Genomic DNA, 144,179 nt, shown 5'->3' on the forward strand with positions numbered 1-144,179 from the left:
TCATTGCTGAATTCACAGAAGATTAGCAAAATGATCAAAGGACTTGGAATATCAGTACACTATAAGGAAAAGCTAAAGATTCCATTGTCCTAGGGGTAAATTCTGATATCACCACTCCAGAATTCAGGATACTGTAAAGAGAATAGAGAGTTAAAGATGAGAGATGTGAAGAATCTAGTACAAAGATCTAAAATGCATATAACAAGAGTCACAATCTGACTAGACATATAGCTTAATAAGCTGTTTATACCTGTGGCTTAAAAGAATCAAAAACATGTATTTACTTATGAATCTGCACTTTAGGCAGGGACCAGCAGGGATGGCTTGTTTGTACTCTTCAGCATCAGCTAGAACAGCTAACCTGGGAGCTGACAATCCCATTTTCAGGATGGCTCACTCACACAGATGGTAAGCTGGGTTTGACTGCTACTAGGGAGTTCAGCTGTGCCTATGATCAGTAATCCTAGGTTTTTCTCTGTGTGAAAAAAAAATCCTAGGTGTTTTTCAGTCAGCTTAACATTCCCAATTAATTGGGATTCCTTACAACACAGTGGCTGTGTTCAAAGAGAATAAGAGTGTATGGCATTGTAGTGATCTAACTTCAGAAATCACATAGCAACAATTCCACCATATTCTGTTGGCCTAAGCCGGCATTTTCCAGTGCAATAGCCACTAAACACATGTCAATTTAACTTTAATTAAGATTAAAATTCAGTTCTACAGTCATCCTAGCTACATTTCAAGTATCCAATGTGGCTAGAGTTATTGTATTAGACAACACAGATAGAACATTCTGCAATTATGGAAATGTTCTATTGAACAGCCCTTGTCTAGGAAGCCACTGAGGTCCATTCAGGTTCAAGGGGAAGGAGCTAGAATCCACTGCTTGCTGGAGAAATCATTCAAGGTTATAGTAGAAAAAAGAAGCATGTGGGATGGGAGATATTGTTATGCCTGTCCTTGTGAAATATGAATTAATTGATGCAGCAAATTCTATTACAAAAAATGATGTAGAGAAAAACTATCAACTGGTAATGTGTAATATAGCTTAATATATGCATATCCTATGACCCAGCAATTCTACTCCTAGGTATATATGAAATAGATGTTGGATGTGCACACAAAAGACAAGAACAAGAGTAATAACATTACTTTTTATAATAGCCCCAAAATGGAAACCATCCAAATGTTCATCAGTAGACAAATGTTCAAGTAATGACTTAAATCTTAGATCTGACTATGTTTTCTGTGAAAGTTGGAAAACCTCTCCAAACTTTACTTTTATTAACTATAAAATAGAGGTGATTCTATCCATGGGATTGTTGTGAAAATTAACCAAGATCACATATGCAAAAGCATACAGAGTATGGTCAGCACTCAACAAGTTCTCCTCTTTGTAACACCAGTGACTACCATAGTTCCTTGGTATGCACAAGGTCTTTATAAACATTGTGGAACTAATGAATTCATGTAATAATCCAATTTATCCATCTGAATGTTTGACTCCCTACAGCTCATAGAGGTGGATTCTCAGAAGTAGTGTTAGAAGAGACTCCCCTTTGAGGACAATGACTAGCATATCATGAGTATTCAATATTTGTGAATGGGTGGATGGATGAGTCCTGCCCTTTCCATTGCCTGTACGTAGAAATCTAACACAACTCAAGTTATTGAGATTCTATCCTATGTTTAAAAATCCCACCACTCCCCACAGGAACTCTTCTTAATTATTGAGCCCATACTTGGCAAGATAATAATGGAATCTCAGAAAAGTAAAAGAGAGGAAGAATGGTTATGCATCTACTAGCATACAGTGGCCTACCTCTGGTCTGGGAATTGGAGCTGGAAGTCTCTTGAGAAAAATGACACCCACATGGAATTCCAGTGCTTCAGGTTTCAGCAAGGGAGGGAGACCACAAGTATGACCTTCCTGTTGGTATTTGGGAACCTCCACTTCAGGTCCAAACCAGAAACAGGAAGCTTAGTGCTTGCTAAGCAAGAAAAGGGAATTGACTAGAAAACATTCCAGCTTGAGCCTGGCATTGGAATAGTTCTTCCTTTGTCTAGGATATTTCTTTCATTCCTGCTAATGGTCCCAACCTGCTGAAAGGGAAACATTCCTTTCAATAGCATGTAGCAAAAATGTCTCAAACACTTACTCTGTGTTGCAATCTGAACCCAGGCATGTCTGTCTAATTGTAAGGTCTATTCTCTTTCTATATAAGCATTGTTTTTTATTTGGTCTTAGAGAAATAGATGAGACACTGAAGATGGAGGGTAAGACAAATACAGATTAAAAAGATAACAGTTCAAAGCTGAAAGGATTTGGCACCTTCAGATTCAGAAAAAGTGGTCTTGGATATTTTTTTAAATGTCTTTCCCATTTCAGTTAAATTCACACCTGAACTGCACATGAAGGACAGAAATGGACATCCCAAGCAAAGAAAATAGTTTGAGCAAAGACATGAAGGGGTGAACAAATGAGATATTTTGTAGGGAAGGTAAATCGTACCTTTGTTCAGGACCCAAGGGCATATTGAAGGAATAGGAGCAAGGTTAAAAAAATACAAAAATTTATTAAACACCTACTTATGGCCTAAAACCTATGCTAAGCTCCTCACTTGTGTTATTCATGTTCCTTAATTAGGGAGATTAAGTTAATTGCACAGGATCAAACAAAAGCCATGAATCTAGAGTTCAAAATTTGTTCTGACCTTTTCCGAGGACAGTACATTTTGTATGAAGAAAGGTAACGCTTAGGGCACTTTGGGGTAGACAAAGAAGATGTCTTAAGTGCAAAGCTAAGCATCTAACTTTAACTGTTGAGGGAAGTGGGAAGCATGATTCCAATATGGTGGAGTCTGACTATGCTGACAGTTGTCAGCGGGGTGAGCAGGCTGGGGAGTGAGTTACACATAGGGCCTCAGATCCTGGGAAAGCTGGTTCTTTCATTTGCAAAATGCTCAGCAACACTGTATGTGTGCTGGCTCTGGTTTTCATTATTTGCATCAGAAAATTGGAGTGGAGGCCTGGACAGGGTCACCACTGGAACCAGAACTGGAATGAACTCACAGGGCACTTGGCTTCTAATTATGTTCATGTCACCACTTGCTACTCTACCTAGGCTTCTAACCTAACCCCACTATTTCTTTTCTGTGTGATCTTGGAAAATTTGAAAGCAGATTAATTTATTGTTTTCATCTGGAAGAATTTTCCTATTTGGATACAGATATTTTAAAAAATCCTCCTAGCATTTCTATATTCCATATAATATGCACACTCTATACACTTATCTAGAAGCCGAAACAAGGCAAATATTCACTGTCTTCTCACCCCTGGATCTCCATAGCATTTCATCCTATTTTCATGAACCGTAGTGCGAGCTGCCTTTAATGAATAAGATATCCTTGAAGGCAGAAATTGTCCTTTATATTTTAAAGCCCTGAAAATATCACATCTATTTTAGGTTGCTTCTAACTTTCAGTATTATAAATATTGAGATATACATGTTTGTACCTACATCTGTATGCATATTTGTGACTTTCTATTTCCCTAGAAGTGGAATTCCATTACCTAATGTTTTAAACCTTTAAAGTATTTATCCAAAGTATCCTCGAAGTTTCCATTTTTACCCCCCTAACAACATTAAAATACGCTCATATACTCTTAAAAAGTGGGTTAGAAAGGCATTGCTTTAAAATTTGACAGAGGAAGGTACCACAGTTCACAAGGTGAATGACTTACTGTGCCAGCAATATGCACATTGTTCTCAAATCCATCCCCTGGCTCCACCCACTGCTCTGTAGCACTGGGGATTACATTTTTGAGGTGCCCTTGTCAACTGGCTTCCAGGTAGATGTGGCCATTGGGTGACACTGGTGGAAAAATGAAAAGTTGGCAGGGGGAAGAAGGCAGGGATTTTCGCCCCTCTTGCTATGTTTCAGGCAGTGATTCTGATAGTGTATTATAGCTACATCTCCTCTGAAGTTAGTTCCAAATCCTTTCCAGACAGACCCTCCCTCTTTGGTTCAATCTCCTACATGGTAGCCCCACCACAGTTTAGCTCCTGCCTGACTGCGTCATCTTCTGTGCTCAGATACATCAGCATCTCCTTGTGTCCCTCCAAGCCCTTTGTTGCTAGTAGCCTTGTGCTGCTGCTACACTTTGGCTGTCTCACCATCTCCTGTTTGTCTTAACAACTTCTCCAGACCTGTGTATTAAATTGCCTCTATTTATCTTCCTAGTGTGGACAGTTTTCCCAATGTTCCCTGGGCTGATATACTTACCAAAATATGCTTGTCTACAAATGGTGATAAGAGAAGCAGAATCCAGACCTGCTCATTGAAATCTGGTTCTCCTTCTGCTAGATCATACAAGCAGTATTGGTATTTAAAAGAGGGCTTTAAGTAAATGGTGTAGACAACTGCTATAGAAGGCCAGAGCAGGAGGTTATGGTAATGGTCTGAACTGGTCATAGATGGCTTAGTGGAGAAGGTGTCAGCTAAACAATGTCTCAAGTCTCAAGAGTGTGTCTAAAAGCAGAGCATTCTTGGGCAGTTAAAAATACTATCATAACTAGTGCTGCTGGGATAGGAATAAAGATGCAGACATAGAGAATGGACTTGAGGACACGGGGAGGGGGAAGGGTAAGCTGGGATGAAGTGAGAGAGTGGCATGGACATATATACATGACCAAACGTAAAATAGATAGCTAGTGGGAAGCAGCCGCATAGCACAGGGAGATCAGTTCGGTGCTTTGTGACCACCTAGAGGGGTGGGATAGGGAGGATGGGAGGGAGATGCAAGAGGGAGGAGATATGGGGATATATGTATACATATAGCTGATTCACTTTGTTATAAAGCAGAAACTAACACACCAGTGTAAGGCAATTATACTCCAGTAAAGATGTTAAAAAAACAACAGCAAAAAAAAAAAAACTAGTGCTGCTGGATGGCCCCAATCCAATTCTGACCTACATCCTATTTTTACCATCCCTAGGAAGTTTGTTTTTAATGTGAGAAAATATTTTGAAAGACTTTTTAAAATTTGAAATTGCAAAGTATATAAGATTAGAGTATTTCTGATGTTCTTTATCTTTAACCTTACTTTACTATTAATCTTACTTTACTATTAGTGATGTTTTGATTTTTCAGTTACCTAAAGAGAGAGCACAGTCTCTTACTAGACATTTTTACAATCTCTAAACATTGTAATCCAGTCTTGGGTATGGATAAAAGAAATGAACAATCACAGAATATCTACTATATAAGACTTAGAGCTTTCTGAATCAACAATCAATAATGTCTTTATAAGAATACCGCACCTGATTGTGTCTGCTTAGGTATTCATTTCACAAGCCCCTCCCTTTCCTAGCTGGAGCATTTCTATTCTCCCATAACAACCTTTTAATTCTTTGTCCCCAGTGTCTATTCAAAGGATCTTGTTAGGCATTTTTTTAAACAGTGACTTCTACTTCGTGTAAAATGAACATTCCATAACAGAACTCCAGTGACCTTTACAAGGTTCATCTCTACCAAAAAAAGTATAAATATGTTTTTTTGTGTATCTTCCTCCTTGATCGACATTTAGACAGTAATTGATTCTAGCTTTCAAGTGTTTTCGTTCCCTCTTTCAGAACAGTAAAAAGTGACTAGCCTAAAAATCTAATTGACTGAAATGATCAGTTTCACCACAGTTCACTACACTCACTCAGAAAGCTGCTCTGAGTGGCAACTTGAAAGAGCTGTCCTTTGAAATTGTCGTTTTATAAGTATTCTAAGTTACAGTTGGGCCATAAATACAACAGGTTAAACTACGGCATCTGAGAAATTATATAGGTGAAAAATTACAAGGATATGATCTTTCCACTCAAGCATGTAAAGATTTAATCTCCCAGATTAAAAACCCAGAATACAGTGATTGTGTCAAGATAACAGCTGGGAGGATGCTTCAGGAGTGGGTTCCCAGGGTATTTTCGGGGGACCAGATCTGTAGTCCACAGAGGCAGGTGCTACACAGGGGGAGCACAGAAGCCCTTTCACCATATCGGGCCAGCTTTGAGCTTATCTGTGGCATCTTGCATTCAAGGAGCGGTTCCCCATTGTCTGCTAAAGAGAAGGGAGATGAACCACCCACATGGGAACCATACAGCTTATTGACAGGAGAAAAAGAAGTCATGAAAGCGAAAGGCTAGGAGGCTTAGCTATATAAAAGAGGAATCTATTCTATTAACATGACAGTAGTGGAAGATACTAAAATACCAATTGTTTTGATTTCTGTCCATTAGCTAGACAGGCAGTGTTCTTCTTCCCAGTTGGTCTCTGGAATCTCTCTTGATCCTATTCCCTTATGCATGTCCATTACCACTGCCCTGCTTTAAGTCCTCATCATTCAGACTATACCAGGGGCTTCTTCTCAGCAGGTCTCTCAAAACCATTGTTTCTTCCTTCTAATCCAGCCTTACTATTGCAAACAGAGTGGTCCCTCTGAAACAGAAATATAAGGCCATTAAAGAATGGCCACATATTGCCCTTAAGGTCCAGTCTAACATCCTAAACCTATTATTAAAGTCTCCTATGAAATGGCTTCTGCTGACATCACTGGCCTAAGCTTCTGCTGACATCACTGGCCAACTCTCTGCCCCAGATGCCTTATACTCCAGTCACACAATACACATAGACAGCTCTTTCTTTGCCTATGTCCACATCTGCTTTGGAGACTTCTCTAATGAAAGCCTTTAAGATGAAATAATAGTCATTACAGACTTCTTACATGCCAGTTCCTGGGTCCATAGGCACAGGTCCTAAACAAGGCAGGCAGAAGCTATATTACCTTTTATGATCCAGCTTGTAAGTCTCATAGCATCACTTATGTAGCATTCTATTAGTTGAAGTATTCACAAAGGTCTGTCCAGTTTCAAGGGGAGGGAACACAAATACTACTTCTTGATGGGGGTTAAGGGAGGGGGCATGATTCTGGAAGAGCATCAGAGACAAGAAGCATTATTGAAGCCTTTTTTGTAAAACACAGTTTGCTGCAGAGAGGGAGTACAGATTACTCTTTTAAGAAGTTTGCCTAAGAAAAGGATAGAAAGATAAGAGAACAAAGCAGGATCAAAGTAAATTTTTCTTTGACCTGGACATGAAAATGTACCACTGGCAAATGGAGTAGTTTGGAAACAAACCCGATAGTCCGATTAAGAGTCTGCACTTTTTTTTGTTTTAAAGAGTTTGTACTTTTAACCACCTTGCTGAAGAGTAAGGGTCACCAAACTATAGCCTGCAGATCAAATACAGCCCACTGCCTGTTTTTGTAAGTCTGCAAGCTAAGAATAGATTTTTCTATCATTTTTATTGGGGTATAGTTGATTTACAATGTTGTGTTAGTTTCAGGTGTACAGCAAAGTGGATCAGTTATACATATATCCACTCTTTTTTTAGATTCTTTCCCCATATAGCTCATTACAGAGTATTGAGTAGAGTTCCCTGTGCTATAAAGTAGGTCCTTATTAGTCATCTATTTTATATATAGTAGTGTGTATATGTCAATCCCAATCTCCCAGTTTATCCCTCTCCCATCCCCTTATCCTCCAGTAACCATAAGATTGTTTTCTACATCTGTAACTCTATTCCTATTTTGTAAATAAGTTCATTTGTACCATTTTTTTAGATTCCATATATAAGCGATATCATATGATATTTGTCTTTCTCTGTTTGCCTTACTTCACTCAGTATGACACTTTCTAGGTCCATTCATGTTGCTGCACATGGCATTATTTTGTTCTTTTTTATGGCTGAGTAATATTCCAGTGTGTGTGTGTGTGTACCACATCTTTATCCATTCCTCTGTTGATGGACATTTAGAATGGCTGAAAAAATATCAAAAGAATCAGATTTGACACATGAAAATTCATGTTTCAGCATCCATAAATGTTAGTGAACAGAGGCATGCTCCTTCATTTATCCATTGTTTATGGCAGCTTTCATCCTGCAGTGGTGGAGGTGAGTGGCTGCAACAGACCATATGGCCCATAAAGCCTAAAATGTTTACTATCTCACTCTTCATAGATGATTTTGACCAAACCCTGGTGTAGTATCTCCCAATAGACCCATTTGTGCTTTTATATACAAGGACAACATGGGTTTCTTAAAAGTGGAGTGTCCCGTACATGCATGGCATGGTAAATACCCCAAGATTTCATGACTTCCTCACTGGCTTTCTATAGGGATAGGAAAAGAGTGTCTAAGTGTTTACTTTTATTCCTGGTCAATATTGACTTGTGCTTTATTATTTAGATAGCATTTTACTCATATGTTTTTGCATGTTGTGGCTACTTTCTCATTTGTCTTTCTGATCTTAAGTATCACTTGCTCAGAGAAGTCTTCCCTTATGAGCCCGTTTCAAGCAAGACCACCCCTGCCCACTTATTCCCAAACACTGCATCCTGAATATTCCCTTCCTATTAATCACTGCATCTGTCATTATTCCATTACTTTGCTCATCTGTTTCACGATCTGCCTCTCTAATGCCATAGTATCTATTCCAATGGCCACAGGGACCCCACCCATCCTTGTACTCCCATAGGCAATGTTTACCTTATATTTCACCCATCTGGCATGCTGCCAGCTCAATGAATACATTTATGAATGAATGAACGTTTTTTCATGTTTACTTTATCTACCCAAAATAGAAGGGGACTTGGATTTCAGCATAACCTGAAGCAAGTATCTCTCAATCTCTATTTCACAGAAGACAGTGATTTTTGGAGGTTAAATAGTCTATGGACCCTGCAGTTGGGATTTGTGGAACAGAGAAAAATCAGGGCATTTCCAAAGCTGGCAGGAGAAGAACTAGAGAATGAGGAGGTTATAGCCCAGAGATGGTGGCCAGGACACCAGCATGGTTGTACTGGAGGGTCCTTGTAAAAGGGCTGCAGAGATGGGGGATGAGTTGGGACTGGATCTGCTGACTCAGGGCTTCTGTGCCCATGGGGGCTGCAGTTTTCTGTTTCACAAGGGTACGTGATAAGAAGGCAAGGAGGGATGCAGTTAGGTTGGAGGGGACTCATGTCAAGGACTGAAGAGGAAGAACAAATAGATTGTGACTCCTCACTCCAATCTTCCCTGGCCTTGAAATCCTGGAGTCATCTTTCCCCTTTCCTTTTCTACCCTTAGGTCCTGCCAGTGCTACATCTACAAATCTTATATCTGTCCCTTTCTCACTATCTTCACTCTCACCCTCATAATTCAGACCCTCATTTCTTTTTTTAAAAAATTGGAATATAGTTGATTTACAATGTTGTGTTAGTTTCAGGAGTACAGTGGAGTGATTCAGCTATACACTTACATATATTCATTTTTTTTAGATTCTTTACCCATATAGATTATTTCAGAATATCGAGAGAGTTCCCGGTACTATACAGTAGGTCCTTGTTGGTTATCTGTTTTATATATAGTAGTGTGTGTATGTTAATTCCAAGCTCCTAATTTACCCCTCCCCCCTCCACGTCTCCCCTTTGGTAACCATAGGTTTGTTTTTGAAATTTGTGAGTCTGTTTGTATTTTGTAAATAAGTTCATTTGTACCATTTTTTTTTAGATTCCACATATAAGCAATATCATACGATATTTGTCGATTTACTTCACTCAGTATGACAATCTCTAGGTCCATCCATGTTGCTGCAAGATGGCATTATTTCATTCCTTTTTATGGCTGAGTAATATTCCATCATATATATGTGTGTGTGTGTGTGTATATATATATATATATATATATATATATATACACACACACATACACATCACATCTTCTTTATCCATTCATCTGTCGATGGACATTGAGGTTGCTTCCACATCTTGGCTATTGTAAATAACTGCTGCAATGAACATTAGGGTGGATATATCTTTTCGAATTATGATTTTCTCCAGATATATGTACAGGAGTGGGATTGTTGGATCATATGGTAGTTCTATTTTTAGCTTTTTAAGGAACCTCCATACTGTTCTCCATAGTGGTTGTACCAATTTACATTCCCACCAACAGTTCAGGATGGTTCCCTTTCCTCCACACCCTCTCCAGCAGTTTGTAGACTTTATGATGATGGCCATTCTGACTGGTGTGAGGTGATACCTCATTGTAGTTTTGATTTGCATTTCTCTGATAACTGGTGATGTTGACCATGTTTTCATGTGCTTTTTGGCCATCTGCATGTCTTCTTTGGAGAAATGTCTACTTAGCTCTTCTGCCCATTTTTTGATTGGGATGTTTGTTTTTTGTTGACATAGAGCTGCATGAGCTGTTTGTATATTTTGGAGATTAATCCCTTATTGGTCGCTTCATTTGCAAATATTTTCTCCCATTCTTTGTCTTTTGGTCTTGTTTATGGTTTCCTTTGCTGTGCAAAAGCTTTTAAGTTTCATTAGGTCCCATTTGTTTACTTTAGTTTTTATTTTCATTATGCTAGGAGGTGGATCCAAAAAGATATTGCTATGATTTATGTCAGAGTGTTCTGCCTATGTTTTCCTCTAAGAGTTTTATAGTGTCCAGCCTTACATTTAGGTCTCTGATCCATTTTGAGTTTATTTTTGTGTATGGTGTTGGAGTATGTTCTAATTTCATTCTTTTACATGTAGCTGTCCAGTTTTCCCAGCACTGCTTATTGAAGAGGCTGTCTTCAGAGTTACAGGCCTTTTGCCTCCTTAGGTAGGTTTATTCCTAGGTATTTTGTTCTTTTTGATGTGACGGTAAATGGGATTGTTTCCTTAATCTCTCTTTCTGATCTCTTGTTAGTGTATAGGAATGCAAGAGATTTCTGTGTATTAATTTTATATCCTGAAACTTTACCAAATTCATTGATTAGCTCTAGTAGTTTTCTAGTAGCATCTTTAGGATTTTCTATGTATAGTATCATGTCATCTGCAGACAGTGACAGTTTTACTTCTTCTTTTCCAATTTGGAGTCCTTTTATTTGTTTTTCTTCTCTGATTGCCATAGCTAGGACTTCCAAAACTATGTTGAATAAACGTGGTGAGAGTGGACATCCTTGTCTTGTTCCTGATCTTAGAAGGAATGCTTTCACCTTTTCACCATTGAGAATGATGTCAGTTGTAGGTTTGTCATATGTGTCCTTTATTATATTGAGGTAAGTTCCCTCTATGCCCACTTTCTGGAGCATTTTTATCATAAATGTGTGTTGAATTTTGTCAACAGCTTTTTCTGCATCTATTGAGATGATCATATGGTGTTTATTCTTCAGTTTGTTCATATGGTGTATCACACTGATTGATTTGAGGATACTGAAGAATCCCTAGGATTCTTCAATCCCACTTGATCATGGTGTGTGATCCTTTTAATGTGCTGTTGGATTCGGTTTGCTAGTATTTTGTTGAGGATTTTTGAATATATGTTCATCAGTGATATTGGCCTGTAATTTTCTTTTTTTGTGGTATCTTTGTCTGGTTTTGGTATCAGCATGATGGTGACCTCATAGAATGAGTTTGGGAGTGTTCCTTCCTCTGCAATTTTTTGGGAGAGTTTCAGAAGGATAGGTGTTAACTCTTCTCTAAATGTTTGATAGAATTCACCTGTGAAGCCATCTGGTCCTGGATTTTTGTTTGTTGGAAGTTTTTTTTAATCACTGTTTCAATTTCAGTACTTGTGATTGGTCTGTTCATATTTTGTTTCATCCTGGTTCAGTCTTGGACAAATTCTTAGAAAGATACAACCTTCCATTTCTTCTAGGTTGTCTATTTTATTGGCATATAGTTGTTTGTAGTAGTCTCATGATCCTTTGTGTTTCTGTGGTGTCAGTTGTAACTTCTCCTTTTCCATTTTTAATTTTAATGATTTGAGCCCTCTCCCTTTTTGTCTTGATAAGTCTGGCTAAAGGTTTATCACCTCACAATTTCTTAACAAAACTACAAGAGTTACAAGAGCTTTCCACTCCAGTTTCTTCTCCAGAGTATCTGCAAGCTAAGCTTATAAAGGATAAATCTGATCCCCTTTCAGTGGCTTTATAGTGCTCACCAGAAGTGATAAAAATATCTTAAGTATGGACACACACACCCTTTAGATGTTGCCTGCAAGTCACCCCTTTCAAACTTAGTTCCTTCTCTCCTTCCCCAAGGCCAGTCCCTTTAAATGCTCCATTCCTGACACAAAATAGGGCCTTTTCCTTAGTCTTCTCTTTGCCTAGAATGTTCCATATTTTTACATGAAATGCCTCCTCCTTTTCTTCAAGATTCAGCTCAAATATGAACGCCTCTGGGAAACCTTCCCCAAGGCTCCGCAGGGAGAGTTTATGGTTCTGTCCACTCTATTTATTTGCTGTCTCTATGCCCCTGCTTGGTTGTGTGACTCTCCTGGTATGTGTTCTGTGTCTCTAACTCTCTTTCTCTCTGCCTCTCGGGGAAATAACATATGACATTACAGTTTTCCTGTGTCAAATCTATCTTTGCCCTCCTACACAGTTACACTGTGCCATGTTTCAGACCGCCAACAATCTTAGTATTCTTTTCTGAATCCTCAGTCCTGAGTATATCTCCTGGAACACAAATTTTGTTGCAGGGAAAAAGAAGCAGAGGAAGGGATAAAAAAGAGAAGCAATTCAGGAAAGCAGTGTCTATAGAAGTGAGTCAGATTGAATTAGTAGTGACCATGGAAATGGTTTTAATTGGCTACAGGGCCTGTGCTGAATGGTCGAAACCAATAAGTCAGGGAAATTGATGCTGGAAATTTCAAAAAAGGCCACTGCCGTGGGTTGGACTGGTGGTGGAGAAGCGTTGTAGTCTGAAGTCAAATTGCTTTGTTTCCCTTTTAAAGCTTTGGGATAATTGGGTATCCACTGAGTGGTTCCACCTCTTCATCTGCCAGCTGGGATAATAATATATTTACCTTGATTTTTAAAATTTAAAATATCCCCTTAAAGATATATAAATGAAATAAACATTTGTAAATTGTTTAGATCAGTGTCCAGTACATAGAAAATAGTCAAAGTTAGACTACATAAAAACCACAAGCAATGCTAAGATAATCAGACTGGGTCATAACTCAGTCTTTTCACAATTGAGAAAACAGGCTGAGATGATGATTAACAGCACTGGGATGGCAATAAGCCCTTTTTTTTTTTTTTTTTTTTTTTTTTTTGTGGTACGCCGGCCTCTCCCATTGTGGAGCACAGGCTCTGCGGCCATGGCTCATGGGCCCAGCCGCTCTGCGGCATGTGGGATCTCCCCGGACCGGGGCATGAACCTGTGTCCCCTGCATCGGCAGGCGGACCCCCAACCACTGTGCCACCAGGGAAGCCCCAATAAGCCCTTCTTAATCGAAGTCCAATGTCTTCCTCCCAGAAATCACCACAGCTGAAAGGGCAGTAAAGGGGGATAGAAAAGGGCTATGGAGAAGAGGACAGGATTAGTAATTAATAATGGCTACAGAGAAAGAAGCATGTACCTAGAGCTATTTCATTTGCTCCTAGCATCCACCCAAAGAAGGTGACATTATTCCAGCTTGGCAGATGTGGAAATCAAGGAAGTGGCCACTTTATGGAGGCTGAGGGGAGAAAATACTCAGTAGTGCTGCCATAAAGCCCTTTCTAGACAGGCTGGCCTGTGAAGATACAAACCCCATACCTGCTGTAGAATGCCAAATACTGGTGGGGAAAAAAAATGACTAGCAATGCAGTGGGTAATGAGAATACAACCTCTGAGTTAGTTAAGAGAAACATTATTCTAAGTCATTGTTGTAATAATTAAAAGGGAGAGTGGATTGCAAACTACAAGTTGTTTCCAAAAAAGAACATAAATTGATAGTTGGGCTAGTTGCATAGTCCTGGTTTATATGTTAAAATGTACTAGCTTTGAATAGCTTCTTTGAAATGCACAAGGGAGAGAACAGAGTGTAACTGCTTTGAGAAGACTTTCTTTTTTTCCTTTGTGTCTCTCAAAACTTTTTAAAAGTGTCTTTAGGAAAACTCAGCAGCTGACTTAGAAACCATCATTTTTTTGAAGCTCAGGAGGCATATACTTTCTGCATATTATTCAGAATTATTCTGTCTCCATCATTTATAAGCCCTTAAAGCATAAATCAATGTTATCACTCTCCTTCTAAAAGATACTGGTTTCTTAATCCTTAGGACACTTAGGGAAGTGTCCTGAAACCTACACATGTGGAGTATTGCCAAAATACAGATTTAGGATGTTTGTTTTGTAGGTTATACCAGAATAATGTATATGGAGTTATCTTTGAGACTATTAATTAGATCAAGTTATGTTTACTCCATTACTGAATTCCCAAGAGTATGTGTGTGTGCAAAGTCATTTCATCAGTTCTGGGTCTTGTTTCTTGGCCTCAGGTAACACCTTTTTTACGTTTGTTTTTCTGGAGATTTCAGTTAATAATGGGTTCACATATATCCCTGTACAAGATGTTAAGAGCTAAGGCTACTTGGAAGAAATGCAGCAGGTGTCTATAAGTAAGGAAGTTATGAGGGATACAGAGATATCACATGCTGGTGCATGGTTTTAAGCCTAACAAACACTGCCTCAGGTTCTTGTGAGGTCTGGGTTCATGTGAACTGTGGCAGAGTATCCAGGTCATACCCTCAGTGGTACTGACAACTCTAACGATAATGAGTCAGAATAAATAAAGGAATACCATGTTTCAGCTAGTGTCTTAGTGCACATTCCTGGGGCCAGTGGGCTCACATTAGGGTTTTAAGGGCTAGAAATGGTTGCAAGTGTTTTCTGGAGAGATTAAAAGTGAGAAGCACCAGAAGAGAAGGAGGAGCTTAGAGAAGCTGGACAGTGAATGAAGGAGACGGAACTCAATCATGTGCAAGGAGGCTGTGGGTCAATGGTTAGAGAGACCTGTGGGTGGGGAACCGGAGTCTTTGACAGCAGAATATACGGGGTCTCATGGGTTTAAGGGCTCAGACCCATTCTGGGCATTTTTTCTTTTTCATGTCTTTGAGTCAGTCAAAAACAGCCAACACAATCTCCACAGTTTTTTCAAATACTCCTTTTTGCTCTGTCACTATGATACTCTATTCCTATAAATAATTATGAAATATCAATTGAATGGTTATCCTATAGATAAATGTTGAAACATCTATTTACAAATAGAAGCGTTCTACAAAGAGGCAAAGGGATTGATATGAAAAACACCAGTATTTAGAATGGGGGGGTTCAAATCCTAGCTCTGCCACCTACAAGGTATTTGGTTTGGTGTCAGGTAAGCCATCTTTACCTCTCAGCCTGTCTATTCCCTTGTAGAATGATGAAGATTAAAACATACATAATGTGTTTGGAACAATTCTGGAACACAGTGCACACTCAATCGATATTAACTTCCTAACATTCAAATTCTCTCTACTTGGCTTTTCACTGATGTTAAACAAGTATCAATACCAAGTTAATAAAGAAAACGTATTCACTGGTTTGCTTCAGTTGAATTTGGTCCTGAAGTTCTAAGGAAATCATCACAGTTAAACATTGTAATCTACAGCTAACATGCCAGGATGTTGTCTATTGATGAAGAGAAAACCGCTCTGTTTTTAAGGATGGGGCAGTAGAGAGAATTTATTGAGAGAAGGTTTTCTTATAACCTCTGCACAGTTCTAGAGTTTGAGGAACTAAAAGGGAGAACATAATGATTTCCCTCAAAATGCACTCAAAGAGAAAAAAAAAGATTTTTCAAGCAACTCTTATTTATAGGTAGACACAGTCTTCAGACCCAAGAAACATAAACTCTCACATGAGAGGCTAATACAGAAACACCTAAGGTACACAGCCATTGAGGAAGCTTACACAGAAGTGGAGGAAATAGGCTCAAGGAGTCATGTATTCTGACCCTCCAGAAAGTTTCGGCTTATGAAGGGATATCAACAAATAGATAAGACTCTGGAAAGTCTCACAAGCCATTGGCTACTGCCTTGTGAATACAGTGTACCCACCTTTCACACTGGTGTCCTTTTCCTTAGCTGCTATGAAACTTTCTGATTGGAGAGGAGGAAGGTCCAACATCATCTGCATCCTCCTATCCCCTGTGAAGTGGCTTTGTCATCAGCATAGTGATGGGGACCTCACTACCTCTCTAATTCTTCATAGTGCTTGGTTTTTTGTGGTGTCTACTTTCTGGTCCTGGTTAGACTCCTAAAATATCAAAGATAAGAAAGGCCTTATATGCAGTTTAAGTATATGCTAGTGAGCATTTAACAACCAGCTCCACAGTGTTTTATGTGTGTGTGTATATTTACATTTATATATAAACATATATATTTTATGTCTATAAAGGATATGTAGCTCAAGTTAATAAACAGAAATAACATTATTATAAATTCCCTATAGCCAAATGAGTCTCGCTGAATATTTTCAATGACTGTACTGAATGCTTCATTATAGCTAACCTATTTTCCAACTGACAAATTAAAAATATCAACCAACATCCATTTATGTTAATGAATAAGACAAAGTGAAACAACAAACTTGGTTGGAACTTCTTTCATTCATCAAAGACATTGAGTGCTTTCTTTTATGAATTGGATAATACTGGGAGAATATTTCCTTATTTTTTTTATTGTTTTCAGGGGAAAGTGCGAACGCAGTCCCCCACTACCACAAATTATGCAGTCAAGTTTCCCACATTTGGGGAAATCGCAGGGGTCAGCACATCCGGAGTGCAATGGATAAGCCTCACCCTGGGAAAACCACCTTTGTGATCATGGTATCTCCCTGCCAGGTAAGTATTAATATTTCCTTATTTTTTGTGCAACTCAGCTGTAATGCCTACAGATATGACATTTTAACTTTAATCTGTATTATATTTTCCATCACTTTCATAAGTCAATACAATCAACAAAACAATAAACCAAACATTGATTTGTAGTATTTGACGATTTTCATGGTGTAAATACTCCCATCTGGCAGATAGCAAGCTATAAAATGACCCCACTGAATGGGAAGCTGGGAAAAGATGGCAGTAGCACAGCTATTTTATAATATTTATTTCCACCATAGAGATGCAATAGCTATTCATATCCTGAAGAGGTTAAATAGATGAAGTCAAATATTAGAAAATGATGAATTTGAGCATTTTATATTTTAACATAATATGTTAAATGTGCAGTCTACATAGTTTAACTGCCAGTGATGCTGTGTTTAAAACCAGCTCACAGCATTTCTAAAAATAAACCCATCCACTCTCAGATTCCACGTGGGCTCCAGCACACTACTGCTTCTATAACGCCTAGGACTCAAACTGCTTGTTTTACAGATGAGAAATTGAGGTCTTGGGCATAAATGAGAATGGTCCAAAATTCAGTAATTTCACTGCTTTGGGTTAAGTCAGCAGAGCTACGGATTTGATTCTCATTACTACTTATTCTGAGTGTTCCTAACTATTAATAGTTTGACTCTCCAAACCTCAGCTGCTTTCTGTATTTTATAGAAATAGTATTTCCAAAATGATAGTAATTCCCAAATAATAAAGCTGTTATAGGGAATAAAGTATATTCCAAGTCATACACTTAGCTGATATTCAGAAAGTGCTCCATAAATAATGGTTATTATTATTAATAGAAAGTTATTACGAGCAACAAAGGCAACTCGAATCCCAATTCCACATGACAACCCTTCAGATATCTGTAGACAGTTCTCACATTCCACTAAATAAAATCATCACTAAACTGTACAACCCAAGTCCTTTCAAAACCTCATTATTCTTCATGACATTTTTTTTTCTTAAATTCCATATATATGTGTTAGCATACAGTATTTGTCTTTCTCTTTCTGACTTACTTCACTCTGTATGACAGACTCTAGGTCTATCCACCTCATTACAAATAGCTCAATTTCATTTCTTTTTATGGCTGAGTAATATTCCATTGTATATATGTGCCACATCTTCTTTATCCATTCATCCGATGATAGAACATAGGGGTAAGACAGGAATAAAGACACAGACCTACTAGAGAATGGACTTGAGGATATGGGGAGGGGGAAGGGTAAGCTGTGACAAAGTGAAAGAGTGGCATGGACATATATACACTACCAAACATAAGGTAGCTAGCTAGTGGGAAGTAGCCGCATAGCACAGGGAGATCAGCTCGGTGCTTTGTGACCGCCTGGAGGGGTGGGATAGGGAGGGAGATGCAAAAGGGAGGGGATATGGAAACATATGTATATGTATAACTGATTAAATTTGTTATAAAGCAAAAAAATAAAAATTAAAAAAAAAACCTCATTATTCATCTTGTGCTAGGCTTAGCACTTGGTGCTAGTAATACAACTTCTAATTAGAGTAGTTGTCCTCTTTGATCTGACCGTCTACAATTAAAAGAAGTGTCTTGAATTAAAGTTTGTTTGGTTTTGCTTTTTGTCCACATCTAGAATTAGTTTCAAGTCTGAGCAGCATTTCAAGAATGGCATTGAAAAACCAGAACGTGTCAAGAGGAGGCTTTTATGATAAGGGATCTAGAAACCCTTGTAATTTCAGAGAGAGTTGACGGAAGTGGGCCTGTTTGTCCTGGAGGAGAGAAGATTTGAAAAGAATTAGATGGAAAAATCACATAAAACAGAGAGCTTATTTGACTGTTTGCAATCCCAATTTGTCATTTATGTCCTCATTGAGTTTTGTGAAAATGAAATATTGAATGAAAGAATGCACAAGTGAATAAATATATGAGCCACAAATAATGTAAGCACTGCTTAAATGAAATTGGGCCATTTACTATAGTCTCTTGAGCCTGAATTTCCTCATTGGTGATAACGGGATGACAGCAGCCTCTTCGATAGGTTGTTATAAGAATTAGTTTTATAACAGAGCATTTGCCATATGCCAGACACTTGATAAATGGTTGGTTGCTATCCTTATTCTTGTTCTCCAGCTTTCTAACTAGCTGATCATCACTTCCCTCAAAGAACTGAGGGGAAACAGGGAGAGAGCTAGGTGGTATATTCCAGGGGTCTGTGGGCAGCAGAAAAAGTCACATATTGGAAGCTCTGACTTTATAAAAAGTTTTTGGAAAGAATAGGGGAGGTTCACAGAAAAGTGTTGTTGGGTTAAATGACATAGGCTTAAGTGGCCAAATGGCTTACCTGTGATTCCTACATCTCTAAACCTATAATGAACTTCAGTAAGTCTCAAAATATAATATTATGAGATAGATTTCTTCTGAAGGCTGGTGAGAGACAGAGTATACACCCATGTCCATACATGGGTCTGAGATATTTGGGAATAGTGACAAGGGAATTGCATGTAAAAACTGAAAAGTTACCTCCTAATATCTATCCCTTGACAATATGTGTTCATCTAAAAGATTATTTTTGACCCTCTCTAGTATCTGGCTAAAGAGATAAAGGCAGAATTATTTTCTAGAATTTCTTCTAAGACTCCTTTAAAAAGAATCAATAAGGTTTTGGTTTTTTTTTTCACTTTTTAGGAAATCTATCTTCTGGTCTACAACTAGGATTTGATGCCTGGAGTTCCAGCAGCAGCATTCTGGGAATAGGAAGTGACACTAGGAATGGAAGGAGTTGCTGCTTACCAGACAGTCACCATCCTACACTGAAATGTAGGACCCTCTTTTACATGATAGAGAAAGGTACTTTACCCAGTTTCGAATCCCTATTACAATATCAGACATGTTCAAAAGTTAGGGAGAGGACCCAACATTTTTCCTAATGGTTGAGTCCTAGAGCATTAAGACAAAGTTACCAAAATCTCTAATGGGCAGAGAGGCCCCAAGTGATACCTGAGTTCATTAATAATTAACAGTGGGGAATTTGACTCCTAAGCCCATGAATGCTAATCAAGTTTCTTAAGTGTCTATATTAAAAATATAGAGGAGGGAAACCCGCTGACTCATGCCTTTGGCCATATCAAATTATTAGGAATTTCCCAAACCAGAGATTTTACCATATGGCCGCTTCTTTTATAAACAAACAAACATTTATGTACTATTTATTATGCACCAGGTACCATTCTAAGCACTCTAACAATATTGATGCATAGAAGAGGGGAGATCACGATGGCAGAGTAGGAGGATGTGGAGCTCACCTCCTCCCATGAACGCATCGAAAATACATCTACATGTGGAACAATTCTCACTGAAAACTAACTGGAGACTGGCAGAAAGACTCTTGTACAACCAAGGCTGTAAAAAAGATCCACACGAAATTGGGTAGGAAGGGAAGAGAAGCAATCATGTTAGGACCTGTGCCCCTGGAAGGGAACACAGAAGAGGAGGGAGGGGGATTACACAGGCCAAGATCCTCCCTGGGGCATAAGGGTTCAAACCACATATTGAGTACCCCAACCCTGGGGACCAGTGCTGGAAAGTCAGGTTCCCTTAGGTGGTTTGAAAACAAGTGGAAGTAACAGGAAAACTGTAAGAAACCTAGACTTCACTCTTGAAGAGTGTACACACACTCCCAAAACAAGGCATTGGAAGCAGATCGAAACTGCATGGGGCTCTGGCCAGTTTCCCATGACCATCCCAGCCCACACCATAGCCCACGTCAAGAGCCTGCACCAGCACCTCTTGCTCTATGGTCAACTCCACCCTAGGGCTAGGGCTGTAGCAGCCAAGGGGAGTGTGCAGTTGTGAGGGACAAAGACGGCCTAGACCCAGAACAGCATCTGAACAGGATCAAGGAAAGAAATTACTGGTCCTTACTGAGGCACTGCATTGACAGCAGCCCAGAACCCTCACTGGGGCCAGGACTGCCACAGCCTGTGGCTGCTCCAGCTGTTCTTGATCCAGGACTGCACCCCTCTGGGGCAAGGGTGCAGTACTGTGTGGTGGGATAGCCCACACTTAGAGGAAATGGAGCCAGCTGAGACTCAATCCTGAGACTTCTGCTCCAGCAACTTGGGACCTGCCCCACCCCCAATTGGGTAGTGCTGGCCACTGAATAGAGGAGAAGCCCCAGCTAACACCTGGTACTGGCTCTAGGCTGTCCATCTCCAGGTCCACCTTCTACCATGGTGATAGCTGCTAACACACCCTGGGGGAAGACATGACTCATGTTCACATCTGATCCAGTTCTCCTACCAAAGCCACTGGGCACCCAGACTGTATAGGGAAGCTCCCACACAAGGACAACCCTTTAGGACTGCAACAGGTAAGTGTTTCACCTAATTTCTTAGTGAGAGAAACTTGAGCAAAATGAGAAGACAGGAATTTGTTTCAATTGAAAGAACAAGAGAAAACCCCTGAAAAAAACAACCAATGAAACCATAAATAATTTACCAGATAAAGAGTTCAAAGCTTTTGTATTAAGCATGCTAACAGAATTAGGGAAAAGAATAGATGATGAACACAGCAAAAATTTCAACAAGGAAGTACAATACCTGAAATACCAAAAAAAAACCAGTCAGAACTGAAACCTACAATACCTGAAACGAAAAACACAATAGAAGGACTAGGGTAATAGAAGCAGACTAGGTAAGAGAGAATACATACCTGATCTGGAAGATAGAATAATGGACATCAGTCACAAGAAACAGAAAAATTTTTTAAATGAGAACAGTTTATGGGACCTCTACTACAACAAAAAGCATATCAACATTCATATTAAAGGGGGTACCAGAAGAAGAAGAGACAAAAGGGGGTCAAAAATATATTTGATGAAATCATGGCTGAAAAATTCCCAAACCTGAAGAAGGAAACAGATATCTAGGTTTAGGAGGTACAGAGGATCCCAAACAAGATGAACCCAAACAGAACCACACCAAGACATATTATAATTAAAATGGCAAAAGTTAGAGAATTCTAAAGGCAGAAACAGAAAAACTTGTATAAAGGGAACCCCCATGAGGCTATCAACTGATTTTTCTGCAGAAACTTTGCAGGCCAGAAGAGTGATATGATATATTCCAAGTGCTATAAGGAAAAAGCCTGCAACTTAGGATATGTACCCAGCAAGATTATCATTTAGAATTGAGGGAGATAAACATGAAAATGTAAAATATGACATCAAAAACAAAATGTGGGAGAGGGAAGTAAAAAAATGTAGATCTTTTAGAATGTGTTTGAGCTTAAATGGCCACCAGTTTAAAACAATAGATATAGGTCAACAAATAACCCCATGGTAACCATAAATCAAAAAGCTATAATAGATGATACACAAAACAAATCTCAACAAATTTAAGAGGGTAGAAATAATATCAAGCATTTATTTTGGACCATGATATGAAACTAGAAATTAATTATAGGAAGAAAAAAGGGAAAAACACAAACACGTGGAGACTAGACATGCTACTAAAAAACCAATGGGTTAATGAATCAAAGAGGAAATCAAAAAATACCTGGAGACAAATGAAAATAAAAACACAACTTTCCAGAATCTAAGGGATTCAACAAAAGTGGTTTTAAGAGGGAAATTTATAGCAATATAGGTCTATCTTAAGAAACAAGAAAAATCTCAAACAACCTAACCTACCTTCTAAAGTAATTAGAAAAAATCAAACAAACCCCAAAGTCAGAAGAAGTGAGGAAATAAATAAAATAGACCAAAAACAATAGAAAAAACTCAATGAAACCAAGGGCTGTTTTTCTGAAAATTTAAACAAAATTGATAAGTCTTAAGCCAGGTTCATTAAGCAAAAAAAGAGAGAGGACCCAAATGAACAAAATAAGATATAAAAGCAGAAACACAACCAACATTATAGAGATACAAAAAATCCTAACAAATTGCTACAGTAATATGCTAACAAATTGGACAACCTAGAAGAAATGGACAAATTTCTAGAAATATACAACCTTACAAGACTGAATTAGGAAGAAATAGACAATCTAAATGGACTGATCACTAGAGGTAAAATTGAATTTATAATTTAAAAACTCCTAGAAAACAAAAGTCCAGGTCTAGACAGTTTCACAAGGGAATTCCACCAAACAAATAAACAAGAGCTAACACCTATCCTTCTCAAACTAAACTATTCCCAAAATTTGAAGAGGAGGAAACACTCCCAAACCCATTCCATGAAGTAAACATCACCCTGATACATAAACCAGACAAAAGACACTACAAAAAAAGAAAATTATAGGCCAGTATCTCTAATGAATATGGATGTAAAAATCCTCAAAATGTATTAGCAAATTAAATTCAACAGTATATAAAAAGGATCATACACCATGATTAAGTGGGATTTATGCCAGAGATGCAAGGATGGTTCAGTATCTGCAAGTCAATCAATGTGATACACTACATTAACAAAAGGAAGGATGATCATCTCAACAGATGAAGAAAAAGCATTTGGCAAAATTCAACATCCATTCATGATAAAAGTTCTCATGAGCATTGGTGAGGAGGGAACATATCTCAATATAATTAAGGCCATCTATTACAAACCCATAGCTAACATCATACTCAACAGTGAAAGGCTGAAAACTTTTCCTCTAAAATCAGAAATAAGACAAGGATACCCACTCTTGACACCTCCATTTAACATAGTATTGGAAGTGCTAGCCACAGCAATCAACAAGATAAAGAAACAAAAGGAATCAAAATTGGAAAGGAAGAAGCAATACTGTCACCATTTGCAGTTGGCATGATACTATATATAGAAAACCCTAAAGTATCCATAAAAAACTACTAGAACTTGTAAATGAAGTCAGTAAAGTTGCAATATACAAGATTAATATGCAGAAATCTGTAGCTTTTCTATATACACTAATAGTGAACTCTCAGAGAAAGCAAGTAAACATTTAAAATCACATCAAAAAAATAAACTATTTAGGAATAAATTTAACCAGGGAGGTGAAAAGACCTATACTCAGAAAACTATATGACATTGAAGATGATACAAAAAAAAGGAAAGATATCCTATGTTCATGGATTGCAAGAGTTAATATTATTAAACTGTCCATACTACCCAAAGCAGTCTACAGATTCAATGCAATCCCTATCAAAATAGCTATCACATTTTTTATAGAACTAGAACAAATAGTCCTAAAATGTATATGGAACCACGGAAGACCCCCAAATTGTCAAAAGTATCTTGAGAAAAAAAGAACAAAGCTGGAGTATCATGCTTACGGACTTCAGAGTATACTACATAGATACAGTATCAAAACAGCATAGTAGTGGCACAGAAACAGACACATAGATCAATGGAACAGAATAGAAAATCAAGTCATAAACCCACACACTTATGGTCAGTTAATCTATGAAAAAGGAGGCAAGGATACAATTGAAAAAAGACAGCCTCTTCAATAAGTGGTGCTGGGAAAACTGGACAGCTACACTTAAAAGAATGAAATTAGAACATTTTCCCATACTAAAACAAAAATAAACTCAAAATGGGTTAAAGACCTAAATGTAAGACCTGAATCCATAAAACTCCTAGGAGAAAACATAGGCAGAATACTCCTTGACATACATTTTAGCAATATTTTTTTGGACCTATCTTCTCAAGAGAAACAAAAGCAAAAGTAAAAAATGGAACCTATATAAACTTAAAAGACTTTACACAGCAAAGGAAACCATCAACAAAATGAAAAGATAACCTGCTGAATGGGAGAAAATATATGCAAATTATATGACTGATAAGGAGTTAATATCCAAAATATATAAACAGCTCATAAAACTCAGTATCAAAAACCTGATTATAAAATAGAAAGACATTTTTCCAAAGATAATATACAGATGGCCAACAGGTACATGAAATGATGCTCAACATCACTAATCATCATATAAATTTAAATCAAAACCATAATGAGATAAAACCTCACACCTGTCAGAATAGTTATCATCAAAAAGTGTACCAATAACAAATGTTGGTGAGAATATGGAGAAAAGGGAACCCTAGTTCACTGTTGGTGAGAACATAAATTGGTGCAGCCACATGGAAAACAGTATGGAGGTTCCTCAAAAGACTAAAAATAGGACTACCATATGATCCAGCAATTCCACCTGAAGAAAATGAAAACACTAATTCAAAAAGATACATGCAACCCAATGTTCATAGCAGCATTACTTACAGTAGCCAAGATATGGAAGGAACTTAAGTGTCCATTAACAGATGAATGGATAAAAAAGATGTGATATATACACACCTACATACACATATATACCTACATACATATAGACACATACATACATATAGACACATACATACATACACGCATGTGCACACACACATATACAATGAAATATTTCTCAGTCATAAAAAATAAAATTCTGCCATTTACAACAACATGGACTGACCTAGAGGGTATCATGCTTAGTGAAATAAGTCAGATAGAGAAAGACAAAAACTGTGTGTTATCACTGATTTGTGGAATCTAAAAATAAACCATTGAATATATACAAAACAGAAAGTCTCACAGATATAGAGAACAAACTAATGATTGCCAGTGGGGAGAGGGGCAAAATAAGGGTATGGAATTAAGGTAAACAAACAACTATGAATAAAATAAATAAGCTACAAGGTATATTATATATCACAGGGAAATACAGACATTATAACAACTTTAAATTGAGTATAATCTATAAAAATATTGAATCACTATGTTGTTCACCTGAAACCAATGCAATATTGCAAATCAACTCTACTACAATTAAAAAAAAAATTGATGCACAGAATTGTCATAACAGAGGGGTAACAAGATGGCAGCTGAAATGGTGGAGCTCCATAAGCTGAAGCTTGCTGAACTAAAGCAGGAGTGTCTTGCTCGTGGTTTGGAGACCAAGGGAATAAAACAAGATCTCATCAACAGGCTCCAGGCATATCTTGAAGAGCATGCTGAAGAGGAGGCAAATGAAGAAGATGTACTGGGAGATGAAACAGAGGAAGAAGAACCGAAGCCCATAGAACTGCCTGTCAAAGAGGAAGAACCTCCTGAAAAAACTGTTGATGTGGCAGCAGAGAAAAAAGTGGTAAAAATTACATCTGAAATACCGCAGACTGAGAGGATGCAGAAGAGAGCTGAACGATTCAATGTACCTGTGAGCTTGGAGAGTAAGAAAGCTGCCAGGGCAGCTAGATTTGGGATTTCTTCAGTTCCATCAAAAGGCCTGTCATCTGATGCCAAGCCTATGGTTAACCTGGATAAGTTAAAGGAAAGAGCTCAAAGATTTGGTTTGAATGTCTCTTCAATCTCCAGAAAGTCTGAGGATGACGAGAAGCTGAAAAAGAGGAAGGAGAGATTTGGGATTGTCACAAGTTCAGCTGGAACAGGAACCACAGAGGATACAGAGGCAAAGAAGAGGAAAAGAGCAGAGCGCTTTGGGATTGCCTGATGAAAAGCTTTTGATGCTTTCTATTCTCCACTGGTTTCCATCTCTTCGACTCTTCCTGGTCACATATATACCTAAATGCACAGTCATGTGCCTAGGTCCTGCCTTGCAGTGAGGGAGCATGTACCCCAGGTACATCCGTGAACTCCAGCAGCAGTTTGACTTACTGCAGTTCCAACTTCAAGGTTTTTGTTGTTGTGTTGTTGTTTTTTAATTATTATTTTGCTTGTTAATAAAAAAAAGTAGAAAAAAAAAATTGTCATAACAACCCTTTAAGTTTGGTATAATTATTGATACCAATTTTCAAGTGAAGACACTGAGGCAGAGATGAGTTATATAACTTGTCCAAAGTCACGGTCAGTAAATAAAAAGTCAAAGTTCAAACCTGGACAATCTGGCTTTGCTGCCTCTTTGTTTTCAAAGAAGAGTAGGGAATCTTGTCACAAAATTGGCTTAAAAGCCCCTTGCTGATTTAGTTCCACCTCTCGATTGCTTCCTCTCCTACCTTTCCCTTGGAATTTGTTTCAATTTCTTTTAACTGGGGTTTTTGAAAGATCCCAATATGGCTCCCACCATTTCTCAGACAACCTGGAGGAAACTAACCAGTTTGCATAATGCCCATCATTCATTCAGAATGCACATTCAGTATTAACCGCCTCAGAGGAGAAAGAGTAAGAGCAGGCTCACCAGCCAACCAAGATCAGCAAATTGTGGCCTGGATTTCTCCCCAAGAGCTTGGAGTGTCAATGGACAAATGTGAACAAACATGAGCATAAAATAAAAGCCTGTTATTAATAAATGCCTACTATGTGCAAAGTCCTTCTACATAAAAGGTACTCCCACATCTTTATTCTTCAGAGAAATCTTATGAAGTAAATATTACTGTTTAATTTTCATAGTTGAGAGGATCGGTGCCAGGGTGTAGCAGTTTTGGGACTTGAACCTAAGTGCAAAATCCCAGCGTTTCCTTGCATCACTACATACTACTTCTTTATCACCTTGAGATCAAAAGCAAAATCATGGGCTTCCCTGGTGGCGCAGTGGTTGAGAGTCCACCTGCCGATGCAGGGGACATGGGTTCGTGCCCCGGTCCGGGAAGATCCCACATGCCGTGGAGCCGCTGGGCCCGTGAGCCATAGCCGCTGAGGCTGCGCGTCTGGAGCCTGTGCTCCACAACGGGAGAGGCCGCAACAGTGAGCGGCCCGCGTACTGCAAAAAAAAAAAAAAAAAAAAAAAAAAAAAAAAAACACGCAAAATCATGTCACACAAACAATCCTATCCTTGTTTCCCTACTATGAAAATACTAAAACAGAAAAAGGCATAAAGAAAAATGGAGTGTAAAACTTGGAATCCACAACTCAGGAAGTTTAAAAGGCAAATCAGAAATGATTGTAGCCGTCCCTGATCACAGCATACTTCCTCCCTTCCAGAGCTCTAATTCCTTCTTATCACATCTGCTGTAGAACATTCCTCTAGGGTATATTTGGCCACAGTGTGTATTTGAACCATCACTTTATTTCCTATCCAACTGTCACTGTAAATGTTGAAGCTGAGGCCCAAAGAGAAGAAATGACTTTCCCAAGTTCAACAGATACGAATACCCAGGTTTGGGAGCCTCACTTCTGTGTTCCCCTCACCATGTCATGCTGTCCTTTAAAAAAAACAAATGCTCATTTACTACAAGTATCTAATTTTGTTATTTTCCTAAACCATGGAATCATAGTGATTGAATTCACTTGAAAACTATGGCAGAAAAATATAAATTTAACTTGAGTCGGTCTATTTTTAATGCATTCAGAGATTACAAATGATCTTTTTTCTCAGAGTAAACTGAAAAGTATTCCAACCTTATTTAACAAATAGGAACTAGAGGGAACTTGTAGACAGGCCATGGCAGAAACCCCATTTTCCTCTCTTCAAGCTGAACCCCTCATCTCCCCATATTCCTAACACTGAGGGATGAGTTTGTACTTGGCAAATGGCTGCCTGGTAGAGAGGCCCCCCCATCATTACCCAAATCCACTTAGAACAGGAATGCATCCTCAAGAATGGGGCCTGGTGAAAAGTGCTTAGAGACAGTCTGGGCTGAAGCAGGGCCCTTCTGATTCCATTTATCAGTGGTGTGGTGGTGTCTTTTGAAGTGGCTTCCTCCAGTCTTGGCAGCAGCTCAGAGAGCCACCAGCGTAGGAGGAACTGCCACCCACAGCCTCCATGAGGCTCTTCAAGGAGGGAGCACAGTTGGAGCTGGGCCTTGCTGAGACCAGGCTGCACCAGGGAAGAAGTAGAGAGAAACCTGCTGATTCCTGCCTTTGGCCACTTCCAAATTATTAGGAATTTCCTGAACCAGGGATTGCATGCATAGTTATTTTTCCTGGGATAAGAGAAATCATGAGACCTTTTTCTAAATAAGAGGGAAGAAAGAATTCACTACCATGAATATTTTAGGGACATTATATACACAAGCTACAAATATTTTTCATTAGCCCCTGCAGATTCACTTTCCACTCTACTGTGTTCCCTAGGAGGCTGACTTCATATAAACTGTATCAATGGGCTCTCTTGCCATCAAGCTGCCAGTTGGCTTTGGCCAGCTGAAGACACTAGTAAGAGATAGGAAGGGCTAGAAAGAAGTAAGGTCAAGCTACATATGACTGCAGCCCTCTTTTTGCTAGATCACTATGGGTTGGTTGAGTCCCTTTTCCGGTAGTCAAGCTCCTATCAAGCAGTACTCTTCATAGAGCAAAAGAAAAGAAGAAAAGAGCACAGTGCATCTTCTCTACCATCTGTTGAAGTCTTAGTAAGACTGTTACTCAGAGGGCCATGGGGTAGGCACATGATCTAAGCTAGGCCAATCAGATTTTTTCCCTTGGGAATTCAAATCTTAAGGCAGGTGATAGAGAGATGGAGAGAGTTGGAACTGATTGATGCCTGTGTTGGAGCATTCTCCCAACCACCCCCCCCCACCAAAAAAAGTCCAGTGGCTCCTTAGATTCCAAGAGCTACACTGGTTCTATTCCTTTTTTTAAGTCCTGGTCCTTCAGTATTTCCTTAAATTTTATAATTCACCCACACTCAACTGAAAAGGAAGCTAAAACTAAAGAAATTGAAGCTCAGAGCATTGTAGCATCTTGTCCAAAGTCACACAGCTAGTAACTAAAAAACATGGGATTCAAATTCAGGTTTGTTTCCAATATACCATATTGCTTACTGGAAGGCAGGATTTACAAGTTCATGACCTATATATACAAAGAGACTTGAGAAGCTCAGTCTTGCTATTAAAAGCTGAGTAAACTCATGGAAAATGTCTGCCTAGTGCCCAAGCATAGGGAAGAAAACAAAATAAAGAGCAATTTAGAAAATTTCTATGACCAACAGAATTCTATTTGGCACAGTGTATGGCCTCCTGAACAGAAACAAATTATCAACATATGAAACCATGGTCATTTTCAAAGGACATTTCTTCCTCATTTATAATTCTTTCTTCTTACAGTTTTCACTGCTTGCTCTGTCTTCTGAGAGTAAGTGGGTAAGGAAGCAGATATCTATACCTTATTGACAATGGATTTGGTAGTATATGGTATCTGCTATAGATTGAATGTTTGTGTCCCCTAAAATTCGTATGTTGAAAATCTAATACCCAAGGTGATGGAATTAGGAGGTGGGGCCTTTGGCTCTGCTCTGATAAATAGGATAAGGGTCTTATAAAAAAGGACCCAGAGAACTCCCTTGCCCCTTCCACCATGTAAGTACACAAACAAGAAGGCACCATCTATGAACAAGGAAGCAGGCCCTCACCAGATGCCGAATCTGCCAGCACATTGACCTTGGACTTCCCAGCCTCCAGAACTTCGAAAAATAAATTTCTGTTGTTTACAAGCTATCCAGTTTATAGTAGTTTATTATACCAGCTGAACAGACTAAGGCAAAGTCTCTTTTAATTCTTACAATTATCCTGTGCAGAGGTCATTTTTGTCCCCCTTTTCAGATGAGGAAAAAAGGTACCATTGTCCAAGGTTATATAATAGTAAAAGGCAAAGCAAAAACTTAGAATTTGCTCCATGTGCTCTTTTTAACAGCACTAACGTTTTTCAACAAGGATGTTATTTCACAGACATCATTGAGGCAACCACAAAAATACTGCCCTGGTTGGGAACCTCAAAATCACGCAAGTCTATTAATGTATATTTCTATTCCTTTTTTCTTCTTGAAGTCCTACTTCATTTTTTTATTTCTTCCTAAGAGCAGTGGAAGACATCTTTGTTGCTGTTTTTAAGAAGTGATAGATAGGTATATCTAGCAGAAGATTGGTTGTGGGGTCCTATATAAGGAAAATCTGGTACCTGAAGATAGAGTCTTCCACCTTCTACTCAGCTGCATTCTGAGATGCAAGGGGTGAGAAGTCACTGTGCTGGAGAAGCAATTGGCACCTGGGAAATACTTCAGAATGCTCTAATTTGGTTGAAATTTGAATTCATATATTAGCAGCCTTACAATGTAAAAACTCAGTTACTAAACAAATATTTGAGTACATAATATGTGCCTGGCACTGTCCTTGTCATTATGAATACAGTGGTAAACAAAACTGATAAGTCCGGGCTCTTATAGAGGGAAGAAAAGAGAAATTTAAGCAAGTGAGAAAATGAATAAAAAATGTACTCAAATATGCTATATATGATATCTATAAAATAGTAACTTACTGATACTCTGATTTTAAAAATAAACTGATGGGATTTTCAACAAATGGTGCTGGGATAACTGGGATGTCCTCATGCAAAGACTAAAGCTTAACCTCTACCTCACACCCTACATAGTAATTAACTTAAAATGGATAATAGACCTAAATCTTAAAAGCTGAAAATATAAAACTTTTAGAAGAAAACATAGGAGGCAGTCTTCATGACTTTAGGTGATAGTTTCTTACATATGGAACCAAAAGCACTAGCAATGAAAAAATACTGATGAATTAGACTTCATCAAAAATAAAACCTTGGGCTTCCCTGGTGGCGCAGTGGTTGAGAGTCCACCTGCCGACGCAGGGGACATGGGTTGGTGCCCTGGTCCGGGAAGATCCCACATGCTGCGGAGCAGCTAGGCCCGTGAGCCATGGGCACTGAGCCTGTGCCCCACAATGGAAGAGGCCACAACAGTGAGAGGCCCGCGTACCACCAAAAAACAAAAAAAAGTAAAATCTATTGTGCTTCAAAAAAGACCATCAAGAAAGTGAAAAGACAACCCATCAAATGGGAGAAAATACTTACAAATCATATATATCTGATAAAAGACGTGTATTCAGAAAACATAAAGAACTCTTATATTTTAGGTCATTTTTTAACTTGCTTAAATTTGCATTTTCTTCTTTCTTTGAGAGCCATTTTTCAAATGGGCAAAGGGGGAGACCTTCATGATCGCAGGAGAGTATGACATGGAGATCACTTTCCTCCCCACAAATACACCAGGAATACATCTACATGTGGAACAACTCCTACAGAACACCTACTGAACGCTGGCAGAAGACCTCAGACTTCCCAAAAGGATCTTGGTGCTCCAGCCGGGCGTCAGGCCTGTGTCTCTGAGGTGGGAGAGCCGAGTTCAGGACATTGGTCGACCAGAGACCTCTCAGCTCCATGTAATATCAAACAGTGAAAGTCTCCCAGAGATCTCCACCTCAACACCAAGACCCAGCTCCACTCAACGACCAGCAAGCTCCAGTGCTGGACACCCTATGCCAAACAACCAGCAACACAGGAACACAACACCACCCACTAGGATAAAGGCTGCCTAATAGGGCTTCCCTGGTGGCGCAGTGGTTGAGAGTCCGCCTGCCGATGCAGGGGACGCAGGTTCATGCCCCGGTCTGGGAAGCTCCCACATGCTGCGGAGCAGCTGGGCCCGTGAGCCATGGCTGCTGAGCCTGTGCGTACAGAGCCTGTGCTCCACAACGGGAGAGGCCACAATGGTAAGAGGCCAGCATAACGCAAAAAAAAAAAAAAAAAAAAAGATAAAGGCTGACTAATAATAAGGTCATAGACACCCCAAAATACACCACCAGACATGGACCTGCCCACCAGAAAGACAAGATCCAGCCTCATCCACCAGAACATAGGCACTAGTTCCCTCCACCAGGAAGCCTACACAACCCACTGAACCAACATTAGCCACTGGGGACAGACACCAAAAACAATGGGAACTACGAACCTGGAGCCTGAGAAAATGAGACCCCAAACACAGTAAGTTAAGCAAAATGACAAGACAGAGAACACACAGCAGATGAAGTAGCAAGGTAAAAACCCACCAGACCAAACAAATGAAGAGAAAATAGGCAGTCTACCTGAAAAAGAATTCAGAGTAATGATAGTAAAGATGATCCAAAATCTTGGAAATGGTATGGAGAAAATACAAGAAACGTTTAACAAGGACCTAGAAGAACTAAAGAGCAAACAAACAATGATGAACAACACAATAAATGAAATTAAAAATTCTCTAGAAGGAATCAATAGCAGGATAACTGAGGCAGAAGAACGGATAAGTGACCGGGATGATAAAAAACTGGAAATAACTACTGCAGAGCAGAATAAAGAAAAAAGAATGAAAAGAATGGAGGACAGTCTCAGAGACCTCTGGGACAACATTAAACACGTGAACATTCGAATTATAGGGGTCCCAGAAGAAGAGAAAAACAAAGGGACTGAGAAAACATTTGAAGAGATTATAGCTGAAAACTTCCCTAATATGGGAAAGAGTAAATAGGCAATCAAGTCAAGGAAGCACAGAGAGTGCCATACAGAATAAATCCAAGGAGAAACATGCCAAGACATATATTAATCAAGCTATCAAAAATTAAATACAAAGAAAAAATATTAAAAGCAGCAAGGGAAAAACAACAAATAACATACAAGGGAATCCCCATAAGGGTAACAACTGATCTTTCAGCAGAAACTCTGCAATCCAGAAGGGAGTGGCAGGACATATTTAAAGTGATGAAAGGGAAAAACCTACAACCAAGATTACTCTACCCAGCAAGGATCTCATTCAGATTCGATGGAGAAATTAAAACCTTTAAAGACAAGCGAAAGCTAAGAGAATTCAGCATCACCAAACCAGCTTTACAACAAATGCTAAAGGAACTTCTCTAGGCAGGAAACACAAGAGAAGGAAAAGACCTACAATAACAAATGCAAAACAATTAAGAAAATGCTAATAGGAACATGCATATCTATAATTACCTTAAATGTAAATGGACTAATTGCTCCAACCAAAAGACATAGACTGGCTGAATGGATACAAAAACAAGACCTGTATATATGCTGTCTACAAGAGACCCACTTCAGACCTAGGGACACATACAGACTGAACATGAGGGCATGGAAAAAGATATTTCATGCAAATGGAAATCAAAAGAAAGCTGGAGTAGCAATTCTCATATCAGACAAAATAGACTTTAAAATAAAGACTATTACAAGACACGAAGAAGGACACTACATAATGATCAAGGGATCAATACAAGAAGATATAACAATTGTAGATATTTATGCACCCAACATAGGAGCACCTTGATACATATGGCAAATGCTAACAGCTATAAAAGAGGAAATCAACAGTAACCCAATCATAGTAGGGGACTTTAAAACCCCACTTTCACCAATGGACAGATCATCCAAAATGAAAATAAATAAGGAAACACAAGCTTTAAATAATACATTAAATAAGATGGACTTAATTGACATTTATAGGACATTCCATCCAAAAACAACAGATTACACTTTCTTCTCAAGTGCTCAGGGAACATTCTCCAGGACAGATGATATCTTGGGTCACAAATCAAGCGTTGGTAAATTTAAGAAAACTGAGATCATATCAAGTATCTTTTCTGACCACAACGCTATGAGACGATATCAATTACAGAAAAAAATCTGTAAAAAATACAAACACATGGAGACTAAACAGTACACTACTAAATAACCAAGAGATCACCAAAGAAATCAAAGAGGAAATCAAAAAGTACCTAGACACAAATGATAATGAAACACGATGACCCAAAACCTATGGAATGCAGCAAAAGCAGTTCTAAGAGGGAAGTTTATAGCAATACAATCCTACCTTAAGAAACAAGAAACATCTCAAATAAACAACCTAACCTTATACCTAAAGCAATTAGAGAAATAAGAACAACAGAACCCCAAAGTTAGCAGAAGGAAAGAAATCATTAAGAACAGATCAGAAATAAATGACAAAGAAATGAAGGAAACCATAGCAAAGGTCAATAAAACTAAAAGCTGGTTCTTTGAGAAGATAAACAAAATTGATAAACCATTAGCCAGACTCATCAAGAAAAAAAGGGAGACGACTCAAATCAATAGAGTTAGAAATGAAAAAGGAGAAGTTACAACTGACACTGCAGAAATACAAAGGATCATGAGAGATTACTACAAGCAACTATATCCCAATAAAATGGACAACCTGGAAGAAATGGACAAACTCTTAGGAAAGCACAACCTTCCAAGACTCAACCAAGAAGGCATAGAAAATATAAACAGACCAATCAGAAGCACTGAAATTGAAACTGTGATTAAAAATCTTCCAACAAACAAAAGCCCAGGACCAGATGGCTTCACAGGCTAATTCTATCAAACATTTAGAGAAGAGCTAACACCTATCCTCCTCAAACTCTTCAAAAATATACCAAAGGGAGGAACACTCCCAAGGTCATTCTACAAGGCCACCATCACCCTGATACCAAAACCAAAGATGTCACAAAAAAATAAAGCTACAGGCCAATATCACTGATGAACATAGATGCAAATATCCTCAACAAAATACTAACAAACAGAATACAACGGCACATTAAGAGGATCATACACCATGATCAAGTGGGGTTTATCCCAGGAATGCAAGGATTCTTCAATATAAGCAAATCAATTAATGTGATACACCATATTAACAAACTGAAGGATAAAAACCATATGATCATCTCAATAGATGCAGAAAAAGCTTTTGACAAAATTCAACACTGGTTTATGATAAAAACCCTCCAGAAAGTAGGCATAGAGGGAACTTACCTCAACATAATAAAGGCCATATATGACAAACCCACAGCCAACATCATCCTCAATGGTGAAAAACTGAAATCATTTCCACTAAGATCAGGAATAAGACAAGGTTGCCCACTCTCCTCACCACTATTATTCAACATAGTTTTTGAATTTTTAGCCACAGCAATCAGAGAAGAAAAAGAAATAAAAGGAATCCAAATTGGAAAAGAAGAAGCAAAGCTGTCACTGTTTGCAGATGACATGATACTATACATATAGAATCCTAAAGATGCTACCAGAAAACTACTAGAGCTAATCAATGAATTTGGTAAAGTAGCAGGATACAAAACTAATGCACAGAAATCTCTTGCATTCCTATAAACTAAAGATGAAAAATCTAAAAGAGAAATTAAGGAAATACTCCCATTTACCACTGCAACAAAAAGAATACCTAGGAATAAACCTACCTAAGGAGACAAAAAACCTGTATGCAGAAAACTATAAGACACTGATGAAAGAAATTAAAGATGATCCAAACAGACATAGAGGTATACCATGTTCTTGAATTGGAAGAATCAACATTGTGAAAATGACTATAATACCCAAAGCAATCTACAGATTGAGTGTAATCCCTATCAAATGACCACTGGCATTTTTCACAGAACTAGAACAAAAAATTTCACAATTTGTGTGGAAACACAAAAGACCCTGAATAGCCAATGCAATCATGAAAAAGAAAAATGGAGCTGGAGGAATCAGGCTCCCGGACCTCAGACTATACTACAAAGCTACAGTAATCAAGACAGCATGGTGCTGACACAAAAACAGAAATACAGATCAATGGAACAGGACAGAAAGCCCAGAGATAAACCCATGCACATATGGTCACCTTATCTTTGATAAAGGCGGCAAGAATATACAATGGAGTAAAGACAGCCTCTTCAATAAGTGGCACTGGGAAAACTGGACAGCTACATGTCAATGAATGAAATTAGAACACTCCCTAACACCAAACACAAAAATAAACTCAGAATGGATTAAGGACCTAAATGTAAGGCCAAACACTATAAAACTCTTAGAGGAAAACATAGGCAGAACACTCTACGACATAAATCACAGCAAGGTCCTTTTTGACCCAACTCCTAGAGAAATGGAAATAAAAACAATGGGCAGAAGACCTAAAGAGACATTTCTCCAAAGAAGATATACAGATTGCCAACAAACACATGAAACAATGCTCAACATCATTAATCATTAGAGAAATGCAAATCAAAACTACAATGAGGTATCACCTCACACCAGTCAGAATGGCCATCATCAAAAAATCTACAAACAGGGCTTCCCTGGTGGTGCAGTGGTTGAGAGTCTGCCTGCCGATGCAGGGAACACGGGTTCGTTCCCCGGTCCGGGAAGATCCCACATGCCGTGGAGCAGCTAGGCCCATGAGCCATGGCCTCTGAGTCTGCTCATCCGGAGCCTGTGCTCCGCATCGGGAGAGGCCACAACAGTGAGAGGCCACAACAGAGAGAGGACCACATACCGCAAAAAAAAAAAAAATCTATAAACAATAAATGCTGGAAAGGGTATGGAGAAAAGGGACCCCTCTTGCGCTGTTGGTGGGAATGTAAATTGATACAGCGACTATGGAGAACAGTATTGAGGTTCCTTTAAAAACTAAAACTAGAACTACCATAGGACCCAGCAATCTCACTACTGGGCATATACCCTGAGAAAACCATAATTCAAAAAGAGTCACGTACCACAGTGTTCATTGCAGCTCTGTTTATGATGGCCAGGACATGGAAGCAACCTAAGTGTCCATTGACAGATGAATGGATAAAGAAGATGTGGCACATATATACAATGGAATATTACTCAGCCATAAAAAGGAACGAAATTGAGTTATTTGTAGTGAGGTGGATGGACCTAGAGTCTGTCATACAGATTGAAGTAAGTCAGAAAGAGAAAAACAAATACCATACGCTAACACATATATATAGAATCTAAAAAAAGAAAAAAAAATGGTCACGAAGAACCTAGGGGCAGGACGGGAATAAAGACACAGACCTACTAGAGAATGGACTTGAGGACACGGGGAAGGGGGAAGGGTAAGCTGGGACAAAGTGAGAGAGTGGCATGGACATATATACACTACCAAATGTAAAATCGAAAGCTAGTGGGAAGCAGCTGCACAGCACAGGGAGATCAGCTCGGTGCTTTGTGACCACCTAGAGGGGTGGGAGAGGGAGGGTGGGAGATGCAAGAGGGAAGTGATATGGGGATACATGTATATGTATAGCTGATTCACTTGTTATAAAGCAGAAACTAACACAGCATTGAAAGGAATTTATACTCCAATAAAGATGTTAAAAAAAAAAGAATGGGCAAAGGGTTTGAATAGTCCAAAGAAGATATACATATGACCAATAAGCACATGAAAAGATGGACCATAATATTATTCATTAGGAATACGCAAATCATAACCATAATGAAATACCACTTCATACCCACCAGGATGGCTTAAAAAAAAAAAAAAAGAACAGAAAACAAAAAGTGTTGTCTAAGGGTAAAGAAACTGGAACTTTGTACATTGCTGGTGGAAATGTAAAATGGTGCAGCCACTGTGGAAAACACTTTGGCAGTTCCACTTCTAGACATATACCCCAAAATGAAAACATATGTCTACACAATAACTTGTAAATGAATATTAATAACAGCATTATTCATATTAGTTAAGAGTTTGAGATTGACATGTACACACTACTATACTTAAAATGGATAACAAGGACCTACTGTATAGCACAGGGAACTCTGCTCAATATTATATAAACAAACTAAATGGGAAAAGAATTTGAAAAAGAATAGATACATGTATATGTATAACTGAATCACTTTGCTGTACACCTGAAACTAACACAACATTGTTAATCAACTATACTCCAATATAAAATAAAAAGTTAAAAAAAAGAGGTAACCAGCATAGCCATCAACAGATGAATCTATGAACAAATTATGGTACAATCCTACAATGGAATATTATTCAAGCATAAAAAAGAATAGATTACTGATACATGCTACAATGTGGATGAAGCTTGAAAACATGCTAAGTGAAAGAAATATGTCACAAAAGACCACGTGTATATGATTCCATTTATATGACATGCCCAGAATAGGCAACTCCTTAGAAACAGAAAGTAGATTAGTGGTAACCAGAGGCTGAGGGAAAAAGGAAATAGGGAATGATTACTAATGGGTGTGAGCCTTCTTTTGGGGGTGATGAAATGTTCTGTAATTAAGCAGAGTTGATGGTTGCACAACTCTCTGAATATACCAAAAAGCACTAAAATGTACACTTTTTTAACATCTTTATTGGAGTATAATTGCTTTACAATGGTGTGTTAGTTTCTGCTTTATAACAAAGTGAATCAGCTATACATATACATATATCCCCATATCTCCTCCCTCTTGCATCTCCCTCCCACCCTCCCTATTAAAATGTACACTTTAAATAAATCGGTAAATTTTATGGAAGGTGAAATATATCTCAATAAGTTGTTATTTAAACAAAAACTGGTGGGGACATAGAATTTCGCAGTCCTCACCACTGCTTCCATCATATTAAATGATGGATGTGTGTGAATAGTTTAGTAATAAAAATGGTTTGTATGTTAACTGTGCATGTACTGTGTATGTGTCCATGTGTGTGTGTTTTGAAAACCTGAAGCAAAAGTCTTTGAATACAGAGTATAATGGTTGGGGGGAGCTCTGGGGCTCGACCACTTGGGTTCAGATTACAATGCCACCACTTTCAAACTACAGAATCTCAGACAATCTAATTAACCTCTCCAAGTTCCAGATTCCTTATTAGTAAATAGGAAAGAACAGTGCTTATGTGTGTGCATGTGCATATTCAATTAAGTTTACAGTAGCTCAGTTTATGTCAACAGCTATTATTGTTTTCATGGCTATTATTACTCTCAACAGTCACTGGACTTAATCTGAACCACCATGGAGGGGTGACCAAGACAAAGGGCCTCTCTCCCTTTCTGTTGACACTGGACAGATGGCTGTCCCCTGCTGCTCACATTTCTCTCCCTGTTCCAACTTCCAGAAGTAGCTCCTGTCCCCACTACACACCTACATGTCACTGGGGATTGTTTTGCTTGGGGGATGAAACTGCAGAGGAGGGATGGGGGCCAGCTGAGTCTCACTTCCACCCTCTCTCTTTCCCTCCTCCTGTCTCCAGAGATGGGTCTCATCAGCAGGACCCCGGAATCTGCTTTATCTCTCACGTGATCTCCCAGGGGACTTCTGGAACTATCTCTTTGGTACATCTCTGAACTATACCCCAAAGCACGTGATGGTTCAATCAAAACGGTTTTGTCCTACTTTGGAAGGAGCAACGCCAAAGTGATGAGGAGGGAATAGCAGTGGTGAGAAGAAGGCAGGATCATCCTTGAAGCTCTTGGAAGAAAAGAAACATGGATGGTAAAGACAAGCAAGTACTAAATGTGTCCCAGGAATGATCACTCCACCCACGACCAATGCTTTTGTTCCTTCAGCACTTGCTCTGGGCCAGACCCAGAATAAGTAAGTTACAGGGGAACCTAAGTTAATGATGGGGGTGAAGGGATAGATGTCTGTATAAGGGGGGCCTGTATCTGAGACAAGGGGAAAAGCCGCCTGTGAAAATCAGGGGTGACTTCACAGAGAAGGCAGCAGTAGAGCTGCTGGGAGATCCCCACTGAGAATTAGCACCCCTTTTTGGCCTCCCATATGTCAGTATTTTATATGAATAAGCTAACTTAACCTAGATAGCTTGAACCCACCTCAGCTCGTGTCCAAAATTAGTCTTCTTTCAATGTCAATAAATATTTGTCTCTGGGGGGCTGCCCTCGAGGTACTTGAGGAGGGATATAAGACCCCTGGCAGGGATATTACTTGTCTGGGGAGGCGGGATGGGATTTACAAACTGTTTTAGTAAAAGCACAGTCTCTTACCAGATCACTGACCATCAGCATACCACCTGGCAGGTGTCACAAGGCAAGGCTCACCTTTAGATCGGCAAACATGTCCTAAACACCTTCTCTGTGTCGCAGGCTGGAAATACTGTGTTGAATGGCCCCCACTGGCCCCCTTTCCCTGTCCTCAATGCACAAGCAGTCTGGGCAATGACTCCCAGACCCGCCGCCTTTGTTTGCCACATGAGGCTCCCGCAGAGCCTGGGGATGATCCTCACCCCACCTGTTAGCAAATCTCTCAGCATCCATCATGCACATCTGAGAAAACCCCTGCCAGATAAAGAGGGGATTAGGGCATGTATGTTGGAGATAGGGCAAGAGGCTCTAAGTATCTGAAGATCAGCCAGAGAGGGTAATGTGATAAAGAATAAATGTCAGACAATTTTTAAAAAGAGAGAAAATGTACAAGTGGCTTTAGAGAGGTTTTCTGCATTGGGGAAGTTTATGAGCAAGGATTTGGCAAGCAGGCGTTGAAGCTTCTTTTTCCTACATCTGTTTTCTTCCCTCTGCTCTCTGTCAGCAGAGCTGTTAGTGGAAATCTAAGAACTGACATCAGTCCTACTGCCGTTCCATACTATGCCTAGCCCCAAGTTAGAGATCTTGATAAGAAAATAGTGAAGAAACACACCAAGCAGAATATTAGCCAAAGATGCTGGTGCAATGCTGGCAGTGTAACAAGATCAGAGAGCTAGCCCAGCCTCTGGAAAATCTAGGCCCACCTTCTACAGCCAAAGAAACCAACTTCAAGCACCTATCATGTGCAAAGCACATAGATTCACACTTCCATAAAACAGTCTCCTGTTCAAGTTATACTAACACGTGTGTCTACCTTTATATCGACTGAATGATTTCTCAGTTTAAAACTAACTGGCTCTTTTCTCTAAGAGTTTCATTTTATGGAATCATGGCCATTTACTGAGCACCAGGAATTTGGCCAGATTCTCTACTTAGTTTATTTAATTTAACTTTACAACAGACCTGAAGGGTACGTATTAGAAACCTTTGTTACTGATGAGAAAAATTAAGGCCCTGGAGGACTATGGAAACTGCCCCAAGCCAGAGAGCTGAGAAGTGAAGCTATATTCAATTCAAGTCCATAATAATTAAAAAAAAATCCCTGACTTTTTTTTGTACAAAACTTGTTCTTTCTTTCACCATATATTAAAATGAAATTCATAACTTTACATGATATAAACTGAAAAAAAGAAAAAAGCTCCTATGTTCACCCTGGACCATAAATGAAGAATATATTTAGCAGTATTAGCTATATATCTTTTTTGAAACAGCATTTTGGATTTTTAGTCATTTTAAGAATATTTTTATATTATAAATACCTAATACATTCTTCTTAGGATAGAGAATATACGTTATTTAAAAAGAAAAAAAAAAGATAAAACAAAGGAAGCAGCCATTACAATGTTGGCAATATCCTTCCCTTTGTATCACACCCATTTTTACCCTGTAAGTGGAATTTCTGGGTAAGAGGATGTAGATATTCTGAGGCTTTTTGATACATATCAACAAATCACCCTCTGGAAACATTGCAGTAATTTTTCTCCAGTCTTGAGTTTTATCTCAGTGTTCACTTAAATTTCAATTGGATCACTAGAAACTATGAAGAACTTTATCTGATTATTGTGTTTATTCTTTATCATGTATTTACTAAATTTTCTTTTGATTGATAGGCTCATTTTTTCTTACTGATTTGTAAGTATGGTTCATATATCCAGGATATTATTTTTTTCTGACGTGTTACTATATAACATTTGCCGCTAAGTAGTATGATGTGCAAAAATACTATTTTCAATATTTACATTATCATCTTTTTCTTTACTTTTTCTGCCCAATATGAGTATCTTAAATATGCTTACCTTTAGCACTTGTTACATTTTTATAATTTTGTTATTTTTGCTTAAACATTTGATATATCTAAAGTTTGTTTTGGTGTGTGATGGGAGTTAGAAAATATTTTTTAGATCTTTAGTAAAATAAAAGACAAATAATATTTAATGTTTATGCTTGTTATGATTTCTCTAATAAAGGAAAAACTCCCTTGCTCCAAAATTTGCCCCAGTTGCTTAGAAATTTTTAGTCATTGTGAATATAAGATATATAAGGGGAAATAGAATATGTGGGTCTTCCTCACAGGAAATGTATACATTGTCAGGGAGATAATAAAAATATAAAATAGTGTACTATGGTAATTGTGAAATATGAATGAAGGCTATGTGGATAGGGCAACTTTGGAGAAGAGTGAGTATTAAGTTGAGCTTCAGAGAATAAATAGAATTTGGCAAGATGGAATGGAGGAGAAAAGGCATGAAGGATAAGAGGAATTACTGGGCAACGTCAGAACATAATAGCAGCAACAAGATGACCAAGCTGAGCATCACTGAGTTGAAAAGGAGATGAAATTAACTAAGGGATGTGTTGTAGCTGACGGTGAGCAGTTAATTTGGCTTCTTTTTACATTTACAATCATTTTGCAACAGAATTTGACTACTCTTTAGAAGACTAGATTATATTAAGCCAACCATTGTTCTAAACTAGGGAAAACCAAGAAGAAAATACAATTTGAACTTGGTACCAACTAGTTGTATAATTCATTCTTGTTTCCTTTGCTCATCCATTCATTGCCATTCCATCAGAAGTTTAGCCACTAGTTATTTTTTTACTCTTTCATTGAACAAGTATTTTCTGCATCTCCATGACATGCCAAGCACTTTGCAAAGTACTAGGGATATAAGGAACCAACCTGATCCCTGCTCTGGAAGACACTCATAGAATACAGGAGAGACAAAAACATAACACATCCGAACAGGCTGAGTGCTATCATTCAGGAGTATTACTCAGGTTGTGAGAGCACGAAGGAGCCACTAATGCTGCCTGGGGTTCTCCACAAAAGCCAGACAAAGTCAATGGCATTGAGTTGATCTCTGAAGGTTGAGTAGCAGTCTACCAGTTTGGGAAGGCGTGGGTACTAGGTGGTCTCATGGAATCAGAGCCCATGGTGTGTGTTGGGGAAGATCATCAGGGAAGCCCCTACTTTACAGCCCATTTCCCTCTGAGGATGGCTTTTCACTGAAGGTATTCAGTCTACTTATATCCCTCCTTCTTTACCTATACGTGCTTGAAACCACTGATTGGATGTGAGAAAAAACATCAGTTGGACATCACCTGGGCATCTATGTTATAAGGAACATAATTAGGACAGGTGACATTCATCGAACACTTATTACGTGCCACACACTGTTCTAACTATTTTTACTTATTTCATCCACACAGCAACCCTCACAGCATCTCTTGCAGCTTTGGAAACTGAAGCCCAAAGCCATCAAGGAGATTGTCCAAAACTTCTGGACACAAAATTGTGAACTTGGGATTCAAACGTAGACATCTAGACTCCAGAGCTGTGTTATTGAATATTAAATCCCATCCTGCCTTGAGTTTGCTGGAATTAGGAAAAGAAACCACAACTCTGGCCTAGAGTAACTCAACACCGACAGTTAATCTCCAAGAACATACAGATTAACCTGGAAGGGAAAGCAGAAGTGTGAAAATTGTCATAGAAGAGTAGACTGTTCAATTTTATAGCTTTTAAGGTAAACACAATGCAGGAGTTCACACTAAGGATTTACAATGTCATTACATCATTTTTTTTTTATTGGTCAAGTGGGCTATATGTGCATAGTCAGCTAAACAATATACAATCCCATTGATGGGTTGCCTTTTCTCCTCCATGTACTCCAAAATGAGTAAGAGTGGGATTTTTGGTTTATTCCTACTAAGATGCAGATTAAAATGATCTGGTACTTAGCAAGGCTTCTTTAATTATTACTTAAGTAAAAATGCACCTTTTAGTTGAAACCTCACAGATTATTTAAAGCATCTTCACATTATCTAATTGGAGAAGCAGAGGATGCTCAGCAGGTATAGCAATGAGACTAGATCCAGCCCTCCTGGCTCCCCCTCCAGCCATATTTTCCCCCACAGTGCTAACAATTCAATCAGGTGCAATGGCTGTCTGTGGCATCAGTGCTGCTCCAATCCTTGTCTAGAAAATATTCAGTTTGACCACATCTAGATGAAAGTAGCATTAGGGTGAACAATCAGAAGTCATATCAGAATGGTCAGTGGTGCTCCTCCTTTCAGGATGGCCTAAGGTTGACTCTCCCATGTGGGGTAGTTATTTAACATCTTTATGATTTGGCATCACCAGTTAGAGCTGAATTCTGAAGCAATGGCCAGTGGACCATAGCCAGCCCTATAATGTGTTTTGTTTAACTCAATATTTTAAATGAATGAATGATGAAGGAATATTATACTAAAATATTCAGAGAGTTCCATTAAAAATCTGTTTTTTCAATTTCTTGTGAAAAGCAGACCTGGCAACAACAGCCCACTTTTCTGCGTGGCACATGGCAGCGATTCACTGTAGCTGACTAGAATCTACACCATTTAGATAGGACATTCCTTTCCCTATGCATGTGGCCTGTTTCACTCAAGGTATCTGTCTGGCCCCAGTTTGGATTTGTTTTTGAACACCGACTTAGAGCACTGGGAAGAATGATACCTGATCTTTACATACTCTCCAACATGTTTATATGGCTATTTGCTAAATTATAACTATGTCAAAGCAGATGTCTGAACTATGGCTAATTCATGCAGCAAGTGTTGAACAAACATCACATGTGTTTATGTTTCTATTTATGATTGTGTATAGAATTTTATTTCCAATGTAAATCAAAGCCCATCAGAAGGATTTCTTTATCAATCGATGTGATTAATGCAAGAAATTATATGTGAACTACCTAGTTCCCTGGGGTGAAATTCAACTAGTCCTGCAATGTGCAAAGAATACTCATGTTTCCTAATGTTAATAATCAGAAAAGAAACCCTTGGGTTAAATGATTAACAAAGAAGATAATCCTTTAAATAAAACGTAGTGTCTACATGCAAAATGTATAAAAATTATACCCAGCCACTGGAAGAGCATCTAGATTCAAGGAAGATCTAATGTAATTAAAGCTTTTCCTGAGATATAGAAAAGCAAAAGTATGACTTGTTAAATTAAGAAATGGGTATCATATTTTTAAGCCATTTTTCTTTTAATTAAATATAATAGACCTTTAGGCAAAATTAATGTGACATGTTTTCACATGTTTAGCCACCTGGCAAAATCTTATCATCTGTCAAGAGCCACATCAAGCGGCTTCTGTGAAGCATTTAAACAAAACTCCATCTCTCCTTTGTAGCTCCCCACGATGATCTCAATCTTTGGTTGTTTTACTTATTTTACTAAAGTATGATTATTAGTTACAGGCCAGTTTTTCAGTTAAGACTGTGAGCTATTTGGTAACAGAAAAGTCAGCCATTTTCTTTTTTCTTTTTTTTTCTCTCACACACTTAGCATAATGTCTGGCCAATGAAAAAAATTAATATTGTTGAAAGAATATGTGGATGAATAAATGTGCAAATGAATATTAAAGATTAGGTATTAAGCAAGCTTTGGGAGGCAACTATATAGCTGTGAAAACAGCACTGGATATATTCAGAATATTTAGAACTGAATTTTGTATCTGCTACCTACAGCTTTGAGTCATTGAACAAGGAATTTTACAGATGGACAGATATATTTTCTAATATATTTGCCCAATAGGGCTATTGTGAACATCTAACGACATATTGCCTGTAAAAGTAACTTGAAATTGTTAAGTGCTTGTCAACTATATGGGCTCATGGATATGAAGAATTCCATTATTTTCAGAAACTGTTAACAGTCATTTGCATCCTTTTTTTAACACTACTTTTGGCTACAGCTTGCAAATATGGCCTATAAATTTTTGTTTTTATGTTTGTTAGTTGGGGCTCTCGCAACAGAGAGGTTCCATAGTGTTCATACTGTTTCCATGGGTACCGTTGTGAAAAACCAAGATGGTGGTGCCTTTTTAAAGTCAGTCAGACTTGAAGTTAGATTTTTGTTGGAAGCAGGGGATGAAAACAAAGAATTTTGAAGAAAGAGAAAAGAAAGTTATTGGGGCTTTCCAATTAAAGAATGCAAAAGAAATCTAAGTAAATTCTTACCATTTATAATGGAAGAGGTGGAAAATGGATGTTGGCGTGAGAAGGATTATGCAAAAATCCTTATTTACCCTTATAATACTAGTGACCTTGGAGCCTCAATATTCTCATGTGTAAATGGGGAATGATGATAAATAGACTTTCAGGTGTTGGGGATTAAATGAAATAACCTATCTAGAGCATCTGGTACAGCACCTGGCACATTCCTTTTGGAGGGAATGTTCAGCCTCCCCATGTATGCTGACAACAGAGGACTAGATTGGCAGTCCCTGGTTAGCCTAAGGGAAGATTTAATGCTGCTTTTCATGTGGGACCCAGCCCAGCCATCTTCAAGGGAAGTTATTGCATCTGGCCCCAGAAGCAGAGCTGACATTTTTGACGGGGCCTTAAGTGCAGCTCTCCCTGGGGTGTTGTAACTGAGACAAGACAGGGCAGGTGGCAGTAATTGGCATCACATCCACTCAGCGATTGGATATAACATGGATTACCATGGAATTCTTTTTTTTTTTAAGAGAGACTTCTATGAACCTTAGCCGGTTCTAAACCCTTTGATAATTATTTCTATCATCAATTACACAGCTGAAGGTTGAAAGGAAAGGCTGTATTTTCTTAGGAATAAGCAGATTTACCCTGTTGTTCCCAAAAAGAACAGTATGGTATTAATAGCTACCAGTTTTCCATTACGATTTTATTGCTCAGACTTACAAATCAGTGCTTAGACCCACAGGGTACCACTTTACTTCATTTCCTGATACACTCCTGAATGTAAACTCTAAAATTCCAGGTTCCCTGGACACACCATGCCCTTTCACATCTTAATGCCTTGCTTCTTGTACATCCTTCAACTTAAAAAAAAAATCTGTTCCCTTTCCCGCTTCTATAACATCAAGCATCTTCAGGAGGCAGCAGAGACTAAACCTAGAACCTAGGGCACATTGTTTGTCCTTTCTAATCCTCAGTTTTGTTATGTGCAAAATAGGAGCAAAACCTATCATGTGGGACCAGAATATGTATGTAACAGCAACACAGAATGTGGCAGAAGTAACTACAATATGATTAAGTCTGCAAACCAGCCCTGCCCTGCACCTTGAAACTAATAGTGGCATATTGCTGCATAGTTTAAAGAGGTGATAGATGATAGATAGATAGATAGATAGATAGATAGGCAGACAAATGATATATAGATTCCAAAAGCAATACTTGAAAATATGGAATTTGCTGATGGTTTCTTGGGGAGACAGAGGATATGATTACTTTGCTCAGCATCATTCACCTTCAGCAGAGGGTACTATTCAGCTCTGTCAATCTCAAAGCCTAATTATACTCTGAGTGGAAAAGGAAGAGGATATAACATTCATAAACCAAAAGATCAAATGAATAATAACTATTTTTAATAGTGATTATTTTAAAGGTCTGTCTCTGTATTCATTAGGATTCTCCAGAAAAATATATTTATAAATATATATGTGTGTGTATACATTTATTATAAGGTACTGATTCATGAGATTATGGAAGCTAAGTCCCATGATCTGCCATCTGCAAGAGCAGCAGGGCCAGTGATATAATTCAAAGGCCTGAGAGCCAGAGAGCTGATGGTGTCGATTCTAGTCTGGGTCTGAAGGCTTGAGAACCAGGAGCATGAAAACAGGAGAAGATTATTGTCCCAGCATGGCAGTTAGGCAGAGAGTGAATTCAGCCTTCCTCCATCTTTTTGTTCTGTTCAGGCTCTCAACAGAGTGGATAAATAAGTGATACATGGCTGGGTTAATGCAGCCTGTCACATTGGGGAGGGCCATCTGATTTGCTCAGTCCACCAATGCAAATGCTAATCTCCATAGGAAACACCCTCACAGACACACCCAGAAATAATGTTCAACCAACTATCTGGGTGTCTGTTGGCCCAGTCAGGTTGACGCACAGAATTAACCATCACAGTCTCCAGAGGCTTAGAACAGGAATATGTGAAGAGTAACGGACTCCTGTAGGTACCCCTACTCCTAATTCTCAAAATGACATCAACACGATTTCTTCTCACTCTAGGAGATATGACACAGGGCTTCTTCAAATGATTGCCACTTTTCACCTCCTGTTAGGAATCGTTGATTTAACAAATATCTATTAAGTGCCTACTCTCTGTCAGATAATAGTAAGCAAAGAAGGAAAGAAGATGAGATAGAAGTAAGTCCCTGTTCTCAGATAGTTACACTTTAATGTAGGGAAACAAATTCACACCAATTAAGGTATTGTCAGTTAATGTACTGTTAACCATGAAAGATGTGTACATGGAACTATGAAAAAATAACAGGAAGATCTATTTTATATTAGAGGGGCAGCATAGAAAAAGCCTCTGAGAATGACTGTATTTCTTAGAAACAAAGCACTGACTTTCTAGTAGGGCAACATGGGCTCTTTGCTTCATTTCTCCTTTCCTCTCTTCCTCTCTCTCTTCTCCTTTCATTTTTTTTTCCTTTTCTTTTTGGTTATAAAAGAGAAAACATGAAAATGGCCCATTTCAAAAGAATCCTAGACAACAAGGCTTTACCTACTACTTTCCAACAGCAGAGTCCAAAATAATAAAATAATAGTCCTAGTGAAATTGGGCTGGGCTCATCCATCCTCAGAGAGTAGGGAATGAATATTCAGATCTGGAAGCTACAATAGATTTGGTTGTTGTCAAGAAGATAGAGAAGCTGAAGAATATATATTTAATAATAATCCCTGGTAGATAAGCAGAACCATTTTCTAAATTATTAATAATAATAATAATAATCATAGTAATAAGCATAATGATGATAGGCTATTAACCATGTGCCAGTTCCTGTTTGAGGCACATCCTGTGCATAATGTCATTTAATGCTGGTAACAGTCTGTTTTATTCACATAAATATCCAAATGGCTTTGTCTAAAGAGCCATACAAAACTCTGAATTGGTTCTGGTTGGTAAAACTCTCAGGGAAGCTAAGTGAGAGGAGGACATGGCAGGGAGATCATCAGTGCATGGGGGCTGGTGTCATGGTTCCAGGTGAGGACATAGGAAGGAGGATTCAGCCACCTCCAGGTGTAAAAGTCGGCAAGATGTCAAAGAGTATTCTTAGTTCCAGCACAGATTTCAATTTATGTGTTTAATCTTTCATTCAACAAAACCTATTTTGAAATCAAACATGTTAATAATGATATATCAATAAGTATAACAATTAACCTTTACAGCCCTATTATCATGAACAAAGATTCTGGGACCCAGAGAGGAATATCTAGTCTATGGTCATCTAGTGTTGCCCACATGGACCCAAGATTGGGAAAGAGTAGCCCATAGGCCATTTTGATCTCATGCAAATCTTTTGTTTTCCATATAGGAAAAGTGGAAAAGTGAGGACATGCAACGGGAATAACTTGCTCAAGGTCACATAGTATAAGCTAGGGTCAAAGCCACAATCCATACCAAGTTGTTGGACTCCTGGGCTCTACCGCATTTTCAATGCATTAAGCTACCCGGTGTCAGAGATCAGATTGACCCTTGGGCCAGGTGCCCCTTCAAAGCTTGAAATTGGGTTAAATCCCCCACTGATCACAACTCATGAAAGACATCTGGAAAATGGTCTCACAGTGTAACAAAGCTCAGCAAAGGAGTATGTGTGACTCACTGCAAATCATCTCCACTTTCTGAAGAGCAAGTCAGAGCCTAGGCTTTTCCCATAAAAGGGCAAACAGCATTTTTTCCGTGTGCAAGAAACTGATAATTAAATCAGGATCAAGCTGCTCTTCTTCCTCACATGTGAACTTTCACATCAAGCAACTCTCATCGTCGCCCACAAAAAGAAAATAAAGCTAGATTTACCTTATTTCTATGAAGCATGGGCTAGATGAATTGTGCACTTCCTATCCATTTTTTAATAGTCTATTTTAAAAAGGCAAAAGGATTACTCCCAGAGTATTAAGATAGTTTCTCAAAAATACAAGCAAACAGTTAAAGTGTCAACAAGCAGTGTATAACACAGAGAGTGCTCAAGCAGCCATCTGAATAAACTGGATTTTAATCCTGCTCTATGTGTAGCCTTGGGAAAGAAACATCGCCCCTCTAGGCTTTGGTTTCTTCCTCCGAAAAAGATGAGCTCTAATGTCTTTGTTGCTCTACCTTTCCACAAGTTTTTAATTAAGAATATGTGTAAAGTAAATGAGGTTATTCCAAGGCACAGGCGCACACGTCATCTCTGGATTGGAAAGTCAGGGTTCATAGCAAGAGATTATCGTCAACAAGTCCACAAGGGTCTTCATAACCCAGTCAAGAGTCAAAGGATCATTGAGGGGAAATTCCATTCTCATTCCCAGGCTGTTTTCCTATGAATCCTCATCCAATTTAAGCACATAAAAAGGGCTTTTTCATATGTTAATATGTGCATATCCCAAGTTTAACATTCCCCACCAAAATAGAACACATTTGTACCTCCATCAGCTCTTCATAAGAGGATGTTTAAAATCCACACATTTATGAATTAAAAGGACAAAGTACAATTTGTATCATTTTTAAAGAGAAAAAAAGGGGGTGGTGGTGGTGGTTGTGAGTAGTCTAAACGAAACATCATGTCAGAAATAGAATATATAACCTGGCAACAAGAAAAATGTTCCTAGTACTTGGTGAAAATTAAGTTCAAGATGGTGTGTGTTCAAGGAAAAAAAATGACTGTATCTATGGAATTTTGAATTTTAAAAAGAGGCTTTTCATAGGCTTTATCTCATTTGTAAGCACTTCTAATTTTTAAATTAACATAGCATAAAATTAACTTTTTATGTGAATACAGGTCTCTACATTTTTTTAACATCTTTGAGTACAATTGCTTTACAACGGTGTGTTAGTTTCTGCTGTATAACAAAGTGAATCAGCTATACTTATACATATATTCCCATATCTCCTCCCTCTTGCGTCTCCCTCCCACCCTCCCAATCCCACCCCTCTAGGTGGTCACAAAGCACCAAGCTGATCTCCCTGTGCTATGCGGCTGCTTCCCACTAGCTATCTGTTTTACATTTGGTAGTGTATATATGTCCATGCCACTCTCTCACTTCATGCCAGCTTACCCTTCCCCCTCCCCATGTCCTCAAGTCCATTCTCTAGTAGGTCTGCATCTTTATTCCCGTCTTGCCCCTAAGTTCTTCATGTCCATTTCTTTTCTTTTTTTTTTTTAGATTCCATATATATGTGTTAGCATACGGTATTTGTTTTTCTCTTTCCGACTTCACTCTGTATGACAGACTCTAGATCCATCCACCTCACTACAAATAACTCAATTTCATTTCTTTTTATGGCTGAGCAATATTCCATTGTATATATGTGCCACATCTTCTTTATCCATTCATCTGTCAATGGACACTCAGGTTGCTTCAATGTTCTGGCTATTGTAAATAGTGCTGCAATGAACATTGTGGTACATGACTCTTTTTGAATTATGGTTTTCTCAGAGTATATGCCCAGTAGTGGGATTGCTGGGTCATATGGTAGTTCTATTTGTACTTTTTTAAGGAACCTCCATAATGTTCTCCATAGTGGCTGTTATCAATTTACTTTCCCACCAAAAGTGTAAGAGGGTTCCCTTTTCTCTACACCCTCTCCAGCATTTATTGTTTGTCAACTTTCTGATGACGGCCATTCTGACCAGTGTGAGGTGATACCATGTAGTTTTGACTTGCACTTCTCTAATGATTAATGATGTTGAGCAACCTTTCATGTGTTTGTTGGTAATCTGTATATCTTCTTGGGAGAAATATCTATTTAGGTCCTCTGCCCATTTTTGGATTGAGTTGTTTGCTTTTTTAATATTGAGCTGCATGAGCTGCTTGTATATTTTGGAGATTAATCCTTGTCAGTTGCTTCATTTGCAAATATTTTCTCCCATTCAGAGGGTTGTCTTTTCGTCTTGTTTATGGTTTCCTTTGCTGTGCAAAACCTTTTAAGTTTCATTAGGTCCCATTTGTTTATTTTTCTTTTAGTTCCATTTCTCTACGAGGTGGGTCAAAAAGGATCTTGCTGTGATTTATGTCATAGAGTGTTCTGCCTATGTTTTCCTCTAAGAGTTTTATAGTGTCTGGCCTTACATTTAGATCTTTAATCCATTTTGAGTTTATTTTTGTGTATGGTGTTAGGGAGTGTTCTAGTTTCATTCTTTTACATATAGCTGTCCAGTTTTCCCAGCACCACTTATTGAAGAGGCTGTCTTTTCTCCATTGTCTATTCTTTCATCCTTTATCAAAGATAAAGTGACCATATGTGTGTGGGTTTATCTCTGGGCTTTCTATCCTGTTCCATTGATCTATATTTCTGTATTTGTGCCAGTACCATAATGTCATGGTTTTTTTTTTGTTTTTTTTGTTTTTTTTTTTTTTTTTGCAGTACACGGGCCTCTCACTGTTGTGGCCTCTCCCATTGTGGAGCACAGGCTCTGGACGCGCAGGCTCAGCGGCCATGGCTCACGGCCCAGCCACTCCACGGCATATGAGATCTTCCCGGACCGGGGCACGAACCCGTGTCCCCTGCATCAGCAGGGGGACTCAACCACTGCACCACCAGGGAAGCCCATACTGTCTTGATTACTGTAGCTTTGTAGTATAGTCTGAGGTCCGGGAGCCTTATTCCTCCAGCTCCATTTTTCTTTCTCAAACTTGCTTTGGCTATTCGGGGTCGTTTGTGTTTCCATACAAATTGTGAAATTTTTTATTCTAGTTCTGTGAAAAATGCCATTGGTAGTTTGATAGGGATTGCACTGCATCTATAGATTGCTTTGGGTAGTATAGTCATTTTCACAATGTTGATTCTTCCAATCCAAGAACGTGGTATATCTCTCCATCTGTGTGTATCGTCTTTAATTTCTTTCATCAGTGTCTTGTAGTTTTCTGCATACAGGGCTTTTGTCTCCTTGGGTAGGTTTATTCCTAGATATGTTATTCTTTTTGTTGCAATGGTAAATGGGAGTGTTTCCTTAATTTCTCTTTCAGATTTTTCATCATTAGTTCATAGGAATGCAAGAGATTTCTGTGCATTAGTTTTGTATCCTGCTACTTTATCAAATTCATTGATTAGTTCTAGTAGTTTTCTGGTAGCACCTTTAGGATTCTTTATGTATAGTATCATGTCATCTGGAAACAGTGACAGTTTTACTTCTTTTCTGATTTGGATTTCTTTCATTTCTTTTTCTTCTCTGATTTCTGTGGCTAAAAATTCCAAAACTATGTTGAATAATAGTGGTGAGAGTGGGCACCCTTGTCTTGTTCCTGATCTTAGTGGAAATGGTTTCAGTTTTCCACCATTGAGAACGATGTTGGCTGTGGATTTGTAATATATGGCTTTTATTATGTTGAGGTAAGTTCCCTCTATGCCTACTGTCGGAGGATTTTTATCATAAATCAGTGTTGAATTTTGTCGAAAGCTTTTTCTGCATCTATTGAGATGATCATATGGTATTTTTGTTTGTTTGTTTTTTGTTTTTTTGCAGTATGTGGGCCTCTCACTGTTGTGGCCTCTCCCGTTGCGGAACACAGGCTCCAGACGCGCAGGCTCAGTGGCCATGGCTCACGGGCCCAGCTGCTCTGTGGCATGTGGGATCCTCCGGGACCGGGGCATGAACCCACGTCCCCTGCATCGGCAGGCAGACTCTCAACCACTGCGCCACCAGGGAAGCCCTATTGAGATGATCATATGGTTTTTATCCTTCAAGTTGTTAATATAGTTTATCACATTGATTGATTTGCATATATTGAAGAATCCTTGAATTCCTGGGATAAACCCCACTTGATCATGGTGTATGATCCTTTCAATGGGCTGATGGATTCTCTTTGCTAGTGTTTTGTTGAAGATATTTGCATCTATATTCATCAGTGATATTGGCCTGTAGTTTTCTTTTTTGGTGACATCTTTGTCTGGTTTTGGTATCAGGGTGATTGTGGCCTTGTAGAATGACTTTGGGAGTGTTCCTCCCTCTGCTGTATTTTGGAAGAGTTTGAGAAGGATAGGTGTTAAATCTTCTCTAAATGTTTGATACAATTTGCCGGTGAAGTCATCTGGTCCTGGGCTTTTGTTTGTTGGATGATTTTTAATCACACTTTCAATTTCAGTGCTTCTGATTGGTCAGTTTATATTTTCTGTTTCTTCTTGGTTCAGTCTCAGAAGGTTGTGCTTTTCTAAGAATTTGTCCATTTCTTCCAGGTTGTCCATTTTATTGGCATAGAGTTGCTTGTAGTAATCTCTCATGATCCTTTGTATTTCTGCAGTGTCAGTTGTATCTTCTCCTTTTTCATTTCTAACTCTATTGATTTGAGTCTTTTCCCTTTTTTTCTTGATGAGTCTGGTGAATGGTTTATCAATTTTGTTTATCTTCTCAAAGAACCAGCTTTTAGTTTTATTGATCTTTGCAATCAATTCCTTCATTTCTTTGCCATTTATATGTGATCTGATCTTTATGATTTCTTTACTTCTGCTAACTTTGGGGTTTTATTTTGTTCTTCTTTCTCTAATTGCTTTAGGTATAAGGTTAGGTTGTTTATTTGAGATGTTCTTGTGTCTTGAAATAGGATAATATTGCTATAAACTTCCCTCTTAGAACTGCTTTTGCTGCATCCCACAGGTTTTGTGCAGTTTTTTTAAACGTCTTTATTGGAGTATAATTGCTTTACAGTGGTGTGTTAGTTTCCGCTGTATAACAAAGTGTATCAGCTATACATAAATATATATCCCCATATCTCCTCCCTCTTGCATCTCCCTCCCACTCTCCCTATCCCAACTCTCTAGGTGGACACAAAGCACCAAGCTGATCTCCCTGTGCTATGTCACTGCTTCTCACTAGCTATATATGTTACACTTGGTAGTGTATATAATCCCATAGGTTTGGGATAGTCACATTTTCATTGTCATTTTTTCTAGGTATTCTTTGATTTCCTCTTTGATTTCTTCAATAATCTCTTGGTTATTTAGTAGTGTATTGTTTAGCCTCCATGTGTTTGTCTTTTTTACAGTTTTTTTTCCTGTAAGTGATATCTAGTCTTATAGCACTGTGATCAGAAAAGGTACCTGATATGATTTCAATTTTCTTAAATTTACCAAGGCTTGTTTTGTCACCCAAAATATGATCTCTCCTGGAGAATGTTCCATGAGCAGTTGAGAAGAAACTGTATTTTGTTGTTTTTGGATGGAATGTCCTATAAATATCAATTAAGTCCGTCTTGTTTAATGTGTCATTTAAAGCTTTGTTTCCTTATTTATTTTCACTTTGGTTGATCTGTCCATTGGTGAAAGTGGGGTGTTAAAGTTCCCTACTATGATCGTGTTACTGTAAATTTTCCCTTTTATGATGTTAGCATTTGCCTTATGTGTTGAGGTGCTCCTATCTCGGGTGCATAAATATCTACAACTGTGATATCTTCTTTTGGAGTGATCATTACGTAGTATCCTTCTTTGTCTCTTGTAATAGTCTTTATTTTAAAGTCTATTTTGTCTGATATGAGAATTGCTACTCCAGCTTTCTTTTGATTTCCAATTGCATGGAATATCTTTTTCCATCCTGTCACTTTCAGTCTGTATGTGTCCCTAGGTCTGAAGTGGGTGTCTTGTAGACAGAATACATATGCGTCTTGTTTTTGTATCCATTCAGCCAGTCTATGTCTTTTGGTTGGAGCATTTAATCTATTTACATTTAAGGTAATTATAGATATGTATGTTCCTATTTCCATTTTCTTAATTGTTTTGGGTTTGTTATTGTAGGTCTTTTCCTTCTCTTGTATTTCCTGCCTAGAGAATTTCCTTTAGTATTTGTTGTAAAGCTGGTTTGGTGGTGCTGAATTCTCTTAGCTTTTGCTTGTCTTTAAAGGTTTTAATTTCTCCATTGAATCTGAATGAGATCTTTGCTGGGTAGAGTAATCTTGGTTGTAGGTTTTTCCCTTTCATCACTTTAAATATGTCCATCCACACCCTTCTGGCTTGCAGAGTTTCTGCTGAAAGATCAGCTGTTAACCTTATGAGGATTTCCTTGTATGTTGCTTTTCCCTTGCTGCTCTTAATATTTTTTCTTTGTATTTAATTTTTGATAGCTTGATTAATATGTGTCTTAGCATGTTTCTCCTTGGATTTATCCTGTATGGGACTCTCTGTGCTTCCTGGACTTGATTGACTGTTTCCTTTCCCATGTTAGGGAAGTTTTCAGCTATAATCTCTTCAAATATTTTCTCAGTCCCTTTGTTTTTCTCTTGTTCTTTTGGGACCCCTATAATTCGAATGTTGGTGCGTTTAATGTTGTCCTAGATGTCTCTGAGACTGTTCTCAATTCTTTTCATTCTTTTTCCTTTATTCTTCTCTGCAGTGGTTATTTCTACTATTTTATCTTCCAGGTCACTTATCTGTTCTTCTGTCTCAGTTATTCTGCTATTGATCCCTTCTAGAGAATTTTTAATTTCATTTATTGTGTTGTTCATCATTGTTTGTTTGCTCTTTAGTTCTTCTAGGTCCTTGTTAAACATTTCTTGTATTTTCTCCATTGTATATCCAAGATTTTGGATCATCTTTACTATCATTACTCTGAATTCTTTTTGGGGCATACTGCCTATTTCCTCTTCATTTGTTTGGTCCTGTGGGTTTTTAACTTGCTCCTTTGTCTGCTGCATATTTCTCCATCTTCTTATTTTGCTTAACTTACTGTGTTTGGGGTCTCCTTTTCACAGTCTGCCAGTTCGTAGTTCCTGTTATTTTTGGTGTCTGCGCCCAGTGGGTACGGTTGTTTCAGTGGGTTGTGTAGGCTTCCTGGTGGTGGAGACTAGTGCCTGTGTTCTGGTGGATGAATCTGGATCTTTTCTTTCTGGTGGGCAGGACTGCGTCTGGTGTTATGTTTTGGGGTGTCTGTGAACTTATTATGATTTTAGGCAGCCCCTCTACTAATGGGTGGGGTTGTGTTTCTGTCTTGCTAGTTGTTTGGCATGGGTTGTCTAGCACTGTAGCTTGCTGGTCGTTGAGTGGAGCTGGGGCTTAGCATTGAGATGGAGATCTCTGGGATAGCTCTCACCGATTGATATTACGTAGGGCTGGGAGGTCCCTGGTGGACCAATGTCCTGAACTCGGCTCTCCCACCTCAGAGGCTCAGGCCTGATACCCAGCTGGAGGACCAAGACCCTGTCAGCCACATGGCATGAAACTGATATGAAATCATGCTACTCCAAAACTGGCAGACTTTCTTTCCTGCTCTTGACTGAAAGACTCTCCACTGAGGATCCTGGGTATCTTTTCTTTTATATTTCATTGGACTCATCCACAGTAAACAATAATAACCATGATGATGATGATGTAATGTGTAGTATCTCTTGAAAATCCAAAGATTTTCTTATGTGAAATTTCTGTACTTCTTCCCAATTCTCAGTTTTGTCTCCAATGGTGTTAACTAGCAGAAGCACCTCTGCGCCTCCATCTCTGAGGGCTGCTGCCCACCTTGGCCCCAGCCCAGCATCCCCTTGGCACCCAGGAAGTGGATCACAAAGCCCCAGCAGCAGCCCAGATCTGCTCCAGCCACTCATGGGCACCCCAGGTCTATACATTTTAACACAATATATAGATTCATGCGGTCACCACCACAGTCACAATAGAGAACCATTTCATCACCCTCAATAACTCCCCCAAGCTATCCTTTTATAGTCGTCTTCTTCCCCCACACCTGACCCCTAGCAACCAACTGATGTTTTTCTCAATATACATGGCATCATACATTGTGTAACTTTTGGAAACTTCTTTCACTCACCTATGGGATCCATTCAAGTGGTTGTGTTAATCAAAATTTCATTTCTTTTTATTGGTAAATAGTATTTCATCCCATGGAGGTACCACAGTCTATCTATTCTCCCATGAAGAACATTTGAGTTGTTTACAGTTTTGGCCAATTACAAATACAGCTGCTAAAAACACTCAAGTATAGAGTTTTGTGTGAAAAAATGTCTCTATTTATCCAGGATTAAATACAGTACTTAGGAACAGGCCATACTGTATGCATAGGCTTAACTTTATAATAAACTGTTAAAGTGTTTTCCAGAGTGGCTGTGCTACTCATAGGTATCTGAATGAATGGCACTTGAAGTTGACACACATTTTCTGAAACTGGCCCCACCCATCTCTTGGTTCAGCCCCACCCTCTTTCACATGTATCCCACCCTAGTGCCCAGTAAAACTGAAGGATTTGCATATCTCAGAGACCACCATGGTCTCTCAGTTTTAGGCTTTTGCTTCCTCTGCCTGAGATGGCCAACCTTCCTGGAAAACTTAGTATTTTTGAAACACAGCTGAGGCCAAAATTCTTTGTCTACCTTGACTTTTATTCAAGCAGGATAATGCTTTCTGCATTGTTCTCTCATCATGCTTCTTCCACCAAATCTTGACTGTGAATAAGGAGGAACAGTGAACTGTTTGATGTTCTACCTTCCTTCACTCATTCACACCTTCAGCAAATATTTATTGAGTATCTACTATGCTCCAGGCATTGCCTAGATTCTCAGGTTAAGCCCAATCTGGTGTCTGGCACAAGATAAGCAGTCAGGAGAGGTATTCTGGGTGTGTAGCATAAACAACATGGCTAAGGTTACACATGCTTTAAAAATTAAAACCTAGATCTATTGCTCATTCCACTGTCTCTTAATTAAACACACCTAACCCCAGGGGCAACTGCATTATTCTAAAACTCTCTTTGGAGGGAAGGGACTGTTTCATTAATCTTTATATCACATGAGCTGATATGTGAGTGCTCAGTAAATATTTGCTGGAATGCATTGACTTGGTAGTGGAAACTGTATTTTACAGTGTTAGATTTGCCATTTGATACAAAACCAAGCTGTTTTTAAAAAATATTTTATTGGACAATCAACTTTTTGTTTTTATATTGAAAGTTTTTGTCCAACAAAAATTATGTCTCCTCATCATAGTCAATATTTCCTTAAACATAAAATAAAACATATCCTCTCATTTCATATTTCACATAGTAAGCATATTTCCTCCATGGCAGCTCATTTCCTTTGGCATCTGTGATTTGCTTAAATAATTGACTAGAGTCTGCAACAGCAGTTTGTAATGCCTGTGGTAGTGCCTCGATAATAAGACATTTGGTAATTTGGTCATTTTGTTCGAATAGCTGGTGGGTTTAATAAATGCCTATTGAAACTGTTATTGAACTAGTGTATCATTTGTTCATCAAACACTGACTGACTGACAGCATCATAGTAGGTGCTGGTACTGCAGAGATGAATAACACAGTGTCCTGAACATCATGAATACGAAAAAGACACTGTGTAATCTAGTACAGGAAGGATGGGGACAAATGGTTACTAAATAAATGCATTCCACAGAGATTTGAAGATTACCACCTACCTCTATATCTTTGGGGGCTTGTTCTTTTGTTTCAAGTTCAACAAATGCAAATCCGTTAGGGTTTCTTATAGATGTACAATGAAGGATGTTGGATTCAGCCAACATTCCCACATTTCTCAGATACTCTCTGAATCTAAGTGTGATTGATATTCTTTTGAAGCACTCCTAAAATGTAGCTAGACATAAGGAAGAATGTTTTCAAGCAGTATATTCTTAAATCATTTGTAGTACAAGTTGCCTTAACCGGGTACTTGGAGTATTAGACATTCACTCTGTCCCTTATGCTAGTTAACAACTAAATTACTGTCTAAAGTATGTCTTTCCACATGGAGTTCACAGTTTAAGTGGAAAACACGTGATGATACTATGAGAGTAGAAAGAAAAGAGGCATTAACTTTGCTGGAAGGAAAGGAGTCACCAATGACTTCACAGAGGAAAAGATACTTAATTGAGTCTCGAAGGATTATTAGGTGTTTATCAGACAGACAAGGGACTGGAAGGGTGTATAGAGGAAAAGCAAGGAATTATATATAGCATGGGATTTTGAGAAAACTAAGTATTTAATGATGAGCTGGTGGAATCTATTGCCAGTAGAATATATGTAATCTTATTCTATTTTTTTCCATTGATGCATTTCAAGAACCTTGAAGAGTGCCTAACTCACAGTAGTTGCTCAATAAGTATTGTTAAATAAGGAGCAAGGAAGATTGGCAAGAAGGAGGCCAACAGTGAAGAAGCAGTGCTGAAACTAGAGATCAGAAAGGGGGATAGATTTCCAGGATAGGGTCTGGTGGTCATGGTTCAGGAGTCATTAGCATTTAGAGACTAAGATACAGGAGGATACTGAGTGCATCCATTTCCCCACCTCCTGGCAAACAACTCCATATCTAGTGCTAAGCCCCATTTCTGACACATGTAAGAACTCAACAAATATTTGTTGAATGTAAAAATAAAATTTTTCCTCTCAAAGTGTGATCAATACTTCTGACCCACTCAGAGAAAGGGAAAAAGGGAAAGAAGCCACAAATTGACTAATTTGTTTATTCCACAATTTTAATTGTACTTGCTTCTTCTAGAGAAAGTTCAAAAAGAAATAAACCTATGTGTATATGGCCGATCAATTTTCAACAAAGGTGTGATGAGTATACAATGGGGAAAAGATAAGTCTCTTCAATAAATGGTGCTAGAGAAACTGTACCTCCACATTCAAAAGAATGAAACTGAACCCCTGTCTTACACCATTCACAAAAATTAACTCAAAATGGACTAAAGCTGTAAACCATAAAACTCCTGAAGCCAAACAAACTCCTAAAGAAAACATGGGGAAAAAGTTCCTTGACATTTGTATTGGTAATTTCTTTTTGCATTTGACACCAAAAGCAAAGGCAACAAAAGCAAAACTAAACAAGTGGAAGTACATCAAACTAAAAAGCTTCTGCATAGCAAAGAAAACCATCAATAAAATGAAAAGGCAGCCTATGGAATGGGAGAATGTATTTCCAAACCACATATCCAGTAGAGGTTAATATCTAAAATATACAAGGTACTCATACAACTCAAAAGCAAAAAATCCCAAATAACTCAATTTTTAAAATTGGCAAAGGATCTTAATAGACATTTTTCCAAAAAAGACACACAAATGGCCAACAGGTACATGAAAAGCTGATCAAAATGGCTGATCATGAGAGAAATGCAAATCAAAACCACAATGACATATCCCCTCACATCTATAAGCTGGTCTATTATCAAAAAGAAAATAGATAAAAATGCTGATGAGGATGTAGAGAAAAGGGAACACTTGTACACAGTTGGCAGGATTGTAAACTGGTACAGCCACTATGAAAAACAGTATGGAATATCCTCAAGAAATTAAAAATAGAACTACTACATGATCCAGCAATCTCACTGCTGGGTACATATCCAAAGGAAATAAAAGCACTATCTCAAAGAGATATATACATTCCCTTGTTTATTGCAGTATTATTCACAACAGCCAAGGTGTGGAAACAACCTAAGTGCACATCAATGGATGAATCAGTGAAGAAAATGTGTTGTATATATATATACCATGGAATATTATTCAGCCTTAACAGAAAAGGAAGCCCTGCCATTTGCAATAACATGGATGAACCTGGAGGGCATTATGCTGAATGAAATAAGCCAGACTACAGGGGTGGGAGAAATGGAGAGGGGTTTGTAAAAGGGATCAAACTTTTATTTATAAGATGAATAAGGTCCAAAGACCTAATGTATAACGTGGCGACTATAGTTAATTACATTTTACTGTATAACTGAAATTTGCTAAGAAAGTAGAACTTAAGTGTTCTCACACACATACACAAAAGGTAAATATGGGCTGTTAGGTATATGTTAATTAACTTGATGGAGGAATCGTTTCACAATGTATACATATATCAATGCTGTGTACTCTAAATAAATTACAATTTTATCTGTCAATTATATTTCAATAAAGCTGGAGGAAAGAGTACAAACAAATCTTGCTGGCCTGGGGAATACCCATTCTGTGGCTACATCCCATAATTTTCCAAATATCGTAGAGGAGAGAAAGTTCCACATTCATCTTTCATGATATTAGCTCCAGACCTTCTACCTAGGTGTGGTTTAGGAGGGTCGGGGTGCACTGGAGCCAGCTCGTATTGGGAACTTTGCTAGTCAGAGATTTTGCTAGCTAATTGTTAAATACAGCTATCCTTGAAATCAGCCATAATGGGAGTATTCACATGACAAAGATCAACAAACACTACAAAGCAGGGTTACTTTTGCTTTCTGAGAGCAGGTTCATACCACCTGAGTGGAAAATTGATTAGAAGCTGCATTTTCATAGAAAACCTACTGTTCTCCCTTTGAGTATATGCTTTTTTGGGCAACATGTGAAGAGTAGTAGTGAAGAACATGAAGAATTCCCAAAGCTATCCCTTGATTTCACGACGTCACTTGGTTGACCAGCTGAACCACTGCAACTCCACTGGGGATTGAATACCGTTTTTCCCACTAAAGGAGATGCAAAGGGGATCCAAAGGGTAGACTCCTCAAATCTTCTTTAAGTACATATGGTTAAGTTGTAACACACAGGGTATTATATTACTGATGAAAATGTTCTAGGATCAATTGATCCAAGTCTGTAAAATTATAAAAATGGTGCTATATCAACCAAAATTTGTTTTCCATTATGAATGAAGTTATGTCTGCATTATGAATTGTGGTCCTGCACAGTGTTCAGTCCTGGAGAAGATGAAAGATGGTGTTACATGTCTTCCCAACTCCCACAGCTCCTCTCTTAATCAGATAAGCCTTTCTAGCAATTATAAAAAGCTATTCAGTTATAGCAAGAGTTTGTGAAACTCTTCAATGCTCCCAAATCTGCCTTACATCTTGAGCATCACCCAGACCTCCTGGATCCTCTCATGTTGCTACAACCCCCTTTCATGCTTAGCCACATTTCCTCAGTACTTTACAATCATTTTGTTCTGTATTTTTTGGCTCATCCCCAGGCAGAGAGAAAAGAGAAGCCAGCTGCAGAATGTGGCTTACTTAGAGGAATCCCTCTAAGATTCCTAAGAGGAAAAATTGCCTTTGACTTTGAGGAAGCAAAGGATCCATAGCAAGTTTTGTTATATGAATTTACGTATGACTGTTCATTGAGATTTAGGCATTAGACTTGCCAAGTTGAAGTCAGTTAGTCTTGGGTTTAGACCTGAGTGGACTCCGCCATATCTCACCCTTGAGATCTTGACTAAGCTATTCAACCTTTCTCCTCCTCAATGTCCTCACCTGGAATATGGAGATGAGAATAAATGCAGCATAGGCTTGTGAGTGTTGGCTAAACTAAATGGTATATGTACAGTGCCTGGCATAAAATAAGAGCTTGATAAATGCTTTTTGGTTTATTTCTTAATGCCATAAATCCTTAGCTCAAGGGAAATTTATGCCACATACAGTGTGCTCTGTAGATTACAGTACAGGATACTATGGTTATTTATAAAACAAGCATCACAATGTCTGTGTGACAGTGAAGGTCAACAATACAGTTACATAAACACTAATAACAACAGACACTAACATAGACTTAACAGCAGTTACCAATTTCCAGGAGCTATTCTAAGAGCTTTACCTATGCTAACTCATTTAATCAACAAAAGAACTCCATGAAGTAGGAACTATCTTTACCATTTCCAATGTACAGATCAAAGGAACTGAGGCAAAGTTTAACTTACCCAAGGTCACCCACCCAGAAAGCTGCAGAGCTGAGATTTAAATTCAGGGAGTTTAGAATCTTTGCCCCAAACCACTAAAGTATCTCGCCCTTTACAATAAAGAAAACATTTTTATGTACATTTTCTCACTGGCTTCACGTAACCCTGGGAAATGAGCCACTTCAGAAATTCCCTGGCATTCTTGCCTCTGGGCTCTAGCTTGATTTGCTCTCCCTGAATCTTAGTCTCAGCTCTGCCCAGGGTTTACAGCATTCAGTCGTGCTGCCTTGAAGCTAGAGACTGAACTTCCTGGTTGATTGGCTTTCTAGAACTGTATAACACGTGGTCATCCCTGGAACAGCCTCTGCTGGCTTCCACAGACCAGCTGGCTGCTGGTTGACAGCCTGGGTTTTAAGGCTCTTTTGGTAGCAAGTGAAACAAAAAACAACAAACAGCGGCATAAATGAGCTTAAGCAGAAAAACTAGGAAAGGTGCAATCTATGAAAAGGAGATAGGGATATTCCATGGAACCCAAAGAAAGGAAATACAGTCAGAAAAGATTAAAACCTAGAAAGTGAGATCTGTCAGAAAAATCAAGTCCAACATCCCTCAGTCCCTCCATCTATGACATCATGCTCCAGCCCATGTTTTGTTTACATTTCCTTTATTCTTTTCTTTCTACAAACTGGCTTCCTCTCCTTTTCTGGGTGTCTGACAAAAGATGGTCATCCTATACCTCCAAAGTTCACATGCTTCTTCATATGTGACTAGTGGAATCTAACATCTCTGAATTCCAATTTTAAATCCTGAGTTGGGAGAATATGTTTGACCTCTGGAGGGAACATGTGCCCACTCTTGGTTCTGTACCCACATGGAAGGGCAGTGCTGGGAAAATAGGGTCACAGAGTAAAATTCTGGTGGTCAAAGCCCACACCTGTTGGAAGATGGCATTTGTTAGAAAATAATGTATGGTTTATTGGCTGGGCAGAGACCCAGGAAAACATATACTATATAAGGGTCTGCCTGACTCAAATCTTCCTTCACTAAGGAATTAGTGACATTCCTCAGCTCTGTCCTCCTCTCTGCCATTAAGGTCCCAATGACTATGCTATTCACTGGGATTCTTGCAAATAGTTTTTTTTTAAATCATAGTAATGAAGAATCCTCTTCAACATAAAATTCTCTATCAGAACACAGCTCAATATGGGCAGTGTAACCTAACATACGCTGTAATAAATGGAGAACATTCTTAAAACTGTGAACTATGTTTTTCAAGATGTCAGGATGAAAGTTTAAAATGTTCTCCTATTTTAAAATTCAGATTTTTCAAGTGCACATTTACTTATCACATGGAATCTTTGCCACTCTTAGAAAGAAAAAAAGTCTGCAGATTCTAGCTTCAAATCAGAACATTTTTTTATACTCAGCAAACATTCTCTGCTTGCAGAAATATTACTGAGAGCAAGAGATGACTCTTTCTGCTGCTCAAAGCTGACTCTTTGCCAGGTGATTTTTAAAAGCCATTAGTTATATTCCAAAAGTACATATTTAAACGTAATTTTTTTCCTTAAACAATATCAGGATTACTTTTTTAAACCTTGAAGAACAGAGGGCTTGAAAAATAATTTAAAGCTGAGTGTAAAACGTGGGTTTCTACTCTGCTCTTCTTTCTGGTAGTGGGTTGGTGGGCTTAACATATGCAGGTATTAAGCATCCCAGCTCTTCCCTTCCTTACTCTGAGACCTTGAGCAAGTGATTTCATCTCTCAGGGCCTCATTTTCCCCATTTTAAATAAGGATAACTATGCCTAAGGACAAGGTAATGTGTAAGATTCTTACCAGAGTCTCCACATTTACAGCATAGGTTCAGTAAATGTTTGTTCTCTATTTATCCAACCATTTCTCTTTCTGTCACTGAGCCCATTTTATTTTATGCTGGTCCATTTCATGAGAGGAGTTAATACCTTACTAACCTGAGATTTACATGACATTTTACTAATTGGCTCTTTACCCAGACATCTGCCATGTGCCAAGTAACACAAGAGAAAAGAAGGTACAATTAAATTCTTCATATCTATCTTGACCTATACATATTTCTGGTAAGAAATTGCTCCTATTATTTGTCTGAGGCCAAACACAAGGTAGTACATTATAGTAAGAAAGAGAGCTTAGATGATATGAGAGAACCTGTGTCAAGCTACCAATCTTCCTCTACCTCAAATTCTACCTCTACTGCCCCAAACACCATTAAGCTACCATCTCATAACTCTATGTCTATGTGGTCCCCAGATCAAAAATCATTGATGTGTGTTATGGCTGTGTTCACTTAAATTCCTTTGACTACTAGTGAGTCTTCTCAAGTTTTCTTCGTTCATTTGCTAGTTTTATTTTCTTTTTGTAATTACTAGTTCATGTCTCATCTATTATTATACTGTTCATTGATAACCTTCCTTTCATTAAGTTGTAAGAGACCTTCATTTTTTAATATCTTTATTGGAGTAAAATTGCTTTACAATGTTATGTTAGTTTCTGCTGTACAACAAAGTGAATCAGCTATATCTATACATATATCCGCAAATCCCCTCCCTCTTGAGCCTCCCTCCCACCCTCCCTATCACACTCCTCTAGGTCGTCACAAAGCATAGAGCTGATCTCCCTGTGCTATGCAGCAGCTTCCCACTAGCCATCCATTTTACATTTGGTAGTGTATATATGTCACTGCTACTCTCTCACTTCGTCCCAGCTTCCCCTTCCCACACCCCCGCCCCGTGTCCTCAAGTCCATTCTCTACGTCTGCATCTTTATTCCTGCCCTGCCACTAGGTTCATCAGTACCATTTTTTTAGATTCCATATACGTGTGTTAGCATACGGTATTTGTTTTTCTCCTTCTGACTTACTTCACTCTCTATGACAGATTCTAGGTCCATCCACCTCACTACAAATAACTCAATTTCATTTCTTTTTATGGATGAGTAATATTCCATTGTATATATGTGCCACATCTTCTTTATCCATTCATCTGTCGATGGACATTTAGGTTGCTTCCATGTCCTGGTTATTGTAAATAGTGCTGCAATGAACACTGCAGTACATGTATCTTTTTGAATTGTGGTTTTCTCAGGATATATGCCCAGTAGTGGGATTGCTGGGTCATATGGTAGTTCTATTTTTAGTTTTTTAATGAACCTCCATACCATTCTCCATAGTGGCTACAACAGACATTTCTCCAAAGAAGATATACAGATTGCCAACAAACACATGAAAAGATGTTCAACATCACTAATCTTTAGAGAAATGCAAATCAAAACCACAGTGAGCTATCACCTCACACCGGTCAGAATGGCCATCATCAAAAAATCTAGAGACAATAAATGCTGGAGAGGGTGTGGAGAAAAGGGAACCCTCCTGCATGGTTGGTGGGAATGTAAATTGAGACCTTCATTTATGATGCTGTCTACCAAATATGTCACAGTGTTCCCAGTTAATCATTTGATTCATTTATGTTCCTTATTATAAACATAGTGTTTAGAATTATAGATATTCAAAACCAGATATCTGGTTTCAAATTTTATGTATTTTTTAAAATTTTCTATTCATTTCATTTTTAGAAAACTGTTATAGTTAAACAACTATCACAGATTACTGTAGGGTAGCTTAGGGCAGAAGAATTTATTGAACAAAATACAAGTAAACAAATTTGGGTTAATGAGCAAAATTCAACCCAAATGATGCCCAGAAGCAGAGAATCTGTCCCAAAGTATAAATTTAGACTTAATGATGAACAGGACTCAGTATTCAAAATTCTGAATCTGAGGCCATTTAACACTCTGCCCTTTGCAATATGCTGCCCATGGTCTTTCAAATGAACAGGATCCAGATGTAGAGGGCTAGGGACCCTTTTACAAGGATTGGAACAAATGGTGAAGGCTTAATCAGAGCAGGAATAGATGCCAGAAGAAATAGATTCATGGCCCTGAGCTGCTAGCCTAGGACACTTTTAATTGCCCTGTCTAGAGAATGGACTAGGTTTCCTTTCAAGTCTCTTCCTGATAAACAGTGTGCCCAAGGTAATGCTGCAGTAATGCAGCCAACGAAAATCCCTGTAGCCCCGTCAGAATCCACTAATCATTGGGAGGAAAGGACCTCACATGTCCTGAGCACCTGTTATGTGACAGGCATCTTATCTTCCTTATCATATAATTTTCACAGTAACACTTTGTGATGCGACTCCTTATTCCCATTTCACAAACTAGGAAAACAAGGCTCAGAGAGATTAACTGTTGTACTTAATGTTAAACAGCTAATAACTGGTGGGGGGAAAATGGGACTCAGGTCTGATTATCAAATATATTTTTCTATTTATTGTATCATAGAACTTCTTGTGTCCAAAGGCTCCCCAAAAAAGCCAAATTATTTTTAGTCAAAATATACCTCTCATTGTCTGGTGATGAATATCATCTCTCTAGAAACCATGGCTTTCTTTCACTTGGAATATCTGCACGTATTTGCAGCCAGAACACCCATCCATCTCTGAGATTGCTGTGGAAAGTCCCAGGACTGCCTAAAATAGGCTACAGTTCTTTGAGCTGAGCTAAAAATAAGAGTCAATCTCCTTGAATGACTTGATCTCCCACTGTAACTGTTATTTCATTAGTGGAAAACACTGTATTGCCCTTTCCCTGACCTCCTTTGCAAAGAAGGAAATGTTTCTCTACACCAAGACTCCCAAGTCTAAAACAGAACTAATGAGTTCATATGGTCCAAACCCCTGCCTCGAGGCAATATGGTATATCCTCTTCAGGAGAGGGACATAGTCAAAGAAATAAATGTGATTTAATTATAGGAATAGAGATGAATATATATAATAGCATAATAACAAAAATAACAATAGTGAACATTAACTGCATGCCTACTGTGTACCAGACCACAACTCAATATCAAGCCTGAAAAAATTTTGTGCTTTCAGCCAAACTTAGGTAGGTTGTATTATCTTCCTTATATTAAATAAGAAGAAACAGAAGTGTGTAAGGATTAACTGAGTTCCCCAATATCTCGCAGCTAGCATAAATAAAGCTAGGATTTGGCCCCAGATCTGTTTGATTTCAGTTCCATTGCTATTGTATGGAATTGGCAATGGATGAGGAGAAGGATGGAGAACAAAAAGGGAAAAGTTGGTTTCAAAGCAAAGTATTGAATTCAGTTGATTGATTTGGGGTTGCCAGAGTATTTGGAGACGTCTAAGGACTGAGAAACCAGCAGTAAATGGTTGTGGGGAAACACGAGGAAGACTGACATGATCCAAGCGGGTATGCAGAGTGAGAAGAGTGGAGTACTGGGATGGAATCCTAGAGAAAAACTGAGATCTAGAGGTGAGATATAATGTAGACAATACTTTAAAAAAAAAAAGAGGGAAAAGAGGGAAACATCCAGAGCATAACAACAGTAGTCAATATTCACTGAGCACATACTAGGTATAAGCATTCTTAATGCTTCAACTGAGTAATGTAGTTCTCACAACCACTTAGGAAACAGGTACTATTATAATTTTCCTTTTGCAAATGAGGACACTGGAACATAGTTATGTAACTTAGCCAAGGTCCTACAACTAGAGAGTAATAGAGCTAAGATTTGTACCCAATCTAGTACGAGAGCACATGTTCCTTTTTTTCCCTAAAATCTTTTTTTTGGTGGGGGGGAGAAGAATAACCTATAGAGAAAAAGTTCACAAATCACAAGCATAAAATACAATAAATTTTCACAAATTGACACATTTATATAACCACCATTTGGTCAAAAAGTAGGTTACTGCCAGAAATCCAGAAGCCCCTTTCTCACCTACTTTGAATCACTATTCACTCTCCTCCCAGCTATGTAAAAATCATATGATTTCTAACACCATATATCAGTTTTGAAATTTATATAAATTGAACTATATAGCTTATATCTTCTAGCCTTTTGTATTCAGCCGTGTTTTGTGAGATTTATCCACTTATTGCTTTAGCCATTATGAGTACATTCCATCTCTGTGCAGTTCAATTTTATGAACATAGCAAAATGCATTTATCTACCCTACTGATGGACACTTGCACTGTTCCCATTTTGGATATAACACAAATAGTTCAGTCACAAACATATTTCCCTTCTTTTGGTCCATATGTGCACACATATCTGTTGCATATATAACTAGGGGTAAGATTGCTAGATGACATGAGATATATGAATAGATTCAAATTTACCAGATAATACCAAACAGGTTTTTTAAAAGTGTAACTAAGTTATACATATATATTTGCAAATAATATATCTGATAAATTATGTTTATCCATAATATATAGAAAACTCTTACCACTCAAAAATAATTAGACAAACATCGCAAATTTTTTAAAAGGTAAAATATATGAATAGGTACTTCACTAAAGATGTCATACAAATGGACGTGAGCACATGGAAAGATACTAAACATCATTCTTCAATAAGAAATACAAATTAAAACCACAATAAAAATACTTCTGCATATCCACAGAAGAATGGCTATAATCAAAACACTGACAATACTAAGTGTTGACAGGAAGTGGAGAAATTGAAGCTCTCATACATTCCTGGTAAGAATGTAACATGGGACAGCCTCTTTGGAAAACAAATTGGCAGTTTCTTAAAAAGCTAACTTTAAAATTCACTTAATTGTATACTTGAAAAGGGTAAATTTTAGGATATATGAATTATAGCTCCACTTAGCTGTTTAAAAATTACTATATGATCCAGCAATTCCTTCTACTCTTAGGTAACTACCCAACAGAAGTTAAAAGCCTATGTCCTCCCAAGGACTTGTACCCAAATGTGCATAGCAGTATTATCCATAATAGCCCCAAAATGAAAGAATCTAAATGTCCATCAACTTGTGAATGAATAAACAAAATGTGGTAAAATCATACAGTGGAATATTATTCAGCAATAAAAGTAACAAACTACTGTTGTATTCTACAACACAGATGTACGTCAAAAACATTATGCTAAATGAAAGAACCTAGACTTACACAAAAAAACTATGTATTGTGTGATTCCATTTATATGAGATGCTCATAAAATGCAATTCTGTAGAGACAGAAAGCAGATGACTTGGGGCTGGAGTGGAGATTGCCTACCACCACCAAAACATCAGGGAAATGGAAATATTCTAAAACTGGATTGTGGTCATGGCTGTACTACTCAATAAATTTGCAAAATAGCATTGAATTATACATTTACAATGGGTAATTTCATTAGTTGTAAATTATACCTCAATAAAACAAAACACAATAAGTCAAAAAGTTATCTTCCACAAAGACTTCAGGACCCACAAACCCAAATGGTATTAGTTGTTCCCCACAAACATGTCAAAAGCAGTACTTTCCCCATCAGGATTCCTATGCTTTCTTTATTAGCCTCTTCTCCCAATTAGAATGTGAGTGTGTTAAAGTCACAAATTTGTCTTACCATGTGTTTTAATGTATGTTTATGCATGTGTCTCCTCTTACAGTCTATAAGTACTCTGAGGAGAGTATGAGTATTCTAAACATCTACCACAGTACCTGGAAGAATGTACCTGTTCAATAAATGTTTACTGAAGAATAAGTGAACTGAATTTATAATACAGAAGAAAACCAGAAATTTGGTATATCTGTATGACTTGTAATTAATAATACCTTTGCATCAAATCTTATGATTTGATTTTATAGAGTTCTCTGAGATACAAGAAAATTATATATGCATACACATATGCATGCACACACAAGCACACACACATATGCATGGGTTTGTCTTTTGGTATTTTTTTTTTTTTTACATGTGAGGAAGAACAGGTATGTCTAAGAAAAAAGTTTATAAAGCTAGGAGTAAAGCTCAGAACTGAAACTCCCATTAAGTATTCTCCCACACTGAAGAAAATTAAATCATACTATTCAGGCTAAAAAGAGGTACATTCCTTGGAAAAAAAAAATTGGAGGAACTTTGAATAATCACCAAGTGCTTTTATTTGGCACTTTGTCAATACAGCCTACCATATATCATACTTAAATGTTACTTCAAAAAGAAACGTGTGACTCCTCTTGCTGTAAACTCACATGTCTTATGGAAACTAAGATATTCAGTCTTTCCTAACTCATATCTCCCACTCCACCATCAAAACTTATATTCGGACACAGATGCAAATACACATACAAATTCACACATATACAACAGGAGTTCTTAGATACGTTAGTCACATGTTCATACACAGACATGTTCACACATGAATGCTATCTTAACCACACACACATCAATATTCATTCAGGTATATGAACACACATTGCACAACTCCAGGGGATGTTACTCACATCACAGACCATGCAAATGGTGTCTCCTATAGTTGTGCAGTACTCAACCTATACAGTTGAACATGGCAACCTTGTTCACTCACCCATTCAAAAATTCACAAATCTATGTTTTTTTTCTCTCTAAAGTCGCCTTTCACCAAGGATAGCAAATCAAAATGGAAAGAAAAATAAAAAGCAAGGGGAATTTTAAGAAGTGAGACAGTGACATAGACAAGTGAAATTAGAGAATAATATCAATAATATGAATTGCCCACAGCTTGCTGACCAAGACCATCATCAGATGGAGATAAATGAATATATTTTACACCTTCCAAACGCACAGCCAAACAGTCTGCAGCCAGAAACTATGACTGTTTTTCCCTCAAAAAATATAAAAATTAGATGAAGACAAAGGCTGATCAGAACATGGATACTTAATCAAAGCCAGTTTTATAGTTGTCTAGTTTTAGCTATTGTCTGAAACTGCAAATTTTCCTATTCTTACTTCTAATCAAATATGAAAAACTGTAGAAAACCATTACATTTCAAATTACAGAGTCTTTAAGTTAGTATTTACTTACAGGTTATGAAGGTCATAAATCTTAACCCATATTTGAAGCTTGACCTCTAAAAAGACTCTATGATGGTTATGTCAGAGGATCCCAGAATCAGACTGCCTGTACTGGATCTCATCACCATTATTTCCTAGTCATGTGATGCTGGGCAAGTATGTTAATAACGTTCACTCTACTTGCCTCATCTATAACATGAAAAGTATAATATTATATATTTCATGGAGTTTGATGAGAATTAAATGAGTTAACATGTATAAAAGTCTTAGAAAGTTCCTGGCAGATAGTTAAGTGCTCACTAGATGTTATCTGCATTAATTAAAACATCCGTGACTAGCAATTTCAAGTTTACTGCTTGAGCTGAATTTCTCAGCCACACACATACCTGAATTTAAAGCCCACTTTGCCACTTGGGAGCTGGGGAAATGTTGTACAAATAAAATCTCTGAGCCTAGGTTTCCTCATTTGTAAATGTGTCTAGTGGTGGAGGACTATGTTGGTGATAATGAAGGCTATAGCGCAAAGTAAATGTTCAAATGTCAACTCCCTGCTTCACCAGGCCATACTGAGAGCATTGCTGTTTCTAAAATTTCACTTCGCAAAAGGCCTCGGCACCTGTTACCCCAGGCACTCCTCACTAACAGCCATTCACGTCATCATTGGGTCAGGAGTGTGTTTCACAACACCAATGTCCTCTTGGTCCCCATGCCCCCAAATTTCTTCCCCCAGACCATTCATGCAATTCCCCAGATGCAAAACCTAAAAATAATGTGTCTTCTCTCCAGGGAGATGCAAGCGTTGCAAGAGGTAACATTTGTGAAAATTGTTTTACAGTCTCCACATACTTTAAATATAGATACTTTTAAAAAATAATTTCAAGTCCATCCCAGAAACTCGATTAGTGATTTACACAAATGATTTCATGGGATACTCATAGTAAGCCTGTGACACAGGTGTGTTATCCCCATTTTAGAAAAACGTGAACTGAGTCTGAGAGAGATTAACTAGCTCAAGTTCATGCAACTGGTAAGAGGCAGAACTTGACTTTGAATCCCAAATGTTCTAAGCTCAATATTTTTTCTGTAGTCTGCTGCTAATTGATGGGTGTCAAAAAGTAGTAACTGGTATAATACCTCCAAAATATGTGGTAAAAGAATGAATATAAGTGAGTAAATAATTTAATGAAAGAAGTACACTGAGCAAAAGCTCAGGAAGCTGATAATACTACGGTGGCATAGAGGTTTGATAATCTTACATCCCACAATTTCTAGGAAAGACCAGAAGTTCAATAATTTGTTGAGATGTATCAATCTAAGAACAGTTCTGGTCAATAAACATATATGAAGAGCCTACCACATACCAGGTACCATTTTAGGTAGTAGAGCTATCATAAGGCTCTGAGGATTTCAGAGACTAGTTTGTCAAATCATATGTTTGGATTTAATTTGCATAGAGAAAATATAGACATTAAGCCTATAATGTAAAGGCAAAATCTATCTCTTAAGAGAGGCATTATAGAATGATGCCTAATAAGAATGTGACAAGGTCCCATTCTGGAGCTATTTTTGCAGATATTGCTTTTGTATAATCCTTTGGAGAGGCAGATGGGTCATACTGTAGAGATCACTAGGGTATCTACAAGGCCACTATTCATCAACAGTGTTACCTTCCATACTGGTACCAAAAAGGGACTCTTGGAGAGGAGATACTGGGAAAGATTTTCTGATTTTGACCTTAGTATCTCCAAAACAGGGCTGTTCATTTTTCAAAGTAATGTTGTTACTTGAAACAGTTTCTAAAATGGATCCAAGATTCTGTTTCCTGCTACTGACCTTGGAGACAGGTAGTGTTCCAAAAATATGTTAAATAAGAGAAGCTTCCTGAACTTCAGGGTATGACATTTGGGGCACTATGGGGATTTCGTAGTAGAAAGACTTAGATATTTGGGGGCGGGGGGGGGTCAGTTTTACAGCTGGTTACCATTTGTAAAATAAACACATAGAATGAGAGAAACCAGAACTGAAAAGATGTGTTGTAGGGAGGAGAGAAAAAACGCTAAGCTTAAGTTTTTTTGGTCAGAGGGCTCATCACAGAGAATTAGAAGTGGTTAAGCGAAATTCATTCCAACGATTTTCATCACCTTTTATAGATGAGGAACTGGAACCCAGGAGGATGATGAGATTTTCCCAGTCAGCTTAGAAATCCAACACAAGAAGGCTGTTCTCCCAGCTTCTCTTCCAGTAAGCTACCCCATCACTTAGCTGCCTTCAGATGTCCCTCTCTTTAGCCATTTCTCTCTCCATTCTCACCCAAAGCCAGAGAGGGAGATCACATGTGTGTAGAGGGAAGAGAAGGTATGGGGAAGGGTTCCTAGCTAGAGTTATAGCGCTTGTGAGAAAGTGAACAAGGTTCAATATTTTCTATGTTTCTGTTTGCTTGCTTATAGACCTAGTGTACACTCCTTGTGGGAAAAATTGTAAAACTCATCAAAACAGAAGGAAAAAATGAATCACTCAAGATTCTGCTATTGAGATACTGCTACACTTTATCATATTTCCTTCCAGTCTTTCATTGCACCTTTCATAGTTTGTTTAATATTGAATATACAATTTTGTTTCCTATGCTTTTTGCTTAACATTGTATCAAACAATTTCCCACATCATCAAAAATTTTCCCGTGCATAAATTTTAGTGGCAACACAATATTTCATTATAAATAGATAGCATAGTTTGCCTGTCCAATAATTCTCGACTTTAAGGTATTTCCAGTTATTAATTTGTGTCCCAAAATGGTAATGAACATCTTGATGCCTAAATCTCAGAATGCATTTCCAAATGTTTCCTGATGGCTGATTCCTGGAAGTAAGATTCTTATGTCAAACAGTAGGTATGAACATTCTTAAAGTTCTTAGTAACTTTTTAAGAAGGGTTTTTAGTTTCCTCCAAAGCACTTAACACAATTCATAATTTTACATCCATGCCTTTACATTTGTATTGTCTCTTTTCTCCAATATCCTGTATGATTCCCATTGGAGAAATATTCCTGTTACATTCACCAATACATCCACAGTTTGAACACTTAACAGACACTCAATAAGTGTGTGTTGAGTAAATGAATGAATGGACAGGATTAGTGATAAACTATTGTTTTGGGGTTTTTGGTTTTGTTTTGTTGAGCTGCACTGTGCGGCTTGTGGGATCTTAGCTCCCCGACCAGGGATTGAACCCATGCCCTCGGCAGTGAAAGCACAGAGTCCTAACCCCTGGACCACCAGGAAATCCCAAACTATGGGGCTTTTAATAAATGTTTATTGAAAACATGAGTTGGTTTATGGATAAGTGAATGAATGACCTATTCCAAGAAATAAGTGTTGATAGACTGGTATTGATATATTATTCTACTCAGAGCCTGGTACACTAGCTCTCCAGCAATTAATCCCATAATCTATGCTAAGTAGTATTTCCAAGATATAAGTACATACATTGGTGATGTTGACAGAAATCTCCCAGTGATTCATTCTACCAGGTGTGTTAGAATTACAGAGTTATTGAATATTGAAGGTGATAATAACTCTTCTCCCCAAGTTGTCCATGGTTCATTGGAGAAGATAGGCTTGTCTACAAACTGCGCTAAACTGTGAAGCAGTGAGCTGAGGTAGCACAGGGTCATAAGGGAACACTGTGGAGGGACCCCTAAACCCATTGTTGTGATCAGGGGAGGCCAAGGCCTGAGCTGATTCCTGAGGAAAGAGTAGGAGTTACTCTGTTGAGGTGCCTGGGTGGTGGCACCAGGCAGGCAGAGGTAAGAGTGTAGATACCTAGGAGGAACAGAGGCTGGAGCAGCCACAGCCTCCTGGGTCCATTCAAAAGGAAACCCCAGGGCTTCCCTGGTGGTGCAGTGGTTGAGAGTCCGCCTGTTGATGCAGGGGATGCAGGTTCGTGCCCCAGTCTGGGAAGATCCCACATGCCGCGGAGCGGCTGGGCCTGCGAGCCACGGCCACTGAGCCTGCACATCCAGAGCCTGTGCTCCGCAATGGGAGAGGCCACAACACTGAGAGGCCCACATACCACAAAAAAAAAAAAAAAAAAAAGGAAAGCCCAGCCTCTTGCCTTCTTCTTCCCCTTTGCTGTTTCTCCTTTCTGACCAACTTGTACCTTCTCCTTTTTATTCTGAAAAAGTTACTACTTCCTCTTGTCCTCACTGTTCTTATTTTTTGTCCTCTTTGTTTCTTTGTTTCTTTTTTTTTTAAATTTTTGGCTGCATTGGGTCTTCGTTGCTACGCGCAGGCTTTCTCTAGCTGCGGTGAGCAGGGGCTACTCTTCGTTGTGGTGTGTGGACTTCTCATCGTGGTGGCTTCTCTTGTTGAGGAGCACGGGCTCTAGGCGTGCAGGCTTCAGTAGTTGTGGCACACAGGCTCAGTAGTTGTGGCACGTGGGCTCAGTAGTTGTGGCTCATGGGCTCTAGAGCACAGGCTCAGTAGTTATGGCACATGGGCTTAGCTGCTCCGTGGCATGTGGGATCTTCCCAGACCAGGGCTCAAACCCATGTCCCCTGCATTGGCAGGTGGATTCTTAACCACTACACCACCAGGGAAGCCCTTCATTGTTTCTTGATATCTCTGCTCTCCCCAGGTAGCCTGGGAAAGGGCACAGAGCAATGACAGGCAGCTCTTGTCTACACACTAAGAAATGTTCCTGCATTTCTAAAGAGACAAGTAAGACATGTGGAGCAGAGACTAGGAAAGGCAGTAGAGATAGTCCATAACCACAGGTCTGCCATGTCTTTGACCCATGGACATTCCTGAAGTCTGTTGGGTCCAAAAGAACCATGGGCACAGAAATGCCATCAGCTTTTTCTAGCTTGTCCCTCAAACTGAAACAAATCCTGCTGCTTACACAGTCCTGTAACAAGTCTTAGTTCTATTTTTCCGAAGGCAGCATTACCATCAGGCTTTAAATTGTGACTCTGGTCTTTGCTTGCCAAAGAAACCAAAGTGAAGGAAAAGTCAAGCCATGCACTAGCCACTCACAGTATGTGTTTTCTAAGAGCAGTGATTGTCACTCTCTCCACCATGCATTCAGCTTTCAGTGAAAACCTCTAAAGTGCCTGATACCATACTAGTGCTGTGGCCATGAGCTGACATAGTAATGAGGGAAACTGCCTGATGTTACAACACACCAAGGCTCTGAATCAAGTTTCTCCTCACTCAGAGGAAGATAAGGTAATTATTAAATGACTAGCTTAACAGGTGCTTCTATATTTATTTATTTTCTTACCTAATTTTTTATAACAACCACAATGTAAAGTAGGTATTGTAGTCCCATATCTGGTGCTCAGAGGAATAAGGACATTTTTCCTATGTCACAAGCTAGTAAGTGACCCAGGTCTGTCTGCCCCCAAAGCTGTTGTTCTCTGTGCTATAGTTCTGAGCTGCTCTCAATGTGATCCTTGGACCCTGTCCATACAACTTTGGAAAAGTTGCTTAATCTCTCCATACCTCAGTTTCCATTTCTGAAAAATGGGGATAAGAACATCACCTACCTCACTGAGCTGTTGAGATAATTGGATGAGTTAATGTATAACAGTGCCTCGCATGTAGTAAGAACCTTAAACGAGTTAGCTCTCACTGCTAAGGAAGATAGAGCGCTACAAATACAACTGTACAAAGGCAAGGAACTACCTGACATACTCAGGTAAGAAGAAGTCACTTGACGTGACTGGATCCCTATGTCGAGAGGTGACAAAAGAGCATGAAAAGAAAAGTGGATTTGGGCCAGACCGCATAGAGCCTTCAACTAGTTGGTGCCCACAGGCTATTAAATAATCAATCAAGCAATGGAAGAGATTGTATTCACCTTCAATTGCCCAGAATTGTTCAGAATTCTGTAGAAAAATGATAGAATTATTAGACACCATTCTCATATTAATATAGAGGACAAGCTGGCCAAACTGTCTGATGTAAGCAGCCAACCTAGGAATGAGTGTATAATTCAAGAACTGACTTACACAAATGAAACAAAGACAAATCCTAGAATGTCATCACAATACTGGTTACAAAACTCAATAGTGAAACACCTGAGCCAATCTTTCTCAAGTCCTGGAACCACAGAATATCAAGGACAAAAGGAACATTAGGAGAGGAACACCAAATCCCATTTTTCACTTTATAGAGGATAGAATTAAAATGCAGAGAGAAGCTTGCCTGAGGTCTCAAAAATTCTAATGGCCCAGCTGGGATCAGAATGCAGATGTCTTAATCACTGTAAGGTAAAGCTTATGAATAGAGAAAAGAATTAAATGAAGCCGAAGTCTTTATGGAGCAACATTCTGTGTTGGATTCCCTATGCTAGATGTGATGTCATCATTATTACTTAAATATTTTAGCAAAACATTTAACACTTCAAAGGACCACAAAAATAATAAATTTATCTATATACGTGAATATGTAAATACTATATTTATTGAATGATGAAAATGTTCACCCCCTCCCCCTACACGTTAGGACCACTATGTTCGAAATGTGTGCCAATAATGTTATAGCTAACAAGATTTAGCGTGGATAGTGTAAATGTATGCCTACCCCCAGACAAAGACCCCAAAGTCTTTGTAATGTGTTTTGTGATATTCTAAAAGAAGCATTCAACTAAGAATCATAACCTAGGATCTGAAATGACAAGAGAAGGAAAGAAGTCACTCTGCCTAGGGTGGCGTAGGAAGGGGAGGAGAGAAGCTAGCTCTGCCACTAATCAGCTGTAGGACTCTGAGGAATACACGTTTCCTCACTGCTCAGATGTAGTAGCTGTATAGCAGAGTGCTCACGAACATAAGATCTACATAGGGCTGAAGAGAGAAAGAGGAGGGAAGGAAGAAAGGAAGGAAGGAGGGAAGAAAGAAAGAAAGGAAAGGAGGAAGTAAAGGTAACAAGTAAGGGATAGAGAGGTGTTGAAAATATACTTCCACCAAATGAGACTTCCTCCTTTTAACTGGAAAGATTCAAAAGAATAAAAAGGGGAAAACGTACAAAAAGTAAAAATAAATAGGGCTTCCAGCTTTAACAAAGACAAAACAAACCTAACAACTCACATAGTACACTCAGTTAAATTTGAATTTCATATAAACAACATACAATTTTTTTAGTATCTGTCTCCTGCAATATTTGGGACGTATGTTTATGAAAATAAAATTTTATTGCTTATCTGAAATTCAAATCTAATGAGGGTCCTGTACATTTCATGGCAATCTAGTTGTGCAGTTGGACTGCCTGTTTCAAACATGGTTCTGAGGCTTATTGGCTGTGTGTCATTCGACAGATTCTTAAAATCTCAGTGCTTCCTTTTAAAAACAAATATGTAGAGGAAATATTAACAGCATCTACTTCAAAAGATTATTATAAGTGCAAAATGAGAAAATATTTACAAAATGTTTAGGGCAGTGCCTGAGTCATGATATGCACTCAACAAATTGTTGCTGTTATTGATGCTGTTGTTGTAATAATTGGGGGAAACTAGATGATTTCTGAGAGGTGTTAAACCTTGTGTTTCTCCCAATAGTATCTCTGAGAAGCATTACGTTTGAGTATCAAAGGCATAACTTCTATAAATAACATCTGAGTGTGACAATATAGGGCAGGAACAGTTTAGTATGTGACTGGCAAATTGGCCTTTTCTTTTCACTTAAGAATACCTGCAAATAAAATGGTGAAACACACAAGAAATAGCACTTTCCAATGAAAAGGTCTCACAATGCAATGTTAGGTGAGTTTCAAGCAGTTCAAGAAAAGATTTGCTAAATGGCACCTTGGCCTCTTTCTCATGGCTGTATACCAAAGAAGTCAAAGCAAGCCCAGTATTTCTGAGTAAAGTAATTAGGTTGGTCTCGCTCCCAGAGGACTAACTCAGCTCCCAATAGATTATGGCAGCCACCTTTCATTTCCACAAACAGACGCCATCATCACACTGATTTCAATTAGAGAAATGAAGCTCTATTGACTTATGCTAGACACAAGGAGACGTAGAAGACAGATAACAAACTGGATTACAGCATTAATCTTATGGTCATGGCATCAGAAAGATTTTTAACTGCATTACCTCTCTCCCACAGGAATAACAGAGAAGATTTTTTTACCCTCCTATTGCAAGAAGTTTAATCTTTATACAAGGTGATGGGTTGATACATAAATTGAGACTGAAGTCAAGCCTCCCTCACTTCCTGAGAGGTATTATGTTTCTAGCTGGATTTGGGCTGGAGTTGTGTCTACCAGAGACCACACCTCCAAATACTGGTCCTGACCAAATCTCCAGGTGAAAAGGAAACCTCAGGTAAATTGCCTGGATATCCACCTAAAAAATACCAATGAGACAGACAGGTTGACAAAATTATACAGACAAGATAGAAACAACCTCATGCTAACAGTTAATAGCCCATGACATTAACAAATGGGGTACAGGAATATTTAGAATGTCTAATCTTCTCATGCCTCTTTTCCTTTCTTGTTTAAAATCTCCCTGTTGAGCAGTGTGATTCGCCCTTCCCATCAGGCCCTGTTTGAGTTGAATTACAAGACATGGCCCACCTTTCCCTGAATAATGCATAAATCCATAGGTTCCTCCATTTAAGATTTTCCTAAGGCATCATGGCCCAAACCCCAAATACCAGGTTGCATCTCAATGTCTGCCCAGGCCTAGGATAATACCATCTAGACTCCAACATCCTAGTTACCATGGGAAGAAGAAATCGTGAAAGAATATAAAAGGCTATCGAAAATCTTAATATCAAGTGAATTTTTAAAAGCTCTAACCCCATCGAAGCGCAAAATCAACAGAATGAAAAGGTAACTTATGGAATGGAAGAAAATACTTGCAAATCATATATGTGATAAGCAGAGCAGTTATTATCTAGAATACATAAGGAAATCCTACAACTTTACAACCAAAGACAAATAACCTGATTTTAAAATGCACAAAGGACTTGAATAGACATTTCTCCAAAGGAGATACACAAATGGCCAACAGTAATCACTAATTATTAGGAAAATGCAAATCAAAACCACAATGAGATATAATTTCACACTCAATATGATGGCTACTATCAAAAAACAGAAAATAACAAATGTAGGTAAAATGTGGAGAAATTGGAATTCTTGTGCACTGTTGGTGGGAATGTAAAATTATAAAATCACTCTTTAAAACAGTATGGTGGTTCCTCAAAAATTTAAACACTGAATTATCATATGATCTAGCAATTCCACTTCTAGGTATATCCCCAAATAATTGAAAGAAGGGTCTCAAAGAGATATTTGCACACCCATGTTCATAGCAGCATTATTCACAATAGCCAAAAAGGCAAAAGCAAACAAAGGGTCCATCAATGGATGAATAAACAAAATGTTGTATATACATATAACAGAACATAATTTAGCCTTAAAAAGATGGAAATTTTGACATATGCCTTAACATGTATGAAACTTAAGGACATTATATTAAGTGAAATAAGCCAGTCACACACACACACACAAAATACTACTTGATTCCACTTATATGAGTTACCCACAGTTCTCAAATTCATAGAGACAAAAAAGTAGAATGGTTGTTACCAGGGGAGTGGGGAATGGGGAGTTGTTTAATGGATACAGAGTTTCAGTTTTGCAAGCTGAAAAGAGTTCTCAGGCTTGGATACTTAAAAATGGTTAAGATGGTAACATTTATGTTATGTGTATTTTACCACAGTTAAGCATGTTTTAGAAAGGCTCTAACTCATGCACCCTCTGCAGGGGCGATACCACCACCAAGGGTACAAAAACTGGTCTTAAGGAAGAGAAGCAAAAAAAGATTCTCACCTTTTTATGTGTAAAGCATAGATAAACATAATGTTCATAGACAAATACACAGTATATCTGTGGTTTTAAAATCCTATGGGGATGATTAGAAGTAAAAAGTGTCTAACAAGGCTCCTTTGGGGGCCAATAATGAAAAAATATTGAGAAACTCTCCACTAAGCTATCATCCATGTTCCAGTTTCCAGCTCCAAAATATTTACAAAAGGTCTCTGCCCACTTCAGACACTTGGCCATGACCAAAGTCAAAATCCTCTTCTACCACCAATATTTATTGAGCAGGAAGTGTGTCAACAGTTATGTGTCAGACCCTGGATTGTGCTGAGAGGAAAAATAACATTAAACAATACGAAAGCGGTCATGTCAAGTCCTACAAAATCAAACCTTCAATGGCCCCTAAACACAGTACACAACTGTAAAACCCAAGCACAAGTCCATAAATCACCTACCCCAATCTAATTAGACTAATTTCTCCCCAATCATATTCTATCTTTGTACCTCCTATTACCCGTGTTTACAAATCCCTACCTTCCCATGACTTATTCCTTAACAAATGAATGCCACTGAAACTTTTACAAGCCAGCTCAAATATTATATTCTCGGAAAGCAAAGTTAGTCACTCCTTCCTCTGTGGTCCCAAGCCACTGTATAGACACATCCACTGGGTGTTGTGCATTTTTTTAATCACTATGTTAATTAAATGCTCACCTGTCTCATAAACAGGGCTCTTTTAAGGCAGAGAGTGTGCATTATGTTGCCTATTTGAAGCACTGAGCATAATATACAGAGTGTTGATGGATAAATTAATCAATGAGTGAAAGTATAAGAAGAGGGGGTTATTATTTTTTGATTTAGAGGACATCAGATTTTATGGAGGAGGGAGCATTTGGATTTGAGTGTAAAACTGTCTTAACTTCCAAAATATGCCATTAAAAATGATTCCAAAATCCCCTCTGGGTCATCAAACTAATACTTAAGGTAAAAAAATTCAGAAATTACAGACATATTCAGTGAAGCAGGGAAGAAAATCAACTCATCTCTCTACCCAGAAGCAACCATCATTAATATTTTAGACATGTTTTCTTTTAGCCTTTTACTATGCATTTTTCTCTTTATAATTGATACTATAATTTTATAATCTACTTTCCTTACTTAATGCTATATCATAAGAATTTTCATTATCATTAACAAGCATTATAAATATAATTACTAATGATTGCATTCTATTCCTTCACATAAATATATATTATGATTTACATACTCATTTTCATAGTACTGGATTTTTAGGTGGTTTCCAGTTTCTTGCTCTCATAAATAATGCACATATTTGTTCATAAATATTTATTACCATTTCTGATTATTTCCTTGGGATGCATTCCTAGAAATAGAAATAGTGGGTAAAATGGTGTTAGAATGTGAAGGCTTTTGAGAAATAATGCCCAAGTATTTCATAGAAAGTTGGTAGCAATTTATGCTCCCACCAGCAATGTGAGAGGTTTATGTTTGATAGCATCTTGGCAAGCACTCGATAATACCAGCATTATTATTAAATTATCTTTATCTTCTCCTTCCTTTTTCACTGAAACAAATCTGTCATTAGGTCCAGCTGTTTCTTATTGTAAAATGCTGTTACATTTCTCCCCTTCCTTTCGATTTTCAAGTTGCTGTCCTAAACCAGATTCTCAATTAATTTACACATATGAATATGCCAAAATCTCTCACTCAAGTGTATCCCCCTCATATCAATGCTGTTACTATATAACTTCAGAGTTAACGTCAACCTATTCTAAGTCCCTTTGCCTAGATAGTCAGTATCGCATAAGCTCAAGTTCAATTGTGCTTTGAATGATCCAAATGAACTACGTTCGTTTTCTCAGGGCAAGAACAACTCATATAACGATTGTTTCAACCAACATCTGATGAGCACGTTTTATGTGCCAGACACTATACTAAGACCAGAGCTACAAGGAGAAGAGGCACAGTTGAAGCATCTGAAGATCAAGTGGAGTAGAAGAAGAGTCAGTAAATAGACAATAATAATACAGACCGATAGAGGCTTTGGGAGGAAGAATCAGTGGCAGAAAGGAGGGGAAACTATTATCATCTAGGGAGGCCCGGAAAGACTTTATGGAGAAAGCAACATCTAGGCACAAAACCTATGGTTGCAGGTAAGAATTTAGTGAGGCAAAGCCATTTGTTATGGACTTCATACTTGTGCCCACCCCCCAATTCTTATCTTGAAATCCTAGACCTCAATGTGATAGAATTAGGAGGCAGGCCCTTTGAGAGGTCATAAGGTCATGAGGATGGAACTCTTATGAATGGGATTAGTGTCCAGAGGTAGGAGAGCTGGCTTCTTAGTTCTCTCTCTCTGCCATGTGAGGACACAGCAAGAAAGTTGCCTTCTATAAACCAGGAAGAGGGCCCTCACCAAGAACCCAATCATGCTGTCACCTGAACGTGCGTATTCCAGCCTCCAGACTATGAGAAATAAATGATTGTTAATAAAGCCACTCAGTTTATGGTATTCTGTTACAGCAGTCAGAACTACTAAGATACCATTCCAGACAGAAGCACAAGCAGGTGTAAAGACACAGAGGTACGAGAGAGGGAATGTGAAAAGACAAGCCATAGAGTGACAAAAAGCATTTGCACAACATCTACTTTATAAATGATTTGTAGACAAAGGACATTAGGTAAAAAGTAAGGAAAAACTGTATAAGATATGGACTTTAGTTAAATAATAATGGGTCAGTATTGGCTTCTTAATTGTAACAAATGTACCATAGTAATGGATGATGTAATTAAAGACACAAATGTGAAAAGTATACTTTTAAAATTTTGTAAGAAAACACAGGATAATTCCTATATGAAATTGGGAGAGGAAAGGATTTCCTGAACAAGACATTTAAAATACAAGTCATAAAAGAAAACATTGATAAAATTACTACACCAAAATTTTAAAATTTTGAACGAGAAATCACCATAAACAAATGTTAACACAAGCTAAACACTGAGTGATAATATTTGAAACCTATAAAACAAAGGATTAGGTTTCAAAATATTTAAAGAATGCCCTTAAACCCACTAGAAATGAACAAAAATGTTCACTTTTTCAATAAATTAGGATAAAGTGCTTGTTTAATAAATAAGAGATTATAAAGTCCCTAGTATTATTCCCCACAGGAAAGTGATATTCAAATTTGATCCTTATTTTTAACAAAAATAATTCTGTTACAAACTTTATTCTACAATTTTTTCTACAATTCTGTTTTTCTTTTAAATAAAATTATAATTTGGTTTTTGTAAAAGAAAGACAAGAACAAACAAATCAACAGAAAAATATCAAAGAATGTTGTAATGGTTTAATTTTATGTCTTAACTTGGCTAGATTATAGTTCCCAGTTAAATGCCAGTCTAACTGCTGTTGTGAAGGCATTTTTTAGATGTGATTAATGTTTAAATCAGTAAACCTTCAGTAAAGCAGATGACCCTCCATGGTGTGGGTGGGCCTCATCCAATCAACTGAAGGTTTAACAGCAAAGACTGAGTTTTATCAAGGAAGAAAGAATTCTGCCTCCAGATTGCTACATAGAAATTCTCCCTCAGTTTCTAACCTTTGAATTTAAGACTGCAATATCATTTCATACCTGACTCTCCAGCCTGCCAGCTTGCTGTATGGATTTCAGATTTGTCAGTCCCTACAATCACATGAGCCAATTCCTTAAAATAGCTATCTCGATCCATCAATCGATAGAATATATGTATATTCCTACATTATATATATATTTATAATGTTATGATATACATATATTATAATATATATTTATATATGTATGGGTATACATATATATTTCTATAAAGATAAACAATTTGGTCAGGCTAGAAATGTATATGTTGATAATTCAGGCATTCCACACTTAGGGATATAATCTAGAGAAATTCTCAGACAGCAACTAAAGGAGATACACAGAAAATTGTTCACTGTAGCACCGTTTGTACCAACACAAAGAAAAAAGGAGAGAAAAAAAGACAACCTAAAAGTCCATCAACAAAGGAACATATACACTGTGGCTTTTCAGATAGAACACAATAGCTATTACAAAGGGAACCATGGATCTGTATGTAACAGCAGAAACAATAAAAGATAAAAGAAAAATACAAGTGGTGTATACAGTTTGATGTCATATGTGTATATTTTTAATACATAGAATTTCAAATGCCATGTGTAAATACCTGCATGTATACTAAATAGTTTTAAAAGCATAAATTGGAAGAATGAACAACAACTGCGTGGCTTCTCTCCTCTGATGAAGGAAGGAAGGAAGGGAAAGGAAACAGAGAACCTGAAAGGAATTTCAACTACATTTATATTCTTCTTTGTCAAAGTCTGAAGCATGTATAAAAATGTTAAGATTTGTTAATAATGGGATGAGAAGTACACAAATGTTTGTCATAGACACTATAATTTTCTGTATATTCAAATCTTTTATAATTAAAAAAGTAATTTTAGTACTCCAGTGAGAGAGGAAGGTGGCATGGGGGTAGTGCAACATTAATCAAAAAGTGGACAGGAATGGCCAGCCAATCAGCCATACTGACCTTAACACAGAAGGCAAGAGAGAGGGAGCAGTGAAACTGTGTGTCCTGGATTTCTGGTTCAGGTGGGTATGCAGGAGGAAGTACCATTCACTGAGAGAGGATTTGAGGAGGTGAAGTGAGCTTGAAGTGATGAGAATCTTCTGTGGTACTGGTCATAATGTGAGGTACGTTACAGACACTCACTAAGACTTGCTCTTTCAAAAACCACCCACATCCTCCTTCTTTCTAGGTATTTGGGAATATTTGGTCTATGTACTCATCACAGGCCAAGTCAACTAGGTAAATAAGAACAGGGGAAGCATTCTCACATAATCTAACACAGATATATAGACAAAAGATTCCAAATGAATCTTATTCTGAACTTTAACAACACCCTGAAGAACATAGCTATTACATTTCAAGTGGCGGAATATGGCTCCCCTTTTTAAAAAATCAATAGATTCTCTGGAGGAAAGCAGTAAATGACTTCCTTTTCAGAATTTTATCAGTAGCTTTCCCGTTATACAGGCACAGTCTATAAAACCATAGCCAAAGATAATATGGCTAAAAAGAAAGTCAACAGTAATACAGAACAACAGCTTTTCTCACACTTGACACGTTTGAGACATTTGCCATCTGTTGTTAGAACTCCCTTCAAATCGAACCCAGCTGCCATAGAGCCTCGGTGACCAAAATGACCTCTCCCTTGGTCCTCACCTTGTTTCTCTTTATCCACTGCTACGTGCCAACCAGAAATAATTAACACGACATTTATCATAACAGGTTGTAATTATTTGTTTTCATGCCCTTTTTTTAACTTTTTATTTTATATTGGAGTAAGTTGATTAACAGTGTTGTGTCGGTTTCAGGTGTACAGCAGAGTGATTCAGTTATACATGTACATATATCAATTCTTTTTCAAATCCTTCTCCCATTTAGGTGGTCACATAATATTGAGCAGAGTTCCCTGTGCTATACAGTTGGCCCTTGTTGGTTATCCATTTTTGTTTTATTTTTATTCATTTGTTTGCTTACTTATTTATTTATTTTTGGCCATGTTGGGTCTTCGTTGCTGCATGTGGTCTTTCTCTAGTTGCGGCGAGCAGGGCTATTCTTCGTTGCAGTGCACAGGCTTCTCATTGAGGTGGCTTCTCTTGTTGCAGAGCATGGACTCTAGGCACATGGACTTCAGTAGTTGTAGCACATGGGCTTCAGTAGTGGAAGCGCATGGGCTCAGTAGTTGTGGCACACGGGTTCAGTAGTTGCGGCTTGTGGGCTCTAGAGTGTGGGCTCAGGAGTTGTGGTGCGTTGGCTCAGTAGTTGTGACACATGGGCTTAGTTGCTCTGCGGCATGTGGGATCTTCCCGGACCAGGGATCGAACCCGTGTCCCCTGCTTTGGCAGGCAGATTCTTAACCACTGGACTACCAGGGAAGTCCAGTTATCCATTTTTAATGAATCATTAGACTACTTGGGAACAAGAAGCAATGTTGGATTAAGGGGCTGACCAACCAGGCAGCTACTTGGGATCTGTAAACTATAAGGAATTTTAAAACAAAGCTGGAACAAATCAGAAATATGGAACCCAATGGATTATATTTGTTCACTCAATTCTTATATAACAATCAAAAGGGAAACTGGCCCACTGCCTTAGAGGGAGATGACATACCTGAGCAGAAATACCTGAGACTGAAGCCTCAGCAGCCTCAGTCTCTGTCTCTTGCACAGTTTATTGCAGACATGTGTAAATTGCAGTGCGCAGCTCTGGCCTCACCACTAACCCCATGACCAGCCAAGTGAGCACTATCTGGTGTCAGCAAAATCAACACAATCCCCAAACCAAGCAATGCACAACTTCATTCTATTGACTAAGACTCAGGTCTTTATCAGAGTATCTACAATGTAAACTCTTTAAATATGACAACCAAGAAGTCGCCTGGCCCAGAAAATTACAATCCCAAAAACATTTCACATAAGTAAAAATATTTTACATCCAGACATTTAACAAGTCTCTTATATTAACATAAAGTGTTATAAAAGTTTTGTCTATAGAAAGTAAGTTTCTGCCCACCCTACTAAGTAAACATTTAAAAAAATTAAAACATGTCTTTTGAAGGGGCTTCAAGTTATTGCCTACATGAGTCCTTTCCACTTCTCAGTCTAGCCATATGTGAGACCACGTGTGTAGTCTAACCTTCACTTCTAACACTGAGCACAGTGTCTGATACCTAGAAGGTATCCAAGAGGGATTTGATGAATTAATTAATTAAACAATCAATATTCAGTATCTGTTCGCCCTTCACTGTTAGAATATCCACTAGGAGGACTTCCCTGGTGGTCCAGTGGCTAAGACTCTGTGCTCCCACTGCAGGGGGCCCAGGTTCAATCCCTGGTCCGGGAACTAGATCCCACATGCTGCAACTAAGAGTTTGCATGCCAAAACTAAAAAAAAAAAAAAAAAAAGGATCTCACATCCCACGACAAAGACCTGGCGCAGACAAATAAATAAATAAATGATTTTTTTAAAAAAAGAATATCCACCAGTTCCTGTTATAGCCCATATTATTGTAGCACAACTTTGATTTGTAAAATCTTCTAGGGCCTCCCTGGTGGCGCAGTGGTTGAGAGTCCGCCTGCCGATGCAGGGGATACGGGTTCGTGCCCCGGTCTTGGAGGATCCCATATGCCGTGGAGCGGCTGGGCCCGTGAGCCATGGCCGCTGGGCCTGCGCATCCGGAGCCTGTGCTCCGCAACGGGAGAGGCCACAACAGTGAGAGGCCCGCATACCGCAAAAAGAAAAAAAAAAAAAAAAATCTTCTAAAAATTAAATACCTATTGGTCTTCTTGACTCTCCCAATCATGGACATATTCCGGTCTATTTTATGGACAGATATCATTACAAAACATGGAAGTCAATCATGAGTCCTAACTCAGGAAACACAGAGACCCTACTTGATAACATTTGAATTGTGAGCACACTAGCTGACCTTCCTTATTGCCTTGACCTTGACGTTTGCACACACATATTTGGTGGCAAGGGGGAGGAAAATATGCAGGTGTTTTCTGGTCAGACCTACTATTTGATAAAGAAGAGTTTCTTAGAAAGTAGTGGAAGGAGAACACAAAATCAACACTCCTCTAATTCCATATACAGTAGGGAAGATAAAGAACACTAACGCTGATGGAACACCTATTATATGCCAGCTGCTGTATCCCCATCATCTCGCTGAATTCTGAACTACTCTTGAGCCACATACTATTGACTCCATTTTAAAGGGGAGCCACTAGGACTCAGAGAAACTGAGAATTTTATTAAAGTCAGACAAAGAGAGAGCAGGGTGCCCAGCATCTGTATCCAGGTCTGCCTGGAACCTCGCCCACCTATGATGTCTGCTGGATTCAATATAATTGGTATCAATGTGTATTATTCAACCTGACACCCAATTCATTTACCCACACTACACCCTGAGAAGGCAGGAAAGAGGTATGTTTTAAATTATTTCCGTAATGAGATTCGAAAGTCAGAGGAATTAGAGAGAAGACCATCAACAGATTTCAGGGAGATTGTCAAATACTACATATGTGTGCCAGGTTATAGAGGCTAGTAGTGGCTTTCAATCCTAACCTGTCTATTAAAAAGACACACAGTGCCAACTACTATTTATTATTAAACCTATTTAAAGGGGCTTGCTGTAGCACTGATTCTCAGGAAAAGAGATCACCAACGGGATGACATTTTTTTAAAGTCTTTCATGATTTACATATGCCTCCCTAAGGAGCCTGCCTCTTGACAGCCTTTGAGAATCACTGAAAGGGAAGTAAGAAGGTTGTTTTGTCATTTTGTTTTATTGTTGATGTCATTGTTGTTGTCTCCCTGAGAAGAAAGATCAACCGGGTTACATCATATCACAGAAATCAAATGAATGATCTACTTTTAAACTCATTCCACTCACTGTATTTCCTATACATGATGCTATATCTAATACTATTACACCCTGTCCTACTCAGAGTGAGGGTCATTGGTGAGCAGCACCAGCACCAGCTGGAGCTTGTTAGAAATGCAGACTCCCAGACCCCACTCCCTTCCTATTGGCTCAGAGCTTGCGTCTTAACCAGATCCACAGGGGATTCTTAAACATTTCAGCTTTTGAGAAGCCCTCAAAAGGGCTTGTAGTGTGTAGTGGTCCACACTACACCTAAATACTCCCCCATCTCTCCTCATTAGTCTCAAGGGAGCATCCCTCATATGTATTCCCACAGCAATTCACAAGCTCCTCATCACACGTGTAGGGCACTGTGTTGAAACTGTATGATTAAAGATCTCTCTTTCTTGCCTGGATGTAAGCTCTATCAAGACAAAATCAGTGCCTTCCATGCTCACCACTATGATTGCTGGCACCTAACAATGCCTGGCACAGAAAGTTTTCAGTAAATATTTAGGAATCCCACAGGAGTGTGAGCTTCTCAAGGTCAAGCACCACATTATAAGTATTTGTGCACCTTTAAAACCTACAACGTTCTGGCATATAATAAATGCTCAATTTGTGTTGATCTCCTGAATATGTGCCTGATGCATCCCAGAAAATGGAATGGACTGAAAGTGCCTGCTGTGTTAAATGTCACATTTGTCGAGCCTTCTCTGATGTCTTCCTGTCCTGATTAAGTGCCAATTTCCCTGTGTCTTTACATCTTGTTGCTTATTAATAATAACAGCAATAAACACTTGAATAGTTCTTCTCAGTCTGTAAAGTAACTTTATCTTCACAATTTCATTAATTCTTAGATTGACACAATGAAATAGTGTTCTTGATACTTAAGCTGTGAAGTTCCACTAACACCTTGATAGTTGAAGAGTCAGATTCAAAAAGTGTGTGTGATTTTCCCAATGTCACAAAGCTGTTCAGAGACAGGGTTGGGATGTGTCTTAGATCTTCTGGTCCGGTGCTCTCTCCCACTCTGCTACCCTGATTATTGTAATCAGATGGCATCTGATCTTTTAGGAAAGTTACTCAGATATTTGCTGAGACATGGTTTTAGTTTATGTCTTTGTTATAACTATTTCATCCAGCTATGCATACTGTCATTATTTAAAAGAAATGCATTTGTTTGGTTTGCAGTAAGTGCCTTCTTCAGCTATGCATTCATTTATTTATTCAACCATTCATTTATCCAACAACTTTTCATTGACTTATTTGGACTGTGCCAGCCCAAGAGTGATCATTCAATATTTGGGTTTTGTTTTTTGTTTGGCTGGTTTTAATTATTTGTTTGTTTTGGCTGCGCCGGGTCTTCATTGCGGCATGCGGGATCTTTAGCTGCAGCGGTGAAGACTTCTTAGTTGCGGCATGCAAACTCCTAGTTGCAGCAGGCATGTGGGATCTAGTTCCCTGACCAGGGATCGAACACAGGCCTCCTGCATTGGGAGCATGGAGTCTTACCCACTGGACCACCAGGGAAGTCCCTCAATATTTGTTTAATTGAACTGATTAGCTTCCTTTGATCAATACTGATGATTTGGGTTTCTGAGATCCACTGATAAAATAACCACACTGCTAAATGAAAATTATAAAGTCATCGAACATTAGAGCTGGCAGACGCCTTTAGAGATTACCTCCTCTAACCCACACTTCTGGCAGATGAAGAGGCTGAGCATCAGAGAGGAAGAGTGACATGCCTGACTTCACATTACAAAATGTTTTATGTAGCTTTTCCTGTAGGGACCTGAATTATCTGTCTGATATGCTTGCATTGATCACAAGCCAGGTTGTTGACAGATCCCCACTTAACTTGGGCATAGAATCAAATAATTTAAAAATACCACAAAGCCCCCATATAATAGTTAAATGCCTTCTAAAGCTTGCAGCTGACAATGTACTCATATTGCTGATCCTAAGAGAAATTTGGAATGACTGGGATGGACTGCCACATATAAATATTCATGATACAAACTCATCAAGCCTTGAACAAGAACATATGTGAATAATTAACAAGGTGGTGATTTGTAGTATCATGGTAATAGATAACCTGGCGCCTAATAAGAGGCTAACTGAAGCTGTTTCTCCTTTTACAAGGCAACAAGAAATTCAAGACAGTAAATTGTAGAGTTTGTTATCACTTTAGTGATATAGTTTTGGAAGTTGAATCCTCAAGAAACAGTTTTTCTTCTAAAGTAGTTACTCATTATTGCTAGAGCTGTATTTAACATAATACATTCTAAGCTTTTAGAGAAAGTGACACAAAGCCATAATTATGCAGTGTATTCACTAATTTCTGTGATTAATATTGTTCTTTTCCTTCTTTTCCACAGTATATCTAAGAAAAAGTAACACTGACTCTTTTTGCTGTTTGATTCAGTTTTAGAACTCTTTTTGCCGTTTGATTCAGGGTTACTTTCAGCTTGCCTCTGTGATTTCACCTGACATCTTCATTTTAATCTCCCATCTGTAGGCTGTGATCTGTGTCTTCACCAAGAGGCAGCAAGCAAGGAGAAGCAGCAAAGGGAAGAGAAAGACTTAGTATTTCTCACCCAGCTGCTTTTCCTTAAGAACAAAAATTCCCTCCGTCTTTTTCACCTTACAAAGAAGAAAATCTGAGAAACAGTTTCATGTGCATCCTAGAAAGGTATAGTCCAGTATCTATCTCTATCTCTCCATCTCCCTCCGCTCTTCTCAGAAAAAAAAAAAGAAAGAAAGAAAAGAAAAGGCTACTTTTTTCTCTTACAAGAAAATGATGACTTTGGAAAGACTTTTGAAACCATCAACTTTTAAAGCTATCAACTTTTAAAGCTAAATACATGTCTACCCTATGACTCTGCAATTCCATTCCTTGGGATAGAGAAATGAATATATTTGTCTACCAAATGAGAAGGACAAGAATTTCATAGCAGTTTTATTCATAATTGCTGAAACCTAGCACAACACAAATGTCCATCTAGAGTGGATAAACTGCAGAGTATTAATAAAGTGGAATACTATGCAACAATAAAAGAGAACATCTGCTACCAGCAATATCACAGTTGAATCTCACAGACATAGCAATGCATGAGTGAAAGAAGCTAGCCACAAATGAGTAAACACCATATGATTTAATTATATGAAATTCACAAACAGGAGAAACTAAAATGTGATGATAAAAGTCAGACTATTGGTTACCTGATCTTGGGGTGAGAGAGGAACAGTGTAGGTATGAACCTAGAAAGCAGGATGAGGGATCCCTCTGGAGTGTTGAAAATATTATATATATAGTATATATATACATGTATCTATATTTACATATAGATGTAAAAATCCTTGATTTGTACACTTAAGATTTGTGTATATATCTACACCTCAATAAACATTCTGTTTCAGTGATAATTGGCCCTTTCCTCCCAACAGCGGGAAATTTCTGGAATTATGTATACAGTAGTGTTTCTAGTCTACTGCTGTTTCCCTTAGCAACCACCCACTTTGGATTATCCACATTTTTTTCATAGGGGAGTTCCTCTTAGGAAAGCATGTATCCTGACCACAACAAAATATTTTGAACTAAAAATTTAAACACAACTACAACAAAATATTTTGAAATAAAAATTTAAACACAACAAAAACATTTTAACAAAGAATTATTTTCATTATACATGCAAATTCAGGGCAGATGTGTTCAGAGGAATAACCCAAGTCCACCCACCACTAGAAGAAAAGTAAAACTGAATAAGGATTTCTGAAATATTGCAATGATTTCTCCCCCTGGCTTCTAGTCAAGACTGGCAACAGGAATACAGAAATGCCATGAGAAAATGCTCTCTGGGTACACATGACTAGAATTCTCAGACGGTGCTGGGTGACTGCGGAAATTTGACTCAGCTTTGAAGTCTAGGAGTACCACTTGTGGGGAAAAGATGAAGCCCAATTGGGGGTGACCCACTCTATCCTTTCTTATACACATGTCTTATCTCATTTAACACCTTTACTATCAGCAGCATTACAAAGTAAGGCTTATAGACAGTAAGCAACTTCTCCCCTAAAGGCAAACAGCTTTTTGGTTGGGGCCAATTGGAGTCCTCACTGTCTAACGCCCAGCTTCTGTGGCATGCCTCTTCTAATCTGACTGGTTGGCTTTCTTCATGTTGCTTCTAGACTAAAATATTTGGGAAGAGGCTTATAGATTACTTAAATTAGTCATGGCAGGCTTTTCCCAAATAAAGCGTGTGTAATCTTCTCTTTTTTTTTAGTCTATCTTGATGAAAAAAATTGCGACCTTATCCTGTCATAAATCAGATGGAACTAAAAGTGATCCATTATATTTCACACAACGTTTTATCATTTATCTTGCTGCCCTAATTTGTCCCTCCTGAAAATTTTGGAGGTCAGTTAATGGTCATGATCCCTGGCTTCAACCGTACTTACTGCCCTCAGGTACCTGTTCAAGGTACATCCTGTTAACCAGGCAGTTCACACCTGGTTTCAACCAACAGCCTGTCCCTGTTAACTGGCTCTGTGCTCTTGACATCAGAACTTAACAGAACCACATTCTGGAAACCAGCTTCCACCTCCCAATGCCCACTCCCCTTCAGACTCTACTCTCCAGCCAAACTTGCCATTTTTTCACATATAGCCTCCCAATGTGTTCTACAGGTATTGGAATTTAGGGGAAATATGTTGTGTGTTGAAAGTCTTAGAGGGAAACAATGCCTGAAAGAACTAGCAAATTGCTAGCCTTGCCAGGTTTTCCTTGACTCTCCATCAGTCTTTCTCAAGAAAGCTATGGTGCACTGGTTACCCAGACAGACCTGGGACAGTCTAATCAGGTTCTGTTGTCTCACGGTCTGTTTGCAATTGGAGATGCTTCTTCAGAGCATCATAAGTTCCTGAGGTTGCAAAAGACTGCACATCACGGGCACTCAAAGGGTATTTGCTGCCTTTATCTGTCCAAATAAGAATCATGGAGCTCTTTATAAGTCTGAGTATGTTAACCAAAGCCATAGTTTACAGATGTAGGGTAGCTGTAGATAATTTGGATGCATTTTGATATTAACAAAACTCTTTTTACTAAATAGCATAAGTAGAAACTGAAGGTTCTAGTTATTAAAATGGGAAGGGCTGGGCCATATAATAGGAACTACTGCCCACTTAGAAATGTTGAAGAAAAGCTTGTGACCTTCTCTCCCCCTCTCATACATGCCTCTGTCCAGGGAAGATTAATGGCCAGGTGAACAAGTAGCTCAGCCTCTTCTCTCTGTGGCTGCTGGCTTGTGATAAGGTCACTGGAGCAGGGATTCTTTGCTCTGCGCCAGGTGGACGAAGTCAGTTCAGGAGGAAACACTGGAAGCCCATTTTGGTCTTGGGCCCGAGGCATACATCCCAATGTACATTTGCCAACCATAAAGTTTATGAGAAAAAGTATTATGTGTGTGTATGTATATTGGACATATATTCCAGATATCCAACAAGTTCAGATAATGCTAGAGAACAAAGAATAAATACTCCTACCACTTGGCTTAAGAGCTAAACACTATACAATTTCAATTCTTTGTATATCCTTTCTTGTTCCCTTTCTTCTTCCACGTTTCCTATTGCAGAGAGAACCACCACTGAACATTGGGTTTATCATTTCCCTGAGTGTTTTTATATTTATACTACTTATGTGCTCCTTAACAATATCAAATTTTGTTCTGCTTATTTGTATACTTTATATACGAATAGTATCAATATTAACATGTTCATATAAAAAGTTTCTCTTTTTTTTTTACCTGAGTAAAATATTTTACTCAATATTATGTTGTCAGGGTTTACTCATGTTAATAGATGTATTGCTAGGGCTTCCCTGGTGGTGCAGTGGTTGAGAATCTGCCTGCTAATGCAGGGGACATGGGTTCGAGCCCTGGTCTGAGAAGATCCCACATGCCGCGTAGCAACTAGGCCCGTGAGCCACAACTACTGAGCCTGTGCGTCTGGAGCCTGTGCTCCGCAACAAGAGAGGCCACGATAGTGAAAGGCCCGCGCACCGCGATGAAGAGTGGCCCCCGCTTGCCACAACTAGAGAAAGCCCTCGCACAGAAACGAAGACCCAACACAGCCTAAAATAAATACATAAATAAATAAATAAATAAATTTTTAAAAAGCCAAGCATTTGAAGCCCTTTAAAAAAATATATAGATGTATTGCTAGCACATTCATCCTAACTGTAGTATTCCCAAGGATTAGTATACCATATATATATATATATATATATATATATATATGGTGATGGATATGTAGGTAGTTTCCCATATTTCATTATTATAGATGCACTACTATGAATATTCTGTGATATGTTTCCTTATAAACATATGTGAGAGCTTCCCTAGGGTATGTATCTCAGAGGAGAATTACTGCATCCTAAGGTAAGTGCATTTTTACTGTTACTAGATATTGCTAAAGCTGATATTTGGATCTCTGATTCTTAGTTATGGCAGATCCCATAGGAGAGGGGAGATGATTAATGATTCCTCCTCTCTCTACCTAAGGTAATCGTTCTTTCTCCTCTTTCAGCCTCATAAATACGTAATCATTTTCTGAGACTCTGCTAAGTTCCTCTCTTCTGTGAAAGCTTCCCTGAACCGCACAGGTAGAGTGGTCACTCCCTCATTTGAGCTTTCATGGATGGCACTTCCATATGAGACTTGTCAATTACCAAACCCTGTCTATACATCTACAAAAATTACACAAAGACTATAATCTCTAGAAGAAAAACCAATGAACAGACTCTGAAAAACCACACTGTAGGGACATTATGTCCTTTAACTGATTCCTAACCCGCCAAAACACCAACAATTAGAAAGGTTACCCAATAGTAGCATGCTTGCCATTCCCCTTGATCCATCATAGCCTCTCTTATTCAGAACACTTGGGTTCTTTACAGAAGTTGGAAGTGAAACCAATTTTATTAACTCTAACACCTATCAACACACAGATAACACAGTCCAGACCCACATTCCCCTTGCCATCTGCTTGACCAGAGAAGGTACACATGTAAAGCTATTATAATGAGAAAAATCCTTGTGTAGAATTACAAAACTGTGGGGCTTTGAAAGCTAAAAGGGCTTAGAGGTGATATCAGCAAAATAACCCTTTGATAAATAAGAAATTGTCTTTTGAGGTGATGCTTCACCTGAGATAACACAGCCAATTAGTAGCAAAGTCGGAGTTCATGGAAACTCATTCTCTTTAATTCAGCAAATATTTATAGAACACTCAACCATACCACATCTCTATATATATGTTAATTAGGCCAACCTGAGGAATTCAATTTAATTAAAACCATTTTCTTGCAATCTCCTGATATGGAATCTCATTGGAAAGATCAGCCATTTAAATACAGGAATCTTACTGAAAGGGACTTCCCTTCCTCCCGCATAGACTGGCCTATTAGAGCTGCCCCACCTTAGTGGATTAAGGGGCGAGGTCTTATTTTTGAATGAAGACTTAAGTATTAATTTGTAGATTATCATGTCAATTATTCATTGAATATTTCTGACTCATCTGTTTTTGATATAGAAAATGATTGATTTTCTATTATCCAAAAATGTCCAAAAAATGATGCAATCTGCCAAAATTTTCAACCACTGGCCTGTGTAACTGCCCCCAATAATTAAATAATAAAGAGTTGAATACAAAATTGAAGCTGTGCTTTGATTACAGTCCAGGAGTCCTGGTTGTTAAACACACCACTTACAAATTTTACTAAGTGACAGGCAGTTTAAAGGATCTCATTTAATTCTTATCATGGCCGCACAAGTTGGATAGTAATACACTCACTTTTCAGAAATGGTTCAGAGAAGTCACTAACCTAACTACATACATTATACCGTGAGTAACTAAAAGAACCCTCCTACTCTCACCCCACCCCCCAAAAAAACAAGAGCGTCTGTGTGGCTCCAAAGGTCATTCTCCTACTGCTGTATCATGGTGTCAGATAATACAGATGAATGGCAGGATGAAATAACAAAATAAGTAGCACAATTTTTAATAGGTGTAACCTGAAAGGTAGGTCTCATATTAGTGTCAAATTCAACAGAAAAGCCATATCCCCTCCAAAAAAGTCTTGGGAAGAACTGTAAGTGCTGACTAACATCCCTTTAAAAGACACCAAAGAGAAATTACATTCATAACACACATAAAATTTATTAAAATCTTTCATTTTTCTTCTAATATCTCATATAGTCAGATGTCCTCAATATTTCATCTCTACTCTCAAAAACATCCAAAACTCTCTTTCCAAACTCAAGGAGTTTACTGACTTTTCTCTCTAAGTTCCCTTGTTAGCCTACCAGATCTATGGTTCCTGCCAGGGGGAAGTTCTTTACTCCTCATAATGATAATAAGGCAAACATTTCTCCCTTCTTGCATCTGTCTACCCTGACCCTCATCACTACAATCAACATGCTGAGAAGTAGAAGAGATGACAGGAGAGGGAAAAAGGCCATAACTATTATATTCAATATATTATTGCATTTTATTGCCCACATATAGGTTCACAGAATGGGAATCTCTATTTTACTTAAGTAACAGAAGGACTTCAAACAAGAATAGTAACTACATCAGGTCTCAGAACAAGGGATTAGTTTAATATTATAAATACTAATATTTATAATATTAGCACATCAACATTGTCTACTCATATTCAAGATGCTAAAGAGTTAAAAAGCCAAATTCAAGTGTTCCCAATTATGAGACTTTTTCTCCTACCTTTCAAAGGTATTTCCTGAGGGGAGCAGCCATCCCTAAGTGTAAGCGCTAGGAAACCTATAATCAGTTTCTCTCTCTAATTGAGCACTTTCTTTCCTTAGATTTTGGAAGAAGCATGAAAATGATTTACTGATTTAGGAACTGGGTGGAGCAGACCACAAAAGGACAAAATCAAAAACATCTGGAATGAACTAGTTGAGGGAGAGAGACTGAGAGAGAGAGAAGTAGGGCTTTCAGATGAAACAAAGTACAGATGATTTGGCCAAATTTAAGCCAAGCCAAACACTCACATTAAACATTGCACTTGGGTCCGGTTCAATAGCAGGAGCCGGCAAGAGGGAGCGTCAGCCAGCATTGCATCAGACACACATTGTGCAGAGAGGAAATGAGTTTAGTCAAGCCAGCTGTGACTTCAAAGGGGCTGCTCTCCCGGAGAACAGTGGGAAAGGGTTCCCTCTTCAGTGAAGACTGCAAAGTTCAGCCAAAACCAGTCCAAAGGGAATGGACTTGAGGAGGAGGAAAATTAAATTCAATGTACGTGAAAGAATATTTTCCTTCCATGAAGGAGCTTGAGAGAAGAGGAAGAAACATGACAAGGAAGAGAGGTGACAAAAAAAGATTCTGACGCTCATCTGAGGACGGGAGTCCTAATGTGCATAACTGAAATGGGGTAGTCTGTGTATGGATAGCTGCTTTTCAGTTCAGGCACCTCGATGCATGAATCATGTTTCCAAATATGTGGGAGGAGAGGCCATTGGATTCCTCCCCCAACCGACCGACTCCCATAGATAGTTTCTTTCCCTCTTTGTATTTCTAGAAAACCACATATTTCTTTCCAATTATTTACTCAACACGAGTTTATTGAGAGACAAACAGTGGGTTAGATCCTGGAAATACAAAGACAAACAAGACAGTCCTGTTTTAAGAGTTCACAGTCTGAAGGAGAACTAGACACATAAATAGAGGATCATGGTTTTGAGCAATAAGTCTTACATTAGAGCAGTGATTCCCAAAGTGTGATCACCTGACCAACATCAGCATCACCTGGGAACCTGTTAGAAATGCAAATTTGCGGGCCCAACCCAAAGATACTGAATCAGAAAGCTGAGGTTGGTTTAACAAGCTCTCCAGGTGATTCAGATACATGCTAAAGTATCAACTACCTTGATAGTGAAAAGCAAAAGGGACTTTGGAGCAGAGATGCATACACCTGAGCCATTCCTGAGACGCTCTGTCATCTGTAAGTCACTTCTCGGTCCCTTCCAGGCTAGATTCTAAGTAGATTGCTCGCTGGTAATTCAAAAGAATGATACCCATGTGTATGTCTTATCTGTCTAAGTAAATTGTAAGAACTTTAAGGGCAGGGGCTGATTCTTCTTTTATGTGCTCTTTCCTTTCTCTTCCTACTTTCAGAGTTCAGTCCAATACTTAGGAGATCCAGGCATTGAAATTTACTTTAAGTAGTTAACTCAGAACTTAGAGGGGTGCAAGGGTTATACACTCACAAGGAGAAATTGTCAAATGTATACTTACAAATTCTTATAAGTTTCGTTGGTGGGAGGAGAACATAAATGTTACCTTTCCCAAGCACTCATTTGATGCCTGAGTCCTCTCTGTGATTTCCTTGCCAGGGGTTTGTTCTTCTTATGCTTGAGTACCTCCACTGGTCTCACTACCCCAGGGTGCAGTTTCCTTCCTTCCAGACAGCTCTGTTAGAAAGCTCTGGCTTCTTCTGGGCTGAATCTATCATCATTTAAATTCCATTTGTTAGTTATAGTCCTATCCCTTGGGAATCCACAGCAAAGATACTTACATATTAATGTGACATTTTTCAAGTATTTGAAGATAGTAATTATGTAGCATATGACATAGGTTAAACTCACAGACTCTGGAAGCAGACTGCCTGCATTCAAATTCTTGTTCTGTCACTTATGAGCTCTGTGACCTTGAGAGAGTTATTTACTATCTTTGCAGCTTTGTGTGTGTGTGTGTCTATATGTGCGTGTGTGTGTATATATATATATAATGGTGTTACATAAAAGGACTTTTGTAAGGAGTGCATGAATTAATATATGTAAATGTTCTTAGAACACAGTAAAGTGCTTTAAAAGTTTTAGCTATTACTAATCATCATCATTATCATAGAGAGCTTGTCAGATACCTGACATAGGCCATCTTTCTAATTCTATAGTCATTCACTAGGTGAGCCTATTCACTCCTTTGGGCTCAATCACCGTCTATATATTTTCTGAAAAATCTCTTCCTGCTGCTCTGAGCACACAGCTAAATGTAAGTGGCTAGTTGTGGCCACAAGGATTGTTCTGGCCACTATAATCTGGATAGAAATGACGAGCACTACTTCCAGACCTGGCCTCTAAAGCCATCCTGAGAAATCCTCCACTCTCTTCCTATTAGCTCATCAGCTAGATAAAGGCACAGGAACAAGCCAAGGACTCCAAGGCGGCCCCGGGCAGTGGTGGAGCCACACGCTGGAAGAAGCCTTAGATCCCTGAGTTAACACTTAAAGAGTAGAACTGCCTACGAGAACCAACAGACCACCATCCACATTGGGCTTTGTGTGAACAAAAATAAACATTTATTGCGTTAAACTTGAGATTTTATAGCCTATCATGACTACTACAGTGACTCCCTAATTTATCTCTTGCTCAGACTTTGCTTCTGAGCTTCAGAACTGTTCATTTGGTTTTCTATTCAGCCTTTCTACAAGGACCCTCAAATAGGGTAATAAGTAAGCTCAAGGCTTCTGAGATCAGACCATCTGTGTTGAAATACCAGTACTACCATGTACCAGCTATAGGACCATGAGTGAATTATATAAACTATTCATAACTGCATATACTTCAGAGCTGCCAAAAAATTAAATGAGTAGATGTATGTGAAACGCTCAGAATGGTCACTAGTCCATAGTAAATGTGCAATAAATGCCAGGTAGTATAGTATTTATGACCAGCTCACCCTAGGTTTTCATATGGATAACAGGTAGTTTCCCCACCATCTAACAGCTGTTAAAACCAGAAACTTGCAGCCTAATCCTGAATCTTTTTCTTTTTCATCGTCCCACATGGAACAAATCACCAATAGCTGATAAATTATACTCCTTAAATATTTTTCAAATCCATCCACTTGTCTCTATCCTCTTTTGCTCTTCCCTCCTCATCCCAGTCAAGGCCATCACATATGTGGCTGTATTATATTTGCATCCTTACTAGTCTTTTCAAATCCATTCTTCTACCCTTCAAATGCATTCTTCACATAGAATTGTAATGTTCTTTTTAAGCTCAAATCTGATATGGTCACTCCAACATTTAAAGTGTATTAATACCCTTCATACCCTCAGCCTTTGGTACATCCAAATTCTTGATCCATCACTTAAGCTTCTCATCACAACCCACCACAATGACTTCATCTCTAGATTTTAGCCATGCTGGGCTTCCATTGTCTTCATAAAGGTGTCATAGACTGTCTCATCATGCTGGCTACTTCTGTTTAGACTGATCTTTCTCCCCACCCCAAGTTTACCTCATTAATTCTGATCATCCTTTATATTTCAGCTCAAATGCTACACTCCTCAGAAAGCCTTCTTAGCAATCTCTGACCACACTAATTAAAGACATGCCCACATAGCACACACTATACTTCATTAAACTCAGTGCACTTGCCGTTATTTGTACAAACGTCTTCCCAGCTAGTCAGAAAGCTTCATGAGAGCAGGGACTGCATATGTATGGTTCTCTGTCTAGTATAGTGGTTTGTATGCAAGAGGGGCTCATTAAATTTTTTTAAGTGTGAGAATGAGTCTGTTTAGGTGGCTTTGTGTGTATGTATCCATGTGAATTTTTATTTACTTGGGTCTGGAAAGAAAGCCCTACAATCAATCTATGTGCCTAATTGAATTCAACAAACAAGTTTAGAAAACTCAGCATCTGACCTCTTTTGGGTTCAAAATCTAGTTGATTTGACTATAAAACAAAAACCTTCTTTTGTAACATAAAAACTATATTAGAGTATCACGCATGCATAGTAGAATGATTCTAAGCCTCCATGGGTGGGTGATGAGTTATCTGGGATGGGTCAAAAAGTAGCATGTTTCTGGCAACAATATTATGAGTGCTCTCATATTCTAAACATCAAACAATTCCTCCATCCACGGTTCACAGAGACTATGTGATGCCCGACCAGATCAAGAAATACAGGGGAGAAGACTGAAAGCAAACTGGAGTTCAGAATTAAACCAGGTTGCTTTTCTATCAAGAAAAAGTTTATGTCCATGCTGGTCCAAAATGTGATGAAGTATATGATTGGAGAAGGACTCATAGACAGATGCCCGATGAATAGTACCATCTAGAGAAAATACACTGTAAAGTGGACTCAGCATAGTCACTGAGTTTTAGCAATGAGCTTTCAGAGTCTAACTCTGTACCTGCTAACTCTGTTTTTGGTGTGAGTATGGAATTTCTCTCGGTAACATTTTTCTCGTCTATAAAATGGAAATGATGTGCCCCAAGTCATTGGACTGTTTATGACAATGCTAGCTATCTCTAAGGCTCAGGGAAGTTTAGAATTTTTCCTGGAGTAACATACTAATAACTGATAAAAGCTAGTTTTCTGTCTACAATTCTTGCCATTAATTCTTAAAGGAACGTCTTCTCCCTTACAAAAATCATAAAAATAAGTGGATATTGCCAAGAAAGAAACAAGTTAAGCTAAGGCTAAGTTCTACTGAGCACTCATAAGCACCTTGGTTATATCGGGTGATGTGTGTCCAATTTCAACCAACAGAAGATGCTCTCTGTTTTAGAGAGGTTTATGGTCACATTTTCCAGAAAAGTTGAAAAAGAAAAAGCCAAAATAAGTGGCCCAAATTCAACAGTGTGAGTACTTTCTTCTGCCCTCAGTCAAAGAGGAAAAATATTTGATATAAGCCTTTGGCTCTGGCAATAACTTTGCATTAGTCTCTGAATCGTGTGGGTTTTCTTTAGCTTCTTTGGAGTCACGACCAATAGTGCTGTCGCCTTCACTGGTTCTAATAAAACTCTGTGCTGGGTTTTGGATGACGTTCATTCCAAGAGGACCCCTTGTCAGTCCTCTCGTGGCCTTTGTTGTCCACAGCCGCTTGCAATGAATTTGGGGGCAAAGGTCTCCGGTTACACCCACCACTGAAATCAGATTCAGCTACACCACACGAGGAACATATTATAGGGTGGAATCCAGCATTCGTCCCCACAGGACGAAGGCAATAGCTTTGCAGCTATTCCCCAACTCTACTTCTGATGATTCAATGTAACCCATTGCCTCTTACACTGGAAACAACCAGGATTTCTTAGCAACTCTGACCTGAACAGAAAATAAAATAACATGCAGCAAAGGAGTCAAACTGAGTCTTGGGAATGTTTTCTCCAATAGGTTGAATAAGTTTAAATACAAAGACTTATAAACCCCTCCAAGTATTTTTCCCTCCTTAATAGTTTCAACCAGTGCCTTATTATTATTCACCCCGTGTTTGAATAATGGAACGCTTAGATCACTGTATTCATCAAGGGAAGGAAATGCTATATTTTCTGAAAAGCACTTTGAATAAAGCTTTCTCCCTCTGTGAGGCCATACTTCACTGAGTTTTCCTAATTGCTAAATGCATGGCTATGGCTTGAAATTCAAGAATTTGAAGAATTGTCGAACACGCACTGCACCAGTGAAATCAGACCACATCACATTCCAGGGCCTTCATTATCTAAGCAAACTATTCCAATCCCACTATCACTAATAGTAGCAAGATTTTATATCTGTATATATAAATATCAGATTATTGTAAATAGTGTTAAGATTATATATACATAAAATACATATGAATTATATATATAGGAAATCATATATATGAATATATAGAGAGAACTAGGAGATAGAAGGCCCAGGTTCTGGTCCTCAGGTGTTGCTACCCAATAGTAGATTGAGTTTGGAAAAGTTCTGAGCCTCAATTTCCTCATATACTAAATGAGTTGATGAGTTTGTCTTGCTCACAAGTCAAGGTTATTTTTTAGCCTTTTTTTTTTTTTTTTTTCTTTGCGGTACACGGGCCTCTCACTGTTGTGGCCTCTCCCGTTGCGGAGCACAGGCTCCGGACGCGCAGGCTCAGCGGCCATGGCTCACGGGCCCAGCCACTCCACGGCATGTGGGATCTTCCCGGACCGGGGCACGAACCCGTGTCCCCTGCATCGGCAGGCGGACTCTCAACCACTGCGCCACCAGGGAAGCCCTATTTTTTAGCCTTAATGAAAAAAATAATGAGGGTGCTGGGGCTCGGTGATGCAGGATATGTCCAATGACTTCTGGGGGAAAGGGATTTTCTTAGGTCGCGTGCACTATCAATCCCAGTATCAAAATAATTCAGAGGATTTATTCACTGTTAAATCCTCAGAATCTGTAATATCTTCTACGGGAGCTGTAGCAGAGCTAACTGGAGAGCTGAGAGCCCTGCTCTGAGCAGGACACTGCCTCCTCCTGTTTGCTGTCTAGCATCATTCTCAAGAAGTTAATTCAAGTGGGACAATCAGCCCATTGTTTGAAAGAAGCCCAAATTTCTTGAAAATCTAATTTTCAGGTCCATTCCCCTGGGTGAGCAGTAGTATTCACTTAATTCAACGCTTTATGAAAAAAGAATTAGAACTCAACTCCACTTGTTCCAGCTGCCTTACATGGTTATACATGCAGTAATTCTGAGTGTGAAATGTAAATTACTTGAAACAACCCAAATATCCCCCAAATCACTGGGGAAGCACATGCATTGAATGGATCATTATGCAGCCATGAAATAGTTATGTAAACTGTTTTGAGTATGAAGAAGTGCTCATGTTATAACTTTAAATAACAATGCAAGATTCGAAATCCTGGAACCCGCATTACAGGTATCCCCACTGTTCAGAAATCAGCTTTACACCACTTCACTTTTACTAAAGACCTACTTTAGTACCTGTTTCCACTAACCACAAGAAATTAGAAAAGGATTTTCACTTTTACGGAAAAAGGTGAAATGCAAAAATAGTGTTCAGTACTTGCTTTACAGCGAGGCTTTATAGAGGCAGTGGGCACCTTGAACAGTATATCCATCAACATAAGCAAGTTTGGTTGATCATGATGGACTCCACAGTGTACAAACAGCAAGTAGCTTTCTTCTTTCTTTCAGTTGTCCCTTTAAATCTGTACAACAGACTTACAGAGATAGGCCTTTAACTTTTCCAGGCCACCTCTGAATTTTACACACACACACACACACACACACACACACACACACACAAAATACCCTCTAGTGACCTTCAGGTGTGAAAATAGTCTCATTTCAATAATTAAATTACCCATCAGTAAACACCACCACCCACTAATACAATTTAAGATCTCACTCCTATGCCAACTTGGGGTCCTGCTTCCTGCCTCAGGGCCTTCAATAAGACACAGATACCCAGTCAGCTTCTTTTCTCTCCTTTCTTTTCCTCTCCTTTTCTCCCTCACAGGCTATCTCAGGCTGCCCCAGAGATGAGACAGGCTTGGACATCATCCGATCATTGTGCCCTCTGTGGTGGCAGATTCCCACTATGGATAACCTCTCCTTGAAGAGCTTCCCTAAGTTCATCAGAAATTCCACAGGAGCCCATCACCTACAGCTCCAATTACCTGGCCTGTCTCTCACCACACCTTTTCCCTCCAAGTTCCAGCCCCTGATTTGGTGGTCCACCTCTCTGCTGAGTCACTTAGCCACTTCCAACAGTCCTCTCATGGGGAGACACTTCCAAAACAGCCCAACCTATTACATGTAGGGTTACTGATTTATTTGAGCATCTGAGTGGTTATGCCATGGTCTAAAAGCTGCCTGTATCATACACTATCACTGACACAGACTCTGGGCAAAGTTCTGTGCCATATGCTAAGAGGATGTCAAAATGTCCCAGACACCAGATCTTGTCCTCCAGATATTAACAATCTTCTAGGGGAAAATGATGTGTTCACAACTAACTGCAAAGACTGCAGGATGAAACACCTGCCCCGCCCTGGTTTCCCAAAGCAAGCTTGACACCTAACTCTTACTTCCTTCCATGATGTTCCTAAACCTTTCTTTGACTGTCCCTATCTCTCCAACAAGATTGTGAACCCATAGCATGCAGGGTCTATGCTTGGTTCATCTTTTCCCCTTCAGTTCCAGCCATGGCTTATAATTGGAATACATTTGTGTTTGTTTATTAATAATGTGTTTATTAGGTAACTGAAATAAATATCAATTTTTTGAAGCAGTGTGAGGATCAGATAATTGTTTGTAGTAATAAGGTATTAGTGTAAAAACTATGAAATTTGCTCTTCGTTGACTTGTTTTTAACTCAACTCCACTATGGCCTCTAGTTTCAGAGTGATTAATGCCTTCCTTACTTATGGGATGCTAATAAATTTCAAGTAATATAGATATCTTGGAGCATTTGGTGAGCTGTGCAAGTGTTCTGCAAGTATTACTCATTATTTGAGCAATGGGCATAATAACACTAAGAAGACCTGAATTCAGAACTGAACTCTCTGACACTTTTTAGCTGAGTGCCTTCATAAGACCCTCTCTGAAGCTCATCTGGCTCATCTGGATAATGGGTACACTAAAGATTACCTTGTTGCCCCATTATGTAAATTACTGTAAGCAAAGCACCTAGAGTAGAGAAGAGATTTAATAAATGTTTGTAAAAAATCACATTTGACTTTATGAATAGTACTAACTCTATGGGGGAGTTGTAAGGCTTGTTCCATTGTAACAAGTACAAAAACAGCTATGACTTTATAGAAAAAGTTCCCTGTGAGCAAATTTATTCTATGCCGCAAAGCAAAATAATTGGGTTGCCTTTCTGGGAGATGACAAGCCCCTTTTCCTGGAATGGCATATGTTCAAGGTGATGACTGTTAAGATGGGTATGGAATGCGCATTAGACTATATGGCTTTGAGAATCCCTTCCACTTGAGACCTTATGAGTTTGAATATTCAGAAATTCATGATTCATTCACCCAACAAATAAAAAATTTCTGTCCTAGGTCCCGATCACAAAAATCCCTACCCACGGAGAACTTATGTATATTGGAGGGAGATAGACAATAAACACATAAATGAATCAACATTTAATATGCCAGATGATGATACCTGCTAATATAAGATCTAACATTTTTCGCTGGAGCTGAGTTTTAAACTTAACTTAGAGCAGTACTCAATTTCAAACCCCAGTGGCAGGAAGGCAAAGAGTTTCAAATTCATGGGCCTCTGAGTCCCAGATGTTTCCTTTTCCTATAACATTTAATATCATCTGATGCAGATGGATCCCTGGTCAGCTGAGGGAACTAATTAATAGTTGATAAGTTTCATCAGGGAGAAGACGATTTCTATCACAGGGGTTCAGTATCCTTCATCAAAGTGTCCAGGTGATACTATGAATTTTTCCCCCTCTGGTTAATCAGGAAGACTAAATCCAGAAGGAGGGTTAAACAAGGTCAGAGAGATGGAAAAACAGCCACAATTTGCCTTCTAGAGCACATGATGGAATCTATTTATACATACCTCCAGGGACACAAGAGAAAAAGACTCCGGAATGCACAGATAAGATTTTCAAAGATCCTAAAAAGCTAACTGAACCATTCAATCCACTAGGAGAAGATTAGTAATAAGAACCTGCTACTAGACAATATTAGGTTATTTCTTTTTATCAGAAAACCTCAGTACAATTTAGAATGGCAATTTGACACACTTTGCTTTATATCAAAGACTGGATTAAACTATGTTTAAACAGAGACACAGAGTATTTCTAGGCTTAACCTCTCATATAAATAATTCCTAAAATGACCTTGCATCTATTATTTAACATATTTGTTCATGCACAGACAAACCTAAGAGCTAAGCAAAATGAGTCTTAGGAATTCAGGTGGAGGTGGGAGAAGAATGTAGATTTTTGATGTCACAGGTTTTCATATATGTTTAACCCCTCCCAGTTGGGAGCCCTCTTAAACTTTAACAGGCATATAAGAGAGGGAAGTATAGGTTGCAATGTACCACCCATTTGCTCATTTCTTCACACACAAACATGCCAGGCACTGGCAAGGGGTCTGAGGCTCACAGGTCCAGGACAGAGAGGAAAACAGGTTCCAGCAATAGCTATAATAAAAGCTGGCTTGCGGAGAGCACCCTTAGAAAATTATGGAGTGTTATGGGAGTTCATGGGAGGAATATATCACATTAATTTTCCTGTCAAAGATCCCAGTGAGCTTAGTGGTAGCTGTACTCAGCTCAGCTGGCATGGGGGAAGGGAGGAAGAGTGGAATCACTGTGGTCCATTGTTCCAGACAATGCACCCAAAACTTCACAAAGCATGGTCCTCATCAGACACTGAGGGCAAATGCCTCTGCTTGTAAGGATGTGCCCACAGGGTCAGACTCCAGCCCAGAGACCCATCCTATAGTGCCAGACTTTTAGTACCAAGAAACCAAGTGAGCTGGTCATCCTACCTGAGAAGGCTGTGATATCGGGCAAGGTCGTTCTCCACACCTGAGCAGACCCTGACAGCTGGAGTGTGTCTGCTGAAGCCCCTCTTCACCTGGATATCAGCTCCTTCCTAGAATGAGCATCTGGAGCGATGCTTCTCCATGGTTACCACTCTTACCTTTGCTGTAGGCACTCCACCATTTTGTAGATAAGGAAACTAGGCTGGATGAATGCCAGTGACTTGCATGAGAATTGGAACTCTGTAAAATCAAAAGAATTGGGCCTGTGTACACGACTCATGTAGATAATTCTTGTTCTCCCCTTTCAGTGTCTCTATTAAAGTTGGCTCTGAAATGACTAGAAGGGACAAGGGGCTTGTCTCAGGGGATAGCGTCAAGGGTACATGGGGGGAGTCAGGAATATTTTTCTTTGGTCAGTTTAAGAAAGAGGGATCCTGGAGAAGAGAATGGGGGCCAAAGCTTTAATTAGGGAAGGGGAGTGGTCACAGCCTTTGGGGTCTACGGCGGGAAAGGGGCTGATGCCTGGACCTGGCCTGGGAGGACTGGTAGCCCTGAGGGCAGGTTTGATGCAAGGATTTGTACTCCCAAAGGTAGCTTTCTTTCCCCTTTTGTTAGGCCCCATTTTATAAGCCAGCAGTGAGATGTGCTGAATTCTACAGAATTGTTCACAAGAAGCTTTCCCGCTTTCCTAGAGGGAGAAAGGAGGCAATGTTAATGGCAAGGAAAGGAAGTGGCTGAAGTGAATTCCACAATTCCTTGGCCTTTTAAACCTGGAGATTACTAGTTAAAATAATTTGATGCACAGACACTGACCACCATTTTAATGAGGCCTGCTAACTGGCACAGAAAATTAATAATAATAAATTAATTCCAGAGAATTCCATTTTATGTACTCAATTATTAATGGTATTACAGTGTTATTAATGGTGTCAATTATTAATGGCATGAATAATTAAGAGATCACATCCATGCTATGATGTACAAGGGTTCCAATGTTGAGCAAATTGCCCAGAATAAATAAAGAAACATACCAGGGTTCAGACCTATAACATTCAGCCTTCAAACATGTTTCTTGGAAAAACTTGGTACATCTGTCATCAGGCTAATTCTATTGATGAGATCTCTGTTACCAGGACTCCTGCCCAAGTTTTATGTTATGGTAGTAACAAGAAAAAGGTTAGAGGATGGAGTGGGGGTGGGTGCATGTTTCTTTGGAAGTCCTGACCTTTCAGGGAGGACCCTGGCTGAAACTGGTGTCCATGGGAAATCAGGTTTGAGATCAGAGAGGGCTGTGTGAACTTAGTGAATCCAGAAGAGCTGATCAAGTAACCCCAAGGCTGACTAGTTAGTGTTGAGCTTAATTTTAAAGATGGCAGAAAACCATAATTCAAAGAGTTATGTACCACAATGTTCATTGCATCACTATTTACAATAGCCAGGACATGGAAGGAACCTAAGTGTCCATTGACAGATGAATGGATAAAGAAGATGTGGCACATATATACAATGGAATATTACTCAGCCATAAAAAGAAATGAAAATGAGTTATTTGTAGTGAGGTGGATAGACCTAGAGACTGTCATACAGAGTGAAGTAAGTCAGAAAGAAAAACAAATACCATATACTAACACATATATATGGAATCCAAAAAAAAAAAAAAGGTTCTGACAAACCTAGGGGCAGGACAGGAATAAAGAAGCAGATGTAGAGAATGGACTTGATGACACAGGGAGGGGGAAGGGTTAGCTGGGATGAAGTGAGAGAGTGGCATGCACATATACACACTACCAACTGTAAAACAGATAGCTAGTGGGAAGCAGCCGCACAGCACAGGGAGATCAGCTTGGTGCTTTGTGACCACCTAGAGGGGTGGGATAGGGAGGGTGGGAGGGAGGGAGACGCAAGAGGGAGGAGATATGGGGATATATGTATATGTATAGCTGCTTCACTTTGTTATAAAGCAGAAACTAACACACCATTGTAAAGCAGTTATACTCCAATAAAGATGTTAAAAAAATAATAATCATAAATAAAACAAAGACAGCGGAAACCCCAAACAGCTACTGCCCCAAACAGTGCAACCAGATTGGGGTTAGGGTAAGTAAAAATGAGGGAGGGACTTCAGGAAAGTATATTTTCAAGGGGGATGGGTCAATTTATCAATGATGTGAATGAGTATCCTGCATTATCTCTCTGAGCCTCAGTTTTCTCATTTGTATGATGGGGATAATATTTATTCTGAAGGCTATTTGACAAAATGAATGTATGGTTCAGAATAAGGTCTCAACAAATAACCTCTATCAGTGTTGTTGTTTTAGTTATTATTATTGTAAGTATCTGATAATCCAACTCGCCCATTTTAAAGGTAAAGAAATTAAAGCCTGAGGAATAGATATGATTTGTCACTAAGTTTGTGTGTGGGATGTCTTCATTGCCCTTCCAGATTGCTATCTTCTCCATCCTCCTCTGCTTTCCAGGAGCCAATCTCCATGCATGACATTGACAAGGCTCCCATGCCTACATGAGCTCCCCAATAGGGAGACCCAGCAGAAGGTGGGAAGAGAGAGGAGAATGGGGTCAGGGCATTTCTTTTCTTGGCTTCTTCCCTGAGAGGACCCTCTCAGCTGCTGTGTATCTCTACAGAAGGTATAGGTGCTCCAAAGTGGCTAACTCTATGCGACTTTATCTTTCCAGAATCCTGAAACTGCTCCCACCTCTGGACCCTTCCAGTTGACAGATGGTAACATGTTTGCTGCTACCAGCTCTGAATTACTGCACTGTCCCTTTGTGAAAAATGTTTATCAAATTATCCTACTTTGAGTGTTCTGCCAGATAAACGGTAAGTGACAGAAATGATACTGGAGTCCAAGACTGCTGGTTCTTGGTGTAGAATCTGTCCTTCATACTCACTTAACTTTCATTCATATGCTCATTAAATTATTGCCTACTAAGAGAAAGGCCCCGTGCTGGGCACAGGCAATATAATAATCAGTAACACATGGGTGCTTATTATTCCAAAACACCACTTGATAGCACTCCAGTGCAGGAGTTAGCAAATTGTTTCTGTATAAAGAGCCAAACAACAAATATTTTAGACACTGGGCCCAATGTATTTGTTGCAACTACTCAAGTCTTCCATTGTAGGACACAAGCAGCTACAGACGATATGTCCACCAGTGAGTATGGCTATGTACCAATAAAACTTGCTTCACGTCCACTGAAATTTGTACTCCGTATAATTTTCATGTGCCACAATATATCTTTCTTTTGATTTTTTCCTCCAAATATATAAAAACACAAAAACTATCTTTAGCTCGTGGGCCATACAAAACCAGGCAGCAGGCCAGATTTGGCCCTCAGGCCATAGTTTGATGACCTCTGTGCTTAAATATGAACTTGGTACTAAAGGAGCAGTTAAGGAGGCCAAGAGTTGGGAGGAGGATGCTGAGACAGGATTCACAGAGGAAGTGACCTTTGCACAGAGAATTAATGGATGATAGAGTTGGTTTGGCAGGGAAAAGGGAATGTACCTTTAAGGCACAAGTAATGAGCAAAAGCAAAGGATCTTAGAAGCGCAAGATGTGTTCAGGGATTGGAGTCTGCGATAGGGCCAGAGAAAATAGGCATTGGGTGGTGGGGAGGGGAGACCCTGGGGTCTGGGGGTGGGGAAAGGGGCAGGATGCTCTGAGTCACATCCTGGAGGACCCGAGTGCCCTGCTGAGAGGCTGGACTTCAGAGTCAGAAAAGCCAAGTGGTGGACTTCTGGGCAACAGCATTAGACAGACCTGAGTGCAAAACCCAGCTCCACTCCTCTCCAGCTGAGTGATCACAGACAAATTGCTTAACCTGTCTGAGCCTCATTTCTTAGATGCAAAACTGTCCTCATAAGAGCTCCAGCTTCATGACTGGAGTAGTGAGGATTAAACGGGGTAATGCACACAGACTGTTCTCAGCAGTGCTGGCTCACAGTAAGGGCTCAATAAAGGTTTGCTATTATTAGCATTATTATAATTAGGCTCATTGACTAGCCTGGCTCTGGCTATGTTTTCTCTAGTCCAAATTCAGAGCATTCCTTGCCGTTGCTGATGCAGATGGCAGCTGGACAGTTGGCAGCCCTGAGGTGAACATAAGGTTTTCCTTTTAGCACTGTGATAGCATCAGCCCTAATGAGTCTGCAGTGGCAGAAATCCATTTCTCTGAACTTGAACCTCATAGACCTTGGTTCATTGAATGTGTAGCCAAAGCCGCAGTTCCCCAGTCCAGACAATACCCTTCTTAGAGTGTTCAGGCACACAGAGCACCTATTATTACTTACCTATGAGTTTTCTTTCCTGTTTAGGCTGCAAAGACAATGTTTGGATAGTTCTCCTCTTTGACAATTCCTTCTTGAGTCTCCTGGCTAGCAGCCTTCAGTGAATTTCCATGGTGCTCCATCAACCTGAAGGAGGAGAAGAAAGGCAAAAACAGATGGGCATTATTCAGTGAGCTCACTTAAAATAAACAAGTTCTGTATATCCTAAGGATGCCTAAAGTGATACATTTTGTGATTAATTCAGTGGGTCCTTAAAAGACTTCAGATCTGATTTAAATACATAGAAACCATAACATTTCAATTGAGACACTTAAGAAAACTAAGAAGTGATGAGGAAGAGGACTGATTAGTTATTTTTTTAAAACAAAATAATTTTGGTATTTAATTACAATTCAGGCACTCCATCATTAAACAGACTTTCAGGATACATTTCAAAGTAATAATTTTAACTCCACTTTTAAAAAAAACTCAGAATTCTGTTGTAAACGTAATAACAATTACTCAGTAAGTCTAAACCCATAGGTTGTATTTTAACATTAATTATGTAGTTTCTCCAAAATTTCTTTTGTTGGCATACAGTAAATCTACATAAAGTCAGGAGAAACCAAATAAAGAGGGTGGGAGGTCTCACTTGAGGATGTGAAAGGGTTGAGGTGAAAATGGCAGAATGAGAGTTTAATTGAACAGTCATAGGGCATTGAGCCATCACCCTTCACCCTACCCTAGGGTAGGAGGCATGTGTTTGTCCCTCAGCCCAAGTGCAGTGGGAGAAGGATAGACAGATAAATAGAATGGTGGGTAGACAGATATTTCAAATGAGCATCAGCACTAGCAATAGTGATCGTTGACTACATAAGAGAAAAGATAGGAGCCAGAAAAAATTGAAATGACATATTCAAAGTACTGAATAAAATAATGACCACCCTAGACTTCTATACTCAGTGAAAATATCCTTCAAAAATAAAAGTGAAGGGCTTCCCTGGTGGCGCAGTGGTTGAGAGTCCGCCTGCCGATACAGGGGACACGGGTTTGTGCCCCAGTCCGGGAAGATCCCACATGCCGCAGAGTGGCTGGGCCCGTGAGCCATGGCCGCTGGGCCTGCACGTCCGGAGCCTGTGCTCCACAACGGGAGAGGCCACAGCGGTGAGAGGTCCACATACCGCAATCAATCAATCAATCAATCAATAATGTAAAGATATTTTAAAAGAAAAAATATGAAAGAATGTACCACGTTCAGTCCTACACTAAAGGAATTAATAAAGGGAGACCTTCAGCCAGAAGAAAAATGATAGGAGCTTGGAGAAACTGGCAGGAATGAGAAGCAATAGGAGCTTGGGGAACCTGGCAGGAATGAGAAGCAACTGAAATAGTAAACAGGTGGGCAAATCTAAATGAATACTGAGTATATAAATAAAAATAATACTGTTTCATAGGATATGAAATAGAGAGAGAATATACATAGAATTAAAATACATGACAATAATAGCTCAATAATGTGGGACAGGGTAAATGGAGTTGAATTCTCTAGGATAATGACAGAAAAGAGTGAAACGACATATAGCTAATAAAGTAATAAAAGAAAATTAGATAACAAATGATTACTCCAAGTGAAGGCAAAAAAATGCAAAAAGTAGACAGAAATAGAGATATGGTACGTATAAATAAAAAATACTAGTAGTTATTTTAAAAGTAAATGGATTAAATAGTTCAATTAAAAGAGCAATGATTGGGCCTCCCTGGTGGCGCAGTGGTTGAGAGTCCGCCTGCCGATGCAGGGGATACGGGTTCGTGCCCCGGTCTGGGAGGATCCCATATGCCGCGGAGCGGCTGGGCCCGTGAGCCATGGCCGCTGGGCCTGCGCATCCGGAGCCTGTGCTCCGCAACGGGAGAGGCCACAACAGTGAGAGGCCCGCATACCGCAAAAAGAAAAAAAAAAAAAAAAAGAGCAATGATTAATAGCATAAATTAAAAATAAATTGACTATATACTTCTTAAGAGAGACATACCTTAAATACAAAGATATAGAATGTTTGAAAGTAAAAGGTTGGAAATATTTATACAATGCAAACATTAATAAAAGAAGTTTGATATATACTAATATTTGACAGTTATTTTAAAGCAAGAAACATTACTACAGATTAAAAGGTGCAATTTTTTTATAATAAAAGGATCAACCTATGAGAAAATGTACCAAATCTAAATTTACATCTAATAACATAGCTTTAAAGTACATAAAGCAAGTACTAATAGGACTAAAAAGAGAAATAAACAAAGTCACAGTTGTTTGGCAGAAATTCATGCATCCCTCACTCAAGTTCTGATCAAATAAGCAGATACAAAATTAGCAAGGATGTAGGATATTTGACTAACATGAAAAACAAACACAACCTGACACACAGAGAACAATGCACACATTAACTGCAGAAAAGAATGACCAACAGGAGGATCAGAAGAATGAATACAAAACAAAGTTTCATGACTGATGAGGTGAATTAGAGGATGTGCTTTAACCTTTTGTCAGAATAAGGCTTCCAACTACTCCTTCCACCACCACTGCTTTCATCATATTAAACTTTTCTCCCTGTAGAAACCGGACAATTTTAGGCCTGTTCCAACAAGGAGGAAGAAAAGAAAGCTAAAGCTGTGTATAAACTTCACACCCAGATCTGGCACTTGTTTTGTCAGTTCAGTGGCTCAAAAAGGCAAAAATGTTCCTGTCCTAATTCATTTCTCTCCTGGGAGTGGAGGTTTCTTCCTGGAAACATGCTAATAGGAAATTGGACTTTCCCCTAACAGTATCTCAAGAAGATACTAGTATTCAGAGAATGACATAAAAATGTTAGATATAATTCCATTTTAGCACTGATCACATTTTTACTTTAACGAAATGTCTATATTCCTCACACTTCATCTCCAGAACCAGATCTTACTAAGACGTGTATCCCAACGCTTCACATAGTGCTTGGCACGTCATAGATATTCTAAAAGAACTTGTTGAATAAATAAAAATTGGGAAAAGGTGAGAAAAGGCCCCTGGCAGAGACTAAAAACAATCTGTGAGTAATAAACAGTACTTTCCAGAGTAGCCCTTCCTAAGACATGACATTGTAAATGTGGTCCGCAGGAAACTTGGAAATCACCCAAATTCAACCAGAGTAACTGTGTCCATCCTCAGATCTCAGATGTGACCCAGAACAGTTGTTAGTTCATCTATTGAATTACAACTGGACATTCTGAGGGAAGATATGTTAATAGATCCACGTGGTTTGCATGGTGATGGAAATTGGGTCAAGGTCAGTGGCACAGTACAAGGAAGAAGCAGCAGCTCTGATTAGCCAGTCTCAGGCTTTGATGTCCTGGAAATGCGGACGCCTGCATTTAGAGTGCCAGGAATTCCCACTTAATCTCCCACAACAATCCTTTAAAATCATCACCTCTTTGAAATGAGATAAAACACTGAGGTCCAGAGAGAATAAGAAAATTGCTCTAATTACTGCTAGAACTGAGAATCAGATCCTGATCTTTCTATCCCCCCAAACCTGGGCTCTTTCAACTGTTCTCTACGGGTTCCAAAAACAGCTTTTAAAAGATGCTGCGGGTCTACTGCCTTTGTTCAATAAGCTACTGATACTGACTTCACTTTCCTTGGCAACTTCCCCACTGGGGAAAAATGTGATGACAAACAAGAACTCCTTAGTCCTCATTATAGCTATATTCTCTATATTTCATTCATAAAATGGAGTCTGGACTAATAATCAGTACCTGATGATACTGGTTACTCACCAAGATTGGAATTGCTTCTTGAAGGACTGACTGGAAAGACAGGGCACCCAAAGGCCCAAACCTGGCTCCTCGATGTGCAATTCTGCCAGCATGAACAGCACATCCAGAATGCCTCTCTCTCCTTGATGTCTTCTTTTAAATCATTAATTAAACAACTTACCTACTACTTTCATAAGAAATAAAAAGGTCTACCCAATCTATTTCCTTTATTTATGTGTTGGAACTCTCTGTGTTATGGATTTTGAAACTTTTTAATATGTGCTGCCAGTATTTTCTTCATCTTTCATTTGCACCTTAAAATGTGTAATTTTTTTTTTTACCATAGAGAAGTATTTTCTCTTTTACTCGTATCTCTCTCTCGTCCCCACTCTCTCTCTGTCTTGCCCCATTTTTCTTCTGCTTCATTCTTTCTCACATTCATCTCTTTACTGTCCCTACCTTTTTGACCCTTATCATTTTATCATGGTGAATTTTTTATTGAAGTATAGCTGATGTACAGTATTATGTAAGTTACAGGTGTACAATATACTGATTCATAAATTTTAAAGGTTATACTCCATTTATAGTTATTATAAAATATTGGCTATATTCACCATGGTGTACAATATATACTTGAAGCTTATTTTATACATAATTTGTACCTCTTAGTCCTCTACCCCTATATCACCCCTTCTCTCTTCTTTGGCCAATTATCTTTTCACACAAAAGGGATAACCAGATGCAATGCCCAAAACTCTACCCATTAGGAGTATTTTTCCTTGCTACTGCCTTTCAAGGTCATTAACGCAATGCTAGCTCAACAAACCCTCAGTCAACCTAGTGGGGAGCTCTGGACTAAGTACTGCCTGTCAGAGCATCCCACATTGGCCCCAAATGACTGAGTCTTTACACCCCCATCTCACTTAGGCACAAGATATAGGTTTCCAAGGAAGGGTGAGACCCCAAGTTAGGTAGTTCTGGGTAGCTGAGGTCGACACTGAAGATCTAATGGATCCGATGGCTGAAGGCTGTCACACACACAGTGCCTTGAAAATAGTACATATATACATGTATTTGCGAGAAACAGAAAACCTGACCTTAGTGACATTGTTTTTTTTATTTTAATTGAAGTATAGTTGACTTATAGTATTATATTTGTTTCAGGTTTCCAATATAGCAATTTGATATTTTTATAGATTATGCACACCATACAACATTATTACTGTTATTGACTATATTGCCTAGGTTGAACATTACATGCCTGTGATTTATAACTGGTAGTTGGTAACTCTTAATCCTTTTCACCTATTCCACCCATCCTTCACCCCACATCCTTTCTGATAACCGCTAGTTTATTCTCTGTATCTGTGAATCTGTATCTGTTTTGTTATATTTATTTGTTTGCTTTGTTTTTTTAGATTCTATACACAAATGAAAACATACAGTGTTTGTGAGACAGGTAGACAGATAGATAGATAGATAGAGAGCTTCTTTATCCATTCACCTGTCCCTGGACACTTAGGTTGTTTCTATTTCTTGGCTGTAATAAATAATGCTGCTATGAACATTGAAGGTAATATATCCTTTCAGATTGATGTTTTCATTTTCTTTGGATAAACACTAAGGAGTGGAATGTGGAATTGCTGGATCATATGTTAGTTCTATTTTAATTTTATGAGGAACCTCCATGCTGTTTTCCACAGTGACTGTACCAGTTTACATTCCTACCAACAGGTATATAAGAAGAGTAACTTACGTGGGTTCAATAGATCAATAAAGTCTGTGGTTTGCTTGCCATTACCCTCATGGTCACAAGGTAGCAACTGTCATGTTCACAGTCAAGGCCAGAATGAGAAAGGACATTGCCGTGTGTCTGTCCCTTTTTATCAGAAATCAAAACCTCTTTGAGAATTCTGCAGGAAACTTCATTTTCTTAGGTCTCTTTGGACAAAACTAAGGTATACTAAGGCTTCAAAGAATGCTGAAAGTATGAGAATGAGATTATCATGATTGACTTATACCAAAAAAATTTATTGCTTGGGTGTGGACATAATGCTTCCACTCGAAAAAAAAAAAAAAAACTCCATGAGAGTGCTGTTAGCAAGAAGGGAAGAGTAGTTGAACACTAGGTGGAATATTAAAAATAACTGTCACAACGAATAAATAGTTATCGAATGGAGAATGATTTTCTGCTACACAAATAATTCCTGCAATGGGAAGAAGTTTGACAAAATAATTTCTGAGGTCATTTCAATACCAGTCCATGAACTAAAGGGAACATTAAAGACTGTCTATAATTAATAAAAAGAAATCTTGTAACTACAGCAAACCATCAAGAGAGCCAGCAAAAGAGAGGAAAATTCTTTAGCATCATAGCCAGACTCATTCTGTATCCCCAAAGGAATCTTCAGGCAGCCACTGACTTTCAGAACGGAGCTGCTGAGGCAATGGTGAGCCAAAGAGGAATAATGAGGGCTTTGTCCACATCCTGGACCAGGGAAATACTGATCAGCTGTAGCCTCCATGAAAAGCCTTACTCTTACCACCTTTAACGACTCGCCCCTGCCTTCCTCCCCACCCTCGACGGAGTCCCCTGCTCAAAACCTGACGTAAATTGTTTCCTTACCATGGCAAGCTGCCTAAGATTTCTGGGAAGCATGTTTGAACAGGAGTCATGCCAGGACTGGAATCAGCAGTGCTTCTGTGTAGCCTGCAATATAAGCTGTAATTAAGGATACTGAGATCCCTGATGCTGTAGGCCAAGTAAGTGTGTTGTCTGTGTGTGTGTGTGTGTGTGTGTGTGTATTTTTTTTCTATTTGCTTCTTCACTTGGAATACGAAAACCAAAGGCCATTAGAGACTGTATTAGTTTGAAGGAGTGTGGCATCCATCCCAAGGCTGTTTTCTTTTTCCTCTCCATTCATTCATTCACTCATTCTTTCAATTAAAGAATTTTTCTCGGATAAAGAGTAGCTAACAGGGTAGATAAGGATCTAGAGCTTATGGTGAAAGGCAGACTTTAAACCAATATTTTAAATTGTTTCTTGATGACGTCTACCCTTTTACCTCCTTCTGTTTTTCCTATTCTTTATTGTTTCAGGGTTGAAGTAAAGTATTGCCTGCTGAGATGGTACAGTTGAAGGAGCATGAGCTATGGAATAAAACGACTTTGATTAGAATTCCAGCTAAACCACGCACGAACTGTTGGACCTTCAGCAATTTACTTAATGCACATGAAGCTGTTTTTCTTCATCTGAACAGGTGGCCAGTGGTCTATTCACACACTAATATTCTAATTTCCATTCTTCTTCATTTCCTCACTTATACTTTCTTAAATAACCTACCTCCAAATTTGTTGTTAACTTTTCCGTGGAGTCATCTCTCTTCCTGGCATACAGAGATACTCATTGTGTCCTAATAACTCCAGTTCTTTATTTGTTTGACTTAGTAAAATGTTATTGAGGAATAACATCATAAATGGATAGCTTAATGGATTTTCACAAACTGACAGCCCTGTGTAACCAACATTTATATCATGAAACTGAACATCTTCCACATCCCAAAATCCCCTGCATCCTCTTCCACAACCCAAAGCTAACTACTATCCTTATTTCTAATATCAATAAGACTATTGTAGGGACTCTTTTGCTTAGGGCTTCCTTCATTAAACTCCATGTTTATAAGATAAATTAATGTTGTTAGCTTCAGTGTTACTCTTCATTGTCACTGCTGTATACTATTCCATTATGTGACTATATCACAATTGTTTATTCATCTCTCTGTGGATGAATATTTAGATTACTTCAGTTCTGGACACTGACAAAGAGTGCTGCTATAAACATTCTTGCACATGATTTTTTTGTCAACAGAGGTACATTTTTCTTTTGGATACCTAGGACTAGAATTACTGGGTCACAGAGTATGAAAATATCCAACTTTATCCAAGTCAACATGGCCACTTTTCCAAAGTGGCTGCAACAATGTATACTCCCACCAACAGGGTATAGAGTTCCTGTTACTCGATACATTCACTAGCTATTCTTGCTATTAATTTTTACCATTGTTCCCTATCAGTTGGCTCCTATTAACTAATGTACCTATCGTTCAACATGTTTTGATATGTTCCATCTTTTACATTTGAACCATTCTGGTTAATGTACAGTGATATTGCTTTGTGATTGTAATTTTCATTTCCCTGATGACTAATAAAGGTGAACAGCCTTTCATAAGTTTATTCGTCACTTGGATATACTCTTTTAATGAAATTCCTGTTCAAGTTTTTTGCCCATGTTTTACTGTTGAATTGTCCATCTTTTACTTATTGACTTGTAAAGTTCTTTATATATTTTGTAGAGTCCTTTGGTTAGCATATGTGGTGCAAATATCTTCTCTTGCTCTGCAGCTTGCCTTTGGTTTGAGTCTTATTCATTTCTGAATATTGCTCTGGAAACAAATGAAGTGGAATCATGCCTCCAAAGTTTCTTACCTGTGAGAATTCAGGTGAGTTAATAAGCTCTCTGAACCTCAGTTTCCTATCTATAAAATGGGAATAATGACCCTCACCCAACCTATATCATATTGTTGTTAGGAGGAACAAATTAGATACTACATAGGCAGCAGCTTGAGAATTCATAGAGTATCCAGGTCAAAAATTGTAACTATGGTTTATAACTATTATAGATAACTTATATAACTATAAGTGTAATATATGCTGGGTAGAAAAACAGGTTAGGAATAAATCACCTATGAGTGTGATATCTTTAGTTCATATCTGTGAGATAAAGAACTTTTAGTTACACATCCTACACAAAAAAAAAGGAAGTCTTGTAAGACTGAAATAATGTTCCCAGATGTGAGCCTCTGCACTCATACAGGTATTTTCAGAACTTGATGTTGACATCCCTTATTTCTCATTTCCTCTCAGTTCCTTTACTTTTCTAGTGAATATATCCAATGAGGCAAAGATGTCTTCCCCAACAAGGTGGTGCCACTTCTCAAAAACCTGAGCCTCAGGGTCATGTACCACAATGTTAATTGCAGCTCTATTTACAAGAGCCAGGACATGGAAGCAACCTAAGTGTCCATCGACAGATGAATGGATAAAGAAGATGTGGCATATATATACAATGGAATATTACTCAGCCATAAAAAGAAATGAAATTGAGTTATTTGTAGTGAGGTGGATGGACCTAGAATCTGTCATACAGAGTGAGGTAAGTCAGAAAGAGAAAAACAAATACTGTATGCTAACACACATATATGGAATCTAAAAAACAAACAAAAAAATGGTCATGAAGAACCTAGGGGCAAGACGGGAATAAAGATGCAGACCTACTAGAGAATGGACTTGAGGACACGGGGAGAGGGAAGGGTAAGTTGTGACAAAGTGAGAGAGTGGCATGGACATATATACACTACCAAACGTAAAATAGCTAGCTAGTGGGAAGTAGCCACATAGCACAGGGAGATCAGCTTGGTGCTTTGTGACCACCTAGAGGGGTGGGATAGGGAGGGTGGGAGGCAGAGAGATGCAAGAGGGAAGAGATATGGGGATATATGTATATGTATAACTGATTCACTTTGTTATAAAGCAGAAACTGTCACACCTTTGTAAAGCAATTATACTCCAATAAAGACGTTAAAAAAAAAAGTGGGGAAAAAACCTAAGCCTCTAACAAGATGCATTTCCCATCCATTTTATTTCCTTTAACCAAACAGCAGTTGACTTTTGTTGAGAACTTAATGATATAAGGGCTGTGAGAGATATAATAATGTGGAATGCTAGAAGGTCAAACGGTGACACGCTGAAATCACCTCATCCTACCTCCTAATTTTACACCTTGGGAAACAGAGGTTTAGATTGATACGGTTACTGACCTAAGGATGTACATGAAGTGAGTGAAGGACAAAAGTGTAGAATTTTGCTTTACTAGGTTGTGGAAGGCCACAAGTGTCTGTTTTGTTCATTGTTGTACCATATGGCACGCCAAGCACAACGCCTTTCAAACAGGCTTCCTGCCACTTCTCAAACACACCAAGCTCATTCCTATCCACAAAGAGAACTAACTAAATGGAAAAGGCTCAGAACTTAAAAATTTATAGAATAACATAAACAAGTGATTGATTGTTTAGGGGTACACACAACTAGGAAAACTTGTACAAATTATTAATTGTAGGATACTTCCGATGTTCCTCAGAGAATCCTTCCGAAACTACCCACACCTTAAGACAGAGACAGTCTGTGTTCTCATAGCAATATGTTCTTAATTCTACTATAGCAGTGTGTATTGCATTACCTGATATTATAGATAGCTATTCATGTGTTTAAATCCACTAGACTATGCCTAATACAGACCTTGATACCTAGCACGTGATCCATAGATAGTTGTTACATGAGTCACTCAATCAACCAACAAATAGCCAACAGTTGATTTCTCTACTACTTTAGCATCTCAACCTATATTCCCAGGCCTGAAATTAGGGATACTAAAAATTGTAGCTCTACTAAGTATGTTGTGTCTGGGTGAGGAATGCACACAGACGTACACACACATTTCTGTATTTTTTTCTATTTCTATTGTTAGAGTATGAGAAAAACAGAGACTATAAGGGACTGTTAGTTTGATGAAGTATAACAACCCTTCTAAGTCTGTTTTCTGTTTCTTTTCTTTACACTCATTCATTCATTTATCCATCCATTCATTTACTCACTCTTCCAATTAAAGAACTAAGTAAGATTGGCTAGCAAGAACAATTTTGTCCCTAGCAGAGATTTGCCAATGTCCAGAGACATTTTTGGTTTTTAAAACTTGGGCAAATTGCTACTGGCATCTAGTGGGTGGAGGCCAGAGCTGTTGCTAAGCAACCTACAAGACAGCCCCACAGCAAAGATGTATATAGCCCAAAATGTCAGTAGTGCCAGGGTGAGAAACCTGCTATATATCTATTGAAACTAAAATGGTGCCCATTAGCCTGTGTAATCCAGGAGACTGTTACTAATTTAAGAGAAAGCATTGGTCTCATCCAAGGGTAAGACACATGCACTTATGCAGCTTTCCTCCTCTAAACTTTGCAATAAATAAACCAATCAGCACTGTTTATCTGTAGAGAGTCACAATGGCCATTCAAATCTAACATTTGAAATTTGAATCATTTAAATCATTCAACGATTACTTACTGCATGTCTCATAGTTGCCCAGCACAGTGCTATATGCCAAAAGAGAAGGTAAAAGAGAAACAATTCACATTGAATTACTGCTTCCCATTTCTCAAAGCATCTTTACTATGTGACATCACAACTTCCCTTTTTTTTTTTTTTTTTGCGGTACGCGGGCCTCTCACTTTTGTGGCCTCTCCCGTTGCGGAGCACAGGCTCCGGACGTGCAGCCTCAGCGGCCATGGCTCACGGGCCCAGCCACTCCGCGGCATATGGGATCTTCCCAGTCCAGGGCACGAACCCGTGTCCCCTGCATCGGCAGGCGGACTCTCAACCACTGCGCCACCAGGGAAGCCCACAACTTCCCTTTAAGGTAAGGAGGATGAGAATTTGGGGCCCAATCTGATAAGTAAAGAAACTAAGGCACAGAGACACACATAGAGTCTCTATCTTCCAAAATTAAAGAGTTCTCTCACTAATATAAAAGTGAAGTCATGGCCTGTATAAAATTGACAACAAGATATATGATGAAACCCATTAAAATGGCATGGGTATTTTTTGTAGTTGCCCATCTGGAATCAAGAAGGAGGTAGAAGATAGCAGGACTAGCTCCTTGTTTTCTCCCATTCAGGCTGCTATAACAAAATATCATGGACTGAGTAGCTTATCAACAACGGAAATTTTTCCCCATAATTCTGGAGGGGAGAACATCCAAGATCAATGTGCCAGAAGATTCTGGCAGATCTCATGTCTGGTGAGGGCCCCTGCTTCCTCGTTCACAGATAGCTTTCTTTTTGCTATGCCCTCACATGGCAGAAGAGGTTGGGAGCTCTCTGAGGTCTCTTTCATAAGGGTACAAATCCATTCACAGAGGCCCCACCCTCATGACCTAATCTACCCCGATACCGTCACATTGGGAGTTAGGACCTCAACATATGAATTTGTGGGAGACCCAAGCATTCAGTCCATCACACTCCTCCTCAAGCACTTCTTTAGTAAGACCACCCATCAAAATCAGAACCAAGCTCAGCTAAACTGATAGCCCCTAAAAAGTTCTCCCTGTCTGCGCATGTTCAATGGTCCCATTAAGATAAGTACACTGCAGAGGTGAATTCGTTTCTGTGCAAGCAATCTTACAAAATTGTATCATTTAAAATAAATACAAAATACATTATTAATAATGCATCTTTTAGTAAACAGCATCCCTATTCCTCATTCTGAGCCTTTAGGAGAAAAAAAATCACACACTATTTTTCTGAGCTTACTGAAGAAACTAAGGCGGGTAGAGGTTAGATGATTTGCCCAAGGCCACAGAGTTACAAAGTTTCACGACTGCATGACTAAGTCTTTTGCCACTTTTGTCTTAGAACCCTCTCCTCTTTTTAAATCATCATCACCATTTCTCCACCCTCCACCTTAATTTTCTCCAGAGGGGAACAAAAAAGCACAAAACTCAGAAAAGTATGATACCTCTAGGGATTTTTCATGACTCACTAAAATAACTGGACACATCTTCTGGGAAACTGAGTCAGAGTAAAGAATGTGGGAAGATCTTCCCCTTCCTCTGAACTGATTGGGCGGTTCTCTGATCGACATTCTCAGATTCCCACAAGGAGAATAAAGCTCCTTGTGTCTCAACTATGGAACTCTGAGCTGGGAGGCATCTTTATCTTTTCCAAGAAAATGTAATCACCAAAACCAAAAAGTGGTCTTTACCGACAGGCATGACTGAGTCAAGACAATGTCCCCTGCAAAGGAGCCCCACAGATTCCAGGTCTGGCTGTGGTCAAGTAGACCAGACACATTGCATTCTGGTCATTACTAGGGTAGACAGCCTTTAATTTCACTTCAAACCATTTTTATCAGCCTCAACTAAAATTTGATATATGAGACACATATAATTTCACAATAAATTTGTGTTTTATATTGAGTTGTTCCTTATAACATATATTTCCTAGTGTGGTTTTGAGAACACAGAATACTAACAAGTAGAACCATGCCCGTTGGTCCCAGGACCATCTCTGATACAGGAGCACCATTAAACTCTCAGAGTTTGGAAGACAGTGTATAATCAGTAATACTATTATGCTTCTCAATTAAGGTGAATTTATTAATTTATATAATATCAATAATACCAAGAATAATTGAGAGGGTTTTATGAAACTATAGTAGTATTAGAGAAAAGAATCAGACACAATTTCACTCTTATGAAATAACTGACTATTCAGAGCTATTAAATTTATCAATTTAAGTACTTCATCTGTACAGGTCCTGTGATACATACAAGAGATAGAAAGAAGAATTTAAGAAGCAATCCCTATCCTCAAAGAGAGACAGATATGTCCCTAAATAATTACAGACCTTGTAATGCCATAGCGGTTGCCTGCACTATGTGCTATGTTAGAACAAATGTGGGAGTGACCAATTCTTCATGGGGGGCAAAAATTGTGAAAACAAATCAAGCAAACGTTTGAGGCTGCTTGTATGGTCAGTAAAATCAATCAGCCTCAGTCCTGTAAGATGGTCTTCCAAACCCTGACTCAATGACCAGTGGTTGATTCAGTGACCACATAGACACATAGACATTTAACTGCCAGCCCATTCTGGCTCGTTTGGTTTCACTGGGTAAGTTTCCTTCAGGGCTATTGCATTCAGTTTTCTTCTTCCATTTCATAAAGTGAGGTCAGGAAGTAAGTCCAGAATGTGACTAAGTCAACTCTTAAGACCTACAAATTTTTCACAAGGAGGAAAAATCATTGTTTGTATATAGGGCCAGATTTCAGGGTTCAGGGAGACAAGAGTCCCAATGGAGACAATGACAGAAACTTTACTACTCAGACTGCTTCTTCCAGCTCAGCTGAGCAAGGGATTTCTGACATTTATTCTTTTAACTCTAGATGGGCATCATTTCATCCAACTCATCAAAAATAATATAATATGACATGGCCTTATATAGTGAACCTTTGGTCTCTGGTCTCTCGGGACCAGTCAGTTAAGCTTTCCCAATATTCCATGATCCATCAATAAATTAGTACCAGGTCTTACATTAGGCACTGGGGATTCAATAATAAATGAGCCATGATCCTTGTCTTCAAATGTTGTACAGTTTAGGGAAGAGAAAAGTACCAAACTAAGCAATTAAAAGTCTGATTCCAGGGGACTGATGTGAGCTGAGGAGGGTGACAAATTGCAGGTGCTGGGGAGGTGGGCGGTGGAGGGAATACTTCCTAGAAGAAGCATCTAAGTCCTGAAATGAAACGCAGGGGATATACAGGCGAAGAAGGGTGAAGGAAGGGGGCATTCCAGGAAAGGAAGTAGTAAAAACAAAGGCCTGTGGAGGACCAAAAAAAGGGTTGCAGTCAGGACCTTAAGGGAGTTCAGAATAGATGGAACATAGCAGGGAAGACGGAAGATTGAGAACAGAGAGGCTAAATCTAGTTATATGGTGGCTACGTTACACAGCTCAGATTTATTTTGAAGGCAGCAAAAACTTTGAAGGTTTTTAATAGGGTAAAAAATAATAATAATAATAAAACAAAAGCTACTGCTTGGAAAATGGGTTAGAGGGAGTGAAGACTGAAGTTAGAAATCAATTAGAAAGCTCTTTTGGTAGTACAGAAAGGAAATGATAAGAGTCTTGAATTTTTTAAAAAATGGCAGTGTATTAGAGAAACATTAGTACATTAAAGAATCTCTCAGTACTTGGAAAGAAGAATTGCTAGTTAATTGAAGGTTGATGCGTAAGGAAAGGGAGGAATCAAGGCTGATATTTAAGTTGGAAGCTTGGAAATTGGGTAGATAATGGTCCTATTTATTGAGGACAGTAAAATTCATTTTTAATGATTTTTGTTTTTCATATTTTCAGTACCCATATCAAATAAATGATAATTTTCAGTTTTCTGGAACCAGAGCTCTGGAACTAAGTTATCTTTTTGCCTGACATGAAGTCATCTAATTTAATACTGGTTCCTTAAATAGGTACAAGGGAGGAAGTCAGACACAAAAGGTCACATTGTGTGATTCCATTTATATATGAAATATTCAGAATAGGTAAGTCCATAAAATAACAGAAAGCAGAATGTTGGTTGCCAGGAGCTGGGGGGAGGGGAAGATGGGGAGGAACTGCTTGATGGCTTTAGAGTTTTATTTGGAAGTGATGAAAACATTTTGCAACTAGGTAGAGATGGTGGTTGCACAACAGTGTGAATGTACTAAATAGCAATGAATTGTTCACTTTACAATGGTTAATTTTATGTTAAATGAATTTCATCTCAATAACTTTTTATAAAATGTACAGGGGAGAAATAATCACACCAAGGACAGAGGTCCCACTTCACCTTGGTTCAGATTCTCATTTAAACTTGGGGGATATTTGATTCCTGGTCTTTCTCAACCATTTCAGGAGATCCTCTCTTCCTTTACACAAACGTGATGTTGGGCCCTGATAAAATCAATGTTACAATCAGAGAAATAGGTGAACTTTCATAATAAAGTAAATAGCATGATCCTTTTGAACCTTTAGCGGAAACTCTTCAACATTTTGATGATCCTGTGGGGGGAGGGATAGCCATGGATGTGTTGATGTTCCTGTCTGTCTGGAAGTTTTATCTTCTTTCTCTTACAGTCAGTGTTTCCCCTGATTGCAGGCCATTTAGCGAGCACTAAAGCAGTTGTGGGACCACCACACAGCTTCCCCTCCCAGAGTAACCTGTCATAGTGGCTCTCCAAGGACACGCTGCATTTACAGGGTATCCATTTCAAAGATTGGCTAATTGCTCCACAGGCTGCAAAAAAGTGCACCCTCAAATCATAAAAGGGAAACACTCTGGCTTTTCCCAGGCCACAAAGCATGACCAAGTTGATTAGGACTCATAATTCACACTCCTGATACCTGAGCTTGATCCTCAGAGAAACAGCTGCCTTATAAAAGCCCAGACAGAGCACGTATATCAGGCAGTTCAGGCTGCCCTAGCCACAGCTCTGCATCCACAATAAATGGCTTCTGCCATGTCTGGACCGGGGCTGCGCTGGAAATGAGACAGTAAGAGTGGAAAATCGTCCTCATTTGTTGAGTTCACCTACCCTTAACGGCAAATCAAACCCCAGCCAATGCAGCTCACAGAATCCAAAGAGCTAAAGATGGAGATGCTTCAGTGGATGAGTGATCCTCTCCCGGGAGCTAGTCCTGGACCTTCCCCCACAGTACATGCATCAATGTCCAGATCTCCAACACGTGGAGTGATGAGGTAATAGGTGTTCTGTGGTGACATACCCCACTAGGGCTGATTGGGTCTCACCAATTAGAGTTCTGGTGCCTCAAAAAGGAACACTTGTAAGTGGAATGCAATGGAAAGCCAGCATCACGGTAAAAGTTACACAAAGAAAGGTTTTATGGCCGTTCGTGTCAAGATGAGAGATTCAGTGTGCAGGAAAGTGTTTTATAGCATAGAGGAAAGCCACATTCTATGGGTGAGTGCTGTTCCGGAGAAGATAAAGCCCATCTTGGATTCTACATGTGATGACAGGTCTTTGTCTTGCTGACAAGGGACTCTAAAGTGATGCTGCATATCATAGGGTTAGATAGACACACAAGATTTGGGATTGCCTAGAAGTGGCTTTGAACCATGGCTCCACTACTTCATTCATTCATTGACTCGTTCAATCATCCAACAGTTACTTCTAAGTGACTATTTTGTGCTTGAGTATAAAGCAGTGGACGCAATATGGTCCTCTTCTCAAGCTTATCACCCAGGGGTCATGGAACAAGAAAGCTAGCATCACAATAAAGCTGAGACGTGCTCTGATGAGAGGTGACAGGTGGGACTACAAAAGGGAGAAAACTGACACAGAGGGACAGGCCACAATTCCTAGAGGAAGTAACATCTAAACTAAGGCCTGAAGGCCAAGTAAGTTGGCAAATTGAAATACTGTGTGCCTGTGTGGAAAGGTAAAATGAGATTAGAAAGAGTTGATTAAAAGACCCAGAATATAGAGAGTATTTGGGGGATCAGAGAAAAATGAAATGGACCTGGAGAGAGAGTCCTTATAGGAAGAAGGCAAAGGAAAAAGATTTAAATTTTTTGCATAGAAAAGTGACAGAGGAACAGGAATTTTAGGAAAATGTTACTAATAAGGTAACTTTGAAGCAACGACTTAATCCCTCTGAGCCTCAGTTTTTAACAAGGATAATATTACCTAACTTGCTGTGCAAATGAAACAAGACAATTCATGTAAGATGCCTAGTGCGTGAAACTTAGTAACTAATTACTCAGCAGTAACCACAAGGAAATATTCATTAGCAAATTTGATGTAACTTTCAACCTTCCCTTCCTGTACAAGTTCAAACATTTTATGAAACATTCTCTGTAAATTCAGGTACAAATTAGTTAATTCAATATTTCAACTTTGGGGGGAGTCTGAGAAGTTCATTTGTTCAATCAGTGATTCAACATACATTTAACTTACTGAGCAACTTTCCTGTGCTGGTCACCAAGCTTGCCACTGGGGATGCTGTGATGAAAATACTGATTGGATGGTGATTCAGTTAGAAGAAGAAATGGTTGCTTACATCAAATATCCAGCAAATTACTGTGGTTCAGTGTGGTTTGGTGTTTATGCCAGAGACTACCAGTTGCCCCGAAGTACCTATTCCCTCCTTTTCTTTATGAAAAGAATTCTCATTTTAGGTGCTGATAATGTTCTGTTTCATTATTTGGATGTTGCTTACAGAAATATATTTAGTTTGAGAAAATTTATCAGGGTATATGTTTATGATATATTTATCATAAAAATATATATAAATATGAAATACATATTATATATATAAAATCATCAACGAAAATTAAACTTTAAAAATCTTCATTTATCTGGGCCTATTTTTGTCCAGCTTAAAAATATGTTATCTAGGACTCCTGTGCAGCTAGGGACTGATATGACTGAGTTCTGGCCAATGAAGTATAAACACATACGTGGAGAGGTATTGCCAATAAGTCTCTTAAAGGGATATGGACATGTTCCTCCCCTCTTCAACCCTAGATCTGGGAACACAGATGATGTATAGGCTATCTTTGATCATGAGAACAAGAGCCACATCCTAGGGATATTTGAGAGGTTAGCTAGAAGAAGCTTTGACTCTACCTGACAACTTTTCACAACTGCTAAACTAGCCCTTCCCTCTAGATTTAGTTTACCTGAGAAAGAGGGGTGGGGGGGAAATGGTCTTGTTTAAAACATTCTTATTTTGGATGTTTTTTGTTAATTCAGCTGAAGTTCATTTTAACTCATACAAAGTTCAAGGTGGAATTCTGTTCAGTCCTTGCCTCCACACAAAGAACACACAAGTGACTATATATATTATATATATACCTTATATACACACACCCAAATGATTATATATATATATATATATATATATATATATATATATATATATAAACAAACAAACAAGCAGTTACCTAAAAGAGCAGCAGAAAGAGGAGAACCCTCTGAGTCTTAAATTAAAGGTCTGGCTTCACTTCTTACTGTCTAATTGCAACTCTACGTTCACGTACGTAATACCGAGATTTAAACGTCTACTATGTTTTCTTCATCGTTAAAGTTCTTTCCTGGCAGCAGCTCAGTCTAAATCTGGTTAACTTGAAAAGGGAATGTATTGGAATGTTGTCAAAGATGTCACAAAGTAAATTGATAGGCTAGTGCCCAGGCTGAGAAATAAGGCAAAAACCAGAATGAAAAATCAGAATAAGATCAAGGTAACAAGAGCATCCTACCATCTCAGCAGAGTGCCACACCCAGAATGAAGGATTTGGGCCATTTTTTCCCCTGCTGTGAGTCACTTGACACACATACAAAGTAGTGGGGGAAAGAGTCTAATCAACTAAGTGTAGATTACAAACCCATCGGCTTCTTTGAAGCAGTGAGTGAAAGTCTGGAGGGAAAGGTATGCACCGCCTCCAGGGGCCTCTAGTCCTCTATTGGGAGGGCAGTGGACATTGATTTATTGTCCCACTGAGATTGTACAAAGTGGGGGCCACCTAGGTCCCTCAAATTAATGGATGCTGGACAGTCATAAATCAACAAATGTCCACTCTTACCACCTCATGAGGTTGTTGAGAGTGGAATAAATTACAGACAAAAACTCTGAAAACTGAAACCCGCTATACAAATACTCATTATTACTACTGTTATTAATGTCAGGATTTATGAAAAAATAAAGTACTTTAAAATCATGGTCATTTCAAATTTTGAAGATTTCCTTCCTTTACTACAGAAATTATTCCATTAGTATCGGGCACTAAATTAATGTCTCTCAAATTAATAGCAGGGAATGTGTGTAGATAACGTTGACATTAACTGGTAAGTAAAAAAACAAGTGCCCTTTTTACATAGGTTTGGAAGGTCACATTTCATTTTAGGTGGGTTTTGAAGAACAGTGTGGAGGATGGGGAAATGTAAATTTCTAGACAAAAGCCATCACCTAGAATGGAATTCTTAGCAGTGGTCCTTGAGTGCATGAATGGCTTTAGAGGCTTATAAAACCCTGAAATTGCATGTAAATATTTTGTTTGTTGCAAACAGAAGTGTATATATTTATATTTCTTGTGGATATAGCCAATACTTTTTTATCAGCTGTTGAAAGGAACATGACCCTAAAAACACTAAGAATCATTATTTTTAATATGTGTTATCATGGTCTATGGAATCATAAATATCTGAATTCAAATTCTGGGTACCCACCCTAGGTTCAAAACTGTGTCAATCAATGAAGGAACTCATAAACCATTCCCCACTTTTCAGGAACTTAGGGTCTCACACAAGAGATAAAAGAGTAGGTATACCAACTAAAATATCATAGCCTGTAAACAACAGAAAATCAAACTGAGCTTAGCCTACATAACATGGAAATAGTTCATAAAGCTCTCAGGAATAGAAATCCAGAGATAAGGTAGGTTTCAGAGTTGGTGTAACACAATGGCTTTGATTGCATTTCTCAACAATTCTCTTGGCTTGGAATCCCCTGTGTGCTGGCTTCAGGCTAATATCTGTTGCGGTTACAGAGTGGCTGCAGATATCTCAAATGGAGTAAGCAAAAATAATATCCATACAAGCAGGTATCATTCGTGGTTCACCTTTTTTTTCCCCCTTCAGAGTACTCTGCAGAATTGAGTATTCAATTAATATCTCTTAGATAGCAAAGTGATTGGATAAGAGCATGAGACATTTAAATAATAATACATGGCAGGCATGATTAAATGAGCATTTTAGACACCACAAACAATAGATCAAAGAAGGAAATTATACATTCAAAAAGCTACTAAAATTCAAAAAGTTTCTAAAGAATATCATGCTTCAGATAAATAGGGGGAGACAGAAATAGTATTTCAGGCATACGGTTCCTGCTTTGTTTAAAGCAAATGAACTCAAAAATGAAAAAAAGATACTAGATTTCCAAGGAACTTTCCATCCATTCCAACTGGTTTCATATTTTAAGTTGCAATATTATGAAGTTATTAGGACACTGGAAGTTTCCGTGGAACCTTGTTTCCTACAGAATCTCAAATTATCTCATGCAATAATGATCATGTAAAGTAGTTAGATTAATATATACGATGAGAAGATTGAGGCTCACCTCTTTTACACAATAAAAATTCATTGTTTATTTTATTCTCCACTACTATTTTTATAGCTCATTTACATATTCACTGATAACTTTCCATATGTCAAGCCCTGTGCTAGGTACTTTCAAATGATTTTTATTATCTTTCACAATAAGGTTCGTATTATTATTCTGACTTTTACAATGTAGGCAAATTGGAAACCCAGTGAGGGTAGGTGACTTGGCTAAAATAACCAACTAGTAAGTGTCAGAGCTGGAATTACAATATAGGTCTATATTAGTTCATTTTAAGTGTTTATATTCTGTTTAAAAGGCCAAACTACTTTTAAAAATACCAAAAGTAACAATTTAAAGAGGAGCAAATTATACAGGGATTAGAAATGACTTCAGGCTAATTACGCAGGTAGATTCACTTGATATTCCTAGCATCCTTCTTGTAGTCATATTCCGGATAATATGCAAACACAAAAGGAATGTAATTACTTTCTTGGAACGCTACTGATACTTTAAATGTTTCCCTCTTAATTGAAACAATATGAGAAAAAAGGAAACGCTGATTATGGTACAAGGAGGAACTCCAGTCCAATCTTGGATTTTGAACAAATTATATAATTTATTTGAGCCACTGTTTTCATATCTGTGAAACAGAGGTTTTAATCACCACTATAGAGGATTATTGTAGAATAAAATAAGATGGGATTAAAGTACCTTTTATGGACATGTAGATGCCTAAGAGTTATTCTCTCTCCTGCCTTTACTCAACTAGGTTTATCTCTCAAATATTTCAAATTATAGAGAAGGCAGAAAAATGGAAACAAGATATTGAAAGTGGACTTTGTGTCAAGGTCATGACTATTATTTCATCTTACTGAATATCCAGGTTACCAACTTAGATATTGTCTCAATGTGGTATTCTGGAAATGATAGCATTACAATATTGTAGAGGTGGGGTTCATTGATAAAACACCTAAACTGAGGCTTGTCTCTTGGCCTGTGTTTTGTGCTTCCAACTTTCTAATTGTATTGTGCTGGACTCATTTTGTTTCAAATAAGAGAAAACCCAAATCTTATAAGATACAGGAAACTGTATTTTACTTACATAGTTAAAAGTCCTGAAAGAAGGTAGATTCGGGGTTGGTTTGATTGAGAGATTCAACAATATCACCAAGGACTTGTTTGTGTTGTATGTTTATCTATGTGTCTGTACATGCATGTGCATATGCATTGTTCTCCTCTCATCTCTGTGGGTCCAGCTTCATCCAATGGCAGGTCAGCCCCATGATGAAGTTGGAGAAGTACCAAGGTACAGTGGGAATGTTGTAAGAAAAGTTGTCTACCCCTCTCCCCCTGCCTAAAGGAGATTTAGAGAAGGGAGCCATGTAAATCAAGAAACAGAAAGAATAAAGACACTTTATTATATTAAATCATTGGAAATGCCCTGGTAGAAAGTCAATACTGCAATTGCATGTCCTCCATCCTGATGCCTGTCCACCTCAAATAACTCTTCATTCTCTTCATCTCTACATTTATAGGATCCATGACACATTGCCCATCCCATTTAACATAAACTCCAATGAACTAATACTCCAAACCCAAAGCCAGAGAGGAGAAGGGAAAGCAGGAGAGAGATCAAATGGGTAAAAGGGACCACACAATCAAGTTGGTGGGAGGTGGAGATGAGGGAGTCCAAAGAAAAAATGTTTCTCTTTTGACAGAGAAGGGTGGCATTATGGGTTGAATTGTGTCCCCCACCCCAAAAAATATTTCATATGTTAAAGTCCTAATCCCCAGCACTTCAGAATGTAACCTTACTTGGTAATAGGGTTATGACAGATGTAATTAGTTAAGATGAGGACATACTGAAGTAGGATGGGCCTCTACCCCAAAAAGACTAGTGTCCTTATCAAAGGGGAAATCTGAATGTACACACGCATCTTGGGAGAAGAACACCACATGAAGATTCGAGTTATGCTGCCACAAACCAAGGAACTACCAAAAGCCAGGAGACAGGCCTGTGCATACCATTCCCTAGAACCTTCAGAGGGAGTCTGGCCCTGCCAACACCTGATCTTGGACTTCTGGCCTCCAGAACTGTGAGATAAGAAATTTCTGTTGTTTAAGTCCTTAGTCTGTGTAACGTTTTTACAGCAGCTCTAGAAAACTAATACAGGCACATACTAGAAGAAAAGTAGTAATGCCAGGTAAGGATTTGGGACAGAAGCTGAAGCGACTAGAGGGGACAATCCCAAGTCCCTACGACCGGTGACTTGAGATGGATTGAAACATACAACTCAAACCAAAGGTGGATAAATATTTATTTTTACATTCTTCTGGAGTCAGTGTCTGATGGAAAGTAAAATGTACTGGCTAATCGACTTTACCACTTCTCCTTTCTCCTGTTATGTGTTGATGTTTAGTAGTCACTATAACTTCGGTTCCAAAAATTCTGGGTTCTAGCACTCTGTGCCTCCTTCTTTGGAGACCAAACAACTCAAGTGTAAGTTCTAAATTGGTCAGCTCCAGGAGAAAAGCCAGTCCCGTTTAGGCATATAATAAACTATGAGTTAGGGAAAGGATATGATTTTCTTATATGTTTTTCCTACTCTCACCAGCCCTTCCAAAGGTACTCTCATCTCACAATCTACAAAGTGCTTTCACGTACAAAGACTCATCTGTTTCTCCCAACAACATAAAGAAGTAAAAGGAAAGCTGTTCCCATTACACAGATGGGGAAACTAAGGCCCAGGGAGATGACATGACTATCCAAAGAGAACTGACACAGCTAGTTGAAACAGGTCTAGTATCCTCTTACTAAACCATTAATACTAAAATGTTTTATCAGGGAGATTACATGACTATCCAAAGAGAACTGACACAGCTAGTTGAAACAGGTCTAGTATCCTCTTACTAAACCATTAATACTAAAATGTTTTATCATCGTGAAAGAAATATTCCAGCACACATAGCTAAATATTCCACTCTGCCCATTCTTTTTAAGAGGACATTTGATTCATGCTTATATGTTCCAAGGATCCCAACCAGATTTGGAGTGTGGTCTAGACTTAAGATCTTGATTCTTGCCATGGCCTTTGAGCTTCCTGACCCTCCTATTAACTTACCAAGCTTGAGTCATAATTCTGGATGGTCTTCCAGGAGATCTTTGACTCAGGAGAGCCTCATAAAGGCTCTTCTGGGAAATTAGACAGTAATGTCAGAGTTTTACACAATTGAGGTATCTTTACAGAATCCCAGATCAATACCACCAAAATGTTACTTCCCCACTGCCTCCTGACTAAAGGCCCTAGAATTAAAAGATATATTTTTTATTGAGGTGTGGTAGTTTTCATATCTCCATTTATCTTTGACAAACAGGGTCAGGAAACCAGCCCAGAATGTGGGGTTATAGTTTGTTTTCTTAGACTCATAAAATGTTAGTGCTAGAAGTAATCTGAGACATAGTCTGGGTCAATATTATCTTGCTAAGAACACAGCCCTTAGAAAGAACCAATTTGGCCAGTGCCATCTAAGGAATTGATAGCAGGGCTAATATTAAGATCTAGGGTTCCTAATTCCTAATTCAATGTTCTTTCCAATATGCTAGCCTGTTTGACCCAATCATTTCCAATATACAATTATTGACCTTCTGCTCCCATTTTATAGATCAAAGCAGTAAGCAATGAGAAATGGAATACTGCCTGCCATATCAGTAAACAAAAGATGTCACAGTCATCAGTGGTGGCAGCCACCTGCCTACTTCAGCCACTGCTGACTGGTAAGCTGGTGAACCCTGAGGGAACTCAGGAAGGAAACAGAATACCTGCCACCTAGCAGCCACCAGACTGCAGCCATTCCCTAGGTGAGCCCTGAAGAAATTCAGGATGTGAAAACACAGGATACTGGTGCCAGATAGCTAAGGTGCATATCAAAGGAATGATTTCAGTGAGCCCAGACTCTTGCACCTTCTCATACACAGAAGAGCACTACATTTCTTAACTTGAGATACCTGATTTTCTCTAATTAACAGTCATCTTTTGATGTTCAGACTACCTGTCCTTTGTTGCAAAACTCCTGTATATCCTGGCTCCCTCCCTAACCTCCTCTGAGTTCTCGCAGGGTTACTTGAGATGCTGCCTCCTGGGCTTGAAGTCCTAAAAATATCCACCGAGTAAAACATAACTCTCAACTTTTAGGTTGTGAATAATTTTTCAGTTGACACCAACGCGAGGTGTGATATGTCAAGCATGGTGAAAACTTCACACTGACCCCAGGTCCCACACCCTGTTGTCTGCAGTGTTGCCTACTTCTTCAGCATTCATTATTAAACTATTGATCTTTTTAGCTGACAAACTTTTATTTATAAACTATTACACTGTGAGCTTTTTATTGCCAATGACTGGTCACCTCAGACAATATGAAGGTCAGAGTACTGTAGGGGAAGGAGATATCTACAGAATTAAGAAAATACAACTTGGCAGAAACACTCATGTAAGAGGTAAGATTTGGAATGTAAAGGAAGGAGTGACTCAGTCTTCTAGGGGGGTAAGTCATGGGGATAAGGAGAAGGCTTCATGATGACATTGTGATGTTGGGCCCTGAAGCTTGAGAATGAGTTTATTAGCTGTATAAGGTAAAGGGTGTTCCAGACAGAGAGAGGAGCAAAATCCAAGTATAACAGTGTGTGATCACCTGGCACAGAGGGCATAGGGCTCACAGAAGGGAGTTGGGGAGAGATATGGCTAAAAAGCAGGAATGGAGTGAGGCAGTCAGGGGTCTTGAAGGCCATGATGAAGCGTAAGGAGGTTGGGCTTTGCACTGAAGATGCTAGGAAGTCAGTTGAAACAGGGTAGCAACAGGTTATGTGGGTGTTTTGGAAAGGTCCCTGTGACAGGACTGAAGAAGATAGCTCAGAGGTAGCAAGAGTAGCGACAAGAAGACCATTTCAAAGAATTTAATACTCCTGACATAGACAATGAAAGTCTCAACGATGAAAGCGGGCTTGAAGGAAAATTAGACTTAAGGACATATCAGAAGGTAGGACTCAATGATACATTGGATATTGGTTATGAGAGAACAGCAACAGCTGAAGGTGATGGAGATTCTAATTTAGGTGGCTGCCACATGGTCATGAAACTGTATCTCCTAGAACAAATGCTTAACTATTGAGATTCACTGGGTCTTTTAAGAATCTGTCAGAAACTTAAGCCTCTACTCAGAAAGTCACAGATGGACATATACAATTGTTTATACAATTTCAGGTGCTTTACGAGCTCCCCGAAACCTACAAATGAATGGAACTCCAGATTATGGACCCCTGTTTTATAAAAGGCATTTAAATGCAAAAGCACCGGTAAGGTTTGGATTGTCAATTACTAATGTCCTAGAATTTATCTGTCAGCCTCTGACAACGCTAGTTGGATATCTGTACTCTGATGTAGCAACTGGGGATACGGTTGAAAGCACTTGCCATGTGGTGGCCATAGGGCAGGAAGTGTGATCACAGAGTGGAAATAAAGCACAGAGAGGGGATCAGAGAGATGATCATCACCACCCCCTAGATTTTTCTGAGTCAGTGCCGAGTCACGGTCCTGAATGAATCAAGTATATCCCATGTTTTTACCATCCTTCCAGACCTGAGACTCTATTTAGTACTCACAATAACCCTGTGATATTAGCATGGAAAGACTAGTAGACCCACGTGAGAAGATGAAACGATCAAAGCTCAGAGATCTGGAGTGACTTTCTTCCCCAAGGTCACATAAGGTTAGCGGCAGTGACGGGACCTCATCTGTTTCCTTCCTTCTCAAGGCTGTTTCCTTTGAAGACATGTTGTCTGAGACATCAAGATGAAAGATGTCTAGATACTGATACAGTTTTTTCCATTTCAAACTGGTGATGCTGTTCAGAGTGGTGGTACCCAGGACACAGCTGAGGTCACAGCAGTGGGGAGGCCCTGGGTTGGAGCCATTAAGGACACTGTCTTCAGCTTTAGACAGACTTGGGTTCAAATACCACTGCTGCCGCTGATATCTCTGTGAGATTGCCCAGGCTCTGTAACCTCACTGGCTTTCAGTTTATTGTCTTTAAAGCGAAGATAGCAATATGCCTCTCCAAATTTACCAGGCTCAAGTGAGCCTGAGAAGTGAAAATGACTTCTCTAAGTGCTGGCTCCTCTTCTGAAGGCTTCAGCAGGCACAGCAATTGCCCTAAAATCATAAATCCTATCTGCAGGCTCCTGACACCAATCCCCTTCTCTCAGATCATTCACTGGGGGCAACCAGCCTGCCAGAATGGTCCACTGGCTGCCCTGCTGCAACACATAACTCTCTTGTCTACATCACCAGAACAGTATGTGCCAAGAACATCTGAGACCTGAATACTTGAAGGGCGAGTCTTTACAGACTTAATGAGGATCTATTTTCAAACACACATACTGAAAAATAAAGGACAGTGAGACTGTGAATGTAGATCATTCCTGATGAAGAGAGTTGTTACCGGGTCTGTGTCATGAAACACTGCACCTGTGTTTACTGTCTTTATAATATTCACATATTTAGATAGTCACTTGCAACATTTGAAGGCCGACCTTCTCTAAGAAAACAAAACATGATGTATTGTGTCTTAGTCCAAGAAACAACTAGATGCAAAAATGCTGAGAGTTATTTTTTCAGTTAAGTAGTTAATCGTAACAAATATGAGTAAACCTTGCCACGATAAAAAGGCATGCTTTTCCATACAATTTGCTGCAGAGAGAAAATGAGAAAACCCCCAAACTATAGTTTTTAATGCATGATGTCCATCCACTTGCTAACTCTGCGACTGGAAGAAAAGCTCTCTGAGATTCTGGTTCCTTATTTCTCCACTGGGGATATGATGCAGGCTCATTATCCTCACACCTCCTTAAGAAGAAGACTATAAACATTATTATTCCCTTTCTGAACTTCCTTCTTCCATTCCGTTGTTTCTCATTGAAGTGCTGAAGATTCAGTGTGCCGAGGACATAAACTGTGGTTGCCTTGCAGGGCAGCACTTACCATTCTGGATTCTGCTGTTCTTCTTTGTCAACATTAAGCAATGGGCTATGCATGAGATCCATCCCCTGAGATGGGATGTATGGTGGCAAACATGGGATTTGAAATCAGCTAGGGTCTGATTGGAACCCTGGCTCAACAAACTCAACTTTATGTGGACTTACTTTCCTTATCTGTAAAATAATATGAATAATAATCTCTTCCTCAGTGTTGATTTTTAGGAGCTTTGTTGAGATATAACTTACACACCATACATTAAATTCATTTAAAGTGTAAAATTAAATGATTTCTTAGTATATTCACAAAGTTGTGCAGCCATCACTACAAACTAATTTTATAACATTTTGTCACCCCATCAAGAAACACTATGATCATCAGTAGTCATTCCCCATTACCCCTCCTCTCAGCCCTAGTGAGACAAGCTGGGACTTGGGACCCTTTGCTGCACTGCTGCAGTGCTGGCACCTGGACACACCTCTCCTCCAGCAACAAAATACAAAGAAACTATATGGGACCAAAAATAACACAATTGGGGCAAATTATGAACAAAAAAGATACAAAAAGACCAAAAACTCCAACTGCCACTTCTGAAGAGCCAGGAGCAAAAACCAGTGTCAGAAGCAAAAGTAGGGTACTGAGCATGCCCCCTGCATTCAATACCACAAAGGGGTGAGCAAAACACCTAAGCCACCCTCTCTGGCCCAACCCCTGGACATAGCCCTACCCTCACCTCACATAAGGAACAAGTTCGCCCCACCTCAGGGAGCGAGGAGGGGAACTTGTTACTTCTTTTCATTCCCTCCTGGGGTAGCAGGGGCCCCAATAAAACCTTACCTGAATTTTTGTCTGGCCTCTAGTCGATTTCTATTGATTGGGGAAGGCCAAGAACCCTGATCCCTATCACTAGGAAACAACTAATCTACTTTCTGTCTTTATAGACTTGTTTATTCTTGCTATTTCACATAAATGAAAACATGCAATATGTGGTCCTTTGTGAGTGGCTTCTTTCATTTGACATAAAGTGCTGAGGAACAGCTATCTTCTTCTTTGAGAACCGAGATACAGAAAAAGATGATCAGCAAAAGGAGGAGAAGCATGTTATGTGTTAAATCACTGCAATTCTGAGGTCATTACTGCAGTTCATATTTTCTCACTGATACAGATAGAAGGAAAATGTACCATCAAGTAAATTGAGGATATTTATACCTTATAACCCAACAACTCCATTTCTAAATATATATTCAAGGGAAAACCTTATGTATTTGCAAAGGGAATAGGCATGAGATAAAAAAGAAAACACTCAATGTTCATCAATGGAAGAATGAATACATAAATTGTGATACAAATGGATCACTATGCAGCAGATAAAATCAATGAAATGGAGGAATATCTTCACCATAGATAACTATCAAAAATATTGAGTGAAACAAATTATAGAAAGATACACCTAAAATTTAAATTTATTTTAAAATATGAGGAACAAGTATAGCACAATGTTAAACTTGATAAAAATCAAGTAATGGGCCCATGGTGCCATGTGAAATATTTCACACCTTAAAAAATAAACAAGATTTTTTTTTAGATTCCACAAATAGGTGATATCATACAGTATTTGTCTTTCTCTGTCTGTCTTATTTCACTAAGCATAATCTTCTCTAGATCCATCCACACTGCTACAAATGGCAGAATTTCATTCTTTTTTATGGCTAATATTCCATTGTATGTATATGTGTATATATATACATATATATTCTCATATATGTGTATATATATAAGAATACACATATATTCTTATATATA

The 144,179-nt window shown here is 38.7% G+C and overlaps 1 protein-coding gene, 1 long non-coding RNA gene and 1 other non-coding gene across 3 annotated transcripts; 1 reads left to right on the forward strand and 2 right to left on the reverse strand.

Moving 5' to 3' along the window:
• Positions 1 to 15,955: 15,955 nt before the first annotated feature.
• LOC132501046 (uncharacterized) lies at positions 15,956 to 114,923 on the reverse strand. The gene is made up of 3 exons (XR_009534122.1): positions 114,821 to 114,923; positions 110,664 to 110,745; positions 15,956 to 16,148 (listed from the first exon to the last, which is right to left on the reverse strand). It is a non-coding gene; the product is annotated as an uncharacterized LOC132501046 (long non-coding RNA).
• Positions 16,580 to 16,742, reverse strand: LOC132501111 (U1 spliceosomal RNA). The gene has a single exon (XR_009534151.1). It is a non-coding gene; the product is annotated as a U1 spliceosomal RNA (small nuclear RNA).
• On the forward strand, positions 25,604 to 26,496 carry LOC132500840 (SAP domain-containing ribonucleoprotein). Its single transcript, XM_060116133.1, has one exon. The coding sequence runs from the start codon at positions 25,611 to 25,613 to the stop codon at positions 26,241 to 26,243; it is 633 nt and encodes a 210-aa protein (XP_059972116.1). The 5' UTR covers positions 25,604 to 25,610; the 3' UTR covers positions 26,244 to 26,496.
• Positions 114,924 to 144,179: the final 29,256 nt, after the last annotated feature.

This window comes from Mesoplodon densirostris, chromosome 13, assembly GCF_025265405.1.
Source record: "Mesoplodon densirostris isolate mMesDen1 chromosome 13, mMesDen1 primary haplotype, whole genome shotgun sequence".
Taxonomy (NCBI): domain Eukaryota; kingdom Metazoa; phylum Chordata; class Mammalia; order Artiodactyla; family Ziphiidae; genus Mesoplodon; species Mesoplodon densirostris.

Bases quoted from the DNA above. Each gene is read 5' to 3' on its own strand.
- LOC132500840 (XM_060116133.1), top strand. From the start codon at position 25,611: ATGGCAGCTGAAATGGTGGAGCTCCATAAGCTGAAGCTTGCTGAACTA.